The sequence below is a fragment of the Amblyomma maculatum genome, chromosome 8 (genome assembly GCF_055883805.1).
Source record: "Amblyomma maculatum isolate TAMU_Amacu chromosome 8, ASM5588380v1, whole genome shotgun sequence".
Taxonomy (NCBI): Eukaryota; Metazoa; Arthropoda; class Arachnida; order Ixodida; family Ixodidae; genus Amblyomma; species Amblyomma maculatum.
Window position 1 is genome coordinate 47,690,326 of NC_139351.1, and position 144,179 is coordinate 47,834,504.

General features: G+C 47.3%; 2 protein-coding genes and 1 pseudogene across 2 annotated transcripts; 2 read left to right on the forward strand and 1 right to left on the reverse strand.

The window, feature by feature from the left end:
- Positions 1 to 13,459: 13,459 nt before the first annotated feature.
- Positions 13,460 to 91,172, reverse strand: LOC146181122 (deubiquitinating protein VCPIP1-like). The gene is made up of 16 exons (XM_084576259.1): positions 90,943 to 91,172; positions 87,544 to 87,817; positions 82,573 to 83,018; positions 69,977 to 70,307; positions 67,352 to 67,594; positions 65,460 to 65,669; positions 57,712 to 57,799; positions 53,659 to 53,802; positions 52,491 to 52,624; positions 45,381 to 45,586; positions 42,943 to 43,185; positions 33,438 to 33,657; positions 31,360 to 31,428; positions 26,414 to 26,613; positions 25,501 to 25,956; positions 13,460 to 14,058 (listed from the first exon to the last, which is right to left on the reverse strand). Exons 2-16 carry the CDS (start codon positions 87,773 to 87,775, stop codon positions 13,981 to 13,983), a joined length of 3,300 nt encoding a protein of 1,099 aa, XP_084432385.1. The 5' UTR covers positions 87,776 to 87,817; positions 90,943 to 91,172; the 3' UTR covers positions 13,460 to 13,980.
- Positions 91,173 to 127,705: 36,533 nt separating this feature from the next.
- On the forward strand, positions 127,706 to 131,849 carry LOC146181123 (uncharacterized; annotated as a pseudogene).
- Positions 131,850 to 132,252: 403 nt separating this feature from the next.
- Positions 132,253 to 135,459, forward strand: LOC146181124 (uncharacterized). The gene has a single exon (XM_084575712.1). The coding sequence runs from the start codon at positions 132,253 to 132,255 to the stop codon at positions 135,457 to 135,459; it is 3,207 nt and encodes a 1,068-aa protein (XP_084431838.1).
- Positions 135,460 to 144,179: the final 8,720 nt, after the last annotated feature.

The window sequence follows — 144,179 nt, forward strand, 5'->3', positions numbered from 1 at the left end:
TCACAGGGCACTGGTAATTATCGCAGATTTAAAAACTGCTCTTAAGGCATCCTCGCTGCGGTAAAAAGCCTTCACAAAAGTGGCCTTATAGATGGCGAAACTGAGGAAATGACTAAAGAAAGCCAGACCAAACCGAACAAGGCTTCAAAGGGAGTTTCGGTCCGTTGGACAACTTTTCGGCTTTTGGGCTTTTCTTCTGGGTGAACTGCTCATTCGATGGAAAAAACGGAACAGGTTTATTTTGTTAACGAAGAGTTGGACCCCACCGCCTATATCACACACACTCCACACAAGGCCAAACGGATTTTTCGTGAAGTCCCGCGTGCTGCTTCAAATACAAGATGTGCTCCGCAACGTACCCCGACCGGGTGAAAATATCATAATGGCCCTTGACAACAAGGGAGCATTTGATAACGTCAGTCACGAAGTGATCCTTAGAGGCCTAGACGACCTGGACTGCGTACGCAGCTGAATCCACGGGTACGTCAAAGCCTTCCTGTCAGATAGAACTGCCACCATTGGCATGGGAGACCTTCGATCGAACAAAATTCACGCGTCAAACAAAGGAACACCCCAAGGATCAGTCATCTCACCTATCCTCTTCAATATAGCTATGATATGGACCCTAACCTCCACCAAGGTAGAAGAGAAGCAAGGGCCGATTTTATTCAAAAAACATACGCTCCTCAAGACACGACCGTGTAGGCCAACGCGTCCTCGAGAGGAGGACACAACAAAATTGCAGTGACCACGGTGGTCGATTCGTCTCTACGCGAAGTGACCAGCGCCTCTATCCGACACTGCACAGTAGCAGAGGCTGAGGAAGTAGCCGTTGCTCTAGCGGTGGCGGAGGGCTATAGAACTGGGCGGTCGCTAACGATACTCACGGACTCTCAAACAGCCTGTCGAAATTCCATGAATGGTAGGATTGGTCGTCACGCGCTCCGTATACTCCTCGAAGCGAGCGACAGAATTCAAACCACGAAGAAAACAAGACCAGACACAAAATTATGTGGGTACCGGGGCACATGGGGGTGGCAGAGAACCAAGAGGCCGACAGGATAGCTCGAGCATACACTACTTTCCGAGCATCCAACGAGTCCGCGGATCTTTTGCCAGCACCCAAGGCATACTCGGCCATACTAGAAAACTATAGAGGAAGAAGAATGCGATATCCCCCACCGCACAGTTCTCTCACCAGAGAGGAAGCTGTTATATGGAGACAATTACAGACGGGTTCATACCCAAACCTACACATACTAAACAAAATGCACCCTACCATATACGCGGACAGATGTCCGCGGTGCGATGAAAAACCAACACTATATCACATCACATGGGCCTGTCAAAACATAAATGTGGTCCCCAAAATTCGAAACCCGAGTGCGGACCAATGGGAGACTCTGCTGGCTGTCCAGCGACCGCTGCGAAGACCAGCAAGGTCTGGTACGTACAGCGAGCCCAATGGGCGGCAGTAACCAGCGGAGCCCTGGACTGAGGGCAACCGACCATTGTGCAAAAGTGGTCGAGGTCGACGGAGAAGACTTGTGGATTCAACAAGCAGACATTTCTGAAGACGTCTCAAAAACCGCCAAGTAATATACGGCTAAATAAAGTTTTTTCTTCCTTCCTTGCTTGCTTCGTGAAGTCCCGATCAAGCCTGGTGGTAGCGATGGATTTTTGGGCTAGACTTATTGCGTGGTCGGCTGAGAGCTGTCTAGACAAACGGTTCTTATGTTCTTTCTAACCAGCACATGTCGTCGAGGCAGACTTTGCAGCCGCTGCCAACTATCTTGTCTTCCTGTTTTGATATTTCGCATTTTGCAAGTCTAACCTCTGGTTTTCATCTTCTATATCTACAGCGCGATAGACGAAAGAAAATAAAGAAACAAGATCAAACAGAGACAAACAAAAGCACAATGAGGAAACTGACGAGCGGGTGCGGCCGGGAGAGCACAGTATTTTCCCCCGTGTGCCGTGATTCAGAAGGTTACAACCGAGCCCTCCAATGTAATGTAACAACTTCAATCATCACGACTTCGTTAATCAAGAAATATCTGCCCCGTCAAGTAACCATATTCCATCAATTCTGGTACAAACAGGTTTGGCACATCCACTTGTGAACTGATATCTCTCGAATACAAAATCATGATGTACAGATAGAGTACAATTCTTCATCTTGTTCCATTTATCGGGCTATAGATATAGAATATCCCCAAATTGGCCAACAACGTACCTTGCCGTTCTTCATGCATCTGTCGTGCTATAGATATAGAATATCCCCAAATTGGCCAACAACGTACCTTGCCGTTCTTCATGCATCTGTTTCCCCCGCCTGCTTAGCACATCTTTTTCTCTGAACTTCTGCCCAACAAGCTATATCAACAAGATGATCAGATTCGGTTTGGGTCCCCTTTGTCAGATGTGAGGACTCAATTGGCTTCCAAAAGCGCACTACCCTGGAGTCACAAACAACTAACCTACCCATCATCACCCATACAACACCTGCGGAGACCACAACTCCACCCATACCCAGAATGCGAGGAGGCGGCAGGGGTAGGGAGAGCTTCCTATTAGAGGTGAAGGCCATATACTCAGGCACCGCGGGCCTGTCATGCAGTGATGCGCTTGAGGTGGTTGCACACCTTGCACAAAAACAGCCTTGATCACCAGTGCTGTGGCAAACCGAAAGGGTGACCGGACCTTCATCGCAACAAGAGCGCCTCGAAGGGCGATCATCCTTTAGTGGCCAAGCAACAAAGTTTTCCACCACAGACCGAGCAGATCACAGGTGGCTGATACAAACTGCCCGTGAACTTCTGCTCGCTTTAACCGCTGTAGAACAAGACTTCTCCACTTTCGTAAGTGCTCGTGAAGTTCTGGTATATGCGTCCGCCCTGCAATGTAACAGCCATACTTGGCATGAGCGCTCCGCGAGCAAGAGGACGAACTAGTCGACTGCCTGCGTGGGCAACGGTTTCAGGTATCGAACTGTCTGGTATGACACACATAGAAGGTGTAAAAGATGATCTACATAGCACAGTATAGAGTTGCATGGAGAAGACTGTTTAAAGGTATGCACAGAGTCCCCACGACCACATTTTGGACAGGTTGGTTGCAAGCCGGCCCGTGTAAACGTCTCCTCGCAACACTCTGCAGTCGCCGGTGAGGTAAAGCCTCGCGAGACTTTTCCTGCCTGCCCGTCTTGTCCGCCCTCCGAGTTTATCCCCTGCCCTAGCATGGGCGAACATTCGCCTGTAGCCTTGCTGGTGAGTCAGATGTCCTGCAGTCATTAGTGTGTTTTATTGCTAGCTGGCGTTGTTGCTATTGCAGCAATAAATGCCTGTTTGTTGTCAGCACGTACTGTTCCTTTGTTCCCAAGAGCACGGCCCGGAGTGGTCAGCGTGCGCTCGGCAGCGCACGCGATCACTGGATGGGGTCGGCGGTTTTGATTGTCATCTGCGACTAAGCGGGGGAAACGTATTTATCCCTCTATAATTACAAGCCCACAACTTCTACTGTCAAGCACATCTAACTTGCACACCTCTAGATCGATGGCTAACCAACATTAAATGTCAGCAGCACAATCATCCCAGTCCACACTCACATTGTCCAAGCATGACAGCCACAACTTGCACCACACAGACACACACTATAAAAACTACCACATCTGCAGCTGCCACGTATATAACGTTCGTGTTCACTCCTTTTCATATAGGCCAATCTTCCGAAACGTCCTCGTAAGACATCAAGTCCATCCTAAAAAGAACCTCTAATAAACACAAATCCCTGCTAAATGAGCAGACAGATGGCGCACACAAGTACGACTAAAGAGTCGAAGTCCTTGGAGCGCCAGAGAAAGAAGTTGCAAACACAGCAAATCAGAATTGCGAGACACTGACATGCGAGGTAAGCAAGGCACTGAATTTCGAGGATTCACGAGATGAAACAGCGAGAGAGAAGATGCAATTTTATTGTCTACCCAGTAGGAAATGTTTCGAGCAGCACAGCTAGCCGATGAGAGCGAGAAAAGCATGGATGGACTTGAACCACGGAAAGGCGGGTATCACACCATTGGGATCAATAGCAGGCACTAAAGTGCGACAACATGGTCAGGCTGACAACGTGTCCAGCACGCCATTGACCAGCTAGGCCTGCACATTCCTTTCAGGTTGCGTTGAGCACTCCGCAACCCCATGGGTCATATTGGCTGTTCACTACCCGACGCACCTGCGACAGCAGCCGGGGCTTGTTTGGCACAGATGACTGAAAAGGGCGACGAGATGTCCATAGCGTTGTCATCGATTCGGCGCGACTCAGGCGAGGTGGTCGACCACAGAGCGCGAAGCATTCGCTACTTCGATTTCTGGTTCTTTGGTGGTGAGGTCAATGTCGTCTGACAACCACCAAACGACGTGCACCCCACATATGGAGCAAAATTGGCTATGCGGGTGCTGGCACTCCAGCGTTGCAACGTAACGGTGAAACAGCGAAATGCATCGGGAATGAAAATGCAGATGCGCTGTTCATGGCTCTTTAACTTGACATGGGACTCGGAACAAGCGATGCCACTATGGCAGCCTAGACAGGCGTGAACGTTCCCACTCAGTCGGCGCTATGTGCGATATGCCGGACACTAAGAAGAGGGTTCTGTACACTGATATGCATCTGGTTGGTTGGTTGGTTGGTTGGTTCACAGGAAGGGAAAGGCGCAGTATCTGTCACACTTGCTCTGTGGACACCTGAACCGCGCCGTAAGGGAAGGGAGGAAGATGGGAGTGAAAGTGGATAGAGAGAAAGGTTGGTTGGTTGGTTGGTTTGTGGGGTTTAACGTCCCAAAGCAACTCAGGCTATGAGAGACGCCGTAGTGGAGGACTCCGGTAATTTCGACCACCTGGGGTTCTTTAACGTGCACTGACATCGCACAGCACACGGGCGCCTTGCTTTTCGCCTCCATCGAAAAGCTGCCGCCGAGGCCGGGATTCGATCCCGCGTCCTTGGGAACAGTAGTCGAGCGCCGTAACCACTGCGCCACCCCGGCGGGGTAGAGAGAAAGGGGAGCCGTAGTGGAGGGCTACGGACTAATTTCGACCACCTGGGGATCTTTAACGTGCGCTGACAGGTGTTCGTGAGTGTTGTGTGCGGACTTGCGAGCCGCGATAAACAATGCATGTGTGTTTGTGTACATGAATGTGAACTCCCTGCCGAGTGAGATTGCTGACCGCTCAGCAGTTCTACGTTTTCCGCTCTGTGATTTACTTATTTCTTTGTGTCGGGGCGACTTGGAGACATTGGCACACTGGGAGGAATGACATTGCTGCCGCGAAGGTAGTGCGGAATTTTCGGTGTAAATATGAACGAGCTAATAGCAAGCTGGCGTTTAGGGCCACCGCTCAGGATGATCACTTCCAGGCGCGCGTCTTTACATGTTGCCACCCGCCTGCTGCCTTCTTGTATGGTGGACGCGGTCCCCCTTCTACACGCTCGCCGTGTGGGGAAGGCTGACTGGACCCTCGTCGCCGGATTTGCTGGACCCTCTTAGCTGGAAGGACCCTCTTAGCTGGCCCGTAACCAGCACCCAAATTGCAATTAAGCCTTTTTATTTACACTGACTTTGTGTAGTGCGAAAGGCAGATCTCTCTCATCTTGTCCACTGAGGCGACAAATAGCGCCCGAGAAGGCACTCAGGATTTGACTCGGGCACTGTTCCCAGAGCGTGGAAGCCAGAAGCTTCCCTTCCCTCCTGCGCCTGGTCTTCCGCATGCGCACGCTCTCGCTCGAGATCTCAGCTGCCGAGCCGAGAGTATGATTAGCCACCCTGCTTTCCCCGACACTAATATCCCACGCGCTTCTGTACTCACCACTTACACGGACATACTTCAGCACTACCGACTCGAAAGATGCTCATATCCTCCCGCACAGCGCGATATAACAAGACGCGAGGCCGTCCGATGGCGCAAAATACAAACTGGCAGCTCCCCCTCCCCCCCCCTCCTTATACAATAGGATCTTTCCGCAACAGATAGCCCCCATGTGCAAACACTGCTCAACTCCGGCCATTCTCATACACATGGCGTGGACTTGTAAACACTAAAACACAGACAACTCAAACACTCTAGAGACGTAGGAGTCTCTCCTGCGTACTTCCGAGCCAGCAGACCAACGCCGGCTTATCCAGCGCGCGGTGAAGGCTGCGACATCCCAAGGGATCCCCGCCGACCTCCTCTAAGCCAGCGCAAAGGGTCCTTTGACTGGTCCCGTTTTTGGGTGTAATAAAAGAGTTCACCACCACCACCGCATAGCGGCCGAGTGGTCTTTCTCTTTCCATGCAGTTGCCCTTAGAAGTCAGTCACGGGTGGCATGTGGCAGTGCATCTGTGGAAATTAATTAACCAGCAGCGGTAGCGTGGATGGGGCGGTGGTGTGCGGGAGGCAAGAGGGAAGAAGCCTCCCAAAAGGAGAGGGTTCGATACCCTCACCGGAGAAAGTGTGCTGCCATACTTTGTTGTAATTAGTGCTGCTAGCGTGGCCCTGGGTTAGAGGCAGAGGCCAACCCACGGGGCTGTGCCCATCTAGCATAGTATTTCTTTTATTGGACAATTGATGTGTGGGGCCGGCCGCTGAAAATGACCACCCCTATTTCTTTGTTTAACGAGTGTATAAAACAAGATGTGAGCAACTTTGACTCGAACTATTTAGGACGAAGAATAAAGCAGCGCAAAGTTGTTCTTTTGTAAATTCATTAGTGCTTCCAGTTTTACTCTTTGTATATATGTTCAGCTGTAAATATATGCTCTATTGTCATCCCCTTCAAGTAGGCCTCGTGGTCTTCTCCCCGCCAAACTAGGAAGGATGTAGAAACCTTCCAAAAAGGAAACTAACAAATTCTGTTAATATGAGCCAGAAATTATTAAAAAGTAGGACCAACCAGAACCTCGGAGACTCTAGTTGTGGCATTTTGGCAGATTGCTTTTACCTTAGAGAGTAGGCGCTCGTTATAATTGGTTAATGTGAGCAGTGTGAATGCAGATTTACAGTCCTGCATTCGAATGACCGACAGCCTTGGCTACTTTTTGTTTTGATCATGTTTTACATACTTCAAAAACGCATGCAGTGTGTGCATTCTCATCCGTTATGAGCATTCATGACACTAATGGTAACAAAGATGCGGTATGGTGTTCGTGCCAAAAATAAAATCTTCAGCATTGAGACAAACCTAGAATTGCCGAAACGTTTCTGCCTCTAGTCTCTTACTTTTTAATGCACATTCAAAATCCGTTCAGTGGCGACGGGCCAAACTTAGATGGCTCTCGAGCGCTAATCCCAACATTATCTGGCGACAGCTCCATGGCTCACGAACAAGTGCACACAGCTTGTTAAATGCTTGCTTAGCTTGGTTTGGTTAATGGGTTTTGACGTCCCAAAGCGATTAGCCCTGTGAGAAGTGCGGCCGTGAAGGGCTCTGGATATTTTGACCACCTGGGTTCTTTAACATGCACTGACATCCCACAGCATAATCTTGCTTTTTGCCTTCATCCAAAAAGCAGCCGCCGCAGTCGGGAATCAATCCTATGATCTCGGGTTCAGCAGCCAAGCGCCCTAACCATCGAGCCACAACGGTTCTGATAAATGCTCTAACCCAGAGCTAGTTTAATCCATGAAAATGCTAACAATTGGTTTCATGACACATCAAGTGCGTTAAGAGGCCCCATTGTAGCCAAAATAAAATTTCACTGAACTTTTTCTACCTGTCATATTTTGTTCCTGCGCTTCTTCTTTATGATCAGTTTTGTGGACTTGCTTTAGGAACAGTTTTACTAGGGATAGCAACTGTCCATATTGACACATGCCATTCATAGACGACGAAGATTTGAACCGGCGATTCGGAGAAGACGACGAAGCGAAACAGTGCTCCGCTTTCGTGCTGCCCTGACTGGCTGTTGGTGTCCTTCGGTGTCAGAGTGCCAGAGCGCCTTCTGTGTAACGTTACGTTACAAATCTGGTGGAGGAATTGCCAGGTATCGATCCAGTCCTGCAGAATCAACCTGCCAATACGGAGCTTACCCCCGTACATCAACGCCTCGGTCGCCGCCTACGTGGAGAGCCCCCTGAATTCGGACCCCTTCCGGCTGCTACCAGGACGACGCATCCTCAGACGGCCGTCGAACCTGCTGCAATGACATCTGAGAGCAGGCTTCCCACCCACATCCTGTGTCATCAGCCGCGAACACCCCCCTCCTTTCATGGCGACGTGTTCGAGGACGCCGAGGACTGGCTTGAGAACTACGAGCGAGTTGCTCGGTACAACGGGTGGACTGATGAGCGCAAGCTCCACAACGTGTACTTCGCCCTTGAAGAGTCTGCACGGACATGGTTTGAAAACCATGAGGCTGCCTTCCCATCCTGGGCAGCCTTCTGTCGTGATTTCAAAGCCACCTTTCCTAGCGCCGACCGCCGGGAGCGAGCAGAAGCTGCGCTACACTCGCGCAATCAGCGCCCGAACGAGAGCGTGCGTATGTTCTTTGAGGACATGACACGCCTTTTCAAGCGTGCAGACCCACAAATGCCTGAAGATAAGAAACTGCGTCACCTGATGCGGGGCGTTAAACAAGAACTTTTCGCCGGACTGGTGCGCAGTCCACCGCGCACTGTGGCGGAGTTTCTCAGCGAGGCAGCGACCATGGAGACAACGCTGCAACACCGAGCCCGTCAGTACAACCGTGACGTGAACATCATTGGGTCCGACGCACCTCCTGTGCATATCGGCAGCGACATGGACGCACTACGAAATCTCATCCGTTCTGTCGTGCGGGAGGAACTGCAAGCGCTCCGGATGCCTTGCAACACAACAGCTTTTCCTTCACTGGCTGAAGTCGTCCGGGACGAGGTGCGTATGGCAGCTCAGCAAGTTGCTGACGTTCCCCAGCAGCGCGTTCCCCACCAGACGATCGACGCGAGGCCCACCTACGCGTCCGTCTTACGTAGGGCTCCCCCGCCGGATCATAGTATCAACGCCGCAGCTCCAGCAATGGAGCCGCAGGGTCCTCGCATGGAGGGACTCGCATGGAGCCGCATGGGGCCTCACTACTCCCCTCCGCCAATCTACCAGCGACCCCGTCAAGTATGGCGGCCCCGGGACCGTCGCCCCCTGTGCTATCATTGCGGGGAAGCCAGTCACCTTTACCGGGCGTGCCCGTACCGCCGCGTCAACATGCGGGGTTTCGCCTCGGAGGAACTCGACCCTCGGAATGACGAACGGCCTACTGAGATTGCAAGCGACCTTGCAGCGCGACAGTATCCCGTAACCTCCGGTTACCAAGAGCGTCGGTCTACGTCCCCGACGAGCTACCGCTCGACAAGTCCCCACTCTTCCCGACGCCGCTCCTCTCCCAGCCCTAGCCGGGAAAACTAATACCAGCGGCCTTCGGAGGCAGGGTCGCTGATGTCGGGAAATGTGAAGATCCTCCGTCATCGTCAGGCCGACCCGACGAGATTTCGCTTGTGTCAGGTAGCGACAGCATCCGGCATACTACCTCCGATTTATGTGTAACGATCGATGGAGTGGATGTCACCGCGTTACTCGACACTGGTGCCGATTATTCAGTAATGAGCCGTGGTCTCGCCCGAGAATTGAAGAAAGTTTTGACACATTGGTCCGGCCCGAAAATTCGCACGGCGGGAAGCCACTTGATCGAACCTGCAGGCAAGTGCACAGCGCGGATCGGCATCCGTGGTTTTGTGTATGTCGGAGAATTTATCGTGCTTCCTGAGTGTTCGAAAGACTTGATCCTCGGTCTAGACTTCCTGCAGACCAACGGCGCTGTCATTGACCTGAAAGAAGCGCGTGTTTCCTTTTCGACGAAACGAGCCGTGGCGCGCATTGAAAACGAAGATCCGGGTCTGAACGTTTTGCGTATAGTCGACGATGACGTGAGGGTTCCGGCACGTTCTAGTGTGTTGGTTCTTGTAAAGCATGACTTATTCCACGATTACGAGGGCATCGCGGATGGGCACCTTCCGCTACTACTCGAGAAGGAATTAGCCGTTGCTCGAGGACTCGTACAACTCCAGAACAGTTGTGCTACTGTCCTCCTGACAAATTTTGCTAAGGAGATGCGGCATCTCGCCAAGGACACGGCTGTTGCCGTCCTTCACGATGTTACTGCCTTGCCTCATTTATGCACCACCGGAGCGAACCCTAAAGAGGAGGCCGCACCTTGTCATGCTCTGCAGACCGTTAAAATTAACCCCGACTTGAGGCCCGATCAGAGGAATCTTCTTTCGGCTCTTCTGAGCGATTTCGCAGACTGCTTCGCCACAGGCTCTAGGGTTGGTCGTACTCCTGTCGCCAAGCACCGAATCATCACCGATGAGACCACGTTACCGGTATGCCAGCGCCCGTACCGGGTTTCTCCTAAAGAACGTGACGCCATTAAAATGCAAGTGGATGAAATGCTTGCGGACGACGTGATCCAGCCTTCGACGAGCCCATGGGCATCGCCAGTGGTCCTTGTCAAAAAGAAAGATGGCACCTTGAGATTCTGTGTCGATTACCGAAAGTTAAATAACGTGACTAAAAAGGACGTCTATCCGCTGCCCAGGATTGATGATGCCCTCGACCGACTACGCGACGCCAGGTACTTCTCCTCATTAGACCTCAAAAGCGGATACTGGCAAATTGAGGTGGATGAGAGAGACCGAGAGAAGACTGCATTTGTGACGCCCGACGGCCTATACGAGTTTAAGGTGCTTCCGTTTGGTCTTTGCTCTGCACCGGCCACGTTCCAACGTATGATGGACACGGTTTTATCAGGTCTGAAGTGGCAGTCGTGCTTGGTGTACTTAGATGATGTCGTTATTTTCTCGCCTACTTTCGAGCAACACTTGGACCGGTTGCGCATCGTGCTTCAAGCACTCAAAGGCGCGCAACTAACGATCAAGCCTGAGAAATGCCACTTTGCTTTCAACGAACTACGCTTTCGCGGCCATGTTGTCAGTGCACAGGGCGTTCTCCCTGATCCCGAAAAGACTACCGCAGTGTCAAATTTTCCACGCCCCACCGACAAAAAGGCACTTCGACGATTTCTAGGTCTTTGTTCATACTACCGACGCTTCGTCCAAGATTTTTCTAAGATAGCTGAACCACTGACAGCACTAACCAGAGAAGACATACCCTTCCTGTGGGGAGACGATCAAGAACAAGCCTTCCAGGAGCTTAGAAGCCGCCTACACAGACCCCCAATACTCGCCCATTTCGATGAAGACGCCGCAACCGACGTACATACTGATGCCAGCAACGTTGGCCTCGGCGCGATACTCATTCAGTGGCAAGGCGGAATAGAACGGGTTATCGCCTACGCGAGCCGAACACTCTCACGATCAGAGGCGAACTGTTCGACAACAGAGAAGGAGTGCCTTGCGGTAATCTGGGCCATCAGCAAGTTTCGACCATATTTGTATGGACGACCCTTCCGTATTGTCAGCGACCATCATTCCTTGTGCTGGCTGGCAAGCCTTAAAGACCCGTCTGGACGCTTAGCTCGTTGGAGCCTCCGTCTTCAAGAGTATGACGTCACTGTTGTGTATAAGTCGGGACATAAACACCAAGATGCGGATTGTTTGTCACGCGCGCCATTGGACTCCACTGCAGTGGAAAACGCCGACGATTTTCCCTTTGTTGGGGCCATTACCCAATCACATATGGCTGACCTTCAACGCAAGGACCCGGAGCTGGCGCCGCTCATCGATTATCTGGAAGGACACGGTGGTAGAGTGCCGCTTGTTTTTCGTCGTGGCTTGCAGTCATACGCTTTACGAAGTGGAGTTCTCTACAAGCGCAATTTTGAAAGATCCAAACAGACATTTCTACTCGTAGTGCCTACGCACCTACGGCCTGACATCTTAAGCGCTTGTCACGACGAACCGTCCTCCGGCCACTTGGGAGTTAGTCGTACGCTTGCAAGAATTCGGGAGAAATACTATTGGCCGAAATTATTACCTTCAGTGCGATCTTACGTAAAAACCTGCCGTGATTGTCAACGCCGAAAGACTCCACCCGTGAAACCAGCTGGATTTCTTCAGCCGATCGCTCCACCGAAAACTCCTTTCCAACAAGTGGGGATGGATCTTCTTGGTCCTTTCCCGAAGTCAAGTAATGGAAAGCGTTGGATTGTTGTCGCGACAGACTACTTGACCCGATATGCTGAGACAGCGTCGCTCACAAATGGAACTGCCACCGAAGTCGCAGAGTTTTTTGTCCACGACATCGTGTTGCGTCATGGCGCTCCGGCTGTTATCATTACCGATCGCGGGGCAGCTTTTACGGCCCGCCTGACTAAGGCTGTACTGAACCTTACACACACTAGCCATAGACGGGCCACGGCATACCACCCACAAACTAATGGCTTGGTGGAAAGGCTAAACAGAACTCTGGCTGACATGCTGTCTATGTATGTGGATATAGAGCATAAGACCTGGGATCAAATCCTCCCATATGCCACGTTCGCATATAATACGGCACTTCAGGAGACGACGCGGCTCACACCCTTCGAGCTTGTCTTCGGCCGTCGAGTGACCACTCCACTGGATACAATGCTGCCCGTATACACCGACGACGAAGATGAGCTTGACCTGGACATCGCTAGTTTTACCCAGCGTGCGGAAGAAGCATGGCAGCTGGCAAGGCAGCGCATATACCTACAACAGCAACTAGACGCTGACCGTTACAACAAGGGACGGCGCTTCGCTGCCTACGAGCCTGGAGACTATGTCTGGATTTGGACGCCCGTTCGTCATCGTGGGCTGTCTGAAAAATTGCTGCGCCGGTACTTCGGCCCATATCGTGTCCTCCGCCGCCTCAGCGACATTACTTACGAAGTTGAATCCGCGACCCAAGATCCCTCAAGCCGCAGACGACGCAAGTTCACTGATGTTGTACACGTCGTCCGGATGAAACCCTACCACGATCGCCCCGCTGACTATTCTTGAGACTGATGGTGCCCCGTTTTGTGTTGTGGTATCCCACACCAACCTAGCATAACATCTGTCAGCTCATCGCATCAAGCAGCATTTGCAGCATCGAGGCGATGCTGCCAAGAAGGGGGGCAATGACACATGCCATTCATAGACGACGAAGATTTGAACTGGCGATTCGGAGAAGACGACGAAGCGAAACAGTGCTCCGCTTTCGTGCTGCCCTGACTGGCTGTTGGTGTCCTTCGGTGTGAGAGTGCCAGAGCGCCTTCTGTGTAACGTTACGTTACAATATTAACGAGGCATGACTAATTCCACAACCTACTACAGAAATTTTTTGCAAAAGATTGCATAAGTTGTCCATGGGCACGAAATGGTAATCAAGCATTAAATCTATAACAAGTGATGACAAACTGGAAGCATTATTGTAACTAGTACGCTTGCTTCTGCAGTTACAAGCACTATATTGATAGTGAACTCACACAAGTGGGGAAAAAAAAGCCCAAATTCGGTTTTTATTCAGCTTTAAATCACACTTCAAACTTCAAAAACACACACAACTTCCTTCATTATGGTACAGATGAAAAAACTAGAGCTTTATAAGCACAAAATAATATACAGTTATGAACAGTTAGGAAATTCTCCAGCGAAGCTTCCCTTGGTTCCTAAAAAGCCTAGTAGGCGTTGCCCATCATTTTCACCGCAAGATGGTAACGGTGGTACAGACTAGACATCATAAATAGTTGACCACTGTCATACAAACACCCGTACCATTCCAGACACAACACACCTTTCTTTACTTGCCAGAAATGCTGTACACACTCCACCATCGGTGATTACCGCATGGTCTATTATTCCATTGTGAGATTTAGAATTACAAGCATTCTCCTTATCAACACCGTACAATGCATACATACATATTTTGTGTACAAAACCAAAGTCTATCACAACGCAGCACGTTTCCTTTCTCTTTTTCGTCCAAGATGCGAGGAACGACGGAAAGGCTGGGTCAATTTGTGTCCATGCTATCTGAATCTTCGTTGCCCTCTTTCCTCCGGCTGTGATCGAGGCTTCTGCTGGTTATGACCTGTAAAAAACGAAGATGGGTGTTCAAGGCCAAATGCGACTTTGCGACGTCTACCGTACATGCTTTAGGCATTCTTGTGTATAAGACAAATATCTGAACTTTGACCACGCGGTTACAATGACAGATAATGGTTAGTGTAGCGAGCCTCTTATTGTACATTTAAAAAATTACTATAACACGACAGTCCTTCATTCTCAGCTGCAAAGTTAACAATGCAACAAAGCTATCCTAAATTGGCGATGCCTACTAAACCCTATTTTAAGCACAGCTGATCTCGGACATATCAAACTCATGGGCGAATTGTGCAAGAGTATGATAAGCTGATGATTTCATATATGAAATGCTGAAACAAGTCATCATAATAATCACCATGAGCCGGACTATGCCCACTGCACTCTCATGGGGGAATTGTGCAAAAGTATGATATGTTGATGATTTCCTATATGAAATGCTGAAATAAATCATCATAATAATCATCAGCCTGACTATACACACTGCAGGGCAAAGGCCTCTCCCATATTCCTATATTCCTCCTATTAACTCGGTCTTGTGTTAGCTGCATCCACTTGGCCTCTGTGAACGTCCTAACCTCATCCGCCCACCTAACTTTCTGTCGCCCCCTGCTACACTTTTCTTCTCTTGGAATCTAGTTTGTTACCCTATGCGACCATTGGTTATCCTCTCTTTGCCCTACATGCCTTGCCCATGCCCATTTCTTCTTTTTGATTTCCACTAGAATGACATTAACCAGAGCTATTTCTCTGAACCATTCTGTACTCTTCTTTTCCTATCTCCTAATGTTGCGCTTGTAATTAATAAATAAATGTACACTGTGTACACTGCAGTGGAGTGCTCAGGATTACTTTGAACTACACGGTGTTCTCTAGTGTGACCTAAAATAGCATCACACAGAGGCATTTTCGTATTTACCCTCCATCAAAATATTCCTACCAGAGCTGGGATCCAACTCAGCAGCTCAACACCACAGGCACCACAGTGGGTACATCACAATAGGTTAATCTATCGTATAAACTAGAACACAGGTAGAGAATTTCACTAAAATAAAGCAAATTAAGTCACCACTCGTCTTATACAGCAGTCTTTACCAGAATTTGAAGCATATTCTGGCAACAAGTGGCATGCCTGCTTGTGAACGGACAGCCAAAACTGTATCGACATCCTGCAGTTGCTGGCACTTATTTTTCCATCCCAAGTGCATTTATCTTCGAGTGTGCTCTTCGTTGAACTTATGAGAGTATAAAATGCCTCTTTAGCAATGAAGAATGACATGTGGAGGCAGTTTACAGTGGGTTTCCAGAAAAAGTGATGCTTGCCAAAGCGAGCGAGAACATGGCCATCCTCTCGACGACAGTTTGGCATTTCAGAAAAGACCATGCGGGGCCATGGACAAGGTCTGCTGTTCGCATGCAACCTTTCAAGAAATGCTGCGTAAGTAACATGCTTGATGGAACTGGATGACACACTCTGGGAGGTGGCGACTAGCGAAGGGTTGTCTTGCGACAATGCTGCTGAAGTTTGGAGATTGTAGCTCCGGTAATGCAAGCATACAGCCGATGTAAATATATGCGCTTCTGCAAATGTTTTTCATTTTATTTTATTTTTATTGCGTTAGCAATACTGCGCCAGGCTTCAGCCTGTCGCGTCGTCCCAGGAAGGGCCACGTTTGACCTTGAGCAGCAGCCGAGCCGAACACGGCTATAACGAAGTGGTATGAACATGCCTTAGTGGCCTATAGGGGTAACGTGAATGCTAGGGTCCTGGTAGGCTGACTTTGACATAACCGTCCCATGTGAAACGTGAGACCCAAGTTGGCAGCTCCCGCCAGCCCACATATAAAGCCCCGCTTTAACCAAGCCGTATGAACGTGCCTTAGTGGCTTTTAGGGGTAAACATGAATGCCAGGGTCCTGGCAGGCTGATTCTGACATAACTGTCCCTTGTGAAACGAGAGACTCAAGTATTGCTAACACAATAGAAGGTTTACAAAAGTAAGTCTGGCAACCATGAGCGGCATGCTGATCCTGCGCTGGCAGCCATATTTTGATCATGCCATCTGGTCACTTTGGTTCACTCCGTGTCCGTCCGTCAGCGCCCGCCGTTCTGTCCGCGCTTTTCACGTAACCTAGTGTGCTGTGCTTGGACCTCTCTTCTGTCCCTGGCAGTGTCTGTTAGCAATGCCAAGAAGTGTATTTCGACAGCTGAGGCGTAGCGGAGATAACCAGCCGCGCTGCCGAGCGCAGTTACAAACTGCTCTACGAGTTGTGCATGGGCCCCTCGTCGATCCGCACAGCATCATCCCTATCCAGGTACAGTATCCAGTTTTGTAATGCGTAGAGTTTTTTTTTGTCTGTGTGCCTTTGTTATTTACTTGAACGGCTATGAGAGACAATCGTGAGTTTGCTTGGTTTGCGCATCACCGTCACTCATCCCACTGGCAGATACTTGTTGGTGAAACGAGCGAGGATGCAATTTTGAGATGAAAGAAATGTGCGTAATTTGACCTAAGTTGGAATGGCGCTTAGCACTTTCCTGCCTATACCGTTGACGCAGTAGGTGGCACGGGTCTCGGAAATAATCGGAGGCTGCGCAAAAAAAAAAATGTGCCATGGTAATTTCTGCTTCCAGTGAGTGAAGATTAATGGTGTGCGATAGGCAATGGTGAGTTAATAAAATATTTGTAATTAATTGATCAATTGATGAAATAAAGAAACAAAAAAGAAAAAAGGGGAAATTGAGGGTTTAAAGGTGTCAAAATGCTCAATGAAAAACCAGTGCTTGGTGATGCCAATGAAGAAAAGTTAGAATGTGTAATTGATTAATTGGAATAATTGAAGGATGTGTTCAAAGGTGTCAAATTGCTCAGAATAGAAAGGTGATTGTTGCTGACCCTGAGTATTGGTGTATAAAAATATAAAACATTAAATAAAATAAAGAAACAAATGATAGGAATATGAGATAAATAAAAGCTAAAAATTTAAAGCGTGATGAAAGAAAACATTGTGCATGTGTGTGCGTGTGAGAGAGACGCTATCGCGTCATACCCTTAACGGCGGAGCTTAAGTGTCCCCCTAATTTTTTTATAACACTATTATATAATATAAATCTGACTTTATGAACACAGCCAGTTGCACCAAGCACAGACACTTCACAGTAATGAGAGTTGACTTTTCAAATTTCTTTTCGTTTCATCCGAGTTCCTCTTCCTCCGAGCTTTCCATGACAGCGGTTTCATATGAGGTTAAGGCTTCAAATGTCTGCTATCTGACAGAAGGAATAAACAAGAAATCGGCATATTTACAAAATCAACTGAATTTCAGGTGGCTGTCATTCAGCAAACCATCGGGTGACTCGACAAAACACACAAGTGAAGCGCACGCTTCGTTATTTTATCGGCCGCGCTGGCAGGTGTGAAGGCACCGAATGCAAACCTGAGCTGCGCGCTCTGGACGCGGACCAGACTACACATACATTATCAAGCGATAACATATTTCGAAACGGGCTGGACATGAGCATATTACAACACACTAGTGGGAAGTCATCTATTGCTGCTTTACCAGATGCCACAAGTTTGGCAGCTGCTTTTGCAGCGTGAAACACGCACCTCGGGCGCACTAGACAGACGTATTGATGTCTGCACCAAGCACCACATTTCGTACGACTGTGAAAAGTAGTTTCGGCAATTATGCCCTTGTCTTAAATCAAATACACAATGGTAAATGCAACCTATGTACAAACGGTTTCAAAGAAGGTATTTAAACCATAGCGTTCGTTATACATGCATTGCTCCTTCTCTCGTGTTCTCCATCGAAGCATAACCTTATCCTTCAAGTTAACAAGGCTCCATAACACGCAAAACAACCTTGCAGTTTTAGGTGATAGCACATTCTGTGAGCTAGCTTCCAATCAGAGGGACGTGCAGTAATGTTTTACATGATGCAAGTGACTCTTGTAAAGCCGATTAGGACTGCAAACAAGCGGTCGCATACACGCGTATACCTTGTTTCCGTGCACGTCTACGACGATGCGCTTGCTGCAGAAGGGTACGCAGCAACATGCTGGCATCATTCATAATAGAGCTTGGTCCTAGCAGCGACTGCTGTGATGTTAAAAAATTAAACAATCGCTTGTGATCATTCCAATACACCTTGCAGTGCAAGCATGGGTTCCACGAAGGCGCACGTTGAAACCGTACTCGATGGAAGGTGCAGGTAGATTGAACAAAGCATGGCCGCCGCGCACAGTTTCTGTCTTTTTCACTAGATGGCACTAACTTTTGTAAAGCTTCTATTCAACCCGGTTTAACCAGAGCTAAACCACAGCGAATTGTTTTTCACTTCACGGTAAGGGGTTCGACCTATAATACGGTTTATACGGTAATCTGTAACCTATAAGCATAAAGTGGGTATAGGTTAATCTGAACTGTAAACTGCAAGTATGGTGGTATGATGCATCCATACTAGTGCTGCACTTTCTGCTGTAATGTGTTGCCTGCTGGCATTCTGACTGTTCCCTACATGTCGCTGTGCCTGACCCACTTTAAACCAAAGTCCCTGTGCACGGTGCTTCGAAACCAGCCTATCAAAAAAAAGGGGCAAGGCAATTCTTCTACCACTGCACTCTATAACCTGGAATTAAAATTTGATACAGGTGATTTCTCCAGCACCATTCCCAGCGCAGCAAGCAAGGCGAGAGCAGCAGCAGGCCTTCGACCAGGTGGTGGTCTGAAGGCTGTCTTCCCTGCACGAGAGCAGTGCTCTTGCTAAAAAAATATATTCATGGCAATTACATATTAGTGCTAATGTAGATGATATGAGTGAGGAAAGTTTTTTCCCCTCGTGCTTTCCTCACTAATGACTATGTGATTTATTGTTCTGTATCTGTGCATTTCATAATGGCTATGTGATTTATAGTTCTGCATCAGTGCATTTTAATGGGTGGCTTCTACCTTGTAGGCAAGAGCCTGAACTCAAGGATGAGGCGGTCCTCACAGGAGGCTAAGCTAAGCAGTCCCATACCAAACAACGTTGCAGATTTTCATGGCTACCTTCGGGCTCGAGCGGTAGGAACCATGGGTTTGCACGTGCCTTATACCAGTCACTGGCACAAGTGACAGCCATTTTTGAGTGGACAAGCGTTATTGTTGAAATCACGAGCTTGTAAAATAGGCACATTTGCATGCTAGTATTAGGTTAACGAATGCAGTGCTGATATAAAATGAACTCTATACTATTTTGCACAAGGATGCCACATTCAGAGGTTTTTGTAAGATAAGGCATCGCGACAGCTTACGAATACAAGTGGCCACTTGGGAAATGCGCAGTCGCAATTCGCTTGTAGCAGGAAACGAAGACTTGAAACCAGCTGAAGTTAAGTTTTGGTTTGGTTTTCGCTGTTTAATGCTTCAAAGCGACTCAGGCTATGGGAGACAGCGTAGTGGAGAACTGGGGAAATTTCGACCACCTGGGGTTCTTTAACAATCACTGACATCGCACAGCATACGAGTGAGGGCAGTAAAATAGCAGAGAGGCATTGGAGGCCTTTCGGGCGAGTAGCCACATCACGACTGGCAGGATTCCCTGAAGGTCCCGAGTGTGGCTTTGCATCAGCGTGCATGGACACCACCCTGACAAGGCTAGCGGCGTGGCGGCATGTTGAGCACGGGCAATATTGAAAGCGGGTGTTTCACCACCTAGTAACTAATCCCACTGATGTTTGTGATTTCGAGGTGGGTGGGACCAACCTCAAGGCTTTTTAACCCAGTGCGGGAATCCAGTCCAGCATTCTTGGCTATGGTTGGTCAGATGCCATACATCTTCGGCTACGCCGTGGAAGGGGTCTTTTCTATTAGTAGCCGGCTCAAAGTTGTTTTTCTTTCAACTACCGTATTTACTCGCATAATGCTCACACCCCCAACATTAAGCGTCAAAAATTAGAATTTTTTTTCCTTGGGCCATCAATATTACCACTGCGAGAGTTGTCTGCTAGCAGTAAAAAGCGCCATCTTTGCAGCGCTACTGAACCTAGCTGGCCTTGTTGTGTGCACGCGCTACCAGGCGGGGATACCGTGCTCAGGTAGATCATTATCATCATAATGGCACTGGTTATGACATTACCATCATCATGGCACTTTCCTTTTTTTCCTCCATGATGCTCGTAGTCGCCGTTTTGCGAGGTGGCTCCGCATCTTGTCATTGTTCCTTCGTTCCGCCAGTGTTACAGTCGACGGCCGATTTTTCGGACTCTCAACGGACCGCGATAATGTCCGAAAAAACAAATGTGCACCAAATAAAGCTCAATTTATTGCCTATTATTGACTTTCAGGCCGGAAAGAGTCATGAAAGCTTTTCTGCACAATGCTCCACTTCCGTGCTAACAGGTCCACCTGAATTTCGTCGGGAGTCGTAGTGTCGCCGTAAGCTGATGAAAGGATTGAGACTGCTTGCATCAGCTCAGCTTGCGTCGGCTGCGCTGCTGCAGGTGAGTCATCGTCATTGTTACTTTCAGACTCCGCAAGCACTTGGCGAATAATTTCTGCATTTGTGAGCCCAGCGCACAGTTTCAACTCGTGGTCCACATCTGTGAACTCAGAAAACGAGGCGCTCGATGGAATTTCGACAGTATGAAGGTCGTCAATGAGCTGCTCACTGCCTGACAGCTGCTCGACGACGCCTCCTCGTCCAAGGCAGCATACTCATCATTCAGCAGAAATCCCGTGTGGTGAAAGCAATTGCGCAGCGTTGTGGGTGCCACCGACTTCCACGCATCGGCGAGCAAACTAAGTGCTCCAAGCAAATCGACAGCGTAGGTTTTCCCACTGTCGAGGTACACTACCACCACCAACCACTGGATCACAACACCGACTCCATTGAGTGACTTCTCGCTACCGCGTCGCGCGAAAAAACAAAAACAAAAAGCTCCTTACAAAATTTGGAAATGGCTTCTTTAAGAACTAAAGCCAATTCAATTCAATGCGAGCCACAGTAGCGACAGAACGTAGTTCTCGCATCAGCAAGACCACGGCTAGGCATACTCGCTATGCTCGGCAATACACGTGAAACACACGGCAAACACACACAGGAACAGGCAGTCCAGGCGATCAAGCTGAAATAAAAAAGCACTCCGGCAGCAAATAAGCGACATCATTCCGGAAGCGGAAGCTGCTGGGCAAATAATATAGCATCAATTCAGCGTCAGTTCAGCTGAGGAGCGGCACGCAAGGCCGGCACCGGTTTCTAGGCTATCGAAGGAAAAAGGAAACAAGCAAGATGGCGGCGACACCACTCAAAATGTGTGGCAGTTGGGCCGGCTGATGCTTAGAATGTCCGAAAAATCGAATTCCTTCCTAGAGTGTCCGAAATTTTGAGCCATGTAATACATTGACTTTATAAGGTATGTCCTGGGGCCGGAAAAAATTCCGAACAATCAAGCGTGTCCGAAAAAGTGCGTGTCCACAAAACCAGTTGTCGACCGTACTTGCTTTATTTCACCGTCTACCGTGTTCTTGATCCCGCCTCGCGATGGGAGGGGATACGCAAGTTACACAGCTGCTTTTAAGCTGAAAGCTTTGGAGTACGCGCTGCAGCATAGCAACCGTGCTGCCAGCAGGCATTTCAGCGTTTAGTTCTGCATAGTACGCTACTGGAAACGACGATTGCAGTGTCGACACGAACTCGGATCAAGTGTCTGATCAAGAGTAGAACTGTATTGTGAAATGTGGGGAGTGATGATGAGGCTGCGTGTGGCAAATAAAGTGCTTTTGGCGACCCTGTACTTTTATAACAAGCGTAAGTTCTGCTTGAATGTAATGTTTTGATTACATTTACAGTAGCTGGCCTAAATATCCCAAACCACATCTACTTAAATTTGCTTTTAACGCTCCAAAACATTTGCTCGAAAATTTTCCCCGCATAATTATTGCACACCCCAACTTGGCATCAATTTTTCGCGAAAAAAAGTGCAAGCATTATGCGAGCAAATACGGTAAATGCTGCAAGTATGTCTCGAAGTGCCTAACTTGTAATTGTGTATACCATTCGTACATAAAATTTCAGGCAGTAATTCCTCAGTACTCCTGCCATAATATTCGTCATCGCAAGACAGTCTCTGACGGGGCAACTCTGGTGCGGAAGCCTTTGGAAGTCTTCGGGAAACAAACAGACTCCATTTAAAAATTGCAGGGTTTATCAGTTCAAGGCCAACGGGCAACCGTACCCACCTCTCCCATCTGAGGGCACGGTCACTCAGCACACGCTAAAAAAAATACTTTTCGTTGGGTGAGCACTCCTATTCTTGAGATTCCTACTTCGAACATTCGCCAGTATAGTCCATCAACTGCTGCCATCTGTAAGCTTTTAGTGCAATAGCTCGACTGCCTGTGTCTCTGAAAAAAGAGCCGGTGCGTCGTGCAGATGTAAAGCCAATCTAACCGTTGACCTTTGCACACACCGACAAATTAAACACTTCTTTCGCTACCAGTGGGTTTCAAAACCAGCCCAAAGCAAACCGATCAGCTTCTCTGACCACTAGGTTAGAACACTGCATCATTTTAGTAGCCACTTCCTTCAAGAGCTAAGCTGCCAGTTTTTCATGTTGCGGTTCAGATGTCGCCTTCGCAGCCTTCATCTCATCTGATAAAATTAAAGACCTGAATGGGTGGTATTCACTTTAAATATACAGCTATATTTCAACATCTGGCCCCCAGGTGACAAATTTAAGAGGACGATGTCGGTGTCTCCGGCCCGAGTTTGTCTTCGCGAACATCTACGCATTCTTCATAGAGGCATAGGGGTGAACCATTTGATAACTACAGTTGAACCTCGATATAACGAACCTCGATAGAACGAAGTTCGCGATGCAACAAACTTTTTTTGTTTCAGTTTCTTGCTTCCATTGAAATGCATGTGTTTTTTCCCTCGATTTAACGAAGTGGTTTCGCACTGGAGTTTCGATGCAACGAAGTTTTCGCGAGCAAAGAAAAACTATTTTGGAAAAACTCCGCCACTATGTAAAGTAAATTCAAATTTTATTTTGTAAAAACGTGTTTGTAGAGGAGAATGTTTCCCCACTGCGGCGCCCCGGGCGCACAGACGTGTAAACAGTGCCCCCTCTGACGTTACCACGTCTTGAGCAACCTTGTCAATCCAATCCAATCCAAGCCTAGAGCGTCTCGTCATTGGCATGGGAAGGCACGCTGCGGCAGTCATTTCCTTCTCTGATCGTGGTGCTCTTTTGTGCAACAATGAGTGGTGCGCCCCGGAAGAGGAAAGTGCTTTCTCTTGATCTTAAAGTTAAAATGATCAAACGTGATCAAATGATCAAATGATCAAATGTCGACTTGGAATTTTTTCCCGCAAGTTGCACATCTCTAATCCAGCCATTGGATCAAGGTGTAATGAACAGCGTAAAGTGTGCTTACAAGAAGCGCATGATCAAGAAAATTTTGCTCAACATGCGCTTTAAACGGGACACCAAGATTGACGTGTTTATGGGCATTGAAATGCTATCTGCGTCCTGGCAGTCTACGAGCAAGGAAACTATAGTAAACTGCTTTAGAAAGGCTGGCATAAAAGCTGTGTGCGACTCTTTGGATGCGGCAGACAACGATGAAGCGAGCGAAGGAGAGACGCCTGCACAGTCAGATTTCGCTGATGCGTGGCAGCAGCTGAGCGACGAAAGCGGTGTTCCCGAGGACGTAAGCCTTACAGACTTCATCACCAGTGATGAAAATGCTGTCACAACAGAAGAACTGGACGACACCGCAATAATCGAAAGCATTCAAGAAAAAACATTGTAGAAGACGGTGATGACATCGACCAAGGCACTGAGGAGGCAACACAGGCGCCTACAGCAACAGAAGTGCTCAATGCCATAGACATTTTGCGGAGGCATGCCGGCACGCAAGAGCACGAATAAGCATTGCTAGCAGTAGCCACCTAGCGGTAGCCACCACCTACGCTGGCGCTCATGAGCAAACGTCAGGCAAAAATAACTGACTTCATGAAGTGATTTGATGCAGTCATGAAGCCAGTTGCCTTTTGCAAAGATTTGACAATAAAGATTCTTGGTTTTTGAACTCGCGTCAATCTTGCCCGGTCGCGGTGGCTCTACGGCGCTGTACAGCTGATCCAGACAAACGGCCGCGTTTCGATGGAGGCGAAATGCAAGGCGCCCGTGTATTGCGTGACGTAACGCAGGTTAAACCCCATGTGGTCGTAATTTTCGGAGCCCTCCGCTACGCCCTGTCCTGTGAAGTTACAGTTGACAGTCAGTAAATCACGCCCCGCACCGCATGCGCTGCACAACGCCAGCCAAACCACCTGCGCTATTTTGCGGGGCCTCCTACTTGCACGTGTCATTCCCATCAGCCCCCACGAGAGCACGTGATGGATCGCAGTGTTGCTTGACGCCATTAATGAATTTCCGCGCCGCTCGGTTTCGTTTTCGGTGATACCGCACGCTTCGTGACATGTCTTGCAACAACACGCGAAGCTCGCTTTAATTTTTCAATGACGGCATTTGTCTCTATCTCTCAGTCAAGATTTAAAGATGCCCGCAATTCGCTGAGAAAATACTGTAAGGTAATGGGTAACAAAATGCACGGCACCGCGGGGAGCAGCTCGGCCCTACAGAAAATTTCAACTGAAGCAATATTTTGAGATTTGCGATTTCGAGGCAACGAAGCTTGACTGACCTACTATTGCCGCTCTATTTGCTTGTCGTTACTTCTAAAATCGGTTGTAATATCGTCACGAACGCACGTGAGCGGAATAAATAGAATAGCGAATGTTGTTTGAATGCACAATTTCATTAGCGGCACTGAAAGACAAAAACCTCGATGCAACAAAGTTTTTCCCCGAAACGTACTACTTCGTTATATCGAGGTTCAACACAACAATTCGATTGCATACAAGCGGGCTGGGTCTGGGGGAAGCAGCTTCAGCAAAGAAGCGGCGACAGTGAGCCACCGCGATGGCTTCTCCACATATCCCTGGTGTAAGGGGATGAAGCATTCGGAAGCAACCAAGTAAGCGATCTTGGCTCATCATTGCCTTCTACGAACCGGATTCGTTACTGAACCTCTTCCGCGCTTAAGAAAACTCAAATAAAGACTGAATTCTGCGAGAGAAAAAAAAGAAGCTGTGTATACTTATGTCTATAAATGCTTATGTACACTTATATGCAGTGAAACTCTCAATTCTAAATGCCTTTGTACCTCATTCAGCCGTTATATTCTTGAAAAAGAGGCAGTTTGGACCGGACGCTTTCCTGGCTAATACATTTTTACTCGCATTCTTTTTTTTTTTTTTAATACATATAAACGAGGTTTTACTTTATCTGTGAACAACTGTGGTGCCAAATGACCCCTGTTGTTTTGATTCACACCAACCAACACACAGGCACAGATCAGTGCAGTCGCACTCACCCTGTTGTGATCCTCGAGCATCGAGACAACCGTTCGGAGCTGCTCAAGAGCTCGTTGCTCCTCACTCTGGTCGTGAACCAACCCTGCTGGCCTAATCTGCGGCTTGGTCTCTGGCTTCGTCTCTGGTGACGGTGGGGCCAGCACCGTGAAGCCGGGCCCCTTGCGCAAGGCTGTCCGGCTAGCTTTGGCCCCGCTTGCCGAGCCGCTCTTGGCATCTGATGCCGAGACGTCCGCGGTGTTTGACACGGATGCCTCAGACGCCGGTGAGTCGACAGCCGGTGCAGCAACCACAGTGGCGGCAGCAAACGGTGATGTTGGGCTGGGGTGATGGTGGTGGCCGGTGCTGCCGACCTGGCCGGTGGCTATCTTGGCCTCCACGTCAGGCCCAATGGCGAAGTGGCCGTGTGGCTCAAAGCAAAGCTCGAGGCGGTCGTGCGCGGCATTATATGTGAACACCTGCAATGAAAGACCAGTGAAAAAGCCCAACTTTAGCGGCACATGGAGATGTGTTTCAAACCTGAAAAAATATCTACGCAGTCAGAGTCCCCCAGAAAACAAAACCCATTGGCCTAATGTTGGACTGTGTTGGCAAGTCTGGCCCTACATAAGGCCAGCATATTGCTAATAGAATACCAATATTGGGCCGATCGTTTCTGCTACTTGGGAAATTGGCACTCTGAATGGGCAAAATGCGAGAAAAGAGCAATATGCGAACATATTACTCCTAAAGATTAATTCACTTTTTTTGCATCCAAGAGGTATTTCGACACACTCTGGATGCCCACACTTCCTTTTAGGCAGCACTCCTGATTAACAGTTTTCACAGTCCCTCAGAGATTGCCTCAAAGGCAGTACCGTGATTCACCCAGCTACTGATTAACCTTTTTGCTCAATTCGAGAAGAGGCCTCCCACCTTGTCGGGGATGAGTGGCAGGTGGCAGTGCTTGCCATCGACAAGGCCCACGTCGCGCTGCATCTGTGCGTAGAACAAGCCTCCGCGGCAGAAGAGCCACTCGTTCTCCTGCGCGTATTCCCACACTGTTGACCCTGTGCACTTCAGGTGTCCCAGCATCGCCCGGAGGCCAGCATCCAGCGAGAGGCTCTGCTGGCTCTCTATGTGCGCGAGAGGAGAGAGAGAAGAAGAAACTGTGACAAAACGCCAAGGGCAGGGGTCAAGGGTAAAAAAGACTCTGGTCTCTTTTCAGAGATATTTCACATACAGTGGAACGTCAATGAAACTTTTCTAGACGAAGGGAGGATGACAAGCCTGTCATCCCTGAAGACAGATATGATTCAAACCACTAACACACTCTCAAAAATATGACTTACAAATGAGCTACAAATGCATTCACAGCCACTATAGAGCAACAGTAGAGCTCTATGTGGATGTGCGCTGCCCTCAGCACATAATTAAATTCGCAGCATATTCAGAAAAAGCAAAGACAAAAGTAACGAGGGTGTCTATGCAATCAGTGTTGCCTTCGCTGAAGGGACAGAATGCTAGAATTTAGGTTTGAAATTTTTTTTGGCGCAGTGGAAAGATTGATGTCTAAAATGTTCTATTCCATAGCAGTTTTGGCAGAAACACTGTAGAAACTTTTTACCGAGACTTTTCCTATCAGTGCATGCACCCGTTTTTATGTAGTCCGATGCTGCAAACCATGAGCAACGACCGCAATGACGATTGGCAGTCGGCAAAAAAGACGTACCAGAAACGAATATAAATTTCACTCGCCAGACAGTAATTAGACATTTTTTTTGCTTAGAGTAACGTCCTTTTCAGTTTCACGCTCAGGGCTGTTGCGGCACAATAATGCACGCCTCATTGACGAATGTTTTTGTGGGCACTATCCCTATCAGCTTCATTCACAGAATTCCAAACACTGTGGCGCCATCTAGTGGCAAAACCTGAATGCATGTCTTTCGCGGTGTGGAAGGAGGGGTGGTTTTTACTTAAGGACGCAGTGTAGAGAGTGAAAAATACAATAAATTTGACAAGTACTCGAAGGGGAAAAAAGAAGTGTGCACTTAGGGAAATCAACTATATTTCACTGACATGCAGTCACGCGCGGTACTACACAGAAAGTAATAGAGTTTCTCCGCTAGATGGCACCTCAGTTACTTTTACGTTATTTTCAATGGCAAATTAAAATTGTAAAGCCTCTTTTCTTTGATATTGTAGTGCTCGATCTGTACTATATGAGACGGGGTCTTTTCGTCTCCACCATAATCTCATGACATATTTTGGCCACTGTTTTGTGCTTTTAAATGCTTCATGATCACTGCACTTACTAAAACCACCCTGGTAGCTTATGTCGCATGTCCACAGGCTCAGACCATATATAAAATAATATGATGCATATACCTGTGTACAACTGCAATTTCGCACACATTTCAAGATACCTTACAGATAGCTTGTTACGCCATAAGCATGTTATCGCTCTTATGATAGCGAGCTAATAGTGAGAAGGCCGTTGCTGCATACACAACCTGAAGAGAAGCTTTGTGGCTTCTGCACAGTGCAATGGTCATTTCAACATCAACACACCGCATGTGTTGCTAAATCTCTCCTACAATGAGGACAATGCAAGTGTGAAATGGATTCTGTAGGAACTAAAAAAACATGCTGTTCATACCTTGAGCAAGGAAATGCTAACCTATATTTTTATGAAGTGAAAGTGTCAATAATTTCTTTGTGTTTGGTCCTGCAGTTTAATTTTTCAAAATCAAGCAGTTAGGGTCATACATTTTCCTCGATAATATATATTTTTCCTGCATGTAAAAAAAAATATTTATCACTGAAGTTTTACTGTATACATAAGCTATTTTCAGTTAGCGCACACTGCTGCTTTGCACTTTGTTTTCCTGAATCCTACAATGGGTGGTTTCCACTGTAATCTGCTTTTTGCTGTTTCTATCCTACATTTGCTTATTACATGCAGTATTCCCCTCATACATTCTTCTTGGCATAGCCCGAGAAATATAAAGTCAGTTATTCTCCCAACAACCATGTGTTACTAATTATAGCTGCCAGAGAGCACCAATAGAAGAGAAATATGACTAACTATAAATAAGATAGAAATACCGTAATAACTCGCATATACAGTCGAGTCCACTTATAACGATACGGGTTTTAACAATATATCGGTTACAACAATGAAAACCTGTTGTACCGTCCACTTTTGTATGTTTTCTATGGTAAAATAACCTGCTTACTACAATGCCCCCTTGCCACATAATCGGTTATAACAATGAAGTCTCGCTCCTGAGTTCTCGTGCCAAAAGGTAGTTGAATGCGAAATTCTTGAAAAGAAAAAAAAAAGAGAAATTCCAGCTGCTGCACCCTCCCCGCCGCACACTCATACAATAGAACCCGTTTTCTGACCTTCTCCGCATTGTAAGCCCGTGCACCTTTCTCCCGCTGCCCTTCCACCCCTCAGAACACAAATGGACTGCGCCCATAGCTCTGCGCTGCGCCACCCTCCGAAACACAAATGGACTTCGCCAACGCGCTGACAGCGCTGATCCACTGTGCTCACTCACCCGCTCGCCCCTCATTTTGCGCAGTTCTGCAAACGGATTTGCTTGTTTGTGCAAGTTGATTGTGTTGAAGTCGTTCCTGGCCATGCGGTTTCTTAGTCTCGTTTGAATCACCGCCGAAACGTAAGATGGCTGATCCATCCGCTGATTATCGGACAACGTTGCCGGTGAAAAGAAAGCGCGCGGCATGGCTATCGATTTGGAGACGACAGTGCAGTATCGCGAAGGAGTACGCACCATCGCAACCGACGGTGTCGATGATCATTCGCTCCTCTGAGAAGTTCGACAAAGAAAAGTCCTCGCTTAACAGTGGGCTCAAACGCGTTCAACAAGGCGCCTGACGACGACAGCGACGATGACGTGGTAGGGCAGGCTGCCTCAACGTTGTTCTCACAAGAGGCCCTGCAGTTGATTCAGTCCCTCTGGGGCTTTGTTTTCGCGAGGGACCTTCCGCTGCACTACGTGGTGTACCTAAATGCCATGGAGAAGGATGTCGACACGCTTCGCGTGAGGCAAGCAAGGTTAACGGACATGGAGTTTTCTTGTGCAAGCCAGTGAGATGTACGTGGCGAGATGCTTGCGGCGTTTTCACCCCAGGGGCCTGCATGCTCCATCTCCTCTGCTTTTAAATAAAAGTTTCGTCTCTCTCTCTCTCTCTTCACCCAGCGTTACTTTGGGATTTTTGAAGCTAAGGGGCGGCCGCGGCAACCTTCTCGTATTTTTTACAAGACCCCTTTCGGGGCCAACAAAACGATGTCTCGGCGGAGCTCGCATGCCACTTGCCGTCCGTGACCCCTCTCTGCAGTTGTTATGCTTTTTTTTTCTTGCAAACTCTTTATAACAATTATCGATTATAACAATGGAAATTTTGTGGCACTTGAATATTGTTATAAGTGGACTCGACTGTAATATGAGGTCTTTTCTGCAATTTTATCGTGTCAGGTTACAGCCTTGTATTAGATGTGGATGCGAACAATTTTTAGCATAACTTCACACATCCTATTTTGTTAGTTAAGAGCTATCAGCACCAGGCTTCCAGCGAGAGCAGGCGCTACCTAGCGGTGGCATCAGTTGACTGTTTCGATGGTTTCGGTTCCACCACGCTGACCTCGCAACCACAGTGCTCACTACACGCACGCGACCAGAAGCTGAACAAATGCACCTCGCAGAATGTCGGAGAGTAAAAATAGCAGTAGGCATTTAGCACGGGCCTCTTCAGCCATGCCGGCTGCTCCTTGCCGCTCTATCATGTAGGCTTGACCAGCATTATCCAAGCAGCTCGAAAGTCAAGTATTTAGGAAATACAGGATATTGAATGCATACAGAGGTACTGAAGAAGGATATCTACAGAAAAATGTCTCTAGCAAGAGACTCTTGGTAGACGACGACAGGACGACAATGACTAAAGCTTGAATCCGAGAATACTTCCTGGGCAAACATGCTGCGCACGCTCATGCAGTACTAGACATGGACACAAGGCAAAGATATGCAAGCCAGAAGTCGATGAGTTGCTATCATGCAGCAGTGCTGGAAGCAGCATACCAGTTTACAACAACTGCACGGCTTCTGCCATAGCTGGGGCACATGTGAGCTGCACTTCTGAAGGCGAGTGAACCAACAATGGCACATGAAGGTGCATGGCACTATTCAGGAAGCTTGGTACGGAGTGGCATTGGGTGCACAAGTGCAGGAGGGCACATATGTCTCACAAGGAGACCGCAAAATGCAGTGCAAATAAGTGGTTTTGGTGAGCTTTCCTTATCAACTGCGTTATATGCAGACAAAAACTCCCCATTTGAGCTATTCAGAAATTATGCTTGCATTATTCGTAGGTTCACATTATCTGTGGGTTTTGTGGTATTTATTCCTACTAGTGCATTATAGGCTAGACAACGTCCCACAGGGCCTCACAGATGTACACATCCCAAAGTGACTCAGGCTATGAGAGACGTCGTAGTGGAGGGCTCCGGAGTAATTTCGACCCCCCTGGTGTTCTGTGATGTGCACTGACATCGCACAGCACCCGGACGCCTCTTCGTTTTGCCTCCACTGAAGCACTCCAATTTATGTTCACCCTTTAGAAGCTTGCTCAACACTACTCATAGCAATCCCTCAAGTTCACTGCTTTGTTGGCATTTCGAGCACCTTTAAGCTCTCATTTTGAGAAACCACTAGCAGAAAGGAATAAAAGTAGGCATAAAATTATTGGTAAAAAGCTGCTAGGATGTTCATAAACTGCACCGACGATAGGATGAGAACAAGCAGCGAGCAGAGGCCAGGTATTCAGACAAAAGCATGCACGGTACATTGGGCACTGACCATGCAGGTGCCTCACAATCTCGCTCTCCATGCTGGCTATACTTGTACTGGCTCCACTGGATGGGCCTCCTGGAAACAGAATGTCCAGAAACGAAATAACTATGCATATCTGCCATTATATAAACAGCAGCTGACACAGAAAACCATTGAAAATTTATAGTACTTGCAACTATGATGAGAGGGTTGACTGTGTTGTAAGCATGAGGGGGCAAAATAAGGTTGAAAATGTTTGTGCTAAAACTGCATCCACGCTAAGCTGAGCCCAATTGCAGTTTGTGCAAAAAATTTTGCTGTGATGCACGGCCAGTTCTCTGGGTGCCTTTTGTAGAGAACCAGAGGCAACATTCAACCATTCCTCACTCAAAGATTGCAAGGTAAGGTTCTACAAAACCACGCAAGCACAAGTAAAGGGCTTCATTTATTTATTTAGGAATACAGTCGAACCCGGATATATCGAACTCGAAGGGGATTGCGAAATGTTTGATATATCGATAACTCTCTATACAGAAATCGGCTTGAGACGCCACTTGCAATCGTGAGAAGTGATACCTTATTTGTCGCATAATCAACCCACTCTCCACTTCTACCGCCGACAATTTAGGCTACGCCGCACGTTCAGCATGACGACAAGGATAAACGAATGTCGCAAAAAGAAGATCTGCTGCATCTTAATGTCCGCAGCTGCCATAGCCACGTCAGCCGCCTTGTGCAGAGGGTTCACGACACACTGGAGAAAGCATCCGACGGTCTGTCTGCCATGGGCTGAGCTGGCTTGGCACATGCATAGCGTGTGCTGATGCCAACGAAGACTGAGAGAGATAGCTCAGCAGAAGAATGGGCACACCCTTGCGCTTCGCTCTATCGCATTTTAGACTGCAGCTCTTTGGCGCCCATTCCTGCATTTTGTGTCGTCGGCATAACCTCATAACCAGTTCCGTGCGCGCTCTTTCCCCACCCCTCCCACTTCCTCCGTGGTGGCGACTGCGCGCGTTCTCCGATTGCTGTGCGCGCTCCTGTCGCTACCATTCGCCACCACGTGTACCTCTCCCCCTCTTCCTGCGTGGCGGCGACGGTAATCTCCGGTTGCTGAAGCGCCGCCTCGCTATCAGCGAATCACAGTGCGTGCATCGCAAGCCGAAACTCACAGCCACGCTGACTTGAGTCGCTAGCGGCATCAGCAGCATTAGTCAGTCGCTGCTATCTCTTCGCCACACAACATTCCTATGGGCCTACACGCTGCCACCCTCAACCTTCTGATAACTTAATTGCTCTCTTCATTCCTCCAATCACAAAGCTTCCTTCATGACAGTCAAGAACTGTTAGTGGAGTGTTAGTTGAAGGAATATGTGTGAAAAATTAAAATAGTTGTCTGTAAGTGTACATACATGTCTTGCTCGAAATCTTAGCCTCAACCTAACGCAAAAGACGAAGGAGCTGATGAGCTGTGCTCAAATTTCCCCCTCTCGTTCCCACCCTCTCATTCCTTCATGCAATGCACATGCCTTGCAAATGTCACATGCTGGTGCGCGACAAATGATCACTGCAGATGCGCGCGCCTTTGAGGAAAGGGGGAGGCAGTCCTCTAGACCAGCCGTCGCCGAACGGTTCTCTGTCATTCCGTGCATGGCTTCAAAATGTCATGCGGCAAAAGGCCGAGGGTGATGCGACCGTCTTTGGGGAAGCCGCAACTTCCAGTGCATGGCGCGGAGTTTGATATAAGATGCAGCTTTCCTATCTTATTTTCAAGGGGTATTCCGCGAGTTTGAGATAACCAAAATTTGAATTATCCTGGTTCAATATATCCGGGTTTGACTGTGCAGCTGCCTCTTTCTTTAGAGACATAGCAGAGGTGGGTTACAGGGCATTTGATTGTAACAGTGTCAAGTAGCATCGTTAGGCAATTCTTTCTGAAGTTGAATGAAGCTAAGTAGCACTCGACGATAAACCTCCTTCAGGTACGCTAGATAGGGCTCAGCAGGCAATCAAGCTGCATTCAACTCACAACGCAATACCATTCACTTCACATGCTGTTCACAACAATCTCGAGTCTCCAACAGGAGGGAGAGGGGGGGACGTACCTTGTGCTCCGGCAGACTGGTCCCCACTGCCAAGCACCTCGACGATGACCCGGTCCCCGTGTGCGAGGGAGAGCGCCCCGCCGTCGGAGGGTGCCACCAGGATCCGCGGTGGGATGCCGCTCTTAAGCAGCTGGCGCTCGGCGGGGATCCCAAACTCCGAGCTGACCCATGCCTGCAGCTCTTCCAGGGTGACACCCGCTGGGCTGGGGCTCAGCTGACCCTGCCAATGAAGAACGAGCATCGTATGAAGTCCGTAGGACACAGCAACAACAGCTGGGATGAGGGACAGATGGTCTTCCCATCGATGATCACAGCAGTGGAAAAAAAATACAAAGAAAAAGAGGTGGATGCCGCGAGGAAGATGCAGAGCGCAGAAAGTTTCGAGGGGGTGTTTCGATACCCAAACACCCCCTCGCGCCTGCATAATCATCATCAACAGCAGCAGTAGCCAAACTATGTCTACTGCAGAAGGGAGGCGCAGTCCTGGACGAAATGCATCCACCTTATCCCACAAACCTACCATGGTTTGTGGGGGGACCTGGATCTTTGCGGCCGAAAATCCGCCAGAAAATCAAATTTTCGATCTCGTTTTCGCGATCCTGAGATCTTTTCGCAGCTACCTCCGAAAGTTCGTGGAAAAATATCGCCTAACTTGCGCTTTACAGAGTTCCAAAGACGAGATACTGCATGCATGACCCTTTACACTGAGGTCAAATCATGCCAAATTTCGATCGCCCACAGTTTGAGAAATACACATAATCTTGGTCTCGTTCGAAAGATCGCGGTTCAGGCCATTCCTATATTTCGGTTAGATTGGTCTCCCATCGCACGTGAGCAAAATGGCGAGCTTTGGTTGGCTGGCAGCGTCAAGTGCTCGTGGACTGGCGCCACTTTGAGGTCTCTCCGTGACCACAGAGCGAAATGCGCAATATTAAGATTCGCGTTTCGTTATTAGCATAAAAAAGTAGTGAAAAGAGATAAACGAGCCGGAGACGCTGCATCGCTGCATCTAGTTATCTGCAATCAGTGACAAAACACAGACGCTGCGCGCCGAGTCGCGATGGCCGTGCTCAGCGCAACAAGCAAGGAGTGGCATGACCTTGTCGAGGCAATCCCTGCTGCCTACGGGCACCTTAATCGTGATGATGCAGATGAGCAACTGACGCCTAAGCACCTTTCAATGGCGAAATAGATCATCCTGTGAGGCAGGGCCGCGACAGGCCTCAGCGGCAGTGCTGAAACGGCGTCCCACGACACACAGAATCCCAAACCCTATAAAAATAAACTTGCTTCTGAATACTATACGGTGCAAGACAAGCAATGGGCGCTTATCATTAGTTGCAGGTCGACTGCGTTTACAGCATAACGAGAGAATGGTGATTGCGCGCCAGAACTTGGCACCAACTTTTGCGGAGGTCACGATGCAAATGCACTAGTATCAGTGGCGACTTCCGAACCATGCGTTCCGTTCGCCAGCAATTTCATTCTTTCGAGGGAAGTTATATCCATGGCAAATTATGCATTGACGTTGGAGGCATGTGAGAACCCACTTTAATTACCAAGGCTCCTCCAAACAAAAGACATGCTTTCTCTGCTGTATCAAAAACTATTTGCTGTAGAAGAAAAATATTTGCAGTTTTGAAATTAGAATACTAAAATGAACAAACTCTGAAAGTTTGGTGTAAATCTATTCATAAATAGAAAAATTAGTTTAAGACTAGGGCCTTAACATTTTCCTGTCCGCACCTATTCCCATCGATAGCCCGCTATCGATGGTTTCACAATTCGAATTTTCCCGCTTTCGAAGCGCTCCTTGACAAGTGGCATCATTCAATGGGAAACAGAGGAACCCTCCTTTCAGTTTTGCTTTTGATTTAATTTTTCCGCCCTGCCACGTTCGTCCAGATGGTCTCCGGATTCAGGTGATTGACGCACCCAGTTTACATCATGGTGTCGACGACGTGCGCTCTTGCTGCGTGGAAATGGGTGTTTCCGCGGAAGTTGACGCATCGGAAAGTTCGTTTTTCGATGCGAACAGCAGCAGTGATGACTCGGAAGACGAATTCAGCTCTTCAGACTTTAGCATTGACAGCAAAATTATGTCAAATTGACCCGGAACGTCGAAAGCCATGCCCCGATAAGCGTTGCCCGCTATTGACGGTCGAATTTTCTCGCTTTCGAAATGTTTTTTGATGGGTGCCGTCATTCAGTGGGAAATAGGAGAACCCTTCTTTCAGTTTTGCTTTTGGTTTCATTTTTTCCGCCGTGCCTCGCCCGTCCAGATGGTCTCTGGAGTCAGGTGATCGGCGCTCCCTGTTTACATCATGGCGTGCCCTCTGGGATCGTGTCGACATCCCAGAGGGCATTCAGCGGAAAGACACTTTTTTGTCGGTACAGAAACCGACAATTTATCATATCACATGGGCCTGCAAGAAAATAGATGCAGTGCCGATAATTCACAACGCCACGCCGGAGCAGTGGGAGGCTGCGCTGTCCAGTCTGTCATAAGACCAGCTTTGGCTGATTGAACGGGCCAGCAGGGCAGCAAAGGCCGCGGGAGTCCTGGACTGAGGACCCAACCATGGGATCTCTACATCATTATTTTTCTTTTTTGCATTATATAACGTTTTCTCTGTCTCTCAGCGGGAAGACAGCGAACAATGGCCTTTGCCTTAAAGGAAGGTAATAACTACCAGAGCATTTTGCTGTAACAACATGTCTCATGGCTGACTGCAGCTCTTAAGGGGGGACACGGCTCTTTGGCACCGAAAATCGGCCTGAAAATCGGATTTTCAATTTTTTCATTTTCGTATTCCTCGCACCATTCCGCATCTGCACGCAAATTTTCATCCTTATACCCCGCGTATTTATGAAGTTATAGCGATTAAAAAATGCAGTACCACACCCACTGCCCTTTAAATTGTGGACAAACGACACCCAATTTCGATCGCCCGGCGCATGAGAACTACGCGCTCCCCCGCGGCGATTTTGGTCTCGTTCGAAAGCGCGCGCTTTCGGCTTATTTTTTCTTTCGGAAAGCAACCCTGTGCGCTCCGCCTTCCCCATAAAAAACAAACAAAAAGATAGCATGCAGCGCGCGCTACTATTGGCCGGTTAAGGCACGTGATCAAAATGGCGTCGTTTGGTTGGTTCCGGCAAGCTAGCCCTGAAATGCGGACTCCCAGTGACGCCATTTTGTCTTTCTGCCGACCACGCTAGTGCAACGCGAGAGTCATGCCAGGCGCGAAGAAGTACCGCTCTTTGCACAAGTTCGGGCGAAAGCAACCAAAGAAACGCGTTAAGAATGCGACTTCGTTGCATACTGTGCAAGAAGCAAGTGCCAGTGCTGCGGGATTGTGTGACGATCACGTTGCGGGCGGCGACGCTTCCCAGATTCCGCTGGACAACGGCGCCGTTCTTCGTGCCGACTGCAGTCGTGTACGTATTGATACCGCGCCTGTCACTAACAGTGACATAACTCAAGTGAGTGCCCGTGAGCAGGCTACGCTTGATAGACTGGTATCGACGCCGGCGACGGCACGAAAGACCGCGCTGTTCGCCGATGCAAGTGGTGCGTCCGCAGAGTCAGATGCGGACGGAACAGCCTCCTATGCGGTAATTGACCTCAGCATTGTGAATATCCTTCTGGATGCCGTGCGGTGCAAAACGTGTCGTGGATGCGTGCGTTTAATTACCAGCGACCGGAGCTATGGCCTCGCCGTAAAACTGATCGTGCTGTGCGACAACTGCGGTGAGATTGCGGCCGAGTGGAACTCGCGGAGGGTTGACGGCGAGAAAAGGTGCAATCCTTTTGAGCTGAATATTCTGGCTAGTCGAGCAATGCTGTCGACCGGTAACGGCCAGACAGCAATGAACGATATCTTTTCGGCGATGGGGTTGTCGCGGCGCGGGATGCACAACAAGACGTTTCAACGGCATCTGAAGAACACACTGCAACCCGCTGCTACCCGAGCCGCCACGACCGCTATGGCACAAGCCGCGCAGGCAGTGGCGAAGGTCTACGATGACTTGTGTTTTGGGCATAGGGGGAACATTGCCGTGTGCTACGACGGCACATGGATGACGCGCGGACACTCATCACATATAGGCGTCGGTGCCGTGGTGGAACTCTTCACTGGTTACGTGCTTGATTATGTGGTGTTGTCAAACTTTTGTCTGGGCTGCGAAATTGGTCCCAAGCCAAACACTGACGGCTACGAACTTTGGAAATCACGCCACCAGTGCCAAAAAAACACCAACTCCAAGGCTGGTCAAATGGAAGTAGAGGCTGGCAAAATTCTGTTTGAAAGATCTCTGCAGCGCCACAACATGCGCTACACAACCATGCTATGCGATGGGGACAGTCGCACGTTTAGTGCTCTTAAGGGGGGACACGGGTCTTTGGGACCAAAAAATGACCAAAAAACCGATTTTCTGAAAATGGCATTTTTGGAATCTGTGGCTATTAATCTACAAGTTCACCAATTTTCTTCTTCCAGAAGTCAGTATTTTCAGCATAATAACGAATTGAAATCATCGCGCGGGCTGAATTTGCGCAGCAGCAGACGATAAAACGGCACATTTTTCGTTGCGCGCAACTGCCGTTCCGCCGGACCGATCTCGGCCATGTTAGGCTCGTTTGAAAGAGCGCTTTCTGGGTTTCAATTTCCCGCCGCTAGCGCTTGTCTGCCCTCAATGGCCACTGAGAAAAATAACCACAAAGAAAAACGAAAACGCGGCATCTGATTCGCTGCTGAGCGCACGTGACTACAACTGAGCCATCCGATTGGCTGATTCTATCGCACGTCGTCTGCTTGCGGCGGGCCAGCAGCCGTTGAAAGCGTCCGAGACGCCATTTTGTTCTGAGTCGAGACCGAGGCGAGACGATGCCCCTCAGTAAATTCCGCTCGCGCCACAAATTCGGCAAAAAGAAGAAGAGTGCGCGCGGCGACAACTTTCGGAACCGTCCTGCGGCACCCGAAAGCTCCGAGGATGTGCAGGAGCCAGCGGCAAGTCAAGAAGTCCCCGCGGCCGAAATAGGCCTAGCGAGCTCGGCGGCGCCTACGCCCAGCGGACGCGTCCGCCACGACACGACGATGCTGCAGCCTTCGGACTTGATTGAAAAGAAAAGAAAAGCCGAAGGAATGCTGCAGGAGCTGGGTTCAACCGCAGCGACGAAGAGGAAAGCGGATTTCATCGCCACTTCTGATGCCCGTCTTCTTGACGCGACCGGCGGTTGCCGTGCGGACGATACGACGTTCACTGTTGTGAGTTTGGAGTCGCTGAACGAACTGTTGTCTGCTGTGAAATGTAAAGTGTGTGGCGGGGATGTCCATATTTCAAAAGGAAATCGTGAATATGGTCTAGCCGTTAAACTCTCTCTCGCGTGCGTGATTTGCGGGGACATTTCATCGGCATGGAGTTCGCCGCGCGTGCAAGGCAGCCAGAAGATAAATCCGTTTGCCGTGAATATCCTTGCTGCACGCGCGATGCAAAGTACCGGACATAGGCAAACGGCGCTGAATGATGTGTTTGCGGCGATGAACATATCTCATCGTGGCCTGCACACGAAAACGTGGCAGGACTACGTAAAGAGTAAGCTGACGCCCGCAGCAACACGCGCAGCCGAAGGAGTGTTGAAAGACAGCGCCCGTTCTGTTCGGCAACTCTATAACGAGTTGAACCTTGACAACCCCGGGAACATTTCTGTCTCTTTCGATGGTTCATGGATGACCCGGGGTCATTCATCCCACATCGGTGTCGGCGCCGTAGTAGAACTTTTTACTGGACTGGTACTTGACTATGTAGTTTTCAGTAACTTTTGTGCTGGGTGTGAGCGTGGGCCCAAAGAAGGTGACCCGTCCCATGAGGCGTGGAAAGAAAGCCACTTGTGCCAAAAGAACACGGACAAAAAGTCCGGTGAAATGGAAGTTCAGGCCGGACTTGTTTTGTTCGAAAGGTCACTGGAGAAACATGGCCTTAGGTACACGACCATGCTCTCAGACGGCGATAGCCGCACATTTCTTGCATTGCAAGAATCAGCTGTGTACGGCTACATCGAAATCAGCAAAGAAGATTGCACAAACCATGTGCAGAAGCGGATGGGAACGGCCCTACGCAATGCAATTGCCAAGCATAAAGGTGATGCAAAAGAGAGCTTGAGTGGCAAAGGAAAGCTGACAGGCGACCTTGTCACCAAGTTGACATCGTATTACAGCTGGGCCCTGAAGTCCCATGCTGGAGATGTTGGGGCAATGCATAAGGCAGTGATGGCTACCTATCATCACGTAACCTCCAATGATACCGTGTCAAATCACACCCTCTGCCCGACAGGCGCAAACTCGTGGTGCCGCCAGAATGCTGCTGCAGCCAAGGGAGAGCCTGCTCCCAAGCACAGATACAGTTTGCCACCACATGTGTGCAAAGCACTTTTGCCTATTTATGAGCGTTTGGCAGACCCAAAGCTGCTAGAGCGGTGCCAGCAGGGAAAAACCCAGAACAGTAATGAAAGCTTGCACTCCCTAATATGGTCACTCGCACCAAAGGAGCGCCATGCGTCACTGTTCTCCGTTCAAGCAGCTGTTGCGGAGGCTGTTGTCCGCTTCAATGCAGGAAACCTACAAGCATGCTCAAAAATACTGAGTGAGCTAAATATGAACCCTGGCGTCCAGAATATCAGGAGGATGGCTGAGAAGGACAGGCGCCGAACAGCCGAATCAGTACGCAAGCGTGCCTCTGCGGAAAACATGCATCGGGCACTGAAAAAGCGGCATTCTAGTCAGCCCAAGCAGTCAGATTACATGCCTGGTGCATATTAGCTGTCTGCAAGTGTAAATATGTATATATCTTTTCGAAATTTTGAATAAATTGTGCCTAGTTTGTTTTTTCCCATTTTCTCAAAACTCAAATTTTGGACACTTGGCTGGTTTAGTTCGTCGATATCTCTGCATCTAGGACAGATAGAGATGTAATTCCTTTTTCTACATAAAGCTGAAGGTGCAGTGAATGCAATGATCGAAGCAGAATTCTTTATTCAAGCTTCAAAAATTTTTTATTTTGCCAAGTTAATTGAAGCATGATAGGCACGTCTTGAAGGACAACTTTCAAAGTGCAGCAAAATTGCTAATAAGGGTAAAATGGAAAAACTGCTTTGATCATTGCACTCTTTGGTCATTGTACTGTACCGCCATGCATTAAAAATGATGTTTTATAGAGGCGTTTTTTTTGCGCGGAAGTACTAATTAAATGAATAATTAATATTATTATCTCGGGAATTAACTGACATAGAGAAAAACAAGTTACATTTTTAAAATCAGCATAAAAATCTGAACAAGAGGGTATGATTTTATCAGGATTGGCTTTAAAATAATGAAAATAGCTCTAAGACCAGTGTCCCCCCTTAAAGATGCTGCAATCTATGGCTACATTGAAATAGTCAAAGAGGACTGCATAAATCACGTGCACAAGCGTATGGGAGCAGCTTTGCGCAACCTCTTGCAGAGACACAAGGGTGCAGGGAAGAAAAGTCTTGGCGGCAGAGGAAGGCTGACAGCTGATCTAGTTGACAAGCTGGCAATATATTATGGCCGAGCGCTTCGATCAAATGTAGGTGATGTGGATGCCATGCAGCGAGCTGTGATGGCGACATATTACCACATCACATCTACTGATGACTGCCCCAAACACAGTTTGTGTCCTACCGTTGAGAAGTCATGGTGCCGCCACAACGCTGCAAAGGCAAAAGAGGAGCCTGCACCAAAGCACAATTACAGTCTGCCAAGAGATGTGGCTAATGCTCTTTTGCCTGTTTATAGTCGTTTATCAGAGAAGAGCCTGCTGCAGAGGTGCATTCGGGGGAAGACCCAGAACTCGAACGAAAGCTTCCACTCGGTCATCTGGACCTTGATCCACAAAGAGCGGCACTCATCACTGTTTGCTGTGGAAGCAGCCACAGCAGAAGCTGTGCTGCGCTTCAATGCCGGCTGCAAGCATACAGCAGCAGCAATTCTGCAAGAATGCAGTACAAATGTGACAGCAACTAGGTCCAGGAGAGCTGAAGAAAAGGACTTGCACCGTAGCGTACGTTCTGCAAAGAAGCGGGCGGCTTCGCTTGGCGTTGCTAAAACAGAAAAAAGAAAACACCGCGACAGCATGCACCCCGACTATGCTCCTGGTGCATTTTAATAGCATGAGGTCTTTGGGGTTGCCCTTCCTGATTAAATGCCGTGAGGCTTGAGTGCTTCCGACAATCCCCCAATTTTGGTAGTGTTGCATTTTTTAAAGATCAATATCTCTGGTCCTGTTCTTGCTATTGCTTTAAAAAAATTTTTTCTAGAAAGGGAATCCTGCGAGTCTCATGAAACCAAGGTAAATGCAGTGACGACAAAAAAAAATTTGCTGAGAAGGTTATGTTGTCTTCGGTACCCAAATGGAATTTTCCTTTCAAGCGTTTCCTATTGCGTAACTTTGGCTCAAATTGGCATAGGCCATTAATTTTCGCTTCAGATCACTTTCCACCTGTTTCTGATCTTGTTGACATATCAATCATTGACATAATTTACACCTACATGCTGTGAAGTGTTTTTCCTCGTTTTCTCAAAACTGCAATTTTGAGGGTGCTGCAATTTTGGAGGAGAGATATCTCTTAGTCTATTTGTGCTATAGCTCTCATTCTTGTCTTGTTAGAAAGAGAAAACCTTCGACAGTGCCGTAGGACAAAAATATGTACAGTTATTATGCGGCAACATTTACAGAATTAATTATCAATCTTAGGTGCTAACCTGGTCTTTTATTCATAAAAGTTTGACTTATTGTAACTTTGGTTCAAATTCTTCTACCACGTTAATTCATGACTAGCGGCACTCTATGATCCTTCTAGATCACTCTGGCAGGGCTATTCTCCTCATGCCATAAAGTGTTTAGTAATTAACTCACCTCCAAACGAAGAACATGAATTAGGTAATATTTTGAAAGCTATTTCATCTACAAGAAAACTAATCAGATATTTGAAATCAGCATGCAAAAGTACATTAATGGTGCAAGTTTCAGTCAGATCCACCCATAAATAAGGAAAAAAGTTTTAAGAGGGGTGTCCCCCCTTAAGAGAATGTCTTATGTGATGTACCGTCCCTGTCAAAAATATACAGCCCAAGTGTTTTGCTTTTAAGCCCCATAATGGGGCTCGTTGCACAGCTCCAGCGATCAAGATACCATATATGACAAATCTCATCCATACATTTCGCTAGCTTAGCTGAATATTCCATTAATGCTTCCAGAAGCCCTATTACAGGGCTTAGAAGCAAACCCCTTCTGCCATACAGTTTTGACAAAGACTGTACTAGTCAGTGAACAGAAAGCTTGGTTGTTTTAGAATGTCCAAGTGCTCATTTTGGCCTATCTTGATAATGACCCTCTTATGCAGGTTTGTAGCAGCTTCACAAGAAAATGGTGCATTCCCATCAGCCAAGTACAGCTGCAGAGCCAAGCTAATGCACAAGTGACCTACCTGTCGGCCATCAGAGGTGACCACCCGCACAAAGTTTGGCCGCTCAGCCAACGAAGGTGGTGGGGGCACAGTGGTGGAGTTGGGGACCACAGAGATGGCCGACGCACTGGACAGTGCAGAGTGACGGTCCCTCTCTGGCGAGCCACTGGGGTGCTTCTGCCTCTGCATGGCCCCGTGAGCCTGTATCCGCTCGAGGAGTCGACGCTCGGTCTCGCTCACACCCAGCTCTTCCTTGTGGAGGGTCTGGCAAAAAGATCAAGAACAAAACAGAATAACTTAGATTGAGACAATCTTCAGTCTGTAGGTCGCTTTAGATGTGACAACATTGTCACACCTAGCATTCATCTGAGTAACGCTCTGTGAGGAAAACAGACGGGTGAACGAATAACTTTTTTCTGCGGAAATCCTTAGGCAAGTGGATGACAGCGCAGTTTCACCTCTCATCTGAAATTGCTCCCCCGTGAATGCTTTTCTCAAGCACGAAAAGCAACCTGATTGCATCACAATAAAATCCTGTCTGAATGGCATGAATGTAAATATTATGCCACAAGTGATCATCATGCTTGTAATAAAAATAGGTGCATTATTTCGAAGTGCGTGATTAGCAAAAGCCAAGCACCTTATTTACCTGGCTAAGCTATATAGAGTTTGGGTGTGCTAGCATGTTCCACACTTGTTTAAGGGGGGACGCGGGCTTTGAACGTCGAAAAATCGCGAAAAAGTCAGCTTTTCAAAAAGTACATATCTCGGCTGTATATGTTATAAACTACCTTTCCTATAATTATAAACGCCTAATTCATAGTGGAACTGCTTTAAATTAAATATACAACTGGGCACGGCAGCCCCGTTACTTCGCGCGCGCGCCATTTCTCTGCCGCTGAACCGAGCGCCGCCATCTCGGTCTTGTTTTGTTTGTGAATGCTTGCCCTTTTCCATATTGCCTTCGCCGGCGACGTACGCGGCGTAGCAGAAGCATGGCTCGCTTGTGATTGGGGGCCTCACAGGGATTGTTGAGCTTCCCGCGTCTCGAATTCGGGCTATGATTGGACAAAGCGCACGCTCCGTGAGAACGCGGGGGATCGCACGACTGCTATTGGCTGCTGCGCGCGCTGATGCGGAGGCCCCTCCCCGGCGCGTCGTCTGCTCCGGCTGCCTACTGAGCTGGCGTTCTTTGTGCGCTCGCCGAATCGCTTCACGTTTCACCATTTTGAGATCACCGTGATCATCGCTCGTTACGAATTCTGGTGGCGTGTTTTGAACGGTTATGTGCACTTTGTGGATTATTGCACGGTCGGCCACGATACGCGCTAAGAAGTTCAATACACTGCATACGTTGTCATTCTGTGAATGCCGTCCGAATAGCGAAGTTAGCGAAGGGCGTTGCCAACGGGCGTGAAGACGCTTTTATTAGTGCTGCTTTTGCTGCATCACTACTAGACCGACTGCGCTGCCACTTCCAACTGCGCATCTTTCGCGTCAACGCAAGGAGCCGGCGTTTGAAGCGTGCCTGCTGTACCGACCATATCAACCTCGGCGGTCTCGGCCTCCCGTATCGCGTCTGTCATCGCAAGCGATAGCGCGTCGTCAGCGTCGTCCGCTGTTCGCATGAAAATGCACTTTCCGAGGGAATCAGGGAGGTGGAGGCACAATGTGCTGCAGTGAAAAACAAACTTTAGACTTGAAAATGCTGTTTTAAACTTCAAGGGCCATTTTCTCAGAATGAATTTTTCTCATGGTATGGTTGCTTATTCCCGCAGTATTTCTGAAACCGCTATTCGGATTCCCACCTGGTCTTTTTATTGTGTGCCTGAATAAATTTCCAAGGGCAAGACAAGCTCATTTTTTCAAATTATTGAGTCTGGAATTTATAATAAACAATCAAAATTAAGCTAATGTTAGTCCAATTAGTGGCACTAACCTCAATACACTGCTAAAATTTTTCGGCAGGGAAATTAAAAAGAAGGGCTCTGTCTTGCCCTGTGGTACCTATTCAGGAACCTTCATAATGAATTTCACCGTGCCAACACATACTGTAAGTTCTCCAGGCATGGAACAAGGAACCTATGTGAATCCTTCTGATATACTTCTGTAACTTGAGTACCAATGTGCGCAGCTCCATGAAACTTTGCAGTTATTCAAATGGCTGTGCCATGAGTCTACCCTGAAAATTTCATTCAATTATCTCAAGAAACAACAAAGTTGGTATTCAAAGGTAGCCTCCCCCCTTAAGCTTTATCGTCGTTTGGCTTTCACTTCCATGATTTACCAGTTGCTGCACAACCCTTGAGTACATGTTGAGATATTCAACAAAGCCAGACAAAGCAGGATGATACGTATACCACCTTCAGCTATCGCTACCCACCCTTTACACTGGCTGGCACCTGCCAAAGCACCTGCCCACTCTGCACCTGCCCAGTAACATGTGCACTACTGTCTACCTTGTAGCCTTTGATGATAAATTTGGAGGCTGTGGAGTCCGGTGAAGCCCGCGGCCCAGACTGCCGGCACCGCTGATGCTTGCCGACCTCTCCGTCGATGCCGTCTGCCTCGGACCGGTCCTCCTCCATGGAGTCCTCGGGCAGCCGCGTCTGCTCCAAGATCTGGTCCACAACTTGCTGCAGCAGGCGCTCCGAGCCAAAAACGCCTGCACGGAGGTGAGAACAGCTGCCTCCACATCTAACTACAACGCACAGAAGGTCACTCTTTATTCCCCATCGCCGTTGAGCTCATTATGTCTTGCGGTGGTGGGTTCAATGCCACGTAGCCAAGCTAGTCCGTCACGTGTCAAATGCAAGGCAACTGTGCAGCGTTGAGAACAAAAATGGCTTACCATCTCACAATTAATTCAGAAGCATGCTTAGTTAAAAAATGTAAACAGACTGGAAATGTCAGCAAATGCTGATTTCCCAAGGAGTGGACTACAGGACGCAAGATGTGTTGATCAAAAGCTTCCTCGCAGATACACCATTTACACCGACTCCGTGGTGGCTATTAGCTTACTATATCATCGACTAATGTATTCTGGCCCGAAAGGAAGAACTAGATCACACTCAACAATCCTTGGATCCACGGTCACCCAGCTACAGTGGCTGCCTGGCCATGGAGGGATCACAAGGAATGACGTAAACGAGCCAACGCAAAATACGGACGATGAACAAATGAGAGGACATATAGGAAGTTCACAGCACATATAGAAAGTTTGCGGCACTTGTGAACATCCTACGTGTCCACTCCTATGTATTCTCCCTTTTGTCCTTCATATTTTTCGCAGACTTCTTCCCATTATGCAACACCAACTAGCCTGGCAGCATGCTTTCCTGAAATGGGAATGAGCTGGCTCGTCAAGCAGCCTACGATAACCACAACCAGGAGCCTGGAATTCATTAGTCAAACCCTATAATGTGGAACAAGACAGCCTACAAACATACAGTTAAAGGACACTACACCTAGGTAGTCATACCAACCACACTCTTCACCCGCTTTCACATCTCAACGTTGCCCAGGCACATGTCCCTTGTTGGAGTGAAACACTTCCATGACACCCCCCCCCCCCCCCCCCCCTGACATAGTTGACTCCGGATACCGTGAACCAGGATTGAACTATTGTTTAGATAGAAAAGTCAGAGAATCTCCTTGAGAATCTGAATTCAACCTATCCGGAATGAACAATATTCCATTTCTGCCTCCATACTGGCCTGTTCTCTACCAACTGACCCAAGCCCATACTCAAATTTGAGCTGCATAAAGATGTGTGACTTTCACCTCCACATGAATGGTGGAAACACAAGTGGATGCCAGTTTGCATTCGACTGCAAGTGGTGACTAGAAGTTCTGGCACTATTTACGTTAGGTTAGGTACTTCTAACAGTCATAAAAAGACCTTCAAAATTATGCAAACTCTACATACAGGGCCTGCTATACTTGGCTATCTAGAACACTGCCTCTTCTGTCCTGTCGCCCAGTCAAGTCACTACATCTCCTTCCCATCGCCCCCCTCCTGGTGCCTGGCTGTCATTGATACAGCTACAAGACCAGCTTGTCTGAGTCAACCAAGCACAAGATATCCTGAACACTTGACCTGCATTCTTTAATAATGCGACTCTTTCTCTCTCACTGGGATAGGATAGTGCAGAAAGTAACGACCAATTAACACACACAGCTAGAATGAGGTGGAGTGAGCAGAGCGTTCCTAGAAACCCATGATAACTGCATTTTAAATGCAGATATACTCAGCAGTTTCTAGCACATGTCTGGCGAAACAAACTAAGCCTAGATTTCTTTAACCCACTCAGTGGACAGACAAGGTCACTCATACAAAATGAAAGCTCGTTAATTCAAACCTCGATAATTTGAATTTTTGTATAATTTGAACTACACTACTTGGTCTGCCCAAGCTCCGCAGAGATCTGTGTACAAAAAGGCCTGTTAATTAGAACGCGAGTCGGTTCCATTATGCTTAATTCGAACTATGCGCCGCCGCGTCTGAGTGGCTTGGCGCATAGAATGCACCCTCCCCAAAGAAAAAACAAACACCTCCGCGAAAGAGCAGCATAGTTAGAGGCCCCGCACGTCCAAAACGGGGCCAGAAGATGAAACCAGGTAAAGCTTTATGTAGAACAATGGAAGAGTATAGGTAAAGCCAAAATGACACCATGATTGGCACGGCGGCCGGCGGCGCCGGGGGGTAGGAGTTGGCAACTGCGGCTGCCTGCTCTCTTTTATGTGCAACCTCTGAAATTTGCAACTAAATACTCAATAATTCGAGCCCTGCTAATTCGGAAATATGAATATGTACTGTTGGTGCGGACCCGGCCAACGCTTTTAAAAGGCTATGACTTCGGACAGGCGGTACGGGTTACGTGGGAAAAACTTTAATTTTTTGTAAGTGTCATCCCTGCTTCCCACCCATCAATCGTCAATGAAAGCACACGGTCAGCCGCGATCATCACAATGGCTTTTAGCATCGTTCGCTTCGAAAGACGAATGACTGGAACGCGCTGCTATTGCGCTTTCTAGTCATTCAGCATAAAATATGGCGCCCGCCCCGTTTGCCCACGGCGAACATATTGAAAACAAGGTTTGTACAACCAGACAAGCGCTGGCACTCTGCCAAGTTCACTTCTCCACGCCCCCTGCTAGAGCTAGTGTCAAATGGATGTACAGTCGAACCCGGTTATATCGAACCCGGATATATCGAATTTTGGTTATATCGAACTCACGGAATATCCCCTTGAAAATCCCATGTAAAAGTATAGGAAAGCCGCGTCATATATCGAACTCAATTTCACCGGTCGTTCGATATATCGAACTCCGCACCACGCACTGGAAAGTGTGCCCTCCCCAAAGACGATCGCATCACCCTTGGCCGTTTGCCGCGTGACGTTTTCAAGCCAGGCGCGGAAGGAATGAGAGGGGACAGTCTGAACAGCGCCTTTCAGAACAGCGCCTTTCAGGGCGCACCTTTCCCCAAAGGCGCGCGCATCTGCAGTTATCGTTTCCCGCGCGCCAACGCGCCAACACATGACGTTTGCAAGCCATGTGCGTGGGTGTGCCCATTCTTTTGCCTAGCTATATCTCTCCTTCAGCACGCAGTACGCATGCGCCAAGCCAGCTCAGCCCGTTTTAAGACAGACGTCGGACGCTTTCTCTAGCGTGTGTTGCGAACCCTCTGCTCGCGGCGGCGGACGTGGCTATGGCGCCTGCGGACGTTAAGAAGCCGCAGCTCTCTGTTTTTCTTCTTCTTCTTCTTTTCTTTTTTTTCGAGAGTCATTCTTTCTTACCGTTGTGCTATACGCGCGACGTAGCGTAAGATATGGCGGTTGCGGATGTTAAGAAGCGGCAGGCTTTCTTTTTTTTTTTTTTTTTGTGCGGGAGCCGTTTATCTTTACATGTATGAATCAACGGAAGCACGCAGTCTGCTGCTGCAATCATGACGCTGCTGCATCATGACGCCCGCCCAAGCGCCGCGTGATAAATCGAACCAGGCTTGTGCAATCAAGACCATCACGGGCACTCTGGCAAGTTCGCTCCCCGCCACCAGAGGAGCTATAAAAAGATAAACGCGCCCCGACGTTATCGCTGCGGAGCATCTTGGCACGCTGCCAAGAAATGAGCTGTGGATGCCACGACCCAGACGGAGTGACGCGCGCCATCGACATGCAAGCGAAAACGCTCGCGATTTCTGCCCAGCGACACAGAAACCTTGTATTGAGCTGTCGCGATGGCTCGAGCGGCAAGAGGGACACAGTTCCAACAAGTTTGAAATTTTTCGCTCTGTCGCTGCCGCTCGTCGCTGAGATCACTCAATCGCTTGCATGTGAGCGAGCCGGTCTTAACGCATTTTTTATTTTTCAAATTCTCGGGTGCAAAAGTGGAGGGTGGGTTCATTATGCGAGTGGGTTGATTAGGCGACAAATACAGTATCGTGTTTTCGCATCGTAAGTGCCGTCACGAACCGATTTTTGTATATCGAATTATCGATATATCGAACTATTTCGCGATCCCCTTCGAGTTCGATATATCCGGGTTCGACTGTATTTACCACCACAGCATTTTGGTGCCCTGCCAAGAAATGCACTGTAGACCGTGACTGCACGAGACGTGAAAGGGCTAACGACTGAAGCCTTTTTTTTTTTTTTTTTTCCGAATTCTGGGACACAAAATTTGGAATAGGTGGTTGGGTTCATTATGATGGTTTTCGTCAGCTTTTTTGAAGCCATTCAATAATTCAAACATTGGATAATTCGAACCTTCTTCCCGGTCCCGTGAAGTTTGAATTAACGAGGTTTTACTGTACAACAATGAAGGCCTGGACAAAAAATAGCCATCATCATCACATCATCATCAGCCTGATTATACCCACTGCAGGGCGAAGGCCTCTCCCATATTTCTCCACTTGACCCGGTTCTGTGCTAGCTGCATCCACTAGAACCCTGCGAACTTCTTAATCTCATCCGCCCACCTAACTTTCTGCCGCCCCCTGCTACGCTTTCCTTCCCTTGGAATCCAGTTTGTTACCCTCAGCGACCATCGGTTATCCTCTCTTCGCACTACATGTCCTGCCCATGTCCATTTCTTCTTCTTAATTTCCACTAGAATGTCGGTAACCTGAGTTATTTCTCTGACCCACTCTGCACGCTTTCTATCTCTTAATGTTACCCCTACCATTTTTCGTTCCATAGCCCTCTGCGTTGTCCTCAACTTAAGTAGAACTCTCTTGGTTAGCCTCCACGTTTCAGCCCCATAGGTGAGTACAGGCAAGATGCAACTGTTGTATACTTTCCTCTTGAGCGATACCGGTAAGCTGCTAGTCATAATCTGCGAGTGCTTGCCAAATGCGCTCCATCCCAATCTTATTCTTCTTGTTATTTCCTTTTCATGGTCCGGATCTGCGGTTACTACCTACCCTAAGTAGACATATTCGCCTACTACTTCCAGTAATTCGCTACCTAATGTAAACTGCTGTTCCTTCCCGAGGCTGTTGAACATTACCTTAGTCTTCTGCATATTGATTTTCAAGCCTACCTTTCTACTTTTTCTGTCTAGATTATCAATCATTATTTGCAGTTCATCCCCCGAGTTGCTTAGCAAGGCAATGTCATCAGCAAATCGCAGATTACTGAGGTATTCTCCATCTACCCTTATTCCTAACTGCTCCCATTCCAAGTCTCTAAATACTTCCTCTAAACAAGCTGTGAATAGTACTGGGGAGATTGTGTCTCCTTGCCTAACACCTTTCTTTATGGGAATTTTGTTGCTTTCTTTATGCAGAACTATGGTTTCTGTGCAGCCACTATATATATCTTCCAGCACTTTCACGTACGGCTCGTCTACCCCCTGATTTCGCAATGCCTGCATCACCGCCGAGGTTTCAACTGAGTCAAATGCTTTTTCGTAATCAATGAATGCTATGTATAGGGGCTGGTTATATTCCGAGCATTTTTCTATCACCTGATTGATGGTATGATCGATAGTAGAGTACCGTTTCCGAAACCCTGCTTGATACTTTGCTTGATTGCAGTCTAAGGTTGTCCTGATTCTATTAGCGATTACCTTAGTAAATGCCTTATACGTAACAGACAGTAAGCTGATTGGTCTGTAATTTTTAAGGTCCTTAGAGTCCCCTTTCTTGTGAATGAGGATAATGTTTGCATTCTTCCATGGTTCCGGTACCGTCGATGACACCAGGCACTGCGTATACATGGTGGCCAGTTCTAGCATGATATCCCCCCCGTCCTTCAGCAAATCTGTAGTTATCTGATCCTCTCCAGCTGATTTCCCCCTTTTCATAGTTTCTAGTGCTTTCTTGACCTCGTCCTTCGTCACTGGTGGAACGTCTGACTGTTTTTCCCTACCGCCAATCTCATTACGGTCCTGACTACTTTGGCTACTGTAGAGATCTGGCTACTTTGACTATCTTGTCCATATTAGTGATGACGTTGCCCGCCTTGTCCCTTATCGCATACATCTGGTTTTTGCCTATGCCCAATTTCTTCTTTACCGCTTTAAGGCTTCCCCCGTTCTTTAAAGCATGCTCAATTTTCTCCATGTTATACTTCCTTATATCGGCCACCTTGCGCTTATTGATTAGCTTTGATATCTCGGCCAATTCGATCTGGTCTGTTGGATTGGAAGCTTTCATACTCTGGCGTTTCTTAATCAAATCTTTCGTCTCCTTACAGCTTACCGGTATCCTCTCTAACTATCCTACCGCCTACTTCTACCGCGCACTCAGTAATGATATCTCTGAAGTTATTGTTCCTTGCCTCTAGGGTAATGTCGCCATCCTCAGTTAGAGCTGAATACCTATTCTGTAGCGAGATCCTGAACTCTTCTGTGCTCCCCCTCACCGCTAATTCGTTGATGGGTTTCTTTCTTACTAATCTATTGCGTTCCTTCTTCAGATTTAGGCTAATTCGGGACCTCACCATCCTGTGGTCACTACATCGCACTTTCCCGATTACCTCTACATCCTGCACAATGGCGGGGGTTGAACACATTATGAAGTCTATTTCATTTTTAGTCTCTCCGTTAGGACTTTTCCATGTCCATTTCCGGTTCTTCCGTTTGCTGAAGAAGGTATTCATGATTCGTAAGTTATTGCGCTCTGCAAACTCAACTAGTAACTCCCCCCTGCTATTCCTAGAACCAATGCCATAGTCACCTACTGCCTTGTCCCCTGCTTGTTTTTTCCCTACCTTGGCATTGAAGTCGCCCATTAGTACAGCCATTCACTTTGAAATGCTGTGCCGTTTTCTCCATTCGTCGTTGACTGAGGCACAACCGCAGTTACATGTTTCTCCAAGGTGAGCCAGTTCTAAATGCAGATGATAGTTCAGGGGAAAAAACCTAACACGCATTACACAGGCCCATATCTTGTGGCAAATTCCTAGCCCCAGTACAAAAGAATGGGCTGTTACCTGAGTAGCTCATCCCTCAACATTGAAGGAAACTAAAGTCTAACAAACAGCCACCATGTACACAGCAACGCAGCTTTACAAAAATAAAGAAAGCATGCAAGCAGCAACGTGGTGCAACCCGGCACGCACCGGGAAAGTGCTTGTTGACGACCTCGGAGGCAACCGTGTAGACGTTGCTGTTCAGCGAGGTGTCGCTCTCGTGCTGGAACCAGAACACCGTGTCCTTGACCACCTTGGAGTTCCACTCCAGAGACACTGTGATCCTGGGGATGGATGGAGCAGAAAAGAAAGAAATGTGGGGTTGACAACAATATAACACGAACTATGAACAAACAAGCCAATACAAGAATACATAATCAGTGACATAAAAAGACCTAGAGACAAAAGCAATAACAGTGAAGGCCAGCTATACAGAATGGGTGGGGTGAACTGAAGAGCAAAAAAAATTTGAACCTCAAACTGCTTGATTCACCTAAAAGATTACCGAATCTCCATATGATTCTAAGGCCTTTGGTATAGACTTTAAAAATCTTCCGATTCCTGAAGAAAACCTGAACAGTAAAACTGGAATCCATAGGGTTACCGTTATAGCAACTCCACAAAGAGAAAATGAGAAAAAAAAGAGGAAAATGCTGCCATCATGAACATTATCTACTGCAGGAGCCTATGAAAGTCAACCGAAATGAGCCTTGCCATAACGGTGCAGCTCTGAAAACCAGAAGACCTCCATTCCATTTAATTAACCTCCAGCCTATGAAAGTTGACCGAAATGAGCCTTGCCATAACGGTGCAGCTCTGAAAACCAGAAGACCTCCATTCCATTTAATTAACCTCCAGGACATCAAATAGTTTTGGATCCTTGCTCATTGGCAAGTGACACGATCAAGGACAGAGAACATGCGTTTTCCAGTCAGGACAAGCCAGTACATATGTATGAGCCCAGTTCATTTTCGCCTGGGTGAGATTGCATTTACTGTGAAGTCGTGAATTTCATTACATTCAGATTTGTTACATCAAGGTTCGACTGTACCATATCTTTCCGGTGTGTGTATAAGATGGACCTTTATACAAGGTGCATCCATCATGCTTCAAGGTTTTCAACAAAAAAGTTGGCATGAAAGATCATATCAATTTATTCAGTTAGGACGAACGGACAAATGCATGCTTGCACGACCATCATGAAATGCTCCGTGTCTGTGAGAAAACTCGTTGCCCGAAATGGCTTGTCTTGGCTTGTCTCAACAAGCACTTCCCAATGGCAGTACAAAGAAGAAAAACAAAAGTAAAGCCCACTCACTGCTGGGGCAGGGTGTCGTACTCCTTGCCATCCCAAAAGTGCTTGAAGCCACAGCTGCAGTACTTGGAGTTGGACGGTGTGCGCGTGCGGTCCCCATTACGTAGTTCCAGGGTGCCGTCACCCCGGAGATGCCGGATCTGGGTACTGTGGCATCGCACCACAAGGAACAGCGCAGTGTTACACAACGTGACGAGCGAAAAAGCATGATGGCATCCTATTCAAGCACATCAGCGAATAGGCCTCCGCAGACAGCTTAGCATTGCACTATCGACCACCGCGATCATTTTGAAAGACTGAGGCAAGGCTGTCTAACTTCAATGAACACCGAAGATGAGGTCCTATCAAATGATCTTTTTTCGTGCATGGATAAAGTCAGACTTTCATCGTTCGGTGCAGTGACGTAGCCGACCAGGTGTTCCTTAAAGTGGAAGGTGTAGTGTGCGGTCATATGTGCTTCACGGCGGCAGAAGAAAACAGATTTCTCCAAATATAGCAGTTTTCAAGTTAGTGCACCTTTTCATATTTAAGTTCTCCTTATCTGCACATGTGTCTACTGCCAAAGTAGGTCACCTAGGTTTCACCACTGGCTTATAGTTACTGCATGTTTTTCATTAAAGTGATATTTCAAAACAAACAACTTTTTTTATGCTTCTGTGCGAATCATACAGTGAAAGCTCGTTAATTCACAACTCGTTAATTCGAAATTTTGGATAATTCGAAATAGTCATCGTGGTCCGGTCCGCAGTGCATAGAAGTCTATGCGCGTAACAGCTCGTTAATTCACTCAAAAATTGGCGCCGCCACCCATAATTCGAACTGCGCGCCGCCAAGCGGCGCTGTTAAAAACCATCGTTGGAAGCTTTCACGGCAGAACGATAGATGGCACAACCATCGGGGCGCCGCTAGGGTGCTGGAACAAGTGCTAAACAGTCTTTCCTGCCGCGACTCCTTCGAGGAACGACGTTTTAGTGTTATCGACCACGGTTTCGTGTTGCATTTCGTGAGCCCTCGTTTTGCACGCCGCTTGTTGTGAGCTTGTGTCCACGAGATGTGTTCGCGTGGAAAATACTGTGCCAAGACGGTGAAGGAGAAAGTGGCTATTTTACGCGAGGTGGATGAACGGAAGGCCAGCAAAGTGGAAATCGCGAAAAAGCACGCGATTCCACCAAGCACGTTGTCGACGTACGTCCGAAATAGGAAGGCCATCGAGGATGCCTATGAAGCCGAAGATTTCGCCAGCAACAGAAAAAGGCTTCGGTTAGCCAAGTATTCGGAAATTGAGACCGCTGTGATCACGTGGGTGAAAGAAATGAGAAGCGCTGACATTCCACTGAGCGGCCCAATTATCATGGCGAAGGCGGCCGATTTTGCCCTGCGCTTGAATGTGGAAGATTTTGTCGCCTCCGAAGGATGGTTTCACCGCTTTAGAGACAGACATAATCTTGTCTTCCGGGTGTTGTCTGGAGAAGCCAAAGAAGTGGATGCAGAAACTTGTGCCACGTGGCGAAGCGGTGCTCTGCAGCAGTACTTAGAAAGCTACTCGGCACATGATATATTCAATGCTGATGAGACGGCTTTGTTTTATAAGCTCCAGCCCGACAGAACAGTAACATTTAAAGGGGACAGCTGCGCTGGCGGCAAGCGAAGCAATGAGCGGATTACTGTTCTGGTCGCCGCTAATATGACCGGGACGGAGAAGGTCCCTCTTTTTGTTGTCGGCAAGGCACATAAGCCTAGATGTTTCAAGAACATTAGGACGCTGCCAACGGAATACTCCGCCAACAGCAAGGCGTGGATGACGGGCGAATTGTTTAAAAAATGGCTCTTGAAATTCGATCGGAGGATGGAGCTAGGGAAGCGTCAAGTTCTCCTCATTGTGGATAACTGCTCGGCACACAAAGTCGACGCCGAGCTGAAAGCCACAAGGCTCGTCTTTTTGCCCGCCAACACGACTGCGGCCTTGCAGCCGATGGATCAAGGGGTGATCAGAAACATCAAATGTTTCTATAGGCGCCACATGATCGAGCGCATGACTTTGTGCACTGGAAACCAGAAGACCAGCACCATCACATTGCTCACAGCAATGCACATGTTGGTGCGTGCATGGGAGCAGGTCACGCCGTCCACAATTGCAAACTGCTTCCACCACTGTGGCTTTGCTGCCGGAAGTATGAAAGAAAGTGGCGACGATGGGAGTCCGGAGCCTCTGCCTGCGGCTGTGCGTGCTGTGCTGCAGGACGTCAGTTTTGATGATTACGTTGGAGTAGACAGCGATGCAGCAGTGTGCGGTGCCCTAAGTGATGAGGACATTGTCGCTGAAATTGTTGGGGAGCAGTCTGTCCCAAAAGAGGCAGAAGACGAGGACGACGACGAGGAGCAAGAGCCCGTGCGTCCATCCGCGGCAGAAGTTATGGGAGCGCTGAATGTCGCGCGCCTTTTCTTCAGCTTTGAAGAGGGAGAAGAAGACTCCCTGCGTCGCATTCGCATGCTAGAAGACCGAGTGAGTACGGTAGCCCTCAGAGAGAAGAAGCAGAAGATGATAACAGACTTTTTTGCTAAATAAATGTTTTTCGTGCCCTCCGGGCATCAAACGCCTTCATTTTTGCTCACTTTCATTAGTTCGAATTTTGGTTAATTCGAACTGGCCTGGCGGCCCCAAGGAATTTGAATTAACGAGCTTTTACTGTAGTATTGATATCTGACTGTACCAGAACAACAGCATGATGAAAAGCACACATCATTTTGCACATCATAAATAGGCCTCCAAAAGAATGCACCAACATGTGAGGCCAGGAGTAAAGCAGGGGTATGAGGCAACTAGCATGAGACGCCATGCAGACTAGATCAGCCTTAATGGTGCATTCTCCCCATGGTTTGGTACTAGCAGTAAAACCTCGTTAGTGTTTGGACCTAAAGGCAGTGAAAGGAAAACGCCCAAATTATCCATATCTCATTTGATTGGATGTCATGCGATGCAAGCAGAGACTTCCTCTTGCTCCTTTCGAAAATTAACAATATCTAGCCACACTAGCCTTTTTATTTTCCTTTACTACATTACCAAGCTTTTACTGAGTTGTCTCGATGCACTCATATATGCATGGATCAGACGAAGTGAGCATCTGCAGGTTCTTCGCTCAAACCGGACTAGGAAAACCAACTTCACTTGCGAAAAAAAAAAAAAAAAAATCTCAAATTGAGCAGCCCAAAGCATTCTGCGATTGGCTGTCTAGCGAGCTGCTTCTGGGTGATCCGCGAAATTTTCTACAAACTCACAACCTGAGCGTGACAGCGACGAGCGAAAATGCTTTGGTGGCCATCGGCCCGTCACGTCCGTCGACACTCCACTGCACAAAGGAAGCTTTTGTAATAAACGGAAAAGAATTCTGAAGAAAAACTCAATTTTATAATTTTTCAAGAAAGAACTGGGTAATGCTTTCCCGCTTCGCGTTGGCATTCGGCCCAACAAAAGCGTCCTCGAGCTGTTAAATGCGTTGCATCAGCCGTTGGTCGCCGGCACTGCATTCAACTTTAATGCGGACACCACATACACAACAAAAATCAGTCAACGCTTCGTGCACATGGCGCTATGAAACAGAACCACTCAATCAATAAATCGCTCTTGCCGGTATACACGTGCGGAGGGCAGCTGACCAAACCACGCCCAATAAGACTCATCAGCCCCCGCGTGCGATCGGCGCTCACGTGACTGCTCCCAAGGTGAAAAACAGCTGTGTCCTCGGGAATTTTGTATCGCTCTTCGAACGTGACATCGTTCGGCACTAAGTATAAGAACAAAGCGCTCGCTTGGAGCCCCTATTACCTTTCGGTGATGACCTTTGCCTTCGGTCTTTCCAGTCAAAATTTTGAGATATCCGCATTAAGCCCGAAAAATGCTTAGAGATAAACGGGAGCTAATGCATACATAGCACCTATGGGAGGTGAAAGCGCGGCGTGGAAAATTTTCAACTTCACCGATTTTTCGAGATATGCGAGTTCGTGTTAACGAGGGTTTACTGTACATAGCGAAACAACAAGCAAGGAAATGGGTGTTACCTCTTGCAACAGGTGCAATGCTCCAGGGTGTTCTTGGCGATCACTGGCACCAGCTCATCTTTCTCCCGGCTGTACCAACAGGTGACCCCTGCAACCAGAGAAGTCACTCTCAAATGACTGCCACCGAAAGAGGAGAGCATAAGCACCACCTCTATTCTCAAACGACCAAGTTCAATGCAAAGCCTGGTGAAATACACTTCCATAACGTCAAGCTGCCCTTGTCTAGCTCTAGTCACTGCTTATAGATGGCAGACCGCATGCAGAGTCTTCTGTCCGACCTCAGCGGGGTGACCAAAGATATGGCTGCCGCACTGTTATGTTGCATTAACATAGGAATTAATTTTATAAACTGACGTATGAGCCATGAGGATGCACCCAGTAGAGGACTCCGGATTAATTTCTACTGCCTGGGGATCCTTAACATGTGCTGACATCACACAGCTCAAACACAACGCATTTTGCCTACGCTGAAATGAAGCCATCCATGATAAGATTGAACACGCATTCCCAGACTCAGTAGCCAAGCATTCTTGGCTACCGAGCCTCCTTAGTAGGGTTCTGGCATATAACCTCCATATACATACAGTTGAACCCGAATATATCGAACCCAGATATTTCAAATTTTGGTTATATCGAACTCACGGAATATCCCCTTGAAAATCGCATGTAAAAGTATAGCAAAGCTGAGTCGTATATCAAACTCAATTTCACCGGTCGTACCGATATATCGAACTCCACACCACGCATTCGACGGTGCGCCTACCCCAAAGACGATCGCATCACCTCGGCCATTTGCCGCGTGACGTTTTCAAGCCACGCGCGGAAGGAATGAGAGGGCACAGCTCGGCGACGGCTGGTCTAGGGCAGTGCCGCTCCCTTCCCTCAAAGGCACGCGCATCTGCAGTGATCGCTGCCGCGCTAGCACGTGACGTTTGCAAGTTATGTGGGTGAAGGAAACAAAGGGCACCAATGCAGCCGTGGTGTTCAGTAGAGGGAAAAAACGCGATAGAGCGAAGCGCAAGGGTGTGCCCACTCTTCTACTGAGCTTTATCTCTCTCTTTCCTCTGTCTTTCCCGGTCTTCATTCGCAGCAGCATGCACTAAACACGCGAACAAGCCAGCTCGGCCCTTAGCAGTCACTTCTCCAATGTGCTGTGAATGCCCTGTGCGCGGTGGCTGACGTTTTCTTTCTTTTTTTTTTTTTGCGATAGTCGTTCATCCTTGCAGTCATGCTGAATGTGCGGCATAGCGTATGCTATGGCGGCTGCGGACTTTAAGGAGCAGAATTTTTTAGTTTTTTTTTGGCAAGAGTTGTCCTTGTCGTGTCGAACTTGTGGCGTTGCATAGGCTATGGCTGCTGCAGATGTTAAGAAGCGGCAGATTTTTTTTTTTTTTTTGCGAGTCATGTCCATTCTTGCATCTATGAATCAATGAAAGCCCGCGGTCAGCTGCGATCATGACACCGTCTTTTAGAACTGTTCGCTTCAAATGGCATTTGCAGCTATAACGCCTTCCAATGATTTTGTGGCAGTGAACTACGTCCGCCCCAACCACGGCGTGATAAATCGAACCAGGCTTGTGCAATCAAGCCATCACGCAGGCACTCAGCCAAGTTGTTCCCTGCCACCGCAGGATCTATCAAAAGTACAGTCGTGCATCGTTAATATGACCTCCGTTAAAATGGATGACTCGAATTATGGAGAATATTTGTGAGGAACAACTTTTTCAATGTATTTGCACCTCGTTAATATACAAACTTGCTGTCTGGACAATGGACAAACAATGAACAAGAGAAAAATGGGGCCTGTGCAGTCTTTTCGCATTAATGTGCACAGAAATGTGAACCAATTTTCTGCTTCCCAATCCAGAATGCTTCATTTCTGCACGTTGAGTACATACTACTTGAACATATTTAGCAAGTGCAAATCACTAAGTAACGCCCCTTTCTTTTCGTCAGAGCGAAGTTGCTAGCCAGTGCACATTACCATTTTTCGTGTTGTATGAATGCCTGGGAAGAAAATTCTCTAGGCAGCTTATTCAGAGTAGAAAGCCAAATTAAGCAGCTTTCAGCCAACAGAATGCTGATATCATGTAGAATCAGTTTGTGGGATGTGAACAGTTGCAATAGAAGTTGTCATTTATCTATGACACATCATAAAGCATATCTATACTGCTAGTCTCATCAAGATATGCTACTTTAGTTTCAGCATAAAGGTGAGCGAGATAATAGGATTGTAGTCACACATGTTATGACTAGTTTCAACTTCAGTGTCCACCAATATCAACAAAAGTGGACAGTAATTAGAGCTTGCTATTTTTTTTTTATATTTTCTTCGGGATTCTTTAGTATGGGCGACTCGGATTATAGACAGTTTTGATCGGGAACCAAAGTGTCCATATTAACGAAGCGCGACTGTATAGTAAAAAAAATAAACACACCATGACGTTACCGCTGCGCAGCATCTTGGCACGCTGCCAATAAACGAGCTGTGGGTGCGACGGGAGATGCGCCATCAAACTTTTTTTTTTTTTCTTCAAATCCGCGGAGCAAAAGTGGCCATTGGGTTCCTTATGCCAGTGGATTGATTACGCGACACATACAGTATCATTTTTTACGATCGCCAGTAGTGTTTCAAGCCGATTTCTGTATACCAAATTGTCGATATATTGAACTACTTCGTGATCCCCTTCGAGTTCGATTTTTCCGGATTTGACTATGTTATGTTAGCATAGAACCCCTTCTTGGCAAAAAGAAAAAAAAAAGAAGCTCCCAATTTTTTTCCCCTTCAGAGTAGAGAAACGAGCCAGCAGGAGCTTAAAAAAAAAACAAACCAGTCCAGGAGAAGGTGGGGGGGGGCACACACTTTGCGCTCTGCTGTGCCGGCCACCAAAATGCACCCACCCGCTAGCATCTCTGATGTTGTAGCAATGGACCATTTGTGGACATCTGTAAGTTAGCTTTTTCCCAAGGCTTGTTCTATAATAAAAAGAACTTCTTCCCGAACAGCACTCCCGCATTTTTTGTGGAACTAGTTGCAGAAGACCTGCTTTTGTTCCTATTGCGTGGAGGGGTATGAAGGGGTGAAGAGGGGGTAGTTTATTTTATTCAGCAGAAAATTTTATTGGAGGTTTTTCTTGTGGTGTAGGGCCCTACATCCCAGGTACCAAGGCCCACACCATCTCCTTCTATTTCCTGTCCAGCATCTGCTGTGAGTTACATTGAAGTCAACTGACGATGTTCTTTCACCGAGAAGGTGAACTTGTGTATTTGCCATTTTGTGCCTTTTTGCTTCTACAGTTGAATCCCGCTATAACGAAATTCACGGTGCACGAAAAAAAATTCGTTCTCGCGGAACTTCGTTATCGCAAAAATTTGACGTGAAACGCAGAAAGAATTGCCCAAGCAGCAGCAAAGGCGTTTAATGCCAAAAATCTGTAAGCTTGGTTTGCTTACGCTTCACGGCGAGCAACGCCGTCACGCGATTTTCGCACTCGGTCAGCAAACCCATTGCAACATCGTCGTCTCGGACAGCAACGAAATTCCTGATGACATCAAAAGCGTCCATCACCTGTACGGCGGTTGCTGCAGCCGGCGCTTCCTGTACGTCGTCGTCTTCTTCATCGGAAGAGTCCTTATCATTCCGGGCAGCTTTTATGATCTGCTCATCACTCACATCTTCGTGAACAACAACACAAGCGTCAGCGCCGATGTATTCGTCGAGCTCGAGATTAGGCGGCACGGTTCCTATTTCTCCCAGCGTTTTCCAGGCGGCCGCGATCCCCGGAGCCGGTGACGCCTCTTCGTCGTCGTCTGTAACGCCTAGTGTTAGGCCAGCAGAGTGTACGGGTCGACCTTCGGCAAATCCGGCGTGCCTGAAACAGTTCACAATTACTGAGCGCCCCAGTGTGCTCCAGGCAGCAGACATAATCTGCAGTGCCACGTACAAGTCCACCTTCGTGTCTCGGCCGGTTTCAGTGTTAAAAAGCAGCCGCTGAATTAACCTCCCGCGGTAAGCGCGCTTCAGGCTAAGAATCACGCCCTGATCGAGAGGCTGTAAGACAGACGTGCAATTGGGAGGGAAAAACCTCAGCTCCGTGTTAGTGAGCTTGACTTCGTCGGAGTGATGCGCTGAACAATTGTCCAAAAGCAAGCAAACTTTACGGCCCTGCCGCTTCATGTCGCGGTCGAATGCCATCATCCACTCGGTGAAAATAGCGCGGGTCATCCATGACTTGTTGTTCGCCTTGTACTGCACAGGTAGGCTACGAGTTCCCTTAAAACAGCGCGGCTTGGCACTTTTGCCTATGACTAACGGCGGACGCTTGTCCGAGCCATCCATGTTTGTGCAAAGCAGCACTGTGATGCGTTTTTTGCTGTGTTTGCCGCCGTGACAGCGCTGCCCCTTGAAGTCGAGCGTCCTAGCCGGCAACATCTCGTAGAATAGCCCGGTCTCGTCGGCGTTGTAAATGTCTGCAGGCGCGAAGTTGCTTAAAATTCCGGCCATGTTACTCGCCTTCCAAGCAGCTGCTCCGTCCACGTCTGCTGACATTGACTCGCCGCACAACACTTTTCCAACGATGTTATGGCGGGCCTTGAAACGGTTTAGCCAGCCAATGCTGGCTTTAAAATCATCAATGCCAAGTAGGCATGCATAGTTCAAGGCTTTCTGCTGGACGATGCTTCCGGACAGGGGGACGTTGCTGGCTCGTGCTTCCACAAACCACGCATGCACTGCTTTGTCCAACTCTTCATGGAGGGGCCGCGTCACCTTTTTGTGCTTCGAGGATGTGCCTGAAGCAAGTGCCATTCTCACGCTGTCCTTATTGCCTAGTATCGTTGACAGCGAACTTGCAGGAATTCCGAAGTCTTCAGCAATTGCCGCTTTCTTCCTTCCGCTTTCTGCTTGGGCGATTATTTGAGCTTTTTGCTCAAGGGAAAGAGTTTTGCGTTTTTTCACTTACGTTGCCATCGTGTCCTGTGGATGAAAACTCGTCGTTGTCGAAGAGAAAGGCAGCGAGTGAACAACGCGACCACGACACAAAGCCAAAATGGCGGAACTGCAATCACGTGATTTCATGCTTAATGTGGCTTTGGATTTGACTTGGACTTCTCGCCAATAAAACTAGTTTCGGTTTCGATTTTGAACGCGAAAATTTCGTTGAAGCGGAAACGCTCTGCAAAAATGGTTCGTTGTGCAGAGAAATTTAGGCCATTAATTCTTATAGGATACTCGCGGGGAATAAAAAATTATTCGTTGTCGCGGAAATTTCGTTGTGGCGGTATTCGTTGTGGCGGGATTCAACTGTATAATATTGTTGTGGTTTGAGAAATGTTTTGCCCCAATAATTGCCACGTTGTATAGACTGCACCATCTAACTAGCTGAAAAACATCAATTTCAAAAACTATGAAGCACCAAAAGCATCCGCAGAATATGCTGATGGTGATGGAGCTAGTTCTAGCTCCATCACCATCTTCTTTTGTAGTTTCCATCAGTGAAACCCAATGACTCTTTATCAAGTGGCCATCCTTGAGTATGTTAATGTAAGTGAAGTTAGATCATCGAAAAACTTTCCGTATATCTTCTTCCTTCTGCTGCTCGGCTAAAGCTGCACCAAAAAATTCAACCATCACTTTTAGAAAGATTTAATGCGACTGGAGACAACCGCCCTAAAATTAAGATAAAAATAAGAAAATAAACTTTTGGTTCCTAACAGGTTCTCTTCACCAGAATTTTCAACTTTATTAGCTTGGTTGGGTTGCGTCTGCATATACAGTTAAAGCTCCTTAATTCAAACTTCACTGGACCGGAAAAAAAAATTCGAATTATCCAATGTGAGAATTATTGAATGGCCTAAAAAAAACAGATAAAAACCCTTTTGGCCTCAAAAAAAAAAAAACTGATAAAAGCCCTTTGCATTATAACTCACTCGCATAGTGTATCCACCCACTCCCAATTTTTGCCCAAGAATTTAAAAAAAAAAAAAAAAGGCGCGTCTCTTCATTTCGCACCATCACAGTCCAAGACTCAGGCCCGAATTCTGAAACACTCCTTGCCTTACTAAGGGCTCCTCACACACTCTAAGGCGGCCTGACGTCAATTCTGAAACGTCCCTTACTAAGGGGCCCTAAGTTAGGGCCCCCTTGGTGCTTCCCTGAGCTTAGGCTGCCAGGATGTTACCTTCGTGCTTCCTAACGTCGCTCCTCTACCTGAACGCATGCTTCTCCGCACGACTGTGCACGCGGTACGCTTGGCTACGGGCAGGTGTCGTGTGCAGTCAAGATGGCCGCGGTCTGCTGACGCTTGAGTCTGTCTTTGGGTTCGGTGCATGCCAGTTCTCGCGGACAGCACAACTGTTTTCTGCCGTTTGTTCTAGCGAGCAGCAAGAATGACGCTGCGTTACCTATCGGAAGACGACAGCTTTGAAAGTTACGCAAGATTTCTGCGACGCGCGACTGAACTTGTTTACGGCGGTGTTTACAAGGCACCGGCAGTGTCTCGTCTCCGGCATCTCACCGACAGGCAGAATCCGCTCGAATACTACACAGAAGGCAATCGAAACGCGAGGACAAAACCAACAAAATGCAGCGACGCGCGGCGACGATGGCGATGTGACCTCTCGACGCCGGTCAGATGTTACGACGGTTGCCAGACTGAGTTTGCTTTCCCGTCCAATACAGCGCTTTTGTCATTCTTTTTTTGGTGCTTAACCAAACAAATAGAATTTATGGCCAGATGTATCGATGAAACTATAAAGTTAACAACGCTAGCAGTATACTTTAGCAATACAGTGCATATTTTTTGCATCTTTTGCGTATAGTCTCGAAACCAGCACTCTTTTCGGTTCGGCCTCCTTTGCTGAGGCGCTCCTTAGGCAGGGAAGGCGATGGGGAGCTTCTGGAATACGCATTTGCCTTCTGGGGGCGCCTTACGTTTAGGGAGCATGGAGGGCTCCTTGCGGAAGGTTAGGAAGCGGTCTAAAGTTAGGAGCGTTTCAGAATCCGGGCCTCATTGCTTGGCAGTGCACCAAGATGCTGTGCAGCGATAACATCGCAATGTGTTTTTCTTTTAAGGTTGGCTCTAGCAAGGGGGAAAGCAAACATGGCAGTGCCAGCGCTTGTCCGGTTGTGCAAGCCTCGTGTTTCAGTACGTTCGCTTTATCATGCCATGGGTGATTGGGGCGGGCACCGTCTACTGCCTTTTGAAGTGAACGATGCTAAAAGCCAGCGTCATGATCGCGGCCGACCGCATGCTTTCGTTGACGACCAATAATTTTTTTGCCATGTGCTGTGCGTCAAGCCGCCCAAACGCGGCGGTGCGTAGTTCTAATTATCTGTTGTGGAACTGACTCACGCTCGAATTAACGGGCTTTTTTGTACACAGATCTCTATGGAGCTTGGCCGGACCAAGTAGTGTAGTTCGAATTATAAAAAAATTCGAATTATCAAAGTTGAGCTTTCACTGCACTTCGCAACCTTTTCCAGCTTGCCTGTTTTCTACTCTTTCTTTCCCAGAACACAGAAGTTTCACATCAGTTCTGTCACTGCAGCACTCACATAGCCAGATCATTATAATCCTCTGCTCTATAGCATGTAGACTGCTCAAAAGTCAGAGACCGCAGTTTTATATGAATGTAATAAAACGCACTAATACAAGGTCAGCATGCGAACATAATATGTGGCCCACAGGTTACACCGTGCGTGCTGCCGGCAGCAGAAGCATGGCTTGTGAAGTGTAAGGAGCACGCACCATACTGGCGGAAGTTGTACAGTTTGTCTGGCAACAGGGTCCCAACGTTGCCCTGCAGCTGTGCATAGAGGAGGCCGCCTGGCCGGAACCACTCGGGGGACACATGGTGCTCACACACAGTGTTGCACGTCAGGCACCGGTAGAGGCGCCGCTCCGCCACAGCTCTTTGCGTCGCTCGCACCACGAGCAGGGGATGGATGCCCACCACGCCTGGAACAAGAAAGACAGACGCACAAGAACATGAACAGGCAACTGCCCCTGCACCTGGGACTAGATCCAACAGCTTCTAAAGAGAACAGAGAAACACAGCGACCTACTGCAAGTATCTTAGACTGGCGACGACAAGCAAAAGGCGCGTGCAAATTTCAAAGGGCACGCAGCTAGTTGCCATCGCTGTCATGCCGCCTAATGTTGCCACTTAGACAGTCACTCTTACACTGCAAGACATTGCTGCCCCCTCCCCACCTTCCCCAAAGAGGTAGCGCAGCAACATGGGTATGTTGCCAAGTTGGATGTGTGTTCTGGACACCCAAGCAGAGAAACTTGCAGTTTGGTTTGTGGGATTTAATGTCCCAAAGTGACTCGGGCTGTGAGAAACGCCGTAGTGAAGGGCTACAAAAATTTCGACCATCTGGGGTTGTTTAAAGCGCACTGACATCGCACAGTACACGGGCGTCTTGCTTTTTTACTTCATCGAAAAGCGACCGCCGCAGCCCAGATTCGATCCCGCGTCCTTGGGCACAGCACTCGAGTGCCCTGGCCACTGCACCACCACGGCGAGGCCACAGTAGCTTGTAGTCTACAGCGTAGCCAATTCAATTTCATTTTATCAGGCTGCTTTATGCACTGACTTCCATAAAGCATGCATGGTATAAATTGCAGAGCTCAAATTAATGACATATTCGAATAAATGAGAGTTCTCACAGCATCAAACCACTCATGATCTCCTTCGAGTATGGCATATCATGGATCTATTGTAGTAGCATAGACCATCAATTGTGGTGGGCGACAATCTATTGCTTAGCATACAAAAGAAACACAACTGTTGCCGACGCCAAAACAAAATTAGTTGCGGTTTAACTCTGGTAAATCCTAGTTGAATTGCAATAGCAAAGGCGGAAGCTTCTTTTGCCTGCTACATTATTCCCTTATCACGCCCTATCAGTGTAAGGTGCTACATTATTGGGGGCACTTAAGCTCATCCTTTAAGGGTATGATGCCACAGCGTAAGCTACCAGTCTTCTGCTCCTCCTCCTTCCCAGCTGTTCAAGGTCAAGCATGGCCTCCGCCGGGACCACGCGACAGCACGAAACCTGGCACAGTATTTGTATCGCAATAAAAAAGCCTATATTTCTTCAATGTGCTATGTTGATGAGAGTTAGAAATTATTTTCCCCATTACGGCAGGGCGTGATTTTACAGAGAAGACAAGCACATGCTGCTGGTGCAATCCAAACCACTGGCCGCTTCATATTGTGTGCAGTGTTCTACCTATAAAGCTGAAGGAAAGGTTGTCTGAGTTTTGAACGAGTTCACAACGAAGGTCACAATCAGCCTAACTAACTACCCACACTGCAAGGAAAAGGCTTGTCTGATATCCTGCCAATTAGCCCAGTCCTCCACCAGTTGCAACCCCCCACATTCATGCCATATGAGTATGAGCCCCCACCCCCTAGCAGTAGATGCAGAATGTTCCTGTTGAACCACAGGTGTCACACAGAACTGGTGACTATGTGAGGCAGAATGCTGGCGAACACCGCTTATGTTACCTAGAGGACCAAGTCTACCAGAACAAAGTTCCCTGTTACACTGCTAAGCCATACCAACCCCTACTGCTCAGGGCAGACCCAAAACCCAAGCAACAAGACAAGCACACAGGGCTGCCTCCCTTACCGGTTCGCTTGTAGACGTAGTGGTGGACGTCAGCAACAAGTGTTGGGTGCACGCCATACTTGCGCTGAAAGACGTCGTCCATGGCAGTGGTTAGCCTCAGCAGGTAGCCCTCGGACAGCTGGTAGTCACCACCCACCACGCAGCAGCCACTGGTGTCGAAGTCCATGTACGAGTCGACCAGGCTCTGGGGAACTCCCCACGCCTTGGGCAGCAGCGACCGTGGCAGCCTTGGTAGCTTGTCTCCTGCATCCAGCAACAAATGTGTACAACGAATACTTCTTCACGCTATTCTGTGTTAGGCTAGGTTAAATAACTGGCAGACGATTGATACTCATTAATGCGAAATTTCAGTGATGCACTAAGGTATTTTGGTTCTGCCATTTGCTGAGGAAAATATATATATATACACACAATTCAACACTATTCTCTATTTTTCCATACTTTATTATTCTTCAGCTGACATTCCTTTCCAGGTACTTAATTGTTATAAAAGAAGCCTGTGCTCTAAGAAGAGGCAGGTGTTTTTCAGTTACCAGACCAATGCCTGCTTCCCAAATGAGAGGTCTACCCACAAATTCCACGAGGTAATGATAGCACAAGGAGGAATCAGCGCACCTCATCTACCTTATGGCAGGCAGCGTGTGAGTAGCATGGGCACGTTTCTCTTCTGCACACTTGTATTCCACCACGACACATTATATATCAGACTGTGCAAACTGAGCACAATATATCTCGTCTGCACGCCCCCCCCCCCCCCCCCCCCCCACAACTCTCCTCCTGCAATATTACACTTCCAGTTTTCCCTCTTCCTCCACTGCTTTCTTCTCCCTCCAGCCACATCCCTCTCCTCCAGCATTTATTCTCGTCCCCGTGTTGTGCCATTAACCTCATCCTCGTCATAAACTGCTTTGATGATAGTCACCTTTTTGCTTCTCTTGCTACATTACTCAACAATCATCCTAGCTCCCTCTTTCCACGGTAGTCACCCTACTGGTTCTTCCCATGTGACAGCCACCTTGTGGTTGTGCGTGCCTCCTATCTCACCATGCCCCCAAAGCCACTAAGCCACCCGTTGCTTCTCACACTCCTTTTCTCTATCCTAAATGTGGCGAAGAAATTTCCTACTCCCCACACACCTCCTAGTCATGGCAGGTGGCACGCAGGTGGAGGCACTTCCCTCTGCTACAAGGGTAATCTTAAGTTTGCCTTTAAGTGCAGGACACGATACGTCAGATTCCTCAGGATCCTAACGCTGCCATTCACCAGGCTGCTCAAGACATTTGTGTTCCAGATGCCATGGCAGTTTGCAAGAGGCCAAGAAGAATCTTGTGCCCCAGGTTCATCATCAGTATCAGCTGGACTACACCCACTGCAAGGCGAAGGCCTCTCCCATATACTACAAGTAACCCGGTCCTGTGCTAGCTGCATCCACTTGGCCCCTGCGAACTTCGTAACCTCATCCACTCACCTAACTTTCTGCCGCCTCTGCTAGGCTTTCCTTTCCTTGGAATCCAGGAGCACAGGTTGGCGAGTGCCAAATGTGATAGAGTGGTCCCCTGGGCCACTTCATAGCTACTACCTACTAGTTACACCCGTACTGATAGCGATGCAGATCAAGCCAGTAACAGGGTCCTAAGAGCTGCACGGACAAAATGATACTGAGGACCAGCAGATGTCGCACCTGTGTGAACAGGCTATGGTATTCTAATTACAAAAAAAAAGTCACCTCCATCGACAAACCAACCTCCATCAACAAACCAAGCTTTTGTGAGGCACAAAAGATCATAAGCTAAAATACAGGAGTGAGCATCGCCAGCTGCTTCCACAAGTAAAGTGCATTTGTTGGCATCAAGTTTCTGGCATGGATACCAGAAGCTACATCACCATTCACTTCTGAACATGTGGAAACTAACAGCTCTCAGTGTGGACGTCACAGCCTACACAGAGTGATGGGAAATTTTAGTTTGACAGCATTCAAGGTCCTATCCTGCAAAAAAAGAAATTTAGCGTTGTTGGTATTGTGAGTGATAAATCACTGGCATGGCCCTGGCAGGTGGTGGCTGGCAGATTATATGACTGAGCACTGATTCCTTGAGAAGTTGTGTAGTGTGACTTCCATGCTGTAACAAATGTGCAAGGAGATACCAATTCAGGTTGCTTATCTAAGGTGCGAGGGTGGAATAAGAATCGTCCTTCTAGTGCTCTTGAATACCAAGTCAGGCACGCCACTCCTAAGCTGCGCAGCCATATTCGTACAAATTGGTTAAAGCGGGGCGTTATATGTGGACTGGTAACCTACTCTATTTCGCTGTACACTTGAAGGCAGAGATTAGGTTCTCCAGTAATACAGTAAACTTTCGTTTGTATGAACACCGGTTCAACGAATATTTCAGAATTACGAACTTTGCGGAACCAGTTGTGCAAGTCACCTGCAAATTACCACCTGCCGAAGGCATGCCCGCGATTTCTCGCCAACAATGCTACCACTGGATTTTCTGGATAGCGGGGCATTTAAAACTTTCGCATTAAAGCCTTAAAACGCAGCGTTAACCTAAGCGCTGACTAGTTTCAAACACTTCCTGAATCCTTTCGTAAACAAGAGCGGCCAAGCCTTCGCGTGCTTACCCATGCGGACGCCAACCAGGGGAATGTAGTGGTTCCGTCCTGAGGAGCTCCAGGAGAGGCACAGGGGTGGATTGCGCCGGTTGGCCGGCCCTCCCCGGCACTGGTCGGGGGCGCACAAGCAGGGAAGGAAGAGGGCGGCGTAGTCCCCTGGGCTCTGCATGCCCACCAGCGAGTCCAGCAGGATGATGGGCCGCCGCAGCACGTTGGCCAGGCTGAACACATGTATGTTGCGCAGACCCAGCAGCTCCCCCTCCGGCGGGAGGAAGTCCGGGTCGCACTCCGCTATGATCGCTGGCCACTCGTCTTCGTCCACAAAGTCCTTCAGCAGCTCCTGGTCATGTGCAAGAAAAGAAAGCTATTCCTCTCATAATTCGCAAAGTAGTAATGCAGCGAAGAAGTCTTAAGAGGGCACAGAGCTCTGAAGGGGCTGAAAATAGCAAAAAACTGAATGCGTGAGTGAATCAACTTTATTGTCCGACAGAAAAGGCTCTCTTCTAACCCAGGTCCTCCCCTCTAGAGGAGAGGCGCCTTAGGGCAGGTGAGAATCCACTTCAGATGCTGGCCAAATCCTCTGGATCTCGGCAGCCTCTTCAGCCAGTTGAACCGCTTAGCTGGTGTTCCGGGGTTGGTTGGTTGGTTGGTTGGTGGGGTTTAACGTCCCAAAGCAACTCAGGCTATGAGAGACACCGTAGTGGAGGACTTCGGAAATTTCGTCCACCTGGGGTTCTTTAACGTGCACTGACATCGCACAGCACACGGGCGCCTTGTTTTTCGCCTCCATGGAAAAGCTGCCGCCGAGGCCGGGATTCAATCCCGCGTCCTTGGGAACAGTAGTCGAGCGCCGTAACCACTGCGCGGGTGTTCCGGGGTTGGGATTTCCAGCAAAGCCTCCCAGGCTTCTCTACTATCAATTTGGTTGGCCCTGCCTGGAGAATGCAAACACTCCCATAATATGTGGTTCAGGGTACCCCTCTACCCGCAAATCCTGCAGCTCTCATCTTCAAAATCTGGGAATATATTAAGACCGGATTTGGATAAACACCTGCTTGCAGAAGCCTCGATGCCGTCATCTGTTTTTCATCTAGTCTTGTCTGGAGGGGGTAGTTTCAAATGCTACCTTTTATAATACTGCATCACATCATGATACAATATTGAGAATCCTTTTTTAGAAATCTACAACCAATCTCCTGCATACCTACTAATTTATTCATCCCCTGGGTCATTAATTCCACATTATAAGGTGCAAATGAGCTGAATAAATACCATCTTAGCTCATTTCTTCTCGAATACAAGTTTTTGATGGTTTGTTAGTTTACAAGAGGGATATCCCCTTTTTTTTTCTTTTTCTTCTTTATTTTCAAAGTAGACATGTGATTACATCACATACTCAAGGATCCTTAGCCAGAGGCTAGTCGTAGATCCCAAAATGGGTACAAGGATGTCTACTGATGACTCAAGAAGAAAACAAAATACATATTTACCAGTGCGAAATGAAACTACAATACAAAACAACATTATATAAACTAAAACCATATTACATTACAAAAATAATTAAATGAGAGAAGAAAAAAAAAATTTTGATTATATATTCAGTTTACTACGCCACAGGTAGAGTATGCAAATAGTCACTTTATTGAGACACTTCTGTATGTAGAAAAAATTTCTTCAGTGCTCTAAATGTATTAGGTGAGGATATGACTGAGCAAGGCATAGCAATCCAAATTTTAACACCACAAAAACGGAGACATCTATGGCCATAATGATTGTTAGATGTTGGAGGTACTTTCCATGCATGGCTGAACGAGAACTGGACAGAGGGGACTTGAATGAAACTAAAGGGAAGGTGATAGGATTGCAAATAATGCTGTTACAAAAATTGATAAGCGATAGTCTCTTCGCATCTAGAACAGATAAAGGAATAATTTCTATTGCAGCATGCTCATAGGTGATTAATCTATACGTTAGGAACCAATTTCTCATTTTATGCTTACTAATGTTTTTCTGGGCTCATCAACTGCTTTTTTTCTTACATCGATGTTCAACGAGTTGTAAAATCACTAATATTGCCTCGATCAAAATGCAGTTCCTACATTGCATTCTTTATATTATATTCTACCTAGGTACAGGTTAATAATAATTTCCTGATTACTGATCTTTTTCTCTCTATTGTTTCTATAAACAAGGGAGTGAAAATATCAAATAGCTTGAAAACTAAATGGCATATCAGAAAAGTATTCAGACATTCGAAAACAGCCCAAAAAACAGATAAGACTTACATTTTCATTGCACTTAGCTTAAACATAAAGAAAAGTGTTCCAAGAGCCCTGTCCTATCTTAGACGAAAGTTCATATTTTTCTGGCAAAATCCACTAGGTTCTGACGTACCAAGTGCATGCAAAACATAGGAAGCTTTTCTTTTTTTTTTCCTCCTACTCTTCAAACGGTAAACCACCTGCGAATTAATGTCTTGAAAATGTGCAGACTCCTCCCCTCCTAGCATAGTGATCAGCAGACAAGTCCAGTGTTAATGCCACATAAGGTCGAAATTCACAAGTCCACAATTTCCATGTGTACTGCCATGCATCATGAATTGCTGCCAAGCAGCACTGCACGTGAGCTTCACCATCGGGGGGATGCTTGCTTTCTTATTTTGAGCAAGCGCTTCTGCACTGAAGATGTAATACTGTAATATGATCACAGACAACAACGGCCAGGAAGCCCTACCTAATGCTGTGTTGTGCACAGAAACAGACACATCACTGCAGACTTGGATTGTCAATTAGTAATTTGTTTAACTTGCACATTTAACAACTGCACCTCTTTAGGCAGAACCAAATTTCAAAGCCTGTTTGGTCACCCACAAAGAGGCTGCAGAAACATTTTCACCGCTTCTCCGGGGTGGCGCAGTGGTTACGGTGCTCAACTACTGTTCCCAAGGACGCAGGATCGAATTTCGGCCTCGGCGGCAGCTTTTCGATGGTGGTGACAGCAAGGCGCCCGTGTGCTGTGCGATGTCAGTGCACGTTAAAGAACCCCAGGTAGTCGAAATTTCAGGAGTCCTCCTCTACGGTGCCTCTCATAGCCTGAGTTGCTTTGGGACATTAAACCCCACAAACCAAACCAAATCATTTTCACCGTGGTCTGTCTGTCCACATTCATCATCATCATCAGCCTGACTATAGCCGCTGCAGGGCAAAGGCCCCTCCTATATTTCTCCACTTAACCCGGTCCTATGCTAGCTGCATCCACTTGACTCCTGCGAATTTCTTAACCTCATCCGCCCACCTAACTTTCTGCCGCCCCCTGCTACGCTTTCCTTCTCTTGGAATCCAGTTGGTTACCCTAAGCGACCATCGGTTATCCTCTTTGCACTACATGTCCTGCCCATGCCCATTTCTTCTTCTTAATTTCCACTACAATGTCGGTAACTTGAGTTATTTCTCTGATCCACTCTGCACGCTTCCTATCTCTTAATGTTACCCCTACCATTTTTCGTTCCATAGCCCTCTGCGTTGTCCTCAACCTAAGTAGAACTCTCTTGGTTAGCTTCCACGTAGATGCAACTGTTGTATACTTTCATCTTGAGTAATACCGGTAAGCTGCTAGTCATAATCTGCGAGTGCTTGCCAAATGCGCTCCATCCCAACCTTATTCTCCTTGTTATTTCCCTTTCATGGTCCGGATCTGCAGTTACTACCTGACCTAAGTAGACATATTCGCTGACTACTTCCAGTACTTCGCTACCTAATGTAAACTGCTGTTCCTTCCCGAGGCTGTTGAACATTACCTTAGTATTCTGCATATTGATTTTCAAGCCTACCTTTCTACTTTTCCTGTCTAGGTCATCAATCATTATTAGCAGTTCATCCCCCGAGTTGCTTAGCAAGGCAATGTCATTAGCAAATCGCAGATTACTGAGATATTCTCCCTCTACTCTTATACAGTAAAAGCTCGTTAATTCAAATTCCACGGGGCCGCCAGGCCAGTTCGAATTAACCAAAATTCGAACTAATGAAAGTGAGCAAAAATGAAGGCGTTTGATGCCCGGAGGGCACGAAAAACATTTATTTAGCAAAAAAGTCTGTTATCATCTGCTTCTTCTCTCTGAGGGCTACCGTACTCACTCGGTCTTCTAGCATGCGAATGCGACGCAGGGAGTCTTCTTCCCCCTCTGATTATGTCTGTCTTTAAAGCGGTGAAACCATCCTTCGGAGGCGACAAAATCTTCCCATTCAAGCGCAGGGCGAAATCGGCCGCCTTCGCCATGATAATTGGGCCGCTCAGTGGAATGTCAGCGCTTCTCATTTCTTTCACCCACGTGATCACAGCGGTCTCAATTTCCGGATACTTGGCTAACCGAAGCCTTTTTCTGTTGCTGGCGAAATCTTCGGCTTCATAGGCATCCTCGATGGCCTTCCTATTTCGGACGTACGTCGACAACGTGCTTGGTGGAATCCCGTGCTTTTTCGCGATTTCCACTTTGCTGGCCTTCCGTTCATCCACCTCGCGTAAAATAGCCACTTTCTCCTTCACCGTCTTGGCACAGTATTTTCCACGCGAACACATCTCGCGGACACAAGCTCACAACAAGCGGCGTGCAAAACGAGGGCTCACGAAATGCAACACGAAACCGTGGTCGATAACACTAAAACGTCGTTCCTCGAAGGAGTCGCGGCAGGAAAGACTGTTTAGCACTTGTTCCAGCACCCTAGCGGCGCCCCGATGGTTGTGCCATCTATCGTTCTGCCGTGAAAGCTTCCAACGATGGTTTTTAACAGCGCCGCTTGGCGGCGCGCAGTTCGAATTATGGGTGGCGGCGCCAATTTTTGAGTGAATTAACGAGCTGTTACGCGCATAGACTTCTATGCACTGCGGACCGGACCACGATGACTATTTCGAATTATCCAAAATTTCGAATTAACGAGTTGTGAATTAACGAGCTTTCACTGTACCTAACTGCTCTCATTCCAAGTCTCTGAATACTTCCTCTAAGCAAGCTGTGAATAGTACTGGGGAGATTGTGTCTCCTTGCCTAACACCTTTCTTTATGGGAATTTTGTTACTTTCTTTATGCAGAACTATGGTTGCTGTGCAGCCGCTATATATATCTTCCAGCACTTTCATGTACGGCTCGTCTACCCCCTGATATCGCAATGCCTGCATCACTGCCGATGTTTCAACTGAGTCAAATGCTTTTTCGTAATCAATGAATGCTATGTATAAGGGCTGGTTATATTCCGAGCATTTTTCTATCACCTGATTGATGGTATGGATATGATCGATAGTAGAGTATCGTTTCCGAAACCCTACTTGATCTGTTGCTTGATTGCAGTCTAAGGGTGTCCTGATTCTATTAGCGATTACCTTAGTAAATACCTTATACTTAACAGACAGTAAGCTGATTGGTCTGTAATTTTTAAGGTCCTTAAAGTCCCCTTTTTTATGAATGAGGATAATGTTTGCATTCTTCCATGGTTCCGGTACCATCGATGACACCAGGCACTGCGTATACAGGGTGGCCAGTTTTTCTAGCACGATATTCCCCCCGTCCTTCAGCAACTCTGTAGTTATCTGATTCTCTCCAGCTGATTCCCCCCTTTTCATAGTTTCTAATGCTTTCTTGACCTCGTCCTTCGTCACTGGTGGAACGTCTGACTGCTTTTCCATGCCGCCGATCTCGTTACGGTCCTGACTACTTTTGCAGCTGTAGAGATCTGTATAAACTTTTCGGCTACTTTGACTATCTTGTCCATATTCGTGATAACGTTGCCCGCCTTGTCCCTTATCGCATACATCTGGTTTTTGCCTATGCCCAATTTCTTCTTTACTGCTTTAAGGCTTCCCCCGTTCTTTACAGCATGCTCAATTTTCTCCATGTTATACTTCCTTATATCGGCCAATTCGATCTGGTCTGTTGGATTGGAAGCTTTCATACTCTGGCGTTTCTTGATCAAATCTTTTGTCTCCTTAGACAGCTTACCGGTATCCTCTCTTACTATCCTACCACCTACTTCTACCGCACACTCAGTAATGATATCTCTGAAATTATTGTTCATTGCTTCTAGGGTAATGTCGCTATCCTCGGTTAGAGCTGAATATCTATTCTGTAGCGAGATCCTGAATTCTTCTGCCCTCCCCCTCACCGCTAATTTGTTGATGGGTTTCTTTTTTACTAATCTGTTGCATTCTTTATTCAGATTTAGGCTAATTCGGGACCTCACCATCCTGCGGTCACTGCATCGCACTTTCCCGATTACCTCTACATCTTGCACAATGGCGGTGGTTGAACACATTATGAAGTCAATTTCATTTTTAGTTTCCCCGTTAGGACTTTTCCGTGTCCATTTCCGGTTCTTTCGTTTGCTGAAGAGGGTATTCATGATTCTTAAGTTATTGCGCTCTGCAAACTCAACTAGTAACTCCCCTGCTATTCCTAGAACCAATGCCATAGTCACTTACTGCCTTGTCTCCTGACTGTGTTTTCCCAACCTTGGCATTGAAGTCTCCCATTCAGTATACTGCGTCTTTACTTTTCGCAGTGCCGGTTCTACATCTTCATAGAAGCTTTCAACTGTCCACATTATTATGCATATTTAGCTCTGCCCCCAAATATTAAAATTGCTTAGAAGCCGTTTTACTCCTACCAAAAACTATATTTACTGTGCAAACAAAAACAAAGGAACTTTTTTCAGTGGTAGCTGACTGAACCAGGTCAGCTGCCACTCAGAGCAAACCAAAAGATCATCCAAAAATTAAGCCTGCAACTTGGGCAAGTCTGCTCTTAATTTGTGATGTACATGCGGGTGGTCTGGGATGTCACAATACAAAGAACAGAAACAAGCATCAAGTTCTTCACATTGTTGCTATCTCCTCACACTATTAAAGAATCTGCACCAACTTGACCAAATCACCGCTTTAATGACAATTTTTAAAGTGTGGGCTCTCCTTTGTGTGGCAATCTTAACGCACTGCATCTGTTGTGTGGCCTCTTTGCATTATTGCGTTTTCCAGCCCTTTTAGCAACAAGCCTTGCTAAAGCAGTCATCTTTCCTCACATCAGCTGCTTCAGAAGGCACATCTAAGAGATTAGAGAGAAGGTACCATCAATATACAGACACGCACCAAATTTCTGGCTGTGTATTTTCTCTTTGGCATAGTGTGCAAGAAGTTAGCACATAAACTTGCCATGAAATTCACGGACACCTGGTAAACAATTCACGGTGAAAGCTCATTAATTAAAACTTTAATTATAAACTTTAATACATGACAATTTCTATGTACAGCAAAAGCTTGTTTGTTTGAATTAATTAAAGTTAATGAAAATGGATGAAATGAAGCCCGCAGGGCCCGAAAAACATTTACAAAAAAAAAAAAAAGCAGTAATCCCCTTCTGTCTTTTCTCTTCGAGGGCTACGATCGTCACCCTGTCTTTTAGCGTGTGAATACAATGCAGGGAGTCATTTTCCCCCTCTTCAAAGCTGAAGAAAAGGCGTGCGATATTAGTGCTTTTATTACTTGTGCCATGGTCGCATGCATGGGTGCATCTTCTTCTTCATCGTTCTCATTTTCCTCTTCGTCAATCTCACAGACTACTCACCCGCAACTTGAGCAACAACGTCTACATCAGTAGAGGCCCCGCACGCTGCTTCATTGTTGTCCACGTCAACGCAATTGACACTCTTAACTGTAGCACCCATCGCCGTACGCAGGGGTCCTCGACTCCCGTCATCGCCACTTTCCTGCACGCTGCCAACAGCAAAGCCAGAGTGGCGGAAGCAGTTCGCTATTGTAGGCCGTGTGACCCAATTCCATGCCCGCACCAACATGTGCATTGCTGTGAGCTCTTCTGGTTGCCTGTGCACATAATCATGCTCTCGGGCATGTGGCACCATTACAAGCATTTAATGCTTCTGATAACGCCCTGATCCATCCATCAGCTGCAGGGCCACAGTCGTGTTGGCGTGCAGAAAGGCCAACATTGTGGCTTTCAGCTCGGCATCGATCTCGTGCGCCGAGCAATTAACGATGATGAGCACAACTTTTCTTTTGCTTAGTTCCCTCCTCCAATCGAACTAGAGCAGCCAGTTCTTAAATACCTCACCGGACATCCATGCCTTGGTGTTGGTGGCGCACTCTGTTGGCCGACTGCAAAAAAGTGGGACCTTCTCCATCCCGATCATACCATATTTACTCGCATATTTTGCACACCTCATTGCGCAAAAACGCCAGCATGCACGCGGGAACGCACAAGTAGACCGCATCGGTGCGGCGCACTGCCAAGGCCAACACGAAGCAAGCCAAGCCAAAGCAATCCCAGCCTAAACGCAGATGCAGCGCAGTAGTGCTCGTTGTGCGCCTGGCGCGTCCATCTCTTTGTTGTTGGTGGCTCGGCTTTGCGCGTAGTGGTTTGACGTGTGGTCGCTCGGTTACAATGGGATAACCACAACGATCCGGTGAAATTTAAACTCCAGGTGATTGAATTTGCTGAAGAAAATGGAAATCGTGCCGCTTCCAGGCACTACAAGCTTAATGAAAGCCACGTTCGGTACAGGCAAAAGCAGAAGGCAGAGCTGATAAATGCAAACCCGGAAAGGAGAGCATTTCGGAGACCTAAGATAGGTAAATTCTCCACCGTTGAAGAACTCGTGTGTTATGCTTGCGAGCATCGGGTCTCCGGGATCGTAGTGTCATGCAAGATGCTGCAGTTCCAGGCGAGAAAAATTGCATGTGACAAAGGGATCCCAGCTGCGACATTCAAAGCAAGCAAAGGGTGGGTGACCCGTTTTATGAGACGCCACCACCTGTGTCCGAGACGAAGGACAACTCTCTGTCAGCGTTTGCCCGTAGACTACGAAAAGAAAGTGGTGGCATTTCATCGTTTCGTGATAGCGCTGCGCAGGACAGAAAGTTTCATCATGTCCCAGATCGCGAACGCTGACGAGGCACCACTGACATTCGACATGCCACCCAACATCACGGTGAGAGAAAAGGGGAGTTTCGTCTGTTGCCATAAAAACAACCGGCAGCAAAAAGCAACGGTGCACTGTAATGCTGGCAGTGACCGCTGACGATTGCAGCCTAACACCCTTCGTCATATTTAAGCAGAAGACGATGCCGTAATTGAAAGTTAAAGAACGCATCCATGTTCGTGTGCACGAAAAAGGGTAGATAAATGAGGCATTAATGCTTGACTGGCTGGACACTGAGTGGGGGAAGAGACCAGGCGCTCTTTTGTGACTGCCATCGATGTCGGTCCTTGATAGCTTCAAGAGCCATCTCGTTGACAGTGTCAAACAGAAGTTGAAGGAGATGAAGACCAACCTGGCTGTCATCCCGGGAGGCCTAACATCAGTCCTGCAGCCGTTGGATGTATCTACTAACAAGCCGTTTAAAGACAACGTGCGGAAGTTGTAGGTCGAATGGATGGCCAGCGGAGAGCACGGTCTCACTCCCACTGGAAGAATGAAGAGACCTCCTTTGGAGGCGGTCTGTGAATGAATACTGGCAGCATGGAAGAGGGTCTCTCCCAGCATTGTGGAGCATAGCTTCAAAAAAACTGGACTGTCAAATGCGCTTGACGGAACCGAGGATGACACTATTTGGGACGCCAACGACGATGGTGACGACAGCCGCGGCGATGTCAGCCATGGCTCAGAATCCAGTTTTTCCAGCAACAACTCCGACTATGCAAAGTATGAGCACTTAATAAAGGAAAGTGTTTTGCTTGTATATCATGCCTCACGTGTTTAGATATATATATTGCACTTCATATCCTTTTTGTGGGTGAGTTTTTAAGGCATGTTTGTGAAATTTTCGCATAGTTTGTGCACCCCTTTTTGAAGCCTTAACTTATGGAAAAAAAAGTGCGCAAATTATGCGAGTAAATACGGTATCTGCAGCGAACAAAGCGGTAATGCATGTTTCGCTCCATTTAACTGCCAGCACAGCTGTCCCCTCTGAAAGTAATTGTTCTGTCCGACTGAAGAAAGTAAAAGTTGAGTCATCAGCATTAAATATATCCTGTGGCGAGTTAACTATCAAGGTACCGCTATAGCGCCCCACTTCGCCATGCTGTGCATGTTTCTGCATCTAACCTCCTTCGCTTCACCGGATAGCACGTGGAAGGCCAGAGTATGTCTGTCCCTGCAGCGGCAAAACCACCTTTCTAAGGCCACAAAATCTTGCACATTCATGCACAGGGTAAAATCAACTGCCTTCACCATAGGGGGGACGCGGGCTTTGAAAGTCGAAAAATCGCGAAAAAGTCGGCTTTTCAAAAAGTACATATCTCTGCTGTATATGTTATAAACCACTTTTTCTATAATTATAAAAGTCTAATTCATCATGGAACTGCTTTAAGTTAAATATGCAACTAGGCGCGGCAGCCCCAGAGTCGCGAGCGAACGGCAAACGTACCCAAACTTCGCGCACGTGCCATTTCTCTGCCGCTGAACCAAGCGCCGCCACCTTGGTCTTGTTTTGTTTGTGAATGCTTGCCCTTTTCCATGTTGCCTTCAACGGCGGCATCCGTGGCGTAGCAGAAAGATGGCTCGCTTGTGATTGGGGGCCTCACAGGGATTGTTGAACTTCCCGCGTCTTGAATTCGGGCTGTGATTGGCTGCTGCGCGCGCTCAGTGAGGCCGCGGGGGATAGCGCGACTGCTATTGGCTGCTGTGCGCACTGGCGCGGTGGCCCCTCCCCGGCGCGTCGTCTGTTCCGGCTGCCTACTGAGCTGGCATTCTTTGTGCGCTCGTTGAGTCACTTCACGTTTCACCATTTTTGAGATCGCCGTGATCATCGCTGGTTACGGATTCTGGTGGCATGTTTTGAACGGTTTTGTGCACCTTGTGGATTGTCGCACGGTCAGCCACGATGCACGCTAAAAGTTAAAAACACTGCCTACGTCGTCGTTCTGTCAATGCCGTCCGAATCGCGAAGTTAGCGAAGCACGTTGCCAACGGTCACGGAGACGCTTCTATCAGTGCTGCCTCTGCTACACCACTACTAGACCAACTGCACTGCCACTTCCAACTGCGTATCTTTCGCGTCAACGTAAAGAGACTGCGTTTGAAGCATGCCTGCTATACCGACCATATCAACCTTGGCGATCTGAGCCTCTCGTACTGAGTGTCATCGCAAGCGATAACGCGTCGTCAGTGTTGTCCACTGTTTGCATGGAAATGCACTTTCCGAGGGAATCGGGGAATCACGTGCTGCAGTGAAAAACAAACTTTAGACTTGAAAATGCCGTTTTAAACTTCAAGGGCCATTTTCTCAGAATGCATTTTTTTTCATGGTATGGTTGCTTATTCCCGCAGTATTTCTGGAACCGCTAATCGGATTCCCACCTGGTTATTTTTATTGTGTGCCTGAATAAATTTCCGAAGGCAAGACAAGCTCTTTTTCAAAATATTGATTCTGGAATTAATCATAAGCAATCAAAATTAGGCTAATGCAATTCCAAATAATGACACTAACCTCAATGCATTACTAAAATTTTTCAGCAGGGAAATTAAAAAAAGGGCTCTGTCTTGCCCTGTGGTACTTATTTAGGTACCTTTATAATGAATTTCATAGCGTTAACACATTTTGCAAGTTCTCCAGGCATGGTACAAGGAACCCATGTGAACCGTTCTGATATACTTCTGTAACTTGAGTACCAATGTGCGTAGCTCCATGAAACTTACAAGTTATTCAAGTGCAATGAGTCTACCCTGAAAATTTCATTCTATCATCTCAAGAAACTAAAAAGTTGGCATTCAAAGGTAGCCTCTCCCCTTAATCAGGCTACTAAGCGAGAGATCTGTGCTAGTTTCTTTTACCCATGTGATGATAGCAGTCTCAACTTCGGGATACCTAGCTAACCTTAGCCTTTGTCTGCTGATGGCGACATCTTCTGCTTCGTAAGCATCCTCAATCCCTTTCCTGTTGCCAATGTATGTCGACAACGTATTTGGTGAAATCCTGTGCTTTTTTGCAATTTCCAATTTACTGGCCATCCGATCGTCCATTTCACGTAAAATCGCCACTTTCTTTTTCACCGTATTAGCACTGGACTTTCCGTGCAAGCACACATCACATACACAAGCTCACGACAAGGGGTGTGCAAAACTAGTGTGCACGTGGCATGCCATGCCAAACGTTCGCTCTTGGAGAATTGCTCAGGGTCGCTATGAGAAGGAAAAGGTTGGCACTTGTTCCATCCTGCCTCGTCTCCCAATACGACGCCGTAGACTACAGCCCGATGGTCCTGCCACCTATCGTTTAGCCGGGAAAGCTTCCAATGGTGGTTTTCAACAAAACTTGCCGGAGTGCAGTTCGAATTATGGGTGGCGGCGTCGTTTTAATCCATTAACGAGTAGTTGAACGCACAGGCTCGTATGCACTGTGAACCGAACAACGATAACCAGTTTGAATTACCCCCAATTTCAAGTTAGCCAGTTGTGAATTAACGAGCTTTCACTGTATTTAAACTTTTCCAATCCCAATGGCCCCTCTCGTCCTGTACTCTCACATCCTTCACTCAGTCGGCACCTACGCCAACACTGCCCCCAACAGCCGAAGCTGAACAATGCCACCTGTCGGTGCATGCCCACCTTGTACTTGGCCAGGTGCTCCTCAAGGTGCCGCTTGAGGTGGCACCGCAACGGGTGCCAGAACAACTCGCGGCCAACCAGGGCACGCGACACCGCATGCACTAGGCAGTGGCCGTCGCCGTCCACGTGCACAGGCAGCAGCCGGTCCTCGCCGTCGTTATGCGCGCGCACCAGTGCCAGGGTGCCGCGCAAGTAGGTCAGGCTACCAGACACGTCCCTACCATAGCCCGCCACGTCCAACAACTCGGGGTCGATGCGGAAAGCACGGCCACCCAACACGCTGCAATCGAAATGGGCGCCCGCGCCCATCTCCGACAAAGGCCGCGCCTTGCCCGTCTGCTTGTCCATGCCGTACGTGGTGAGCAGCGGTGACACCAGCTTGCAGTGGTAGTTGGAGAGGCCGCGCACCTTGATGGTGTCCTCACCGTGCTTGGGGACCAGGTTGCCTGAAAGTCAACGGGGACAACAAACATGAGCACCAAGTATGGTGACGGTAAGGCCTGCGGTTCGTAACCTGATGCCGTAATAGCTCTCCACCAGATTAAAAAAAAGTTTCAGCGTTGAAATAGACAACCTGGCTGGAGTGTGGCGTCATCACAGCAAACACAGCCAGCTACAGTGGATGCACGCTAAATAAAACTCGCATAAACGAAAACGCCTCTTAAATGAAATGATTTCAAAACAAACAATTGGTTTCCTATAATATCTGTGCTAAGTAATGTTTAACAATCGAAGCTCCATTTTGCATGCAACACGGATTAGCAAAATCAACCGAAACTAACATACGTCTTATCAACATCGTCACCATCACTGTTGGAGTCGATATCCAGAATCCAATCTAATCCCTTGCACATTTTTTTTTTTGTTGCTTTGACGCCATTTTTCACTGTGTGTATTGTTTGTTGCCTTTACGTGCGTGCAACATGGACTCAGCTGCAAAGCAGCGTCCCCATAATGCGTTAACTTTAAACGCTAAAACGAAAGTCCTCCAAGACTTGAAGTGTGGCAAAGAATCGAAGACTGCTATTGCAAAGCGGCACGGAATTCCGAAATGCAGTATCGAGGATCCTCAAACAACGGGAGAAGATCGAGACGGCATTTAACAGCGGTGCATTCGGCCCCAGCAGAAAAAGAATGTGCCAGACTAACCATAGGCCACTCGAGAAGGCACTTCTCCTATGGCTTAAGTGTGCCCGAAGCTCAAACGTTCTGGTAAGCGATAAGTGGGCCTATTTTGGAGGAAAAGGCGAGAGAGATCGCACTCGAAATGGGCATCAAAAAACTTTTTAATTCAGTAACAGATGATTAAGCCATTTCAAGAAGCGCCAAGGCCTTGTCTTTTGCACCGTAGCAGGTGGGAGTGCCATGGTAAACAAGGATGTTTGCACGGACTGGCGAGTTCTCGCAAATTATGAACCAAGGGACATTTTCAACATGCATGAAATGGCACTTTTTTATAAGCTCCTTCCTGACAAATCTCTAAGCTTTAAAGGTAAGAGGTGCACAGGAGGAAAACACAGCAAGGACCGCGTCACTGTGCTGGTTGGAGCCAACACAGACAGATCCGAAAAACTGAAGCTTCTGGTTATTGGAAAAGCGAAGAAACCCCGAGCTTTTAAAGGTGTCAAAGAACTGCCTGTGCTTTACCATGCAAATACCAAGGCGTGGATGGCACAGGCCATATTTGAAACCTGGCTGAGGCAGAGGGACGCCGAGTTCACAAGGAAAGGCTGGAAGGTTGCGTTTATTGTGGACAATTGCCCAACGCATGGTGAGATGCAAGATCTTAATTCCATTCAGCTGGAGTTCCTCCCTGTGAACACAAAAGCCATACTCCAGCCCACGGACCAGGGCATCATTCACAATCTAAAGGTGTTTTTTCGTCGCCACGTCCTGAGAAGGATGGTGCTCTGTATGGACAGAGACAAAGAATACAGCATAGATCTGTCTGCGGGCTTCATGCGGGCGTCACCGTCAGAGTAGTCCCCGCAAATCAGGAAGAAACTGCTGATATTGCAGAAGCACAAGCTCTTTTCAGTGGTCTAGCTTCTGCGTGCAGCACTGGCATGCTAACTATGCAGGATTATGAAGCTATTGATGATGATGTTACCTGCCGTGAGGACACACTATCAGACATTTTAAAAGAAGTTAAGGCGTCTGGTAATGAAAGTGAAGAGGAGATAAGCCATGACAGCCAGGTTTGCCCAGTGTCAGTGAACGAGGCAAGCCAGGCAGTGGAGGTGCTTCAGCGGTACTTCCAACAAGAGGGCTGCTCAGAGCACACATGCAGCCTTCGGAGGATGAATGCGTATTTGGCGACACCAGCCTGAAGCAAACATCTTTGCATAGCTTCTTCGGGGGTCACAACCCTTAAACAAAACTGTCAATAAACGAAACAGTTTTCCTCGTCCCTGTCGAGTTTCGTTTAAAGGGAGTGCACTGCTCTCAGTATAACAGGATTTGGCTACGTCTCTGTGTGCAAATAAATTAATTTGGTAGGGGGGGAGGGGGGGGGGGCTGCATTAATTGGAGGTCAGTGAAAGAGGCTTTTGTCTTTTGATAAATGCAGTTAGGAAAATGACAACTATTTGCACATCACACCAATGGGCATCATCATCACCTGATGCCATCATCAAATGATGAGCAATGGTCCATGCCATGATGGAAAAAAGAAAAGTAATCTAATAATGAGGCTTTTAAACAAACCACATGGCCACAAGGGGCAGCAACAGTACCAGGGGGCACTTCATTTGTTTTCCTGGCGTTTCGATGGGTGTGCCTGGTACACAATTCTGTGTACACAATGGTGCACAATATGCAAATACGACTAAATTCTTAAATTCAGCCCCCTATGTTTCAGGTAATAAATCCGCTCAGCGTTATATAGGTGCTGAAACTTTCCTGGACATGCAGACATGCTTAAAATGGCGAGCATAGCATAATTTGGTGCAACAATGGTGTAGCACGAAAAAATAAAGAGGGAGGTCAAGATGCTAATATTGAGGGTGCCATGGTTAAAAAAAATGGCAATATGCTGCCCGAATATTTGGGCGGTTGTGCAGCACATTAGTGAGGAAAAAGTCAATTTTGCATAAGCATGAAGTGCGACTAGCCATTTAGTGCAGTTCGGCACGACTGCCACAGCCGTTCCACCACTGAATGACATCGCCAGAGCTTGTACACAAAACCTTTTCTTTACAGACCTAGTACTGCGATAAATAATTTTAGAGAAAGCGCTATTTGAACTTGCTTGGAGAGCTCTTTTGAGAAATAATGCTGAAAATTTTCCTTCTCAAACGAGCTGCTTTTATTTTTCTCAATGATAGAAAATTTGAGGCAGCTCAAGTTCCCATTTTACACAGAGCAATGCGAAGAGAAGACTTGCACTCCACTAATAATCTGTTTTGTCTTTTAGTGTTCACAACACTACTGCACTTTATCTGTATTCTCTGATCATGCATGTTTTACGCATTATGCTCCTAGTCATGATATTTTATAGTTCCGCAGTCTCTACCACAGCAGTGATGTACAAACACCCACTCTCTCTGACTTATGCACTAATTAGCATATATTATGTTTGGCCTGCCATTAAGAAACATAAGGCAGCGCTGCCTGGTCTTGTGCTAGACGGCTTTCAAGAGTGTTAAAGGTCAGATAGCTGGTTCTGCCAATATCTGCCTATTCTGCATGGGCAAATATACAGGCAGATAGTTTAGCATTCAAAATAAACTTAATGATCAAGGAATAATTTATTTCCCTTACTCAGTTTTAGACAAAGCTGCACATGAAGAGGGACTATACTTGATTTCATACATCAAGTGCAACAGTGCCAAAGCTAGAGCTCTTGTTTGCACTCCCCTCATCCGTGATGAAAAATAGTGCCTGCTCTTGACGAGAGGAAATAATAGTTGCTTTGTCTGCAAGCTTAATACATCTTACATTTGCAATCAACTCCATAAAAAGCAACATTTTCAGGGAGAAAAGATCGGATTAAGTTCATTTGTATGTTTTTGTTTGTCGTTTTTGTTCGTGTCACATTTTCGCTGCCCCGCAACCCTGCCAGCGGTGCCCTCCGCGCTGCGCAATGCAGCGACCTTGGCTGCCTCTTCAGAGCGGATTTTTCTATAAGTTAATAACATCACCACTGCGAAGATGTCCAGGCACGCGAAGCAAGTTATTGCAAACGTGTATGCTGGGAATAAAGCCCGCTTTCGCAGAAACCACACAGCCACGAACCAAGCGCATAGTGATACGTCTCCTTTTTCTTTCTTGCGGACTACTTGCGTAGCTTTCGCTGCGTTGCACCTTATGTATGAAACAGAGCATAGGACTTTTGTTGTTCCGTTCCTTGCATGTAGTTTTCGGCTCCTCTTGTAGGTATCACCAATACAAAGAATCCAATAAAAGCACGAAGAAAAAAACTTGTCGCTTCACTTTTCCTTGCAAAACTGGACGGTGTATAATGATCTCGTTAACACCGACCATCACTAAGAGCCTGCCTGTGCAGAGTAAATAAGTCGTAATATCTTTCTCTACACTTGTTTCACAGTTTGTTTCAGAAGCCAAATGGTGGGTATAATGTCAAAAGTCTAATTTAAGTTCCCTTTAAAACTTAACAATATAATCGCGGCTCGCTAGCTTTTGACCCACTGCAACCACTATACCAGCCTGCCCCGAGACCCAGTACAGCAATGCATAATGAACTGCTAAAGAGACAACATTTCGACCTGCCTTAAATGACATAAACAAAACTTTGATTTCATAGCCACAGTTCATCTGCCAAAACAAAAAAAAAAAAAAAGAAAAAAGCACTAAGAGCAGGAAAATTCAGTTAAATCCCTTACTCGACGCAGGTAAATTCCACACGGTGGTCCACGTATAATTGTATCCTGTGCATCCTTACAATGTCAAGAAATGCAATCAAAACTTAGCGCGAGTATTCTATTACGGCAGAACCCGGAGCCAACTCACTGATGAGGATATTGCGGATGAGCGAGTGGAAGGCAATGCCCGCATTGGACACCTCGGTGACGTCGTGCAGGGCGGTGCGGTCATGGCGTTGGCCACACTGGGGGCACTCAACACTCAGGTCGTAGGACGGGAAGAAGAGGCGCGCACAGCACGCTTCATCGGGGCACGTTGCGCTCAGCACGCGGGGCTGCGCTGGTTCCTTGGGCGACGGAGCGCCCGCTGACGTGTCCATTACAGCTGCCACACAGTCACTCGAGCTGACAAGTCGTATCACCTGCAGTAGAGAAGAAGGCAAGTCTTTCAAAATGAACCCAAAGTCCTGAAAATGAAGATTATAAGTATAAACTGGTTTATCGGGAAGGAAAGGCACAGTATCTGTCACACTTGTCCTGTAACACCCTAACCACATCATAAAGGGAAAGGATGAAGGTGAGAGTGAATGTGGAAAGAGAAAGAGGTGCCATAGTGAAGGGCTACGGAGTAATTTCTACCAGCTGGGGATCTTTAACGTGCTCTGATATCGCACAGCACACAGACGCCGGCAGTCTGGTTAGAACCTGGGCACTGGGCATTGATCGAGAGTACCCGGGTACAATGGAAGCTAGTCTGGCCCTGGGACTGAGCCAAATGCCATATCCATTCAGTTACCAGCATGCAGAAGGTGCCAACTCTATCTGCCCACATAATCAAGAAATGAAAATATGGCTGTCTGCTATAAAGCTATAAAAAAAAATCTAAAATTGCAAAAACATTCATTTTTAGAGCATTGTAATTTTAAAGTCCATGTTGAAACAGTGTACATAAAACACGAACAAACAGACAGAACACTACAGGCTACAGAGTAATTTCAACTACCTGGGGATCTTGTGTGTTCACATTTTATGTGCGCCGTTTTAACATGGATCCTTACCAACTGGCCTAACTTTCTACTTTACTATATTTAAAGTACTATCCAAAAATCTAAACCATAAGTTGCAGGTAGCTTTTGAAATCAACCTCTAGCGCACCACCAATGAGCAAGAAAAGCAGCTTTGGCACAAACTACTGTTACCCACATTGATTTCCCGACTACAAGACCTGCCGAAGTATCAACAACTGACTGAAAATCTAGGAGAAAGCATGAAAAAAATCTGAAATGGATTTAAGCTTAAAGAAATAACAGAATAATTTGGCGAAATTAATAAGCCAGCCTATAAAATCGAGTGTCATTGTACTGACCACTCGCATACAAAAGCGCGGATTCGTGCCTATGCTTCATTTCACAAGTATTTTGCAGCACTATGGAAGCTATGGGCAAACTGGGACAATGAGGATGGAATGCACTACATAAGTCATTCTAGGCACACGTAACCCCCGTCAGTTTGACATCTATGCCACAAAAGTTGCATTCGTATTCAGTTTCTGAATTAACTTCTCCATGACCGAATGGTGGTTCATCACTACCTCCCAGCAGGCGTTTGCAGAGCTTTGTCCGTTCGAGCTTTGTTGACTTCGTCAGTCACTGGAATGCTTTGTGTACTTTAAAATGACTATGTCATCATTGCTCTTGCTTTGCAGAGCTTTGCTCGTGAGGGCTTTGCAGATTTCCGATATGTTTTCAACTGCTTCTGTTTCATCTGAAAAATACACCTTTACTGTTAAAATATTTGTATGGCTATTTTCTGCGGCCCTGCAGCCCTGAATCACAGTGCTGCAAACAACTTGCAAAACTAACTATTCTCCTGTACTCTATTCACTAGAAATATAAAAAAGGCAGCAGTGCAGTAAGAGATGCCCAAGACCATAAAGCACTTCAAACTTCGAAATAAATGCTTCAAATTGGCTTATAGTTTCTGACAATGCAATAAAATCTCTGCCACAATCGAAACGTTCACTAATAACAGATGGCTCTGCGAGAATGGCTTGGCCACTCCCTTCAAAGAGAAGCCGGCACCCAAAACATGCTAAACAGCACTTTATCGTATTTTTCGCCTGGTTGTAACTCAGTTGACATAGGCGGTAAGTCATGCAAGTTATGCAATACTTCTCAATTCCACATAATTTGCGAAAACCAATACAAGTGCTATACACTTGGGCCCCAAAGCTTGCTAGCAGAAGTTTACGTAATTAAATTGAATACATAATTTCATATATTCAGCAAAAGAGGACGCTGAACAATGCCAATTTCTGCAGCAACAATATTGCCGTTTTGTTTTTTTTGTTTTGCCAAATAATCAGTCATGTAACAAACACTTCAGATACTAATACTGCTACAACATAATACAAGTGCACATTACAATACCCTACGATACCAAATTAGCACTATGTTTGTGCCCTGATTAACCAGTGCAAAAAGAACATTGCAGATGGGACAAGACTGTGTGTTCTTTTTCTTGTTCATTGAAGTACTAAAAACCAAACAGCTCAACAGCAAGTACATGATGCCAAGTGTGTGCGGTGTCAACCCATGCTGACAAAAGTATAGCAGCTACCAATCGGAAATCGATCACTCAATAAACAAATCAGTCAACGAAGCATTTCATGCTCTTTGGCGGGAGCTGTGCTTTGTTTCCCAACAACGAAGCGCCTACAAATCGAGTGACAACGTGTACACAGATTTCCAAAGCATTGCGCTCATGTGTCTGCTTTCCGGAACGTGATCGGAAGTATGGCAAAGAAAAAAAAACAAAACAGCGCCACTCTAAAACAAAGTCTGAGTGGCAAAAGCCAACGGGAAATCAAGTATACGCCACACAAACAATAGTAACACGCGGGCCGCAGCGGGCCGCAAGTAGGGGAACTTATCAACAAAGAACTTTACCCTTCCGCTGAGCGCACGCTGCATTCAATTCACCCAAGGTTGTCTATTACGTTCTTTCAAACTGAGGCTGAGGTGCGAAGCAAAGATTATCTAGGGCGGCTGAATATTAAACGCGGACACCTTCCAGCGCAGCGCGCCAGTCCTTGAACTAAGAGCCAAACATTTTCACGGGTGCTTCAGAAAAAAAAAAATAATAATCAGTCCGCTGAGGAACGCCTGAGCGCAGTCCTAGACAGAAAGAAGCGGTTCCCTCGCATTGACAACGTGCCTCAAAAAATACAGGAAGCGACATACACAAATATCGCGAAACGGGAACAGGACACCAAATTCCTCCACTAGCAAGTTGCTTTACCGATACAATACACAGCTGCGCGAAGCTAGGGATAGAAAAGTAACTTTAAGCTTTCCCAGCAAGCAGCAACAGACCAACGCCTCTCAGAATGCACAGCATCGTCGAAATGACAGCAGCGGTAACAACTACAGTTGCATAGTGTGCAAATTCCCGCTGGTAAGCGCGCTCTCCTCTTGTTTGTGGAGCAGTTAGCACGAAGACAGGCGGAAGGCTTCCCTGGCTGTTTTTATCCCAAGAAAGAACTTACGCGAGTAGAGGCGCTCGTCCCGTTGAGAGGTCCAGAAGGAACACAGCATCCATTCTCAGCTGGCCGTGCTTCCCATGACAACACGCGATGATGACGAACGCTCCCACACGCACGCTGATAGAGAGGTGCGCAACCAGCTGGGAAAATGCGGTTATCCGACAGGGCACCGGAAAATCTCCAAGCTCCGACTCACCACCAAAGCAACCAAAGCGACGCCAGGCTTAGTGCGCATTCGTAGCGTTGTGCAAAAGTGGAAAAAGCATGGTTGATTTCGATTCATATGACGTCATTCAATTTGAAAGCAGAACCGAAACCAAATTGAAGCAATGAAAACTTGGCGCACTAAATAAAGGAACTAAACATAATAATTTTTAAATCTTCACTAGATTTATATTTAAATCGAAAAATGTCGTTTGGTCAATAACATGAGTCAGAGCTACAAGCAGAATGCAGGAACGTTTGCAACGTGCACGATTACTGTGTCACAATGACACTCGCAAGATAAAGGCATCTACATTTTAATAACTATGTTCAACAACAATACGGCTGCAAGAATTACAAAAGCACACCTCGTTAAGAATGATTGGAGTCATGATTGGAGTATCATCTTGCGTCGTATCCTCTGAAAGGGCGTCAAGTAAAGCAAAAGAACACGCGAATCCAAATGCAAGTTGAAGCCAAAATTGCACAAGTTTTGGTTTCAGTTTCGTTTATACTACTTTTCAGGTACTGATCTTACTTCATATCCATCATGTGTTAAACTCCTTATTAAAGGCTTTAGATCCGACCACAAAGTATTTAAAAAAAAAACAGTGTATCTGCCAAATACGTCTGTTTTTCAAGAGATAGCTCCTAAAGAAACAAAACTGCATTTGGCAACTGCCGCCAATCAAATGTTTTCCTTACGTGCATGTTCATGAATGAAAAAATATATTCAATGACTGCGCAGATGCCCTTAAATTTCAAACAAAAATGTCATAACATCACAACAAAAGTTTCTTCTCACGCTTTCATCACGGAAGGAACAGAGTAAGTAGGAAACCATGGTAGAAAAAGATATTTCTCGCAACATCGCGGTTTACTGGGCTACAGACGCATGGATCGAAAGCGCAGGGAGGTTTTCTGGTTTTGGACATGGTTTATAGATCGTTGGTTTTGGAGTAGTAAGCAATTATGCTAGAACCACGCTAGAACACTGTAACGATGGCGTCCGTCGGTATGAGGGCGCCACTGCACCACTACAGCGAGTAAAAATCGACCACTTCGTTTCAGTTCCACATCTGGCGCGTAACACGAAAAGTCGGTAATGCGAGATTTGGCGAAAATTTCGTTTGAGAATTAATTTGCTAGCATCGTGGAACTTCTATAAAAGTGCTTCTAGCAAGCAGAACAATGCGCATGATCGCGAAGCGGCACACTTGCAAAGACAGGACGCCGTTGACGTCGACAGGTGATAGAGAACATCGGTATTCCATGATTGTAACGACCACGGAGATGAAAACACGTGGAATCAGGACTAGCCCATCCAATCACGAGCATACCAGCACGATGCAAACGTCAATGTCTAATACAGTATGGGATTAGTTATTTCCAAATGGATTTTCGGGATGTCTGCCTGGAGGTGCAGTACATGTACTAGTCAACCCAGTGGTTTTTCACGCTGAACTTAAAAACTTCATGTGCCCGTTTAGCATTATCACCACGTGATGGAAACAATATAAAGGAAGCGCGTAGCAGAAATACCGTACGGCAACAAATATGATTCGACGCAAGAACTCCTGTCACTCCTTGGTCGCTATATTAAGAAACTATAAACCATTGCCGCATTTTTTTTTAATCAATATGAGCCATTGCCGTAACCTGGTGACACACGTGTTAAACAGCCACTTTCTCGTGGTGTGTGTAGCCGTCTTTATCAATATTCACTCGGGCGCACGTCAGTTCCAAAGCAAGACCTACACAAGCGTTTGTACGTGCGAGCCAATATTTGAATGCATAGTCGCAACTTTCGGGCAGCTACTCCACGCCAAGGCAGATTAACAGCTTTTCGTGCTGCTGTATGTCGTTGCGGTGATAATATCAGGGATAGAGAGCAAATCATGTCATCTGTGCTCCTGGCATAGATTCGGAGCCTCAGCCACACTAGTACAAAAACAATTGGAATCTCAGTTGGTACTATGGGACTCAAGAGTTCCAGCCGGAATTCTCTTTCCAAATGGGCAGTTCAATTGGGCTCTCCATTCGGTTCTAGTTCTTATTCACATTCCAAATGGAACCCATTGGAGAGTCCAGTTGGAAGTCGCCAATTCCAAATGGGTAGTACAGTGGGAAAGACAGTCCAGTTGGTTCTATTTGTAGTTCTTATTCAAGTTAGTTCCAACTGGATAGGCCATATAAACAAAGCAGCTACTTGTGCAAAGTCTATAGATTGCCATTTGTACATAGCTATATTATATATCGGTTTTTCATGTTCCATATGAATTCTCAGTCGGACGAATCTTTGCCATAGGGAGCCCAATGGGTCAAATCCATTGCATCTAATAGGTCTTAACCATTTCATCCGACAGGTCTTACCAATTGTATCCAATGTGTCTGTCTGAATACCCTCAGTGCATGTATCTATGTGAACATTCACAAATTCACAAAGAACCCACGCCTATTATTCTATTCATAATACCAGCTATCTGCAACGGAACCTACTAAGCCGCATTCATCATCTACACTACCTCTGAGAACAAAATTAAATGAAATAATTAGCATAGTATAGGATGAGTGGTGTAATATAAGCAAGAGCAGAATTAATTGTGTTTGATGTGTGTAATACTAAGCTTATGTTATATATTACTGCGTAAATGTATATGTGTTTCTTGCTTGAGATGTATATGCTTACCTAAACTCCTTCATTTCTATGAAGCATGTACTCTTCAGTTTCCAAATGCCTAGTAAATATGTAAATTGGCAGCCAGCCACTGGCAGTCGGGTTCGAACCCATGTAAGTGTTTTCACCAATGAAAATGTTAAACCACAGTCTACCTTTAGCAAACGCTCTAAATATAAAAGCTCGTTATAAACGCGACGTGACGCCTGCCTGCTTTACTGTGTCGTTTCATGCTGGTTTTGCTCTGCCCTGCTGAAAAAAAAAAAAGAAAACTACCGACGATTACGTTACTTACTAATGCGAAATTTGAGCGCCGCTCATCAACTTTTTCAGCTTTTCGATAGACTGAGGCAAATAATTCGAGCAAGACATGTACATACAATTAGAGACAACCTTATTTTTCACACATATTGCTTCTTCAAGAAACACTCCACTAACCATTCTTTATCTAAAAGCATATGTGGCTGCGCTACAAGACCAAAGGCGGCGGTGGCAATCAATATCAATAGTGACTGCACGCAGCAGCGGACGGAGAACTTCCACCGGTTGCTTCGCTCATGGCTTGGAAATAATGGTTGTTGCGACTGTAGGAAGAAACAAAAATGCACGGGCCTGCTACTAAATATTGCGGGGAGAAGGCAGGCCTGCACTACATGATGTGGACCTGCTCACACAATCCACCTGATGACCCAAATGCAGTGCCAACAATTGAAAGGTGGCAGGCTGCCCTATACAGCTCTGGACTAGAGGCCCAACAGGCCCCCCTCGTGACACGCGCGCGGATAGCAGCGGCAGCCGCTGGAGTCCCGGACTAGGGACCTCACCTACCCATCCCCCTCCCTTGCCTCTGCTCAATAAAGTTTTTTTAGCCAGTCAGCCAATACCTGAGCCACCTCCGCTGCCACGTGCAGAGGATAAATTAAAGAAGAAAAGAGAAACAAGTGCGTCGCAATTAACAGTGGTCGTCCGCCACCGAATAGGTGGCAGGTGCAATGACGGCCTGCAACAGGTATACGACTACCGGTGACAGGCGAGCCACGGCCGCAAATGGCGGTGATTTACCATTCCCAGCCCCGCAGGGCCAGGACCGAACCGGCTAAGAACTGTCACAGAATAAACTATTTATTAGGCAGGCGGTTCACAGTGGCGAACGGCGGCGGCTATGCGTTTCGGCCGGGCAGTTGATGACGCCATGACCAGATGTGACGTCATGACAGTGGTAGTTAGTGATTGCGGCAGTGATGATAATTACAGATGACTATGAAATCACCACCTGGTGACCATGACGTAATACCCGGTCATGACATCCCAGGCGATTCACGCAAACGAGCCGAAGCTCTAGAGCGACGGTTCAAGAACATGGGAGCGAAGGAAGTAGTCTATGTTGATGCGGCAAGTGGCAGAACAGGTGCAGCGATAGACTCGGTAGTCGAGGGCCGAGGAGCGCCGGTATCCACGGCAGCCATCAGAGGCCGCAGAATAGAGACTGCGGAGGAAGTTGCGATAGCGCTAGCTTGCGTAGGAACGGAAGCCAAGTTCATAAGCGTGGAGGCGGCTACAAATATCTTCCGAATACCCTCAGATTACGGCGCGGTTGAGGTGTCCACAGAAAACAAATGAGACAGTTAACGCGCCTTTCTCTTCCTATAAATCAATCAATCAGCGGAAGTGGCTCAGCTGCAGAGCCAGTAGCAAGCCTCTGCATTTTTTTTCCTTCTTCCTACAGCCTAGTCAGACTCCTCCTGTGCCACTAATGTATCGCGGGTAAAAAAAGGTCCGGAATTGGCGATATAAATCAACAGGTTCACCCGGACAAAAGTTTTAATATGGAAGTAATATATAAAAGGGGGAATGCTGCTACAGTGACCCACAGCCAGGAGCACGGGTCCGGGGAGACTCCCATGATCTCCCCTGGGAATCAGCGGAATGGGATGGGAGAGTAGGAAATGGGAAATAGAAATAAGGGGTGGGTTATGGGTAGTTGCACGGGATCTGAGGACAGCGAGTTTTTGCCATGGCTTTCTGATATTGGCTCCCCGCAGGGCTTGTTTCGCTAAGATAGGTAGAGCACAAGAGCCTTCAGCAGGCATCAGTGGCGTCTCAAATTGGTTTACACGAAAGAAAAGGCGCAATATCTGTCACAAAATTTAGCCAGTAGCCAACATTAGCCAGAAACAAAGTCACTAGTAGTCAGTAGTCACAACTGTGGCGGTCTCTCACTGCTCATGCCAGGCGTCCGTGCGGCGCCTTTCATTTGGCCCTTCCTCGAATGCCGCGCACATCACACAGCATACCGAATCAGACGCAGTACAGCAGGCATCGGCTTTTCAAATTGGTTTACAGGAAGGAAAAGGTGCAGTATTTGTCACAATTCTCCGCGGACGCCTTAATCGAGCCGTAAGGAAAATGAGGAAGGTGGGAATAAAAAAAGAGTGGAAGAGCTGCTGCAGTGGAGGGCTTCATACCATGCGGCATTCGCCTCATTGCAGTTTAGTGGCCCAAACTTCACCCTAGAATTTTTATGCCGGGAGCATGCGATGCCGGCAGACGCTTTCCAGCTCCACCTAGTCAGCCCTCCGCGGCGGATCGCGCATGCGCAGTGCAGAGCCTGGATACGAGGAATAACGCCGACGGCGACGCCGCGAAACGCAGGAACGGGCTCCAGAGCTGCGCTCTAAAAAAAAGAAATTGCTGCTATTCCTATATTTCCACCTTTCACTCCCACCTTCCTGCCTTCCCTTATGTTGCGGTTCAGGTGTCCACAAAGCAAGTGTGACAGATGCTGCGCCTATCCTTTCCTTTCAACCAATTAATATTGTTACTGGACATTAGTTCTAGGGGAGGGGTTGATCTGTATATTTTTTATACTGATTTCAAAACATGGCTTGCGCACATTATCGTGTACTCGAGAGCAGCATCGTTGCACTGGAACACATCGACTTGAGCTGTAGCCAGTAGAAAGCTACTCAGATTGCGTCACTTTAGCTGGCAACAATGGTCGCCTCTGTCAATGAAACCCGGCCGCGGCGGCCGCTTTTCGATGGAGGCGAACAATTTATTTGAACACTTTGGTAACTCTAAAGTGTGCTTGGCGAAAGCTTTGTGGCCACATAAATGCATATATCTATGACGTTTCTTATGCCTGGCCACTCCAGCAATGGCCACAATGACCGCCGAAGACCCTTGTGTTCCGCTTCTCAGGCTTTGATGGCCGAGGATGTGGCCAGGTGCTGTTCCAGCTTCTGTTGTGCTTCTCGTGCTTTCGCGCCCGGTGATCTAAGCAGGCGCTGTTGCCGCTTGCGTTCGGCCTCGCGTGATTTCGCACCCGGTGACATGTTCAACCAGCGTACACGCATCCGCTCATTCTTCTCAAGTTTTGTGTTGGGAGAATCAGGCGTCCGTCGCCACTTCTCCGCACTGCTTGCCGCACAGTCACTAGGCCGCTTCGGCGCCATGCTTCTCACTCACTCGACAGCGCCCATACGTCTGTAGATGGAGCATGGATGGAGAGTAGCCGCACCTGCTACCGCCACCGACGCGCGCGCCCCGCCCACTGACACGTGACGTCACGGTTGGTATGCACAGCTGCGCCCCCACCGGCGCAAGTGGTTGCTAGGGAGAGAGGAGGAGAGCGTCGATGTGCGGGGGAGAGGCCACAGCTGGCACCGTTCCAAGGCATATGAGCCATAAAGGCTTTCGCCTTAAAAGCTAAGCGCCCGTGTGTTGTGCGATGTCAGTGCAAGATATAGAACTCCATATGGTCGAAAATTTTCGGATTCCTTACTACGGCGTCTCTCATAGCCTGAGTTGCTTTGGAACATTAAACCTTACAAACGAATTTATATCTTTATATCTTGTAATGCTTATATGTTCGCTTTGTCTACGTGTCCACCAAGGAATAAGACAGCTACTGCAAGGCACGCCATAATGGAGGGTTCCGGAAATTTCAACGCGTCCGTGTACTGTATGATGTCAGCGCACGTTAACGATCCCCAGGTGGTCGAATATCGTACGAGGCAGCGGAGGTGGCTCAGCTACAGAGCCAGTAGCAGGCCCGTGCATTTTCTTTTCATTCTTCCTACAGCCACAACAATAACAGCAGCACTGACATTGCTATGCCAGTTTCTCAATGCTACTTCTAAGAAAAACTATTCCGAACAGTGCTTTATCACGTCCTAATTGGTTTAAGCGAAGTTGCACCTAACAAATTTTTTCTTGTCTTGATGTTGAGTTGTGCACCGACATCGCATAGCACGTGCACGCCTTATAGTTTCTCCTCCAGCGAAACGCGACCACCACGGTGGGATTTGAACCCGAGTACTCCGGTTCAGTGGCCGGGTGTGTTAAACACTGAGCCACCGTCATAAGTACGGCTGGTTACACAATAGAACCGGTGCTTTCACCGTCAACGCCAGCTGCTTGTCGAAGCATGCCCTGTCGAAAAAAACTACAGAACTGTGTCAAAAATACGACAAAATATCCTGTAGTTCTGTCGTAATAATCAGATTTTTCTGTTGTTTTGTAGTCCTTTTCTGTAGTTCTGTAGTTTTTCTGTACTATATTTCTGTTGTCTGAAGTTCTGTAGCACTTTTCTGTTGTAACCACGGAAATTTCTCATGTTACTACAGAACGCTCTGTTGTCACAACAGGTTTCCCGTCAAAAACCGCACAGAAATTCTGTCGTAACATCAGAAAATTTTCTGTAGTTTTTCCGACTGGGATGGCCATCGTTTTAGCGCTGCGCTTAAAGGCAAAACCCAAGCGATGTCTGCTATTGCGACTGCTCCAAATCAGCCGTAGCGTGACATGCCCACGCACTTACGGCTTTTGATCATCTCGATGACACAAGCTTCGATAAATGCGCAAAAGCTGCAGAGTACACTCACCCGGACCAGGCAGCAGCGGCAGTCTATTGCTCGGGGTCAGGACCCACCACGACAGGATTCGCATCAGTGGAGTCACTGTGAGGGCTCCCAAGCCGCGTTCGATTTTTCGTGCTCCATCAGAAGCGGGCGTGTCAGGTGCTTATCGTTGTTGTCTTCTTCTAGAATAAAACACATCGAATAAAAGCGCCGCCACCAGCGGACCTGCAACCAGTCCCTTCTCTAGAGCGGTTGGAGGCTATACTGGCCAGCTCAGATCCGTTGATGCAAATTCGGGCTACTGAGTGGGCTCCTAAGGTCGCCGAGAGCAACGGACTTGAGGCCACCTAAGTGTAGCGCCCATAAATCGCGCATTGCTGACAATACATGTTTTCCAATCCAAATAGTCCTTTCGGTTCTGGAATTTTAATTTGGACTCCGGATTTTTTTGCAATCAGTGCTTTCAGTTTATAAGATCCATTAACCCTGCAGTACAAATTTATTGCTCGCTGTGGACGTATTCATAGATTTAGGTTCATAATACGAACATAAGGCGTCAAGGCTCAGTGGGTATGAAATAGGCCGCTTTAATTACCTCAATTCAAAGGAAAGAAGTGCAAAAAAAGAACAATTTATTTGCCAATTTGAGGACTATAAAGCTTACAGTTAGTTTACATTTTAACTGATACATAGATATTTCGCTCCGCCGCGGTGGCTCAGTAGTTAGGAGTCCTCCATCGCTGATCTCAATGACACGGGTTTCAATCCCATCGTTGCTGACGTGTTCCGATGGAGTCGAAAGCCTGGCACCTGTGTACTGTGAGATATCAGTGCACGCTAAAGAAAAAAATATGTAGTTCAAATTTGGAGATCTTCTCTACGAAGTACCTTATAGCCGATGTCGATTTGGGACGCTGAACCCCATATACCGTAACATATATGAACCATTTTAGATGATAACTGCACTTGACACAAAATATGCTGTGTTGTCCTACTTACATTTAACGTAATGCATTGCTTCTCCTCGCTCCCATGCCATATATGAGAGTGTCCTGATGAATATGTCGTGTCAGCGACAATTAAACATGTTAAAAAAATTTGGAGCACGCTTAAGCTTCGCCTTCAAGAGTGGAACGCGATAGCGTTATTACATCGCAGGGGACGCTTTCCCAGCAGAAGCGCTACGGCGCAGCGATCACGTCAGAGGCGTCCGGCATCAGACGTTGCACCTAGCAATCGCGCTGTGAGCGGAAAGAGGAGCCGCGTCGCCTAAACACCACTGTTCGAGTGACGCACGCTGTATGTTTGAAGGGGAGAGAGCGAGAAAACTTAATAAACGCAAGGGTATTGGGGCATCCTCGCATAGGTACCCGCGCGGCCCGAGGGGGAGAAGCGGGTGAGCGAAGATAGTGATCTAAAGAAAGGAAAGACGCTTGATTCTACAACCCGTGAGGGTGCACGGCGAAACGTCAGGGGCGAGTGGCGCGCCACGTGTCGGGGCAGCGCCGCACATTGCGAGGAGGGGTTCTTCTGTGTTTGCCGCAAGATGGCTCTGCATGTGCGCAGAGCGCAGAAGAAATGTAGCGGAAACGTACTTCGCTACTCGTGTGTGTAACTGCGACTTCTGTAAGTAACATGCCCATAATTACCGATATACACCGCAGTATAACGTTCTATGGCATGTTTCTAAGGCAACACCGCATTCACTAGAAGCGCTTTTGTACCGCTTTCAAGCATCGAACTCGTGGCTGAGCGTGGCGTCTCCGTCTCACACTCCGGAGACCCTGGTTCGATTCCCACCCAGCCCATCTTGGAAGTTGCTTTTTATTTATGAAGTGCATGCCGGGATTTATCGCTCACGACCAACGCCGCCGACGACACCGGCTTTTCTGCGACACGAGCTCCTTAACGCTGCCGCGTTAAAATTTCCATGGCTATAGCGAAGGACGCAGTGCCAACTGATGTCCCCATATGTGCACCGCCCTCTTCTATTGAGCTTTCTAAAACGCCAGGGGATGCTTAGCGTCTAGTTCATGGAGTGCATTAAAGTGCTCCACATGTACAAGGCACAATGCACATTTTTTCCCGCCTGTTATCTTATCAGGTACTCACAATGAACGAATTAGTAAAATAGAAGATATGTACTGGATGGATGTCAGCATCCCTGACAGACAAGAACTTTATTACTGTCAACGTGGGGTATCTTCACTCGAATTCCGGTCCTTCCGACCGGTGCCCCCAGAGTGCGGTTCTCTCTTCCAAGCTTGTCAATCGTTTAATGAGCTCTATTCCGACCTCTCCTGATTCGTCTACATATGTGTATGCTGATGACATAGCTTTCTTTGCAGTAGCGGGCGACTTGGTTCCCTTTACAAAGTGTTGCAGTCCCACTTAGATGCCCTTGAAAGTTGGTTAACGGATATCCACTTTTGCCTTAATGTACTAAAATGTGCATTGTTGTTTTCTCTATTTCTAATGAGGCTCAGCAAGTTACCATTTCACTTACTTACCGGACATGACGTCATACCACAAATGTGCCCTGTAAAGTATCTCGGTGTTACATAGGACTCCTGTCTTACTTGGCAGACTCATATAGAGCAAGTTGCTGCGAAAGGAGTCAGAGCGGTTGGAAGGCTGCGTAGGCTACGCATGCAGGCCGGCTTCGCTTTTTTCGCTATGCCAGCCTTCGCCGGCCCGCTTTTTTATTATTTATTAAATGTGTATTCGCCAAATTTTAGAATTTGGCTGTGTCCTGTTCCCTGAAGGGGCTGCATATAAACTGCGCCGCTCCTAAAGCTCTTAGAGAGAGAAGCTCTTCGTCTCGAATTGGGACTCCCTAAGTTTGTGTCAAACAATGCTTTATATCTAGAAACAGTTACCATTTCTCGCAGCGAAGTTTCGCCTTCTCACGGTGCAAACATTCTTAATGTTACGCGATTCGAAGAAGCATGTGACCCAGTTGATTTTCCTTAATCATCCAGGGGATTTATTTTATGTAAGGCGGTCTCGCTTTCAGTATCCTCATATTTATTTCCTTGAATCCTTGCCGGGGCCACTAAATGTGCGAATGCTCGAAATTGTTCCGGTGAGCTCAATCACATCATTTGTGAATATAATCATCCACGATATTTATCCATGTAATGTCTAATTACTGCATATCTCTTCCATAAACAGCATAATACAAAACTTCTTGATGAACTTTCGCTCACATGTTTCCAACTGCGACTGATGCCTCGGTGTATGAAGAAGATGAAAACGTGGACATTTCCTCTCAGTACCTTGACTGGTCTTTTTCTCACCGTCTTCCAGATTTCCCACCTATATATGTGGCTGAGTTCCTAGCGGTGGTCCTTGCTCTATGCAAGCTTCCCTACTTTTTGTAACGTATTTAACAATTACAGATTCGTTATCTTTGTGCACTTTCCTATCCGCGTCTAAAGAGTCACAGCTCGCAAATTTCAGTTTCTCATCCCTCTTCATTTCCAATCGATTAGGATTGTTTGTGTTCCTGGACACACACACCTTAAATTCAATGAATTAACCGCTGAAGCTTTAGTGAAAGCCACCCTGAGTAGCCCGATCTTTGACTTCGTTCCAACCTGTGCGTTCGTCACGGCAGCATGGTTTCGCACTTATATTTTAATGCGAGAATTTGGCCCCTCAGCGCATACTTCTCCGAATTATTTTGATCACCTTCTACTCCCTTGAAGGTGTAAAGCCTAGCTGTTTCATAAACATGAGGTTTCCTTCACGCGACTTTGTTGTCGTGTTTCTAAGCTAAAGTTTCACATCAACAGGGCTGGTCGTGCAAGCTGTCCTCAGTGCCAATATTGTGCTGAGCCAGATACAATTGAAAACTTTAGAGCGCAGCTCTTTGGCGCTCGTTCCTGGGTTTCGCGTCGGCGTCGGCGTGGGCCTCGTAACCAGCGCCTCCCCACTTTCATCCCCCCAGTTCGAGCCGGCGCTTGGCAACTGAAGCCTCGCAGGAAGCGCGGAGCAGCCGGAGAACACAAGGAAAGGAAGGGGGTTTGGGGGGGGGGGGGGGAGGGGTCGCCGGAGGAAGCGCTAGCAGCGACTGTCTGATGCCGCTGCCGCCGCTAGTGAGTCAAGACAACGTGACCGCGTAGATAATAATAGAGAGATTTAGCATACCGTGATCCGCGATCCGCCACCGTGACCCTCTACCGCTCGTGGGCGGGGCGCACTAGCTGATTGGTTCCGATACGGCAGGTTAATGTGCCGACATCACGTATGTGGCGCCATCTATCGGCATCAAAGTGATCTGGGCATGCGCAATGGAACGCGCGGTGGCGGATCACGGTAGCGGATCGCGGATCACGGTGTGCTAAATCTCTCTAATAATAACTGGTTCACAGGAAGGGAAAGGCGCAGTATCTGTCACACGAGTTTGTGGACACCTGAACTGCGCCGTAAGGGAAGGGAGGAAGGTGGGAGTTAAAGTGTAAAGAGAGAAAGAGGAGCCGTAGTGGAGGGCTACGGAGTAATTTCGAACACTTGGGGATCTTTAACGTGCGCTGGCATCGCACAGCACACGGACGCCTCTTCGTTTCACCTCCATCGAAACGCAGCCGCCGAGATCGGGTTCGAACCCGGGTATTCCGGACAGTAGTCGGGCGTCTTACCACTGTACCACCCCGGCGGGGCATGACTGCGAAGAAAAACTGATTTATTTTTTATAGGAAAGGAAAGGCGCGGTAACTGTCTCACTTGTTTTCTGTGGACACCGCAACCAAGCCGTAAGGGAAGGGAGGAAGGCGAGAGTGAAAGTGGAAAGAGAGAAAGAGGAGTCGTAGTGGAGGGCTACGGAGTAATTTCGACCACCTGGGGATCTTTAACGTGCGCTAACATCGCACAGCACGGACGCCTCTTCGTATCCCGTTCCTCTCGCTCGTAACGCGTCCCACGGCTGTGACAACCTCGCGAGGCACTTGATCTCGTCTTTGAGAATCAAGCATTGGTGTACCAAGTCGAACATATATCAGTCTATTTCTCCGACCACAAAGCTTCCTTCATGACTGTCAAGAACTGTTAGTGGAGTCTTTGTTAAAGGAATACGTGTGAAAAATAAAAAAAAATTCTGTGATAGCGCATACATGTGTTGCTCGATTTCTTTGCCTCAATCTATCGAAAAGGTGAAACAGCTTATTTGCTGCGATCAAATTTCGCATTAGGAAGTAACGTAATCGTCGGTAATTTTTTTGTTCTTTTGACACCAATATGCATCACTCAGGAGCCAATTGTTAGAAATGCCATTCAAGAAACTTAGTTTCTACTTAAATGCAGCGGTTATTCTGCCTTTGGAGCTTCTATGCTGGACGTGCCCATGGGAACGTTTGCTCTGCCATAAAAAGTTTCTTCTAGAATCAAAACGTTTCCCATCATAACTGGTTAATTCTTATAATTCTTCGTCCATTATTTCCGATATTCTTTTTGGCATTCCTAATTATGCTTTCCTCTTTCTTAATCTCACAAATTAAAGCTCCGTAAGTCTCAGTACCAACCTATACTATCTCTGTCAGCACACCTGAATTGCCAAACTTTTAATCTCAGTTCTGCAGTACGGAATGTAAGAAACAGTAATCACCGCCTGATCATGGATAATGCCCCTTGTGGGTGTGCACCAATTTTATGACGGAAACAATAACAAAAAATACTTAGCCAAATAAGACGCGTATTTTTCCCACAGTCGAGTACGCGCTCTACTGAAAAAAATGTACGAGGCAATAACCTCACATTTTCTCCCACAGTCTCACTCAATTCACGTAAGAAATCGCACACAAGTCACATATAATCGCATAAGATCTCATAGTTTCTTTACATTAACATAAATTATGGAATATATTTTATGATCATTATGTGCACCGTATGAGAGTCTATGTGATTTGATGTGATTGTGTGTGGTTACAACCAACGTAGAACTTCTCGTTTTTCAAGTAGGGGCGCACCACAGTGTTGCACGAGCTACAGTGTGCATACCCTATTTGCTTCGCGCAGCTGGCTGGCGAAGCTCACAGGAGGAAGATAACGTTTAAAAACAAATAGCAGCAATATAAGGTGTTTAACAGGAGCTGTTGGCGGGCTAGTTGGTGGATGTCTACTGTAGTCATGGTGAAATTGCGCAACACGACACAAAAGTAAGAGGGACACGTAGCACGGGACGAGCGCTCGTCCCGTGCTACGTGTCCCTCTTACTTTTGTGTCGTGTTTGTTGCGCAATTTCACCATGACTACAGTATATAAGGGGTCCCTTCATTTCCACTCTTCATATGCTCCGGTTTCTGTTCGCCAGTATCGCACTGTCATTGCCTTGATCGATCCCACCATTCATCTTCTGCTGCAGCAGAAACTTTCATTTTGCAGTTCTTCAAAACGCTAATTCAACGTTCTGAATAAATGCCGCTCGAAATATCGATGACAGAAGTGCATCAAACTCATGCTCCTCAAGAAGTATTACTCATAATCACTCCAATGGCAGCCGTTAATAATAATAATAATAATAATAGGTTCACAGGAAGGGAAAGGCGCAGTATCTGTCACACTTGTTTCTGTGGACACCTGAACCGCGCCGTAAGGGAAGGGATGAAGGTGGGAGTGAAAGTGGAAAGAGAGAAAGGGGAGCCGTAGTGGAGGGCTACGGAGTAATTTCGATCACCTGGGGATCTTTAACGTGCGCTGACATCGCACAGCACACGGACGCCACTTCGTTTCGCCTCCATCGAAACGCAGCCGCCGTGGTCGGGTTTCGAACCCGGGTACTCCGGCACAGTAGTCGGGCGTCTTACCACTGCACCACCCCGGCGGGGCCAACGGCAGTGGTTGTCAATGCCGAAATTGCAAATGTTAAAAATGTGGCACAGTGAAGCTTCTATCATATCCACGAAGTGTCTGTAAGCTTAGAAATGCATTTCGCAAAATATTTAAAAATATCTGCAAAAGGAAGTAACATGGCTAATGCGGTTTAAAAATCAGCCTTATTTGCGCTTATTCACCAGTAGCTTAGGTTTGTTTCCTGATACTCAAACCAGGCAGCCGAGTATAAATATGAAAATACTGCCAGAAAAGGCACAGGGATCCCGGAAGATTATATCCCAGTAAAAATTTCAGCGGTTCGTTATTAGGGCGGTAGCTGGAAATTTGGGTCGATTGAGGTACGAGGACTGAATGACATACAGGTACGATAGACATTATTTTTCGTAACATGCGCCGAGTCCTATAAGCGGTACCCTGCAGATACATGAAACGAAAGCCATACTGCATGTTATTGTGCTGTGTCACTAAGGGGGTATTAAATTCCGCATGATTTTCATTTAGCAAAATATTATCTTATTCAGAATTTCTTTTACTCCTTTTAGTCTAAAGCACATCTTCTATGTGAGAAAGGGGATTCACAAATAGAAGTTCCAGTTTTAGAGCGATGTCTCTACTCCGCGAAAACTCGAGATACAGATAAAATGAGCTTCAGTCAACCTCAAGGTCAAACCGACATGGATTTGGCACTCTTGCCGCGCGAGCTTCTCAAGGTCAAACCTACCCTTCCACGTCAAACCAGAGTAACGCACCTGTGTTGACTATAATGTCGTGCCAGGAATTTAACCTTCAGCAAACCTTCAATTCAAACATAAGTTTGCTGCTCCCTCATATGCTTCTCAAAGTCAAATCTTCAGTGTCAAACTAGAGAGACATCAGTGCTGACCAATGACACTGAACCTTAACCTTTGACAGGAAGCGATGTAATCTAGATAAGCACTACGACAAATTTTCGGCAAGTGACATAGCGAGCACCCATTCGCCAAATGGTTGTGCTACGTAATATTGCCACATGTCCTCACAGTGTTGGGAGGAATTGCCGACTCGGGTTGCTTAATTAATGTCAAAGAGTGGGATAGCCTTCCGAGGATCTTTGATGCTCAGTCAAGCACGATACTCTAATTAGGTCATGCAGCACGGTCGTAAATAAGGCTTGTCTAATGGGAGTCTTCAGCGAACCCTCAAGTCAAACATGAGTTTGGCGCTCATTTATATGCTTCTCAATATCAAACCTCCAATGTCAAACTAGAGAAACACCAGTATTAATGAGTAATATGGGGCTTGTACGACGCTGGCGGAATCAGATCACGCAGCTGATATATCGAAAACAAGACAAGACAGGGAAACCCCAGAGCAACAAGAAGCGCACTCTTCCTCCTCGGTCATACAGTCAAATCACAGACAATTGCTCCACTGCTTCGCCGCCGATATCAGCCGTGAATTTGCCTCCAGGGTGCATAATGTACACCGATGTGTCACTCACAGCTCTGCTGGGAGTTACCACTGCGTACAGTCCCTCCCATCCTCCTCTTAACTCTCACGCAACGTATAGCGTGGATACATGCACCCCCCTAGCATTGGAGCTTCAGGCTATACACAAAGCAATTAGTTCCCTCTCACTCGAACTCACATTTGATACTGTTCCTATTTACACTGCCTCCCTAGCCATCCTTAAGCAGCTTAAGGCTGTTCGGCGCACATTCAAAATTACACAATCCATTCACCAGATCTGTAAAAAATATCCCTTTCCTGTGCGTATACACTGGATTCGCGGCCATGCTCACTATCTACATAATATCCATGCGGATAAAATGACCCATCTTGACACATCAGACATCCCGCCACCTTTCCCTCTTCCCCCAGATCCGCTCATGTCCCATGTTTCCGAGAAAGAATCTTTCCGTCAGCGAACACGCGCTCTAATTCCTCCGTGTTTGTACCCTCTCCCCCGTAATCTCACTTGGGAGGAGGAGGTATCTGTGCGCCGGATTCGGGCAGGAACGTCCTCGGTGGCGTGACCAACGCTTACAAGTGACCGAAAAGTGCCCGCATTGTGGTGCTTCACCAGAACTATGCGAAGCGAAGCATCTATTGTGGACTTGCCTAGCTACGGCATCCGTGAGACAGTACTACCTACGGAAGAGTACTCCCCTAACGGGGCTGGGACAGGTAGGCCACCGCCGCTTGTGGCGGGGGCTAGCCTGCCACAGAATTTTTATTTGTTGTAGGCCGTCATTGCATCCGCCACCATTTCGGTGGTGGACGACGGCGGCTGTTGCGGCGCGCGTCTTTCTCTCCCTCTTCCTTTTCTTCCTTCTCGCGCCATTCCCTTCCTATAAATGAATCTCTTCTGTCTGTACGAGGCAGCGGAGGTGGCTCAGCTACAGAGCCAGTAGCAGGCCCGTGCATTTTCTTTTCCTTCTTCCTACAGCCACAACAACTTCTACTACTACCTACGGAAAGTAGGCCTGCGGCGGGACCGTGAATGTGATTACAGGGAGCGGACGCTGAACAATCAGTTTATCGGCTACATATGTGATTATTTAAGGCAGACCTGTTTGCACTCTTTCTTCTAGTTTCTTCCTACTCCTCCATGCTCCCTTTTCACTATGCCTGATGGCAAACGCCTCGAATAAAAAAAAATGAAAAGAAGAGCGACTCGCAGCAGCATTCACCAGCTCTGCATAAAATACACCCGTCCAGTGCGCATATATACCTTAATTTGCGGCCAGGCTCACTATTAGCATAATATTCATGTAGGCACAATGAAACACCTTGACGCATTCTGGTTTTCCGAACGTCTGAAGCTAGCGCTCTTCCACTTTTCTGGATTTTATATCGCTGTGAGCTATTTGTGATCTCGACATCCTTCGGGATGGCGGGCGCACGACCCCTGCGCCCACCCGCCACCATCGAACAGGCTACGGCGTACTCGACGGGTCACCTCGACGTCACGGACGTAGAGCTTCCAGACTCGGCGGATGACTCCACAGTGACTGAGATGGATTCTGACAACAGCTACATGCCTGTACAGTCGCGCCGCCTGAAAATGAAGCTGCGCCGAACATCAGTAATGAGTGAGACACAAAGAAGAGTGCCGAAAAGCAAGGAATCTTTTCCGTGGCCTTCGTACCAACAACGGCAACGGCGAATCTGAATGTGACAAACAGACAGCACCTGACCCAGTTTTTCGACCAGCTGGTTCCCGGTGAAGTTGACGAAGTCAGAATTAATCCCTGGAAGAATGTCCTGACCATGGATGTCAAATCTCAGGCTACAGTGGACAAGCTGAAAGGAATTAGGGCTTTAGGCAACATGCCGGTCCGTTCCTTTCTTGCACATGGGAAAAAGACTCAGTAAGTTCAGTTCAGTCGTTCAGTCGTGTCCGACTCTTCGTGACCCTATTGACCATGTCACGCCACGCTTTCCGGTCTCTCACTATCTTCCTAACATCACATCACTTCATCTGCAGTGCCTCGAGGATGCCACCTAACCATCGCGTTCGCTGCCTACCCCTTCTCCGGCGACCCTCAACCTTTCCCAACATCAAATCTTTCTCCAGCGACTCCTCTCTTCTCATCAGATGACCAAAGTAGCTGAGCTTTAACTTTAGAATTTGACCCTCCAATGAGCAGTCAGGGTTTATGGTCGACAATACTGACTGCTTTGATCTTTTGGCAGTCCAAGGAACTCTCAAGAGTCTTCGCCAGCACCACAATTCAAACGCGTCAATTCTTCGGCGGTCAGCCTTTTTCACAGCCCAACTCTCGCATCCATACATCACAACTGGAAAGACCATAGCACGAGTTATACGGATCTTGGTTGGCAGACTAATGTCTCTGCTCTTTACTAGGCGGTCAAGGCTAACCATTGCTCTCTTTCCCAGAAGCAGGCGTCTCCTAATTTCATGGCTGCAGTCTCGTTCCGAGGTAATCTTGGAGCCCAAGAAGAGAAAATCTGTCACAGCTTCCACTTCTTGTCCCTTGATGCTCCAGGACTTGATAGGGCAAGACGCCATGATCTTTGTCTTTTTAATGTTCAGTTTAAGCCCAAACTTCTCACTCTCTTCTTGTACGCGCGTCAGAAGTCTCTTGAGTTCCGCTTCACTTTCTGCCATTAAAGTGGTATCATCCGCATATCTAAGGTTGTTGATACGTTTTCCAGCAATCTTCACTCCAGCTGAAGACTCGTCCAGACCAGCCTTCCTCATGATGCACTCTGCATATAGGTTAAATAGGCAGGGCGACAGTATGCAGCCTTGCCTCACTCCTTTCTCAATCGGAAACCAATCAGTAAGACCATGCCCAGTTCTGACTGTGGCCTCTTGCCCTTCATACAGGTTCCTGAGGAGACAGATGAGGTGAATTGGAACTCCCATCTCTTGGAGAGCTTGCCACAATCTGCTGTGATCTACGCAGTCAAACGCTTTCGCATGATCAATAAAGCAGAAGTAGATGGGTTTCTGGAACTCTCTTGCTTTTTCCATGATCCAGCGAAGGTTGGCAACTTGGTCTCTAGTTCCTCTGCCCTTGCGAAACCCAGCTTGCACGTCCGGAAGCTCCCGATCCACATATTGCTGCAGCCTACCTTGGAGGATTTTCAACATCACCTTGCTAGCATGCGAAATGAGCGCGATCGTGCGGTAGTTCAAACAATCTTTGGCACTGCCTTTCTTTGGAATGGGGATGTAAACTGACCTCCTCCAATCCTGTGGCCACTGCAGGGTTGTCGAAATCTTCTGACATAATGTATGCAGAATGTTAACAGCGTCATCGTTGAGGTTTTGAAGCAACTCAGCTGGAATTCTATCAATTCCGCTAGCTTTGTTCTTAGCAAGGCTGGCTAAGGCCCATTCAACTTCACTCTTCAGGATGCCCGGCTCGAGATCAGTGATCACAACTGTCTTATGTTGGGTTTGCACATTCGGGTCCTTCTTGTACAGTTCTTCTGTGTATTCCTGCCACCTCTTCTTTATCTCTGCGGCTTCAGTGAGGTCCCTGCCTCGTTTGTCCTTTATCACGCCCATCTTAGCACAGACTACTGCAGGTTTAATCACCGACGTTGATCCCGAGATAAGTGAAAGATCTCTGCACGCTGATCAAATCTACGGCGCGCATTGTGGATGTTCATCGTTTCGGCCGCTCTAAGTGCGTTAAATTAGTCTTTGAAACTGAATCCCTCCCATCCCACGTTAAAGTGGGCTATGTGAGACACCCAGTTCGGATGTATGTTCCAAGACCTGTTCAGTGCCACAAATGCCACAAGACCGGACATGTGAGCGCCGTTTGTCGAAACGAGGTATCCTGCCGTCGATGCGGTGGTACGCATCCTCATGACACATGCCAAACGGAGACTGTCAAGTGTGCGAACTGCTCGGGTGCCCATGAAGCGACGGATAAGGACTGTCCTAAAATTCGGAACGAAAAACGTATACTAAAAAAGATGGTGAGAGATAACTCGACTCATAAAGAAGCGGCCGCGTCTATTCGTCGTCGCAAGCACCGTTCCCGACGCCGACACAGCCTGGATAAGTCAACTTCAGAGTTAACGTCAGCTCAGGTGCCACAACAGATTGAGTCTAATCTCGTTAAGAGTACCCTTGCTGTAATGTCGCAGACAGTGTCACAGGCCAAGGATCAGACAGAAGCTGTTGTATTACCTACCGCCTCTGATGTTGAGTGGCCTGCTCTACCATCAAAGGCCAGGCCTCATCCCAGTTTGGTTGCCACACGTACTGAAAATTCCGACAACCCCGACAGCCAGCAGGTAAAAGAAATGCTGAAACAGCTGGTTCGTTCAATGCGGGTGCTGCTCTCCAGCAGCAACACGCAAACAGCAAAGTTTGCTGTTCAGTTTTTGGACGCATTTGAGCCGCTCTTGGCGGCATTGCAATAATTCACAATGGCGCAACAAACTAACCCCCCCCCCCCCCCCCCCTCTGTGACGATGCATTTGCGCCGCAGTGTAGTGATGCAATGGAGTGCCCGAGGCCTGCGTGGTCGGCTGAGTGACTTCCGACAGCGGGTACATAAGTACCGCTTTCCTGTGATTGTGATCTGTGAGCCCAACATGCCGGCTGCTTTCCGCCTTTCTGGATATGTTTTGCTATGGTTTAGAGAAGCAAACGAAACAAGCAAAGTGCTGGTATGTGTACGCCAAGACATTGCGCACGTCCGCCATGCTCTGCAGCCCCACAACACGAACCACTACATTTGTTTGACGTTAACCCTGAAAGGACGAGTATGTTCTGTAATTGGCGCTTATATTCCACCGAGGGATGGCTTAGACAAATCATATCTATTTTCAACAATCCAGTGTTGTGCAGCTCCTCGTATTATTGTGGGGGACTTTAATGCTCACCACCCTCAGTGGGGTAGTGCCATAATGAGCAATAGAGGAAGAGACCTGGCAGACTTTATGCATACGCAAGAGCTCGTCAATATAAACGACGGCTCACCGACTTTTCTACGCGGAACAACCTACAGCAGCTGCTTGGATGTGGCGTTTGTTTCCAGAAGCCTCCATCCCTCCGTTTCTTAGTGTAGTGATGTGGAAACACATGGAAGTGATCACATACCAACGTACATATGCATCAAGTGGTTTGCACCTGCCACTTCATCTCGTGTGCAATACACAGCCTAGCCCGCCTTTAGGGCAGCGGTGGAGACTTCCAGCGTGGACCTCCAGTCACCATCTCAAATATAGGGACTCATTACTTCCTCTCTCAGTGAGAACACTCGCTATGTTAGTGTGCCGGTGTCAGTGTCCAGCATCGACGTGGAATTCGAGCGGCTTCGCGCGATCCGTCGGCGGGCTGAGAGGAAGTACAGAAGAACGAAATCCGCGCAAGATCTCGCACTTTCTCGCCGAGCTAAACGACAAGTTTTGCGCCACCTGGAGAGGTTAGGACGACACGACAACGTTGGAGACAGTTCTGCTCATCACTGGATCCCCGTAAGCCCCTGTCGCGTATCTGGCATGTTGCGAGAAGCTTGCGCACACCTCGGCAAGAAAGGCACCCTTTTCAAGCCCTGGCCCTTTACCAACGCCGCAATGAAGTTGACGTAGCTGAAGATTTTTGTAAAATGGTTGTGGGCGCAAACCAGGCACAGTTACCAATTTCAGAGGTTTTTGCACCACCTTCGCCGAATGATCAATACGACGTGCCCTTTACAATAACTGAATTAGACGCCGCTCTTGCTTCTTGTCGGCATTCATCTGCACCTGGTCCTGACGGGATTACTTATTCAACCTTATCAAACCTAGGCAAGGATGGTAGAACTGCACTACGTAATTATTTCAATGATATATGGGCTTCTAGTACTGTTCCTGAACACTGGAAAATTAGCCGCCTGGTTGCTCTTTTGAAGCCTGGAAAGCCTCCTCTCGAACTTACCTCATGCCGGCCAGTTGCCCTAGCAAGCTGTGTTGGCAAAGTTATGGAGCGCATGGTGCTGGCGAGACTTGAGTGGTATCTAGAGAGTAATGATCTTTATCCGAATATGATGACTGGATTTCGCCGCGGACGCTCTTCCATTGACAGCGTCATCGACCTTGTGGCGACAATAGAACACGAAAAGCGTCACCGTCGACTAGTAGCTGCTGCATTTTTAGATATAAAGGGAGCTTACGACAACGTCCTCCATGAAGCTATTCTTGATGGACTTGACGTGAGAGTTGGTGGCCGGCTGTACTTGTGGATTGTAAGCTATCTCAGCGGCCGCTTTGTTTACATGACTACGCCTGAAGGAGATACTACCCGCTTTCAGGTCGGTCGTGGATTTCCACAGGGAGGAGTTCTCAGCCCAACTTTATTTAACGTTGCGCTAATTGGCCTGGTGAGTGAACTACCAGCTAACATCCACAAAAGTGCATATGCTGACGACATCTGCATCTGGGTCTCTGGTTCGACGCGCCCACAACTGCATGCGAGACTGCAACGAGCTGTGTCATCAACATCGATGTACTTACGGCGTCAAGGTTTATTTTTAGCGGCAAAAAAGTGTGCAGTGGTCGCGTTTACCGGAAAATGTGTCAGCTGCTACCGGATTACCCTTCATGGAGTCGTAATACCATACGTCTCCAGGCACAGATTCTTGGGAGTAATTATCGACCACCGACTATCTTGGTCGAAACATATTGCTATGGTGAAGAAAAGGCTAATTAATTTTTGCCATGTACTTCGTTACATAGCTGGCATCAAATGGGGTCCAACTGAGCGCTCCTTAATACGGCTTTACGAGGCTCTGTTTATTGGCTACATCCGGTACTGTCTCCCAGTACTCTCTAGTATGAGCATTTCCTGCTTGCGGACTTTAGAGAGCGTGCAAGCGCAGGCACTGAAAATATGCCTTGGACTGCCCAGATGCACCTCTAACAAAGGCACAATTGAAGAGGCACACGCTCGCCCAATGTCGATATAATTGTCACACGAACCACTTCGTGTATATTTACGAGCACTTACAAGACACCGTTTTCACTCACTCAGCAAGATTCTGGATGAGAGGCCGGACTGCAGTTTTACAAGTGCACTCCGCTGCCATCAGTCGCAAGTACCGACAGGATATGCCCTCCCATATCGTCCCACCCAACCACCACGGACGATGGATAAACCTTTAGTGCACCTTCGTGTTCCCGGAATACTAAAGAAATCAATGGTACCAATTAGTGGACTCAAACAACTTACTCTGGCACACATCTGGTCAGAATATCCTAATTATATTCACGTATACACCGATGGATATGTGTCAGCACAGGTATCCACTGCAGCTGTGGTCATACCAGCTGAGAAAACGACTCTGCATTTCCTTTTGGGACATACCTCTACATCAACCGCTGCCGAACTTGTAGCCATTCGGGAATCCATTCGCTATATATGTGGGGAACCACCTCAAAAATGGTGTATATTCACGGACTCGAAGACTGCATTGCAAATTTTGGAAAACTTCTTACGCCACACTGCCTATCAGTCCCTGGCACTAAACATTATGGAGCTCATCACATCTGCCCAGCTGCAAGGTCACATGATAATGTTTCAATGGATCCCTGCCCACTGCGGCCTCCATGGGAATGAGCAGGCCGATGTTGAAGCGAAAAGCGCACTCATCAATGGCTTCCAAACAGCTGTGCCTTTTTCAAGAGCGGATACGACGTGTCTTCTAAAGAGTTGTATGAATATTGCTACAGCAGCTTACTGGGCTCAACCAGACGTCCGACACATCCGTCTAAGAAGGCTCGATCGAACATTTAAATTTAATGTTCCGCGTGATATTCCGCGTCATCAGGCATGCTTGATACATAGACTTCGTTTAAACGTGGCTTTCACGCGCAAGTACTTACATTTAATTGGACAGATGGACTCACCGGAATGTTCAATTTGTGGCATCCCAGAGACTGTGGACCATGTATTATTGGTGTGCCCAGAGTATGCGAACAAAAGAAATGTGCTAGCTGCTTCCTTGAAGCGTTTAGACAAGAGGCCTCTGTCGGAGGAACTGCTGCTGGGCGCTTGGCAGGACAAGGGGAAGGGCGTCCAGGCAGTGCGTGCTCTTTGCCGTTATTTGAGCGCCAGCGGACTTGATTCGCGCTTGTAAAGCAAGCTGCTGTGTCTGTATATATATATTTCATATGCCTTCTCCCACATCGTCACCCATCATGACCTTCTTTCTTCTCTCCTTCCCCTTCCCCAGTGCAGAGTAGCAGGCCAGATTTGAATTATTCGGGTCAACCTCTCTGCCTTTTCCTTTCAATAAATCCATCTATCTATTTGACACATTCTAACCCCACCACCTTCCCCTAGATCCGTTCCTCAGCCTTGTTTCCGAGAAAAAAAACTCTGTGCCAGCGGACACGCGCTGCAATTCCTACGTGTTCTTGTCCTCTTCACTACAGTCTCACTCGGGAGAACGATATATCGTGTGACGGATTCGGACGGGAGCAGCTATGATCCCAAATATGCGTTATCAGTCGTGTGACAAATGTTTGAAAGTGACTGACAAGTGCCCTCATTGTGGCACTGTACCGGAATTGTGGGATGTGGGACCCTTGTTGTGGATTTGCGAGCTACGACTTCCGTGAGACAATTCCTACACTCTAAATACAGTAACCTATAGCAACTTTTAGACGTCTGTAACCTATGTATCAAAGGTTACAAGTCACCAATTTTTATGTTTTGCTCATGTTTTATTTATTTTTTTCATGCAACGGCCAGTATTCAAGCGTTTCAAAGGTTATCATCAAATTATAGCCAAGTAACCTTTTGCCATTATGTGGCTGTCGGCGGAACGCCATTAGTCGTCGGACGGCTTCGCAGCTAGCACGATTTGCGTGAGTGGCTCTTTTTGCATCTAAAACACAGTAACGACTGACGTAGTCTTCGTTTATTCGTTGCTTATGCAAACGTGTATTTTTTCCGCTCACTTGTAATGTTCGTTCTTTATCGATCAATCCATCAATCAATTAATCAATCAATCAAAGTGATCTTTATTTGTATGCAATGAAATACATAAAGAATATTTGGACCGATAGCCGCGGAGCTAGTTGACGGTCCAGTACAGAATAAACTTGATCAGGAAGCTGTAATGAGCACACACAAACACACACAAAAAAGAATAAAATAAACAAACAAACAAAAGAATCAACACGCACGGAGGAAAATACATTTCATCAAACAATTCATAGGCGAGTAATATACACAACGCAAGCGCACACACAAAAAAAAGGGGGAGGGGTGGGGAGGGGACCATGACTCTTCTTGGCTGTTAATAAAGAACATTTTGCAACTCATTTTAAAGTTAACGGCAAGTTTCACATTAATGGGCAACGTGTTTCAATATTTTGCTCCAGTAAATTGCACTAAATGTTCTCCGTACACATTGTGGCAGGCAGGGAGGTTGAAATTGCCATTTAATGCATGTCTTGTATTGCGAGATGGTAACAAGAAAATACCAAATGGCAACGGAATACTAGTATTAATGATGTTATTTACCAATACACAGATTTTGTATTTAAGCATGGATTCCAAGGAAAGTACTCGAGTTTCTAGAAATAAATTATTGTTACTGCAGTTGGAAGGTACGTGATATATTATACGCAATGCTCTCTTCTGCAGTCTCTGCAAGGGAAGTAGATAAGTTTTGTACGTTTGTCCCCAAGATTCACAGCAGTAGCTGATGTGGCAGTGAAATAACGAAAATAACAGGGAATGTAGTATGGTGTACGGGAAATACCTTTTCGCCTTGGTAAGCGTGTAGCAACTGAAAGATAGCTTTAGAGATAGCTTATCTATCTGCTCTTGCCAGTGCAAGGGTTGGTCAAAGATGATACCAAGGTATTTGAAAGAAGAAACTTGCTGAACACAATCGTTGTTTAGAGATATGTGAATCGTACTAGGGTCAATGTTTCTTCTCTTGGAGTGGAATACTACATATTTAGTTTTATCTACATTTATTGTTAGTTTATTAGCACGAAACCATTCTGAAACATTAAACAGTTCGGACGTTATCGTGTTTTCTAGGCCCAAGAGTGACTCAGATGTGAACAAAAGAAAAGTGTCGTCTGCATACATAAAGACTTTTGAAAATTGAACGGCCTGCGGTAGGTCGTTCACGAAAATAGAAAACAAAACAGGACCCAATACAGATCCTTGTGGGACCCCGCAAGTCACGGGTAGTAGTGGGGAGTGTCTGTCACTCAGCACTACTTTTTGTTTTCTGGCGGAAAGGTAGCTATCAAAGAACTGGAGAGAGGCATTATTAATACCATATGCTTTTATTTTTTCCAATAACTGTCAGTGACAGACGCACTCAAATGCCTTTTTTATGTCGAGGAATATTACTATTGCAATTTGATTTTGGTTAAGAGCAGTCTTAATATGGTGAGAAAGTGATGTGACAGCAGTGGTTGTTGATTTGGCTGAGATAAAGCCATACTGCTCAGTACAGATTACATTATTATCAAGCAGAAACTTGTTCAATTGTAAGGATATTAATTTTTCAAAAACAGTATTGATTATACTAAGCACAGATATGGGTCTGTAACTACTGGGATCATTGGGATCTCCTGTCTTGTAGACTGGCACAATTTTCGCAATCTTCAAGTTTATTGGATACTGGGAGCTAACCATCGCATGGTTAATTATGTTGCATAAGGGGGTGCAAAGAATGTCGATATTGTCTTTTAGCACCTTCGATAGTATTCCGTCATAACTGCACTTCGAACCTAAATTATGTTCAATAGCTTTCTACTAGTACAAGATTGACTTATCACGCGAGGATTTGTTGATGAGTCTAGATACCTGTGATATTGGTTCGGGTCGGTGGCTCGGCTCATCAGGTACAATCTATGAACCGTACAGATTGGAAATCCACCGCTAGTTTGCCCGTTCGCATGCGTGTTGACGCGTTGGTGACATATATGCCTTTTCATGTACACCCTCCACTTTTTTAACTTCAACGCACGAGCGTCGACCGCCGAGTCGATAAGCGCCGTACGACGGGACACAGCGGCGAAATGAGCGCGCAATGAGCACTGTGATGCAGCTGTACTCTGTCAGGCTGTTACGGGATCCGGATCCAACCCCACCTGTTGTTTTGTGCGTTATCGCATTTCCTTCTGTTTTCTGCATGCCGCTGGGAAAATATTGGAAAAGGCCACGTGGTACCGCTTGCTTCTCTGTATGAGAGGAAGGCGTGAATTGATAAGTGAAGTAATACCATCAGAGGTCATTGACGTAGCGCTTCATGATAATAACGCTGCAAAAATGCTGATACGCATGTAGTATAATCAGCGGGCGTATATCGCATTCCATACATGCTAGCGCTACCACCTGACCGCATATTTATAACTTCGTGGAAGCGTTCAGGAAACAAAAGGGATGATTACGATAACTGAGCTCAAAAGAAGCAGGGGTGAGGTCCCGTTCCCAGAACAGCCTGGCGGGGGGCAGCTGCACGGAGTGCTCATTGCGCGCACGCGCGTATTCTCGCTCATGTCGCCGCTGTGCTGCGTCATACGGCGCTTACCGACTCGGCGGTCGACGCTCGTGCGTTCAGGTTAAAAAAGTGGGAAGGTGTACTTTGAGATGGGAGCACGCTGGAAATGTGCGGCTGTACGGGTTCTCGATTAAAGGTCTTTTCACTCCCTGTCGATTGACTTTTTAGCCGTAAGTGTACGGCGCTACAGCCAGGTATGTGGAAAAAAATATTGAATATATGGCTGTAGCGAACCATAGTCCGTGCATTATGCGATATGTCAGACAGCCTACTGATGTTTCAGTGCAGTACTAACGGCATGCAGCGACACTATATACCATGACGAAATTTGACGCTTCCAAATTGATTCCTTCGTGCGTTTTACTTCCTATTCTGGCTAGGTGGTTTACAGTAAGAGATTGGAATTTATGAAGTGCAACATTATAGTTGCCCAAATAGAGGGTTGAATTCACAAATGTCTAAAATAAAATCCGAAACAAGCCCATGAAGACGTAGGAAATTGTTTCAGCGAGTATGCTATTGATTAAGGAAAACCGTTAAAACTCTACTTGAGTGCTTAATACGAAATGTATGAAAAGAAAAGATATAATCGTGTAACGCAACCAGGCGCGCGTATTCCCAGTGACAAGTATTGGCAAAGCCAAGTGGTATCATTTACCACCAAGTGCACACGCCCAGGAGTGATTATTGATTTTTATTTTCTACGAAAGTTACTTTGCAGTTTGGTTTCACGTTATCGGCTAACCCCGGACATTGGAAGCCTCGTTGAGGACCTTGGAGACGCACTTACATTAATATAGCACTGATTCGTTGTATTTATAAAGCAACCGTACAAATACATAAAACTCTAAAAGTACAACAAAGGAACAACCATCACTGCATGTCGTCGTCTTTCTTGGCTGATGCACATGCGCATACGCGGTCGGAAGATTGCACCGCTTCGTATAGCATAAAATATTAGCGAGTACGCTTCGCTGGTTCTTTGTTGCTACGCAGGTGTTCGGCTTCGTGTAATCGGCCTCCACTGGAAATCTGAAGCCTCGTGAAAACCACAGGAGATGTGGCTAGCATTTGATCACTTCGAGACCGACTGTTCGTACCAGGTTCGCATTTCACATCTGACGCCTCAGTTGCCAGGATAGCTTTGCCTTGTCAGATGGAGGGCAGTGCACCCCTCCTGTGAGGGTACAAACCTCAACCAACAACCGTTCGGCGAGCTTCCTCAAGTTGTGCGACTAGCTGGTGTCCGGCCTTTGACTGCGTAGCTGTTGTATTCTCTCTAGTTTCAGGTTGGACTGAAAAAAAAAAAAAAGAAACACACGAAAGCTTAGGCCTGTGGGAGCGCCCGCCAGTCCGTAACAGAGTCGCGTCTACACTCTGGCAAGCTTGGGCCGAAGTGGTATCAGCTATCAGCGAGCACATGCCGGCAGTTAAAGCGAGGCTGCTTCGTATCCTGGCTTTTCAGGATTAAAAAATCATTTTTTAATATGATCAAATCCTCTTGAAAAATCATGTGTTCTCTGGGTACCATGTTTCACACTGGTGAGAATATCAGCCATGCTTTAAGTATGAATGGTTTCTCACTAGCTCTAATTTAACATTCCACAGATCCCACTGCCTGAAAAGTTGCAAGTCACGTCTCCTCATGCATATAACTGTACTGAACACACACGTTTATGCTGAGAGTAGTAAAGAAGTGATCTCGATCAGCAATGGCAACATAGAGCGTACCTTCGTCTTCTGTCTAGGGACATATTATGTGAAAAAAAACTATACTATTCGCTGGAATTTTCCTCCATACTCTGATTGATTTCAACTGATTGATTTATAGGAAGGTAAAGGCGCGGTAACTCTCTCACTAGTTTTCTGTGGACACCTCAACCGCGCCGTAAAGGAAGGGAGGAAGGTGGAAGTGAAAGTGGAAAGAGAGAAAGAGGAGCCATAGTGGAGGGCTACGCAGTATATCCTCCGTACTCATCCTGCTATAGACGATTGCTCTGCCACCCGCCGGGGTGGCGCAGTGGTTACGGCGTTCGACTACTGTTCCCAAGGACGCGGGATCGAACCCCGGCCTCGGCGGCCGCTTTTCGATGGAGGCGAAAAGCCAGGCGCCCGTGTGCTGTGCGATGTCAGTGCACGTTAAAGAACCCCAGGTGGTCGAAATTTCCCGAGTCCTCCACTACGGCGTCTCTCATAGCCTGAGTCTCTTTGGGACGTTAAGCCCCACAAATCAATCAAGATTGCTGTGCCAGACACTGTAGTGCCAACTGGACTATACGAACCGACTTAAGAGCTTGTTCATGCTCTTGAGAAACAATAATTTGTTCTAATTCTTCGGGGAAGAAATGTTTTTCAATCGGTCACTTTCTACAGCTAAATTCAGCGAGATTTTTTTAACTGCGCTATATAAGCTGATGTATTTGTGTGAGTCAAGTTTAGAGCACTGTTAGTGTTACAGGTTATCCGGCACCACAGGGACGAGCACAGATACGGGGAAAGACAGAAGTGCTCACTATCAACTGTCAAACTTTATTGGGACATGTAATGTTGTTCATTATTGTTCCTGTCATTGTGCATCTTTGTTATTAAAGTGACTGGGTTAGTTAGTCACAGTATAGCTGTGACATTTATGGTGAAGGCTTTTTGTTTACATAATCTGGGCAAGTTAATTATGCTGAATTTGCAGCTGTTACGCACCTTTGAAAGCTCTTAGGTAAATGTATGTATGTCTGATGTTTAGCCAAGATGCTTAAATTGATTGATTGTTGTTTAGGTTTGTATGTGGTCGCGTGTTTTAAAAGAACTCATGTGATCTGCATTGCTTGTACCGACTTTTTTAATTCCTTATTGTAGTCATTTTAATGTCTCTTTATGAAGTGTGATAAAGTATGTGATCACAATATTGCCTTCTATGATATTTTTACCCCTTGTATTTCACGTCTGCTGTATCCCTCACACAATGACAATATGATTTTCTTCGTTTTTTGTACTACAATTACGGCGCCTATTTTTTATTTACATTGCAATATATGTGATATGCTGTAGGCAAGCTCTTTTCCAAGCGAGACTTCATCTGAGCTTCTTCCTTTATTGAGTTCCTTGGTAAACGTAGTTCTGTTTGGCATGCCAACATTAATACTATTTTAATGTATAGGGCCATATTTCAAAATGTCTTGCGTGCCCATCATTTATGGTTGTGTGTGTGTGTGTGTGTGTGTGTGTGTGCGTGCGTGCGTGCGTGTGTGTGTGTGTGTGTGTGTGTGCGTGTGTGTGTGCGTGTGTGTGTGTGTGTGTGTGTGGGTGGGTGGGTGGTTGGGTGGGGGGGAGGGGTTGTAAAAATGATGCCTTGAACTTATCTGCAGCTGTTACAATTCCTTAGTTTTTCTTTAATGTATACAATATTTGGCAAGTTTTGTTGTTTTGCATTTCCTCTAGTCTTGAAGATGTAGTTAATGAATAATTTGTCTATCATACTGATGTTTACTATTTTTCTCCTTTCTAAAACATTTCCTTGTTTGACCAATTTTGGTACCATTCAAATCGAAATCCTGCAGAGCAGTCTATTTTTCACCTTCAGCCAGTTACAAGAATATTTTTGCCATTTTAGGCCAGCCATTGGGGCGTACGAATGTTACACATTTTGGACCATGTATAACCTATGCCTATCTCAAGGATGTATACCTTTGTAGAGGTTACATCGCTAAATAAGTTGTGTAACCTATGCACAAAAAATAACCTTTACCATTTTTAACTTTTACAAAGATTAAAAGTGGAAAGGTTAAATTGCGTAACCTTTAAATTATAGGTGAACTTTAATGTGAAAATATGAACATTCACAAAGGTTACCTTATTTAGAGTGCGAAGCCTGCGGAGGATCTCGAATACGGCTATTGCAAGGGGACACTGGATAATTGCTGTATCGGTAACTTTTGCGAATTTTAAAACAAGGCTAGTACACACTCCTTTCTCTGACTTTTCACGTATACTCTCTCCCTTTATTAACATGTCTAGATGGAAAACTTTTTCAATAAAAAAGTTGTTTTGAGACGTAAACCCTTAATATTATTTTGCTGATCCTGCACAGTGGACATAAATCGCAAACCTTGTGTACTGTGCGACAAGTAAGCTGTTTTCCATTGGCGCACTGCGCGAACGTTGCAAATTCTTGCTGGCGTACTTCGCCTCCAGTATCGCGAAAACAATAAAATAAGTTCATAGTTTGTTATATGTCCTGCCTGTAGAACGTACTGTAATAGTAACGAAAGAACTATAGCGCTACCAAGGCGAACGCAAGGGCCACACAAGACAACAGCTAACTTCATGTAACTTTATTAACTGACAGCACAGCAGAAAAAGCAGGGCATGCATAGATACCAGTTTGCACACACACTATTAGCAGTACCGTTCAGTATATTGCTGCGTACCTTTCCCATCTGTATTTGTTACAGACTCTGGGACACGGCCTTATCAGTGTGATTGTAGCGCACATATCGATTCTGTGCTCTTTGTTTGTTCATGCTCGTTGTCGCGAGACGCTGATTTATCGCTTTCTTTGTCGCGCAAGATGCGCCGAGAAGGATCTCGAAGATTCCAGCTACTGACGCGTGTTCGTTATGCTAGTCATTGTTAGCGACTTTATGTAGAGGTTTTCGCCACCGACGGGCATTCTCTGTTCGACGACCAGCGAGCACGTTTCCTGTAATCACCACTGCCGAATCCCTTAGTTTTTTTGCGGGAGCAAGTCAGGTCAATAATCTTGGTGGTGGCTTAGCATGGATAAGCCTGGATATCAGAAACAAAAAGCTTTGGCGGTGCCATGGCATAGCTTGTGGTTCCTTGGCGTAGTTAGCCCCCTACACACACTTTCAAACCCTACACCCACCGGTAAAAATGGGTACAAGCGTCCCCCGGCCTGGCGCTAAGCTTTTTTTAGGGGTGTGCGTTTGGGAGAAGCTCCGTAAACCCCGCTGCGCGCCCCTCCTCCGCAGTGGGCCCAAACCCAGTTTCGAACCTCGCAGCCTGCAAAGGTGGTTCAGTTTGTCTTGCAAAGGTACTTCCTTTGAGCCTCACCTGAAGTGCTCCCTTGGAGCTTAGCTGCAGCAGTCCTAAAAAAAACTCTTTCACACTAAAGAAAAAAAAAGTGCAGTAAAAGAGTGCCTGGGAAGCGAGGCTGAAACTCACGAGTAGCATAGCCTAGCTCCCTCACCCGAATGTGAAGGTCCACTTTTCGTAAACGGTTAACCTCATCGTCACATCCACTGTTATTCTCAGCAGTAAAACGCGCCCGTCTTGCTGCCTCACTCATACGTCTATTTTTCAACCGCTTGGAACGCTGTTCTTCACTTTCCTCGGCCCGCCGCCTCCTCTAGTTTTCATTCCGCCGTGCAGCTGTGGCTTCGGCCTGAGCAGCAGCACCCGACGCCTCGCCTCCTGTCATTCTTCTTCTCTTACCCGGCATACGGTGTCACGGTGCCATGCTATAGTATTCTATAGCCATGCTGACGGCTTGAAAACCTAGCGTCTCTCATAGCCTGAGTCGCTGTGGGACGTTAAAACTCAAAAAACGAAATAATAATCAATCTTTAATTAATGTGCGCAGAAACAACCATGTAGTCTTCGTCTGCAGCACAAAAACAAAATGCACACACAATTTTTATTAACCTAACGCAGTGCAACGTTCTTCTTCTTCTCCTGTGATGCCACATAGTTTGCGCATGCACAGCTGTGGCTTCTTGTAACGACGGAGCACACGCGAGACTCGCAGTTGACTAGCCTAGTGAAGCTTTTCGCTTCAAAAGAGTTTCCTAGTGCAGGATGTGCGGGGTAGGGCTGGACTGACGTCGAACGTGGGCTGGTAGCCTTGGTTAGGTGCATCACATTCGGTTTATTCAGAGAGGGCGAAGACGTGTCGGATGTATACCAGGACGTCGAGAAAATCAACTTGCGTAACCTTGTTGAGATGCCGGTGTTCTTCAGTAAAGTCCGTGACCAGCACGTGAGCTTTCCATGCCGAAAATGAGGCGATACCTTTTGCGATGTCGAGCCCTCGCTCCAAGAGCAACTCGACGTTTCCTTCGATGACGTATTCAGTGGTTTCGATGTCTGCGTTACCAACGCAAGCGACGACACTTGATCGGGGCGGCACGGTTGTCTTCGCCAAGGACGTTTAGAGCGATGCGATGCGTCGACGTCGTCGTAGTAGGTATGGCTTTGTTCGTCGAAAGCTTGATGAGCTTTGAGTGAAGTCGATGATCGCCCAATGCACGCTCAGAACGTCCATACCTAAAATCGCGCCACGGGAGCAATGCTATAAGATCACAAAGCTCGTAGGGTGAGTGCGTCCTTTTTCTGTCACTATTGCGGTGATTCGCCGGCACGGAGTAATAAGGCTACCACCAGAGGTGTAGATAGGCAGGTCATTCCAAGTGGTCGTCACTTTCTTTAGCTAGGCGGCGAACGTTCCACTGAAGACAAAATAGTCTACTCCGGTGTCCAATAAGGCGGTAACCGTGTGACCATCGACTGAAAATTCGAGGCCACTTGTTCGTGTCATCCTATTACTTGTTGGCTTCATTGTTCGGTCTTCACTTTGTGTGTACTGAGGTCGCGGCGGGACATGCAGTTATCACTTCGCAGGGTGGCGGCGTCAACTTGCGGGCGCGGGATCATCTTGGACGTCTTCATAAGGAGCACCGGCGTAAAAAGCGGTGTCGTTGTCACTCGTTGTCGGCGGCGGACGATCTTTGTGTTTTCTCCGTGAAGCGATCTAACATCTAAAGGTGCTCTCTTTAGTTTCCCCGCGCGGGCTAGTGGACCATCCTTTCACGTAGTTTCGTCCCAGCGAGACAAAGTGGCACCTGAACGGTGATAGGGCGCGTGACAGGGCGCGTGACAGGCGACTTGGCGACGCGTGCTTTTCCTTTCTTAGGAAGTCTTCCATTTCCTGTAGAATCGCAAAGACGGGGTCGTGAGATGTCGATGGCGAAGTCACACTGGCCGATACACCCGCACGGACAGTGACGAAAACTCGGTTCAGCCTTTACACAATGGAAGCAGAGTAGTTGGTCGTTACAAGTCCTCAGTAGTCGCATTTCCTTGGGCTTGAAGGTCGTGCGTAGGCTTGGCGTGTGGGGGCCAAGCGATAGCGTTCAGGTGCAGCTTTGTTCCCGTATAGAGGGAGGGGGGGGGTGGGCTTGGAGCGTCGCATCGCGGTGTAGAACGGCGTAATGGAGTAGCACAGTTCATGTCTGTTGCTTCTTGCGTTGGAACCGTCGCTTGTGGAACGTCAAATGCTTGCTGGACTTCCTCACGGATGACGTCCGTGAGCGACGCAACCTGCGGTTGCGTTTGCGACGGCAGGAATCGGCGTAGTTCTTCACGAATGACTTGACGAATGATCTTAGGGAGGTTATCCCCACCTTACCGTGTTCTGTCGCAGTGGCTTGCAGAAAGCATTTTAAGAGGGTGCTTGTAGACTCGCGTCCTTGCTTCTAAGGTCTTTCCGATTTTCGCTGCTTCCTGGCAGAACTCCGCCACAGTCTTTGGCGGCTGGAGAAAAAGACATGCAAATAGCTGACCTTTCACGTCGCACATCTACAGGTTCACCTCTGTCGTGCCGGGAACGGAGCGGCGGAAGAGACGCATCATCTCCTCAATGTAAGTTAGAACAGGTTCATTTAGACCTGAATGCTTGATTCGAGCAGCACCTGGACCTTTTCTTTTCGGACGGAACTTGCAAAGGTGGTCTAAAATTCCGCCTTCAATGTCTCCAAATCCTCCAAAGAAGCCTGTGTAAAGAACGCTTAAGGTTTTAGATTCTTGCGTCACTGTAGGTGAAGGTCATCAATGTTTACAATATGCACCGCGAGCACAGGAGCTACTTCCTTATGCTTCGTATCAGTCGAAGACTAAAATACGCCATTGCCAAGCTTTGCCTTGAATTGGTTTTAATGAAGTTTTGCTGTCATGCCATACAAGTGACAAGCAGGTTGACAGATTACTTTCGGCAAGGTTTCCAGGCTCAGTCATCCCAGTGGTAGCTGAAGCTTTTTTACAAAAGATGAAGGCCGCCATGTTGCAGTAGCCCCGTGAAAGCAGAAAAGCGGCAGTTAAACCTGAAGTAGTGCCGTATGTGCACTAGGTGGCCCACCATCTGAAAGAAGTTGCCAGCAAACATGTAGTGCAGGTTGTTTTCCCGCACAAACTGGCACAACTTAGCGCGCGCATTGCTAGCAAGGACAAAAGTGACTGCCGCATCAAACATGGCAAGAAATTTACTGATTGCTGCATTGGGGTGGTATACGAAATATCTCTGCCATGCGGGAAGGCCTATGTGGGCCAAACAGGGAGGTGCATCAGTGAAAGGGCAGGTAAGCGTGCGCGGTCATTAAAAGAAGTAGGGGGTGCGCATCTTTCTCAGCACTATGCTGAGTGTTATGTTTGCCCTCGAGCGGAACATTCGCCACAGGTTAGATGCAGGTGCTGCAAAAAGTGTTAACCACGGTTTCAAGACATACAGTAAATATTTTGGGTCAAAGCAAAGATACAAGTGGGAGGGATGCCTTTCATATAAGAAAGGGTGTATTTTCTATTAGCGGTACGACTGTGACCCTCTGCAAATCGAAAATAGCACATCTTGAACGGTTCTGTTGATAGTATGTGCGTTAACTGGTACCTTCGAATGTCCTGGTTTTTTCCTTATGTTTGATGCGCTGTAAGCGAATAAAATTATATAAAGTTAGCACTAGTTTTGTGTGGCCCTTGTGTTCGTCTTGGTTGCGCTATTGTTCTTTCGTTACAACATGCACCATCTAGGCCAAAAAGAAATTCTTCTAGGTAACTATAACAGGCAAATAAAAACGTTCCAGGGAATACTATTATAAGGACTGTTTGCTTCGTTTACTACGGAATGTTGTGTCACTCGGAGCATTAAAAAACATCTGTCGGCCTAAGATTTATGATTAATTTCGCAGTGCTAATTTGCGCGAATCGAAGTTTTCTCTATCTCGATGTGTTCGTGAAGTCGAAAAGCACCGACGGATATTGAAAGTTCCCAAAGGTACGCCTTTTCTTCGATTTACCGGACAGTTTTCATCACAGCCGTGCGGGGGGCGTCCCGCTAGGTGTGTTCCGCGAGCGATAGGCCTCGTCGCTGTCGCGGCTGCCGCGGCTCGCCGCCTCGGCGGCAGCCATTCAGCCCCGAGATGGAGGAAACGTCTGTTCTGGCAACGATCTCCGACTCTCCAATGACCGTTCAAGTTCAAGGTGAAGAAATTTCACCCGAGGAATTCCACCGCGGCCATGGATGGACGCTCGCGGGGGAACGCATGTCAAGACTCCGTCAACGAGACCTCGACGCGAAGCTCGCCGGCACCGACAACCAAGTAAGCAAGAAAGCGAAAGGAAATAAGAACTTTAGAGCCTCGGCCATCAAGGCAGCGAGAATGCCAGCCATGCCGCTGGAGGAAAACAAGATCGTAATCAGAATGCGAAAAGTAAAGATGCAGTACACTGTACTAATGGGCGACTTCAATGCCAAGGTAGGGAAAAAACAGGCAGGAGACAAGGCAGTAGGTGACTATGGCGTTGGTTCTAGGAATCGCAGGGGGGAGTTACTAGTTGAGTTCGCAGAGCGCAATAACTTACGAATCATGAATACCTTCTTTAGCAAACGGAGGAACCGGAAATGGACATGGAAAAGTCCTAACGGAGAGACTAAAAATGAAATCGACTTCATAATGTGTTCAACCCCCGCCATTGTGCAAGATGTAGAGGTAATCGGGAAAGTGCGATGCAGTGACCACAGGATGGTGAGGTCCGGAATTAGCCTAAATCTGAAGAAGGAACGCAACAGATTAGTAAGAAAGAAACCCATCAACGAATTAGCGGTGAGGGAGAGGGCAGAAGAGTTCAGGATCTCGCTACAGAATAGGTATTCAGCTCTAACTGAGGATGGCGACATTACCCTAGAGGCAAGGAACAATAATTTCACAGATATCATTACTGAGTGCGCGGTAGAAGTAGGCGGTAGGATAGTTAGGATACCGGTAAGCTGTCTAAGGAGACAAAAGATTTGATTAAGAAACGCCAGAGTATGAAAGCTTCCAATCCAACAGACCAGATCGAATTGGCCGAGATATCAAAGCTATCAATAAGCGCAAGGTGGCCGATATAAGGAAGTATAACATGGAGAAAATTGAGCATGCTGTAAAGAATGGGGGAAGCCTTAAAGCGGTAAAGAAATTGGGCATAGGCAAAAACCAGATGTATGCGATAAGGGACAAGGCGGGCAACGTCGTCACTAATATGGACAAGATAGTCAAAGTAGCCGAGGAGTTCTATACAGATCTCTACAGCAGCCAAAGTAATCAGGACCGTAATGAGATTGGCGGTAGGGAAAAACAGTCAGACGTTCCCCCAGTGACGAAGGACGAGGTCAAGAAAGCACTAGAAACTATGAAAAGGGGGAAATCAGCTGGAGAGGATCAGATAACTACAGATTTGCTGAGGGACGGGGGTGATATCGTGCTAGAAAAACTGGCCACCCTGTATACGCAGTGCCTGGTGTCATCGACGGTGCCGGAACCATGGAAGAATGCAAACATTATCCTCATTCACAAGAAAGGGGACTCTAAGGACCTTAAAAATTACAGACCAATCAGCTTACTGTCTGTTACGTATAAGGTATTTACTAAGGTAATCACTAATAGAATCAGGACAACCTTAGACTGCAATCAAGCAAAGGATCAAGCAGGGTTTCGGAAACTGTACTCTACTATCGATCATATCCATACCATCAATCAGGTGATAGAAAAATGCTCGGAATATAACCAGCCCTTATACATTGCATTCATTGATTACGAAAAAGCATTTGACTCAGTTGAAACCTCGGCGGTGATGCAGGCATTGCGAAATCAGGGAGTAGACGAGCCGTACGTGAAAGTGCTGGAAGATATATATATAGTGGCTGCACAGCAACCATAGTTCTGCATAAAGAAAGTAACAAAATTCCCATAAAGAAAGGTGTTAGGCAAGGAGACACAATCTCCCCAGTACTATTCACAGTTTGTTTAGAGGAAGTATTCAGAGACTTGGAATGGGAGCAGTTAGGGATAAGGGTAGATGGAGAATACCTCAGTAATCTGCGATTTGCTGATGACATTGCCTTGCTAAGCAACTCAGGGGATGAACTGCAAATAATGATTGATGACCTAGACAGAAAAAGTAGAAAGGTAGGCTTGAAAATCAATATGCAGAAGACTAAGGTAATGTTCAACAGCCTCGGGAAGGAACAGCAGTTTACATTAGGTAGCGAAATACTGGAAGTAGTAGGCGAATATGTCTACTTAAGACAGGTAGTAACCGCAGATCCGGACCATGAAAAGGAAATAACGAGAAGAATAAGATTGGGATGGAGCGCATTTGGCAAGCACTCGCAGATTATGACTAGCAGCTTACCGGTATCGCTCAAGAGGAAAGTATACAACAGTTGCATCTTGACTGTACTCACCTAAGGGGCTGAAACGTGGAGGCTAACCAAGAGAGTTCTACTTAAGTTGAGGACAACCCAGAGGGCTATGGAACGAAAAATGGTAGGGGTAACATTAAGAGATAGAAAGCGTGCAGAGTGGGTCAGAGTAATAACTCAAGTTACCGACATTCTAGTGGAAATTAAGAAGCAATGGACATGGGCAGGAGATCTAGTGCGAAGAGAGGATAACCGATGGTCGCTGAGGGTAACAAACTGGATTCCAAGGGAAGGAAAGCGTAGCAGGGGGCGGCAGAAAGTTAGGTGGGCGGATGAGATTAAGAAGTTCGCAGGGGTCAAGTGGATGCAGCTAGCACAGAACCGGGCTAAGTGGAGAAATATGGGAGAGGCATTCGCCCTGCAGTGGGTATAATCAGGCTGATGATGATGAATCAGACCGCGAGGGGGACTCGACATCCCCCAAGATCGGCACTACGACCGTCGCTGCGGCCATTCTCGCCGCGGCCAAGATCACGAACGAAGAGAACGCATCGGACACGATCTGCCCGAACGCGCAACAAAATATAATGGTAATCAGCACGCCCAAGGAAGAAAACGCCGTCCGCTACGCAAGAATTCAAGCTATATACATTCAAGACAAGACCTTCGAAATCAGCGCGTACCGCACGGCGCCGTACGACACCGTGAAGGGCATCATCCGAGGCATCCCTGTCGACGAGAAAGCCGAAGATCTCGACAGCAACATTGTAAACGACAGAAACCCACTCGCCGTAGGCGCCAAAAGAATCGGCAACACGACCACAATCACAGTAGCCTTCAGAGGACCCAAGGTACCGAACTTTGTCCGATATGGTGTCACGCTCATACCGTGCCACCTGTACAGAAAGCAAATTGACGTCTGCCACCAGTGTGGTCAGGTCGGGCATCGCAAGGACGTGTGCCCGACGCCAACCAACCGGATCTGCAGAGGCTGCGGCTAAGCGAACCCAAAAGATGACCACAAATGTACACCAAAATGCAAACTTTGCGGCGGCGCTCACCCGAACGCCGACAGAGAATGTAAAGCCAGATACAAGTTTCCCTACGTCGTTGGCAGGCGTCAGTGGGAGCGCCGAAAGGTCAGCCATCAGCTGCCGTCGGAGAGCGATTTCCCACCACTCGACAAGCCAGCTGCCCATAAGTCAAGAACGCCATCGAGAGACCGCGCGCAGCCGAGAAATAGCAGCTGCAGGAGCCAGAGCAGAGACGCGCGAAAAACGAAAACCCAAGGATCACTGTCGCGTGAGAGAGTCGGTTGGGGCAACGCCGCACAAGGTATCATGAAGATAAATCCGAGCTACAACGCCAAGACAGAAGACAACGCTTCAACCAAGGAACGAGAGATCAACGAGGCCCTAAAAAAGGAGAACGCGACCCTGCGAGCCACCATCAACAACCTCACCAAGGAAATCGCGGAGATCCGCAACGCCCTCCGCAACGTCGAAGAGCAAAGATCCAGCCCGAGCGGCAACAACAAGGCCGAAGCAACTACGGCCGACGCAGACAAGGAGCCGGCAACGAAGAAGAGGGCCGTCGAATCGCGCAAGACCAAGAACAACATGAGCAACTGCAGCACCGACAGCAGCAACAACAACGTCGAGGCCAAACTCAACAGCCTCGAGGATATGATCAAATCGATGAAGCAAGCCATCGAAGCCTTCCAAACGGAGAACGTCAATAGACTCAACAATCTGGAAAGAAGCGTGCAACTAGTATTAAGCAACCCAACGTTCGCGCCAGTACAGCATCAAGTCAACCAAGCGCAGCAACACAGAGAATTCCGAATCGGACAATCACGGCCTCCAACTCCACAGGCATAACAGTGTGGCAGTGGAACTGCCGCGGCTTCGTCAAGAAGAAGGCAGTCGTCCAGCAGTACATCGAGCACGCGGCTCGCAAGCCCGACGTGCTCCTCCTCCAAGAAACACTAACGCACAAGCCGTCCCTCCCCGGCTACAGGGTGCACGCGGGCCCGCCCGACGGCAGAGGCCTGTGCACCCTGGTCAGGAAGGGACTCACCTCGTCGAACACCGGCTAAGCAATGTCAGGATTGAACACACGCTCACCGAACTCATACCGACCAAGCAAAGAAAAAACAGCATCTTCATGTTGAACATCTACAGTAACCCATCGCGGAGACTCCAGAGGTTCAAAGCCATTCTTAACAAGGCAAGCACGACGGCCGGCCAGAGCACGCTGATCGCATGCGGCGACTTTAATGCGATGAATCCGGCGTGGGGCTACGTCAAAAGTAATGCGAAAGGCAGAAACCTATCCCAAGACGCGGCGGAACTCGACTATACCCTCATAACCGACCCGGCTTACCCAACGAGAATTGGCAACTCCGTGTCCAAAGACACCAGCCCCGACCTCACGTTCGTCGAGAACAACGAACCGATCACGATCACGTGGAGGAACACGGGGGTGGACCTCGGTAGCGACCACATGATATTGGAAATCGTCATACCGGAGCAGAGCAATACAAAAGTCAGGAAACATACGTGGATCGATTGGTCTGCTTTCAGAGATAACAGAAATCAGGAAGCGGAAGAGACCGAAATTGACGACATCGATGCGTGGACCAACAAGATCCTCCAAGATGTTCGAAACTCAACCAAAGACATAGTAACAGACTTCGAAACGAACAGAATGGATAGCCGACTGGCCCACCTTGTCGAGGCCAAGCAGTCCATTCTCAACAGATGGAAACAACAACGCCTTAATCGTAGGCTACGAAAGAAAGTCGCAGAACTCAACAGAGCAATCGAGGACCACTGTCGAACGCTATATGCGCAACAGTGGAACGAGATATGCAACGCTGCCGACGGCCAGATGCACAACGGGAAAACATGGAACTTGCTGAAGCATCTGCTCGACGAAACCAAGACTAAGTCACACCAAAGGGACCGACTGGCGAAACTCATCCATCGAGAAGTCACTAAACACGGCGCCGATAAGGTGACGAAACGCATCAGCGACAGATACCTGCCGACTACGCCCACGGAGTGCCATGGGCCGTACGGGGGGCTGCCCAACGCCCGTCTCGACAGAGATATAGACGTAGAAGAAGTTCGCACGGCACTGCAGGACCTCAACAGCAGGTCGGCGGCCGGGCTGGACCGCATCACCAACAAGGCGCTTAAGAACCTCGACGACAAATCCATAGAAAGCCTCACGAGTTATTACAACAAATGCTGGAAAACGGGAACGCTGCCGACGCAGTGGAAGAAGGCCAAGATCATCCTAATCCCCAAGCCGGGCAAGCCATCCGAAACGGATAACCTCCGACCCATATCGCTCACATCTTGCGTGGGCAAGGTGTTGGAGCACTTCCTGCTCAACAGGTGGCAAGAATACCTAGAGAAAGAAGATCTCTACCCGGAAACGATCACTGGCTTCAGGCAGCATCTAAGTACCCAAGACGCCATGATACAGCTCAAGCACCAGATCATCGATGGCAAAACTGGCGACAACAAAGCAGTACTGGGACTCGACCTACAGAGCGCCTTCGACAAGGTGAAGCACTCAGCGATCCTATCCCAAGTCTGGAAACTCAACATGAGAGAGAGATCATACAATTACATCAAAGACTTCCTCACGGACAGAACGGCCGAGCTCAGAGCGGGGGACCTCCAAGCACAGGAGAAGAAGCTGGGAAGCACAGGCACACCTCAGGGATCGGTCATCTTGCCGGTGCTTTTCAATCTCGTGATGATAGGAGTGGCCGAAAGGCTCAGGAACATCAAGGAAGTCCGACATACGATATACGCGGACGACATAACGCTGTGGGTGGAAGGGGGCAGCGATGCCCACATCGAATCCACCCTACAGGCGGCCGTTGATGCGATCGAAGACCAACTCGACGGAATGGGGCTCAGATGCTCGCCGAGAAAGTCGGAGCTCCTCGTCTACCCGCCCGTCAAGCACCGCAAACCTAAGAGCAGCCCGAGAGAGTACGAGGCAATCAAAGTCAAGACCAGAGAGGGAAACGCGATCCCAAGAGTCAACAAGATCAGAGTGTTGGGGATGACGATCGAGACGCACGGCAGAAACGGCGAGACCGTCACCCGGCTCATTGCGAAAGCGGCGAACGCCACGAGACTACTCAAACGAGTCACGAAGAAAAGTGGAATGAAGGAAGAGAGCCTGATCAGAATGATCCACTCGTTCGTCATATGTCACGTAGCGTACGTGGCGGCCTACCACAAGTGGAGCAAGGGCGACAGGAACAAGATAGATATACTCATCCGCAGAGCCTACAAGACGGCACTGGGACTGTTCGAAACAACGAGCACCAAACGCCTCCTGCAGCTAGGGGTGCACAACACGCTGGAGGAGATAGCGGAGGCCCAACGTGCCGCACAGCTCGAAAGACTGTCTACGACCAAGGCCGGCCGGAAAATCCTGGACAACCTGGGAATTGGATATCAAGGCAGGGAGCAGACGCAACTCTCCGTCCCCGATGAGATCAGGCGCAACATCAGAGTGGACCTGGTACCGAAGAACATGCACCCGGAGTATAACAAAGGGAGGAGAGCAGCGAGAGCCCAGGCGCTGATAGACCAGCACGTGGCCGACACACACGCACGCTACGTTGACGCGGCTGAGTATGCCAAGATACACGGGTTCACGACGGTCGTCGTCGACGCGACCGGTACCGTTCGCACGACCGCCAGCACGAGATGCACCAAGGCAGAGCAAGCGGAGGAGGTGGCCATCGCCCTGGCCATCGCCGACCGCGACTGCCACACAGTGCTATGCGACTCGAGGCAGGCGGTGAGAAATTACGCCAAAGGCAGGATAGCGAAAGAAGCTGTGCGCATACTGCAGGCAACCAAAAACGACAATGGCAGCAGACAAGTGAGAATCAAGTGGTTCCCAGCGCACGCGGGCGAGGCGTCAGACCGCAACGCCAACCACAACGAGACGGCACACGCCGAGGCGCGTGCGCTAACGGACCGCGCCTCGGTCGACTGGCTGCTGTGGTTCAGCACCAAAGACCGCATGACGGACTATAACGAAATAACCAAGGTGTTCCGCCTAGCTCGCAGAACTCTTCCACCCCCTTGCTCGGGGCTCAGTCGAGAGCAAGCCGTTTTATTCAGACAGCTACAGACGGGCTCACTCCCCAGTCCGTTGCTGATGCATAGAATGTATCCCGAGACGCACCCGACAGTCAAATGCAGAGTCTGCCGAACGGAGACTGCCGGCTTCGCACACATGCTGTGGAATTGTACCCAGCACCAGGAAGAAGCTAAGTCTGGGAGGATCCCGCCGCGACTGGAAGCAGCCGCAGGGAGCGACAATCAAGAGGAGCAACTCTGGGCCGTCCAGCAGGTCATCAAGGCGCTGGCCCGGCAGGGAACCAGCGAGCCGGCCACGGCGAGCGGGGACCTAGGCCGCGCGGCCGGTGCCCAGAGGACGACGTAGGCCCCGTCCGGAGCGCGCGAGCGCGAGCGCGCGTTCTACTGCAGGCCCCGAATAAACGTTTTACCAATCCGATAATGTCGGCCTAACCGTTTGTGGCTTCGCACTCAAGCTTGGCACACAGGTGGCATTTATTGATGATTTTCGTTTCCGTCTAGGTTTTCTTCAATCAATTGGTTCACAGGAAGGGAAAGGCGCAGTAACTGTCACACTTGCTCTGTGGACACCCGAACCGCGCCGTAAGGGACGGGAGGAAGGGGGTGGGAAAGTGGATAGAGAGAAAGAGGAGCCGTAGTGGAGGGCTACGGAGTAACTTCGACCACCTGGGGATCTTTAACGTGCGCTGACATCGCACAGCACACGGACTCCTCTTCGTTTCGCCTCCATCGAAACGCAGCCGCCGCGGTCGGGTTCGAACCCGGGAACTCCAGCACAGTAGTCGGGCGTCTTACCACTGCACCTTATTTGCCTGATTTGGTAAAGATCATTAATTAAATCCTCATTGCATGCAGCAACGACGAACTAGAAATAAACTTTTGCAGCCGTGATGCCATCTCGCACCCATTTGGAAAAGAAGGTAGGCCTACTGTGCTTACCGAGGATGCTACTGCTCTTGAGCAATCGTTTCTCTGACGCTGCAAGACGGCGCTGCCAATTCAACACGCACGCTGCGATGGCTGTCAGGGCTGTCTGTACGCATGGGCTTCCGCTCTACTAAACGTGGTTGTGCGGCCCCTACGACACACGCCGTAGCGGCCCACAAAGTACGTGGGCGCTCCTACGGAGTAATTATTTTTTCGCTCGAATTTGCTCCGCGTGAGCAACGCATCCAGCCATGCCACAAATCAAGAGTCTTTACCGATCCCGCTTCTTGCGCCCACGATGCTGCAAGCATGGCAACACGGCCGTGTGCATTCCATACGCGGCGGGGATTCACCTTCATAAAACGCTCCATGTCGGTCAACTCACACGACAAATCATGTCAGTGCCCTTATTTTCTGGTGACGCATCAGTTGGTGCATCCGCGACGATCCTATTGGACAGCTGCGGTATGGCGACCGGATCCATGCTGGCTGCACCTCCTTTGTAGTGCGCTTGCGTGACGCTCCACAGTCTATGCGAAGCTTTCGCCTAGTAGATCCCTCATTGATTCAGTCAAACCGAAAATGATCACCTGCCGTCGTAAAACACGTGACTATTAGTCAACCTTGACTTCACTAACAGTGCAGGTAGAAAGAAGGGACGGGAAGGCACAAGGCCCGTCCCTTCTTTCTACCTGAGCTGTTATTGAAGTCATGATTAACCAACTAGCTCAACGAGCATCAATCTTGAATATTAGTCAACTGTATTCCATAGTTTTTAACTGCGTCTGAAATAGCATGTTCTCGAAGCGGTCTCATTGAATGTGCAAAAATGGTTGGCTGCCACTCACTTCGACGCGCTGTACGGCATAAATTAAAGTTAAATGACAACTTTAAGTCCTATTATTGACGGCGGCCTCAGCAGCTCACTTCAGAGTGGCCAGCTCGCAGACTACTCACGTTTGGAACACTGTTGAGAGCGTTGGTATGGTATCGCAAGAGCGCTGTGACGGCGCCGGCTCTGGTTTGTCAGGTGGTAGTTGGAACTTGTCAGGTGTCATCGCCGTGAACTGACTGATCGTGGAGTAGTATGACGTCATGACACCCCATGACTTGGCCAAATTAGCTTGCACTATACTCATTCGCACTTCACTTTAAATGTAAGCGTCGAATAAAAATTCAGGCTTCCGGACCCTTCGCTACTAATTTAGGCTGTCGCTCGGCCACACAGGCGCTTTCGTGCGGGTAGGCTAAAGCGAGACATTATATCTACGTCGGGAGGTTTTGCATATAACCTAGTACCTTACGACTGCATGCTAAGAGCACGCGTAGAATAATATATGTGCAAATCAATGATACTCAATAAGCAAGTAGAAAAAATGGTTTATGCGAAAGTGAATCCGTTATTGGATTCAGAAAGCGGCAGGCCTTAACTGTGTCAAGTGGGAAAAATGTCTCCCAATTCTTTAATGCGAAAGCAGTAGGATTACTGTGAAACCCTGTCAAGGGTAAAAGTGCCTTCCTAATTTTTAATGCGAAAGCAATAGGAATAGTACGACTCGCTTTGAAGGGGAAGAGAGTCTCCTTAATTTTTATTGAGAAAGCAATAGGAATGCTATAAAGTGCTGTCAAGGCGAAAAAGTGTCTCCTTAATTTTAATACGAAAGCCATAGGGATACTGTGAAGCTGTCAAGGGAAAAGTGTCCCCCTAATTTTAATGCAATGAGAATAGGGAATAGTGTGAAGCCCTGTCAATGGGGGAAAAGTGAATCCCCAGTTTACTTAGAGCGTAACCAATAGGAACACACTGAAACTCTGTCAAGGAGAAAAGTGTCTCCCTAATTTACCTAATGCGAAAGCAATTGGGATTATTGTGAAACCATGTGAAAGGAAAAATGTCTATAATATTTTAATGTGAACGACATACGAATACTGTGAATACCTTTAAGGGGAGAAGTGCCTCCTTAGCTTTTAATTCGAAAACAATAGGAATACTGTAAAACCCTTACAAGAGGAAAAAGCATCACCGTAAGTTTTCAGTGGCAAATCAATATGAATACCGTCAAAGCCTGTCAAGGGGAAAGGCGTCTCCTTAATGTTTTAATGCGAAAGCAATAGGAATACCGTGAAAACGAAAACTGTCGGTCAGTGTCTGTCCGAAGCATTGGTAGGTAATGTGTGTGTAAGTAGAACACATGTAGCGGACAGACCACTAAAACAAATTAAAGCCAACAATGACTCATGACATATGGCATTTTAGTAGTCGGCAAAATAAGACGGCAAAACAATACTCAGTAAAGTTAAAGGTTATTAATAACCAAGAAAGTGCTATTGTGAAATATGTATACAGCAATAAATTTCGAATATGTTTTGGATATGTTTTGACATCTCGGCTGTGCACGGGTGTATCTCTTACTCAGCAAAACATAAAGCACTACATGTAGCGCATCAGATTTCCATTTGTAAACTGTTACTTTGCAGGATAAAGTAAGGATAAAGTAAGGAACGAGGTTGCCTCAATGTTAACGACGCTTCTATTTGCAACTAGTTGGTCTTCGGGACGCAACAGTAGAATTACCATTATTTTATACTGAAAAAAACACACAAATGACCGGCAGTAGTATATGGGCCATGAGTAAATGATGAGAAAAATTTGTTTTTTTGCAAAAATGTTTCATCATCATCATCATCATCATAATCATCAGCCTGACTATACCCACTGCAGGGCGAAGGCCTCTCTCATATTTCTCCACTTAAAAAGTGGAGAAATGTTTAAGCGTTGCTAAATAGAGTGGTTCCTAGACAGAAAAAACCTAGAAATTTTTCTGCTGTTCAGACATAGTTTTTGTGCTGCTTTGGAAAGTCAACCTGTTGTGACAACAGAAATTTCTTTAGCAACATCAGAATTTTTCTCTAGTTAAAACATGAAAGCACTGCAGAATAAAGGCAAACTATTGACAAGCACTACATAACTACAGAAAATTCTTACATCGTCAGAACGCAGAACTTTCATTTTGACACGGTTCTGTACATTTCTTTTTAGACTGGGCCGGACCATAGATACGTGCAGGACGCTACAGGCTATGCGGCTATAGCCCTAGGCAGCGCGAACCCAATATTTGGAGTGTTTTGGCAATGATGAGCCCTACATAGGGCCATCATATTACCAAGACACTCCAATATTGTCCCACCGTTTGGTGCTCCCTGGGGCGCTAGGCTGCGAAGAACGAGAACGGGGCTGTTTCTTGGCTGCTGTGTTTAACGAAGGCGAAGCGCCAAAGGCACCCATGTGCTCAACTACATTCTAATGTCCACGTTTAATGCCAATGCTGTCACAACGCACAAGCAAATTGTCACAATTTTTAATAAAACAGTTCATTTAACGAGTAAAATTGCATGTCTTTTTGTCCACAGATTTTTTCCGCGTTTCTAAATGTTCGTTCAGAGTCCGTACACACTATGAGAAATGCAAAACCCCCAACTGGATTATTATAACTACAGCGTACCGAAAGTACATAGTTGAAAGAAATAGATACGAAAAAATTGTTCAAAGCATAGGCCCGCGTAGCAGCAAATCGCCGAAGCCTTAGCTGCCACGACCAGGCACCTCCGATATTGCAACCTTTTAAACGGGTGTCTATCATGGCGGCGTGCATACAGCAGGAAGTTGATATGAATAAATTCTAAGAATAAAGCTGTTAGGGGAATCGTTTTTTTTTATTTGCTGGTTTATCAGTGAAAAAAGATTGAAGTTAGTGCTAGTCCTGTGTTGGCCTTTTTTTTTTTTTGAGATCGTCAAGGCTGCGCTATTGATTTTTCGTTACGATACAAGTCTGATAGAAGTGCACGTTAAAGAACCCCAAGTAGTCGAAATTTCCGGAGTCCTCCACTACGGCGTCTCTAATAGCCTGAGTCGCTTTGGCCCGCCAAACCCCACAAACCAAACCAAACATGTCTGATATAATGTCGCAGCAAAGAGATTTCCAGTGAATTAGCAGTATAATTACTACATATGTAGCCTTAAAGTTTCTACTGTAGCCAGCAGGGCGGAAGAACGACCGAAAAAGCGCTGAAACTCTCGGGGCTGAACTGAAATTAAGGCGCCGTGATGAAGGTGTGCTCCAGTTGCTCTTCTTCACGGTAGCGCGCAAAAGAGATGGATTCAGCAGGTAAGACGAGTATGGCAAATCTGCTTAGAGGACACTTATTAAACCAAAACAGTAGTTAAGACACGGTATGCACAAGGTTTGATTCGTTGTTTTGGCGTACAAGCTTTAATCTCCGAGCGCAATAGAGCTTTGCCAGTCGCAGCGTATGTATATAGTGAGGTAAGCAGCCCTGATTGTCTTAGGTTTCGAAGTGTTCTCCTTTTACATGGCCGCTCGCGAGGCTTGTGCTGCGTGCTTAGTACTTGACTTTGTCGTAGACGGGTGATGCTCGTTGGCCGATTTCCGAACTGCGTCGTGATCGGGAGGACAGGAGGCCTCGAATTTCTGGTCTCACAGCACTACAAACCGTGGCAGCAAACAGTCCACGTACTAATAAAAGGTAAGTGTCAATATGGAGAAGCAGACATATGAAAGACATATACTGCGAAGGCAAGGTTATCAGTGGCCTTTAAGGGTAACAAATTGGATTCCAGGGAAGTGTAGCAAGGGGCGGCAGGAAGATAGGTTAGCGAATGAGATCAGGAAGTTGGTATAAAATGTATGCAGCTGGCACAGGACCAGGTTGGCGGATATGTGAGAAGTCTTTGCTTTGCAGTGGGTATGGGGAGAATTTACCTCCGTCACAGCGACGGTCATTTTGTGGTGCATGTAGCACAGAAAAAGGCTGCGGGTATATTTAATCGCCGTATCGCCACAAGCACTGCTGAAACTGCTTTCTGGATCACAAAATGACGCCAGTGACGTCAAGTGAATAGCTCATATAGTCAGGATGGTAATGATGATGATTTTGCGCGACGTAATGCAACACCCAGACTGAGTTGGCCATTCTTCTCCCGGTGACGTTTTGAGGATGATAGGAGACGATGAACTGTACTGTACGCGAAAAACATTTCCCCGCAAATTCCCTCACTGTTTATAGCGAATAGCAAGCACATGGCCCCAGTAACAATCAAACCAGTTTTTTTTTGTTGACTCTTGAAGAGCCACCCAAACATTATAACAATCTGATAAATCGTTATCTATAGGTTGCATTAAATTCAAACATTGCAGTGTAAGGTTATATTTATGTTAAAAATTAACGTTATATCTTAAACATGAGTCTCAGTTCAGTTCAGTTCAGTCGTTCAGTCGTGTCCGACTCTTCGTGACCCTATGGACCATGTCACGCCACGCTTTCCGGTCTCTCACTATCTTCCTAACATCACATAACTTCATCTCCAGTGCCTCGAGGATGCCATCTAACCATCGCGTTCGCTGCCTACCCCTTCTCCGGCGACACTCAACCTTTCCCAACATCAAATCTTTCTCTAGCGACTCCTCTCTTCTCATCAGATGACCAAAGTAGCTGAGCTTTAACTTTAGAATTTGACCTTCCAATGAGCAGTCAGGGTATATGGTCGACAATATTGACTGATTTGATCTTCTGGCAGTCCAAGGAACTCTCAAGAGTCTTCGCCAGCACCACAATTCAAACGCGTCAATTCTTCGGCGGTCAGCCTTTTTCAGTCCAACTCTCGCATCCATACATCACAACTGGAAAGACCATAGCACGATTTATACGGATCTTGGTTGGCAGACTAATGTCTCTGCTCTTTACTAGGCGGTCAAGGCTAACTAACCATTGCTCTCTTTCCCAGAAGCAGGCGTCTCCTAATTTCATGGCTGCAGTCTCCTTCCGAGGTAATCTTGGAGCCCAAGAAAAGAAAATCTGTCACAGCTTCCACTTCTTGTCCCTTGATGCTCCAGGACTTGATAGGGCAAGACGCCATGATCTTTGTCTTTTTAATGTTCAGTTTAAGCCCAAACTTCTCACTCTCTTCTTGTACGCGCATCAGAAGTCTCTTGAGTTCCGCTTCACTTTCTGCCATTAAAAGTGGTATCATCCGCATATCTAAGGTTGTTGATACGTTTTCCAACAATCTTCACTCCAGCTGAAGACTCGTCCAGACCGGCCTTCCTCATGATGCACTCTGCATATAGGTTAAATAGGCAGGGCGACAGTATGCAGCCTTGCCTCAATCCTTTCTCAATCGGAAACCAATCAGTAAGACCATGCCCAGTTCTGACTGTGGCCTCTTGCCCTTCATACAGGTTCCTGAGGAGACAGATGAGGTGAATTGAAACTCCCATCTCTTGGAGAGCTTGCCGCAATCTGCTGTGATCTACGCAGTCAAACGCTTTCGCATAATAAATAAAGCAGAAGTAGATAGGTTTCTGGAACTCTTGCTTTTTTTATGATCCAGCGAAGGTTGGCAACTTGGTCTCTAGTTCCTCTGCCCTTGCGAAACCCAGCTTGCACGTCTGGAAGCTCCCGATCCACATACTGCTGCAGCCTACCTTGGAGGATTTTCAACATCACCTTGCTAGCATGCGAAATAAGCGCGATCGTGCGGTAGTTGAAACAATCTTTGGCACTGCCTTTCTTTGGAATGGGGACGTAAACTGACCTCCTCCAATCCTGTGGCCACTGCAGGGTTGTCCAAATCTTCTGACATAATGTATGCAGAATGTTAACAGCGTCATGGTTGAGGGTTTGAAGCATCTCAGCTGGAATGCCATCAATTCCGCTAGCTTTGTTCTTAGCAAGGCTGGCTAAGGCTTATTCAACTTCACTCTTCAGGATGCCCGGCTCGAGATCAGTGATCACAACCATCTTATGTTGGGTTTGCACATTCGGGTCCTTCTTGTACAGTTCTTCTGTGTATTCCTGCCACCTCTTCTTTATCTTTGCGGTTTCAGTGAGGTCCTTGCCTCGTTTGTCCTTTATCACGCCCAGCTTCACAGAAGCTTTCTTTGATATCTTTGATTGTCTTATACAGAGCTCTTGTGTTCCTTAATTGGCTGTTGTCCTCAACTGCTTGGCACTGTATGTTCAGGAAGGCATTCTTATCTCTCCTTGCTATTTTCTGAAAATCCGCATTGAGAACCTTGTATCTTTCTCTTTCCCCCATAACTTTTGCCATCCTCCTTTCCTCAGCTATTTGCAAAGCCTCTTCAGATAACCAGTTTGCTTTCTTGCATTTCTTTTGCTTTGGAACTACCTTAGTAGCAACTTCTTGTATTATATCACGAACATCAGTCCACATCTCTTCAGGCTCTTTGTCTTCTAGATCTAATTCTTGAAATCGATTCCTCACTTCCACAGCATATTCTAAAGGAATTTGATCCAGATTATACCTGAAAGGCCTTCTAGTTTTCTGCGTTTTCCTCAATCGAAGCTTAATCTTGGCAACAAGAAGCTGATGATCGGTGCCACAATCGGCCCCAGGCCTTGTTTTTACTGCTTGTATAGAGCTTCTCCATCTCTGCCGGCAAATAATATAATCGATCTGATTCCTGTACAGACCTTCCGGTGAAGTCCATGTGTACAGGCGCCTCTTGTGCTGTTGAAAATGAGTATTCGCTATGGTCAGGCTGTTTTCTTGACAAAACTCTACTAGCCTCTGCCCAGCTTCATTTGGCTCACCAATACCGAACTTGCCTGTAATTCCGGATATTTCTTCACTCCCTACCTTAGCATTCCACTCTCCTATGAGAAAAACGACATCTGATGATGGGGTGCGGTCTAAAAGGCATTGTAGGTCCGCATAAAATCTCTCAACGTAAGCTTCTTCAGCAGTAGTGGTCGGTGCATAGACTTGGATAACTGTTATGTTGGAAGGGTGACCTTGGATCCGAAGTGAAATCATTCGGTCGTTTTTGGGGTTGTACCCTAGCACTGCTTTGCCCATTCTTCTGTTTACTATGAGAGTGACCCCATTCCTTCTCTTGGATTCGTGCCCACAATAAAAGACATAATGGTCGCCGGAGTTAAATTCTCTCATTCCGGTCCACTTGAGCTCGCTGATACCCAAGATATCAATGTTCAATCTGTCCATTTCTCGCTTGACGATATCCAGTTTACCTTGCGTCATAGATCTTACATTCCATGTTGCTATGTGATACATCTCCTTGCAACATCGGACTTTCCGGT

Bases quoted from the DNA above. Each gene is read 5' to 3' on its own strand.
- LOC146181122 (XM_084576259.1), bottom strand. From the start codon at position 87,775: ATGGACACGTCAGCGGGCGCTCCGTCGCCCAAGGAACCAGCGCAGCCC. The intron at 25,957-26,413 runs GTGGGAGGCCTC...CTTTCATTGCAG, and splicing joins TGCCACTCATCCCCGACAAG to GTGTTCACATATAATGCCGC. The intron at 14,059-25,500 runs GTGAGTGCGACT...CGTTTTTTACAG, and splicing joins TGCTCGAGGATCACAACAGG to GTCATAACCAGCAGAAGCCT.
- LOC146181124 (XM_084575712.1), top strand. From the start codon at position 132,253: ATGAATCCGGCGTGGGGCTACGTCAAAAGTAATGCGAAAGGCAGAAAC.